The 143,074-nt window shown below is 43.8% G+C and overlaps 4 protein-coding genes, 1 non-coding gene and 1 pseudogene across 14 annotated transcripts in view; 3 read left to right on the top strand and 3 right to left on the bottom strand.

Moving 5' to 3' along the window:
- The window catches only part of Selenoi (selenoprotein I), a 39,850-nt gene extending 10,736 nt beyond the window's left edge, over nucleotides 1-29,114 (bottom strand). The window contains exons 1-6 of one of the 2 annotated variants that reach the window (NM_027652.3): nucleotides 28,880-29,114; nucleotides 14,164-14,232; nucleotides 13,175-13,283; nucleotides 8,911-8,985; nucleotides 5,355-5,617; nucleotides 3,875-3,983 (exon numbers count right to left, since the gene is read on the bottom strand). In NM_027652.3, coding sequence (NP_081928.2) covers nucleotides 3,875-3,983; nucleotides 5,355-5,617; nucleotides 8,911-8,985; nucleotides 13,175-13,283; nucleotides 14,164-14,232; nucleotides 28,880-28,936 — 682 coding nt within the window. In that variant the 5' untranslated portion in view covers nucleotides 28,937-29,114. The remainder of the gene's footprint in view (nucleotides 1-3,874; nucleotides 3,984-5,354; nucleotides 5,618-8,910; nucleotides 8,986-13,174; nucleotides 13,284-14,163; nucleotides 14,233-28,879) is intronic. The other variant, NR_137634.1, reaches the window with a different exon arrangement.
- Gm16288 lies at nucleotides 21,247-21,668 on the top strand (annotated as a pseudogene).
- A 26,826-nt stretch (nucleotides 29,115-55,940) lies between the features above and the next one.
- Adgrf3 (adhesion G protein-coupled receptor F3) lies at nucleotides 55,941-68,264 on the top strand. Of its 6 annotated transcripts, none has more exons than XM_006535737.4 (14): nucleotides 55,941-56,079; nucleotides 57,294-57,354; nucleotides 58,068-58,208; nucleotides 58,562-58,738; nucleotides 59,238-59,456; nucleotides 61,049-61,255; nucleotides 62,154-62,297; nucleotides 62,482-62,678; nucleotides 63,153-63,332; nucleotides 64,080-65,456; nucleotides 66,004-66,045; nucleotides 66,136-66,198; nucleotides 66,597-66,652; nucleotides 68,134-68,264. In XM_006535737.4, the coding sequence occupies exons 1-14, from the start codon at nucleotides 55,990-55,992 to the stop codon at nucleotides 68,156-68,158; spliced, it is 2,979 nt and encodes a 992-aa protein (XP_006535800.1). In that variant the 5' UTR covers nucleotides 55,941-55,989; the 3' UTR covers nucleotides 68,159-68,264. The 6 variants fall into 6 exon arrangements, with proteins under 6 accessions (XP_006535800.1, XP_011248077.1, XP_006535799.1 ...); NM_001014394.2 differs by having other exon boundaries at nucleotides 55,973-56,079; nucleotides 63,156-63,332; XM_011249775.2 differs by lacking the exon at nucleotides 68,134-68,264 and having other exon boundaries at nucleotides 64,080-64,748; nucleotides 66,136-66,636.
- An 8,837-nt stretch (nucleotides 68,265-77,101) lies between these two features.
- Hadhb (hydroxyacyl-CoA dehydrogenase trifunctional multienzyme complex subunit beta) lies at nucleotides 77,102-106,442 on the bottom strand. Of its 4 annotated transcripts, XM_017320829.2 has the most exons (17): nucleotides 103,030-106,099; nucleotides 101,647-101,767; nucleotides 97,952-98,026; nucleotides 97,625-97,669; nucleotides 94,931-95,030; nucleotides 93,127-93,171; nucleotides 92,100-92,199; nucleotides 88,982-89,069; nucleotides 87,698-87,885; nucleotides 86,724-86,904; nucleotides 84,686-84,807; nucleotides 82,976-83,055; nucleotides 82,851-82,898; nucleotides 82,056-82,143; nucleotides 81,306-81,380; nucleotides 80,610-80,774; nucleotides 77,107-77,642 (listed from the first exon to the last, which is right to left on the bottom strand). In XM_017320829.2, the coding sequence occupies exons 3-17, from the start codon at nucleotides 98,016-98,018 to the stop codon at nucleotides 77,607-77,609; spliced, it is 1,428 nt and encodes a 475-aa protein (XP_017176318.1). In that variant the 5' UTR covers nucleotides 98,019-98,026; nucleotides 101,647-101,767; nucleotides 103,030-106,099; the 3' UTR covers nucleotides 77,107-77,606. The 4 variants fall into 4 exon arrangements, with proteins under 4 accessions (NP_001276727.1, NP_001276728.1, NP_663533.1 ...); NM_001289798.1 differs by lacking the exons at nucleotides 101,647-101,767; nucleotides 103,030-106,099 and adding an exon at nucleotides 106,309-106,442 and having other exon boundaries at nucleotides 77,102-77,642; NM_001289799.1 differs by lacking the exons at nucleotides 101,647-101,767; nucleotides 103,030-106,099 and adding an exon at nucleotides 106,313-106,442 and having other exon boundaries at nucleotides 77,102-77,642.
- Nucleotides 90,879-90,956, bottom strand: Mir1960 (microRNA 1960). The gene has a single exon (NR_035486.1). It is a non-coding gene; the product is annotated as a microRNA 1960 (primary transcript).
- Nucleotides 106,443-106,714: 272 nt separating the features above from the next.
- Hadha (hydroxyacyl-CoA dehydrogenase trifunctional multienzyme complex subunit alpha) lies at nucleotides 106,715-142,272 on the top strand. Its single transcript, NM_178878.3, has 20 exons — nucleotides 106,715-106,813; nucleotides 113,674-113,715; nucleotides 114,279-114,349; nucleotides 116,327-116,460; nucleotides 117,398-117,536; nucleotides 118,857-118,976; nucleotides 120,644-120,746; nucleotides 126,594-126,716; nucleotides 127,519-127,637; nucleotides 129,399-129,455; nucleotides 131,765-131,874; nucleotides 132,761-132,895; nucleotides 134,959-135,130; nucleotides 138,001-138,087; nucleotides 138,934-139,074; nucleotides 139,477-139,545; nucleotides 140,162-140,357; nucleotides 140,893-141,007; nucleotides 141,505-141,650; nucleotides 141,735-142,272. Exons 1-20 carry the CDS (start codon nucleotides 106,747-106,749, stop codon nucleotides 141,878-141,880), a joined length of 2,292 nt encoding a protein of 763 aa, NP_849209.1. The 5' UTR covers nucleotides 106,715-106,746; the 3' UTR covers nucleotides 141,881-142,272.
- The last annotated feature ends 802 nt before the right edge of the window (nucleotides 142,273-143,074 follow it).

Raw genomic sequence — 143,074 nt, 5'->3', positions numbered from 1 at the left:
CAAAAGAAATATGTTAGGCATGAGTGTACACAAAACTCCTAAACTCCTGGCTGAGGCAAAGGAGAATATGAGTTTTTTGTCCAGCCTGCACTACACAGAAAGTTCCAGATCAGGCTGGGCTAAAAAGCAAACTGCCTCAAAAAATAAACACATAAATAATTTTACATTAATCATTCTACTTCCAAACCCAATTAAAATCAAGTTTTCTAAATGAGACTATGTGAGAGGGCAGGGAGCTGTCAGGAGGAAAGGAGAGTCGGTTGTACTTCTCAGAGCTCTTAGAGCCCAGTCAGTCCACACTAAGCTGGGCTCGCCGCAGAGCCGATGCTAAGCTAATTCACTCAGATACCTGTAGCTCCAAGCCCCTGGAATAAGGTGAGACCAATGTGCTCAGTCACAATGAGACATTCTCTTGGTGGGAGAGACTGAGCACAGTAGGCACGCAGACACCGTGTCCTGTCTAAGTCACCAAAGGAGAAGACTGTGTTCATTTCTTCTCCAAGTGGAAGGAAGGTAGCCTATGTTCTGGAAAGAACACCTAACTGTTAAAGGCTTATCTATAGAACTCTGTCACGTATACAGTAGTGATGGAACCCATAGAAGCAGACCTACTTTTCACAGTGCTATAACTTAAGGCCAACTTTAAAGTACAGAGAGTAAAATAGCTACTGAAAAAAAAAAATCAAAGAACTTTTTTTTTAAAAGCATTAAGTGAAATGAAATACAACCTAAGTATAATGTGGCTACAAAACAAACAAACAAACAAACAAACAAACAAACCCAAAAAACCTTATTTCTCACATTTCTAACTGATCATATAGGGACATCTGAAGTAAGAAAAATCACCAAGATGTAGGACTGGAGCGATGGCTCGGTTCTTGAGCGATGGCTCAGTTCTTGGGAGCACTGCCGGGTCTTCCGGAGAACCTGAGCTCAGTTCCCAGACACCTATATGGTCGCTCATAACCCTCTTTAACTCCAGTTCCAGGGAACCTGACATCATCTTTTGGCCTTTGTGGTATATAGATATATGTGCAAGCAAAATATTCACATGCATAGAATTTAAAGACACTAAATAAGCCACCAACATGGGGCTGAGAGATGACTCAAGTTAAGAGAACTATCTACCCTTGCAGGAAACCCAGGCTCAGTTCCCAGCACCCACATGGTGGCTCACAATTATCTGTAACTCTGGATCCAGGGATCCGGTGACCTCTTTTGTCCTTCATGGTACACAGACATACATAAACAAAACACCAATAAAAACAAGCAAGCAAACAAACAAACAACAAAAAGTTCCACCAAGTTAAAAAGCATCTAGAAGTTTAAAAGACAAGTGAGAAAACTAGTCAACACAGAGGATTAATGCACCAAACACACAAGGCCTCTAAGAATAAAGGAGGTGAGCAATAATTCTATTGGGGAAAACGGGCTAGAGTATGTAAGCCACACAGAAAAACAAACACAACGGCTGCTAAGCCTGGGTGGGTTCATTCATGAGAAAGGCAGACTGAAACTTTACAAGTATATCATTTCTTACCCATCAGGGTAACTACTGTGACAATAAACTACGATGGTAAGACTATAAGCATTTTTATAATTACTCACAGGCATGCAAAATCAACAACAGTATGGAAGTGTTCAACACAACAACACCACAAGCATGATCTGTCCTTCACTAACTACTCAATTTTTAGGAATCTCTTCTATATGAGCTCAAAAAAATATAAAAAGACACACAGAGAGACTACACCACAACACCGTGTGCAACAGCGAAAGCACGGAGACAATCCAAACACTGGCTGAACCACTAAGGCACATCCACACAGTGAAGTATTGGGAAGCTGGAAGAAGAGACATGGAAAGCCCTTATAGACTATTGTGGATACTCCATCAAATGTGTGTGTGTGTGGTGATAGGGGAACCCTTATATACTATCATGGACACACCATTAAATGTGTGTGTTGGGGGTGGGAGGGGCAACTACAAAGAAAATGAGAAAATGAAGCATGCGTTTACTTACAATAAATAATGAAAATCTAAGCCATAAATTATAAGCCAAGAATAGGGTTGGAGAGATGGCTTAGTGAATAAAGATACTTTACCATCAGCCAAGCTCAGAGCCCCATCCTCTGATCCCACAAGAAAAGTTGTCCACTGACCTAAACACACGCACACATGTACACACGCACAAATAAATAACAAGCAAAAAATGGCTGAGGGAAAAGAATCAGTAGAATAAAAAGTATACTTCTTTGAATATACTGCTTTATAAATTTCCCTTTGTAATCATGAATACTTTGTATAACTAGGAAGAAAAAAAAATTAAAGAAAAGCCAATGCTTGTATGTTGAAGTAAAATGTAAATGTATAGCTCTGAAAATTATCTCACAACACACAGCAGTACCTTTATTATCAGATTCCATTCGGAACCATCATTTTGAATTATGTGTTATTTTTATCACGAGACTAACTTTAGTCCCCTATCTGTCGCCAAATGAAGGGTTAAACAAAGACCATTAAGGTCTACCACCATTAAGGACTGTGAGTCCTACTAGGTGAAGAGCACACACTAAGTTGGAACTGACGCACAATGCCTGCACCCTCTCATCACTATTTATATTGAGACAACCAGATGGCATGTGCTTCCTGCTGTGGACATGTTAACTCTGATTTAGCCAAAGGAGGTTATCTGTGGGACAGCTGACCAGTACCGGAAAGCACCAGTAGTCTGCAAAGGAAAACGCAAAGGATTCCAGGTGAATATTTTAGGGGTCCCAGAACAAGTACTAAAGATCTAAGTAGCATAAAAGGCCTGTTTGCAGGCTATTGATCTGTGCTTCATCTGAACAGAACCCTCGGTCGCCACTCCCGCTGGTCACCACTCCCGTTGCTGCACCTGGTTACAGGGCAGACCAGACGAGGCTTAGGAACGGATGACTACTGTAGTGCTGCACACCTTCCTATGGTTCTGGGCCACACACTTAGGAATCACTCTGTTTTAGCTACCAAATGTTTATTTCTATGGAGTAGTTTTGTTTTATGTTGTTGTTTTTTTAAACCTTGGAAATTTTACCTTTCTTCTCCTACCATTAGTGAATCTCTCAACCAGGCAGCTTGTCCTATGGAGTTTACAGAAGAAATATTCAAACATCTACTGTATGGGATTTTTTTTAAACGTAAACCATGTGCTTTAATGGATATTTAAGCTAGTCATGGGGACAACACATCTTTAATCCCAGCACTTGGGAGTTGGGGGCAGGAAGATCAGGAATTCAAGGCCAGCCTTGATTACATAAAATCCTGTCTCAAAAAAAGGGGAAAAATAACCCGGGCTGAGGTAATGGTGGGAAGAGGCTTTGCAACAGGAGGCTAACACAAGGCTGAAGACAGTGGCTTCTGAGAGAGCAACAGACAGGGCATAAAGATGGTTACCACAACCGAAAATCTTCAGCGTTCAGTGATATAAGAAGGAGGGAATCCAAGAGGAAAAGACGCTTATTCTTTTAACCAGACAGGTCATAAGGTCTCCATATTTCATCTATCATATTCTTTCAAATCAACAATTTTCAACTTGAAGTAGGTATGAAATGTCCACTAAATGTAGATTCTCCAACACAGGGTAGACTGAGCTGGATAACACCCTAACAACACTTGTGTGGTGATCTATTCTGGTATTCCTTCTTCTCTGATTAGAAAAGGGTTGGTGCTCAACAACAAAAGCCCCCTCGGTTTTGCTCACATTCTGGTAGACACTGTAAGGGTCGTAGGGTGCTTGCTGGAGAACAAGGAAGAATGTTAGCACTCGCTACAGTCAGACACTGGCTTTAGAACAAAGTGATGTTACAACAGGCTTCCACGTGGGGCTTCTTACCAATAATCATTGCAGTGAATAGGTCTCTATATAAGAAATTAAACAGGAAAGGTTCATACCAGGCCTCAACTCCCACAACCGCAGTCACTATGTAGACAAAAGAAATAGTCTGGAAGGGAAACAGACAGAACACAGGCATTAACAACTGAAATCCAGGGAGCCAGCGATGTTCTATGTTCACTAAGTCTCATCAAAGTGATTACTAAAAATGAGCTGAAGTTTGCTATATGGCAAACCTTCCTGCCTGTAAGAGACTTTCCCCTCCAATACTGCCATCAAATAGCTACTACAAGGCATCGCAGGTAACTAGTTAGCATATGGAACCTTTCAACAGCAGTCCACAAACTGGTTAAGTCATAGGACGACTGGATTTGCTCACCTAACCAACCTCCATTAGCACACACACTCCAGCCTCTGAGTCCTTCATTGGAGTCTCATGGCAAATGGAGAAATGACCACAGCAGAGGCTGAGACCCAAGGGCTGGGAGAGTAACCCAGAGCTGGACAAAGAGACAGCTCTCTCTACTCACGGAGGCTGGCAAGGGAGACAAAAGCCAACAGTTCATCAGATGTGCGCACCTTCCTCCAAATAAATCATGTTTAATAGCACTAAGTTATTAAATTTTAATGTAATAATGGCATTGTAATATGATACTTTTAAAGCTCTTTTCACTTAAAGATACATGACAAAGCACTTAATCACATTTCCCGTCAAAGACTTAAGAAAACACACAACATATATGAAGCTAGAGGCCATGTGCTGGGAACTGGCAAAGCTAAGGCTAAATACAGTGAGGGTTTCTTGTCATGTTTAGTTTTGTGTAGTTCGGAGTCAATGATGCTGGGGACAGAGCCTCTAGCCCTGCACATGCCAGGCAGGTGCTCTAGTACTGCGTGACATCTCCACCCCAGTCCTCCTTCCAGGAAAAGAAAACTTTTAAGCACACACCATTTCTCCTTTTTTAATTTTTATTAAAAAATTTGTTTTTAATGTTTGTGGTTCTTGTTTGTTTGGTTTGGTTTGGTTTTTTGAGACAGGGTTTCTCTGTATAAGCCTGGCTGTCCTAGAACTCACTCTATAGATCAGTGTGGCCTGAAACTCAAGAGATCTGCCTGCTTCTGCCTCCTGGCCTCCGGAGTGCTGGGAGGTACGGCCTCTGCCACCACCACCCAGCTGTACTGTGTTTTTGTTTGCATGTGTATCTGTGCACCACTCAAGCGCCTGGTGCCCAGGGAGGCCAGAAGAAGGCATCAGGTCCCCTAGAACTGAAGTTCTAGACAGTTGTAAGCTGCCAGAGTAGCTGCTCAGAACTGAAGCTGGCAACTCTGAAAACAAGAGAACCCGTGCTCTTAACTACTGAGATGCCTCTCCAGCCCCACACATCAGTTCTAATTTTAAAATGCCCAACAGCAGTGAAAAGGGTTAATATAAACTCTAAAACCAGTGGACAATCAATGTAAGGCACTTGTATATACTTACCACTTGGCTAATGTCATATCCCCATGGCAGGAAAAGAACGCCTGTGTTATACTTCTCCCAGTGAGACAGGATAAAAGAAAACAAAACTACCCATAGCAGGAGATAAAGAACAAAAACACTGACGCCAGTCGGTCCTCGTCCAAAGATGGAGTACACAGTCACAACAAAGTAAACACACGACCAACTGTCCAGGCCATGGTCAAACAGCTCCCCTAACGGGGTGCTGGAATTGGTTCTCCGTGCTTGCTTTCCATCCACTCCATCTGCAACAAAGCACACACCAGAGGAAGAGTCAACATCCGACAGCATGGACAAAAACAACCTCAGGAAACTGGCAGAAAGAGCAAAATGGGTAATAGGAATGTCCTGTTGCTACCAGCCAGGACTCTATGATATTCCAACTCAAACACTTCAGAAATAAAATATATAATGTCTTTTTTTAAATATTTATTTTACATTGATTGATTGACTGAGAGAGAGAGAGACAGAGAGAGAGAGACAGAGAGAGGAGAGAGAGTGAGTGAGTGTGTGTGTCTGCCATATATGTGCAGAAGACCTTGAAGGCCAGAAGAGGGCGTTGAATTCCCAGGAGCTGGGATGACAAGCAGCTGTGAGCCACCCGCTATGGGTGTTGGAAGATCAACAGCGCTCTGAACCACTGAGCCTTACCTCCTCCAGCCCTGCAGTTTCTTAAGTCGGATCTAAAACTCCATTACATACTACACTGATAGTCTCACTTTAGAGCTAAGAAAGAAGCATCCTAGCTGACCCCAAATTCCTCCAAGTTGGGCACGAACTCTCAAGCTCTCAGAGATGCTCATTACAATCATCTAAGCAGAAAGAAAGAAAGAAAGAAAGAAAGAAAGAAAGAAAGAAAGAAAGAAAGAAAGAAAGAAAGAAAGAAAGAAAGGAAGGAAGGAAGGAAGGAAGGAAGGAAGGAAGGAAGGAAGGAAGGAAAAGAAAAGAAATAGTACGAGAATCTTATAATTAACTGAGTTTGTGCCCTTGGAGTGTTTACAAGTGAGAAAGGGACATTATAAGACAATCATTAAAAGCATGGTGGTATCACAAACTATGGAAGAGTCTAAAAAGCCAGGGTTCCCTTTAGATAATGTGGACCGGCCTTTAGAACAAGATGAAACGTGAGTGGGAACTTAAGGACTGAGTTGGATTTCAGCAGGTAAGAGATACAGGAGTGTGCCATTTCAAGGAGAGATGAGCCAGCAGCAATGCTCCCTGAGACAGAGAACCACAGCGCATATTAGAAGCCTCGAGATGTCAAAGAGCCGAGTCAAGCTCAGAAAATGTAAGCTCCAGGTTCATTACAGCCAGGATGTGAAGGCAACGTCAAAAAGCTGAAGGAGGGGGTGGGAAGACGGCTTAGCACTCAACTGCTCTGGCAGAGAACGCAGGTTCAGTTTCCAGCACCCACATGGCAGTTCATGACACCTCCGTCTGGCCCCCGGGACACTTGACATGCACACACTGCACATATATACATGCAGGTAAAACACTCATACATTTAAAAAGAAAGTAAAACACCACACTTGGCTCTCTGTTAGCAACAAAAAAATTCTAAAAGAGACTCAAGCTACCTCAAAAGTTTAGTGACTGGAGGGGGTTACTAAAAGACTATGAATAGATAAGAGAAAAGCCACGCTTTTGGAAGGTTTGCTACAGCCATGTGAATGGCAGGCTGGAGACAGGGGCCCTAGTCAGTCGGCCTAGACAGGATAACAGGAATGAAATGCTGGTGGCAAGTAAAACACTGACAAAGAAGGACCAGAAGTTGGTGTGGTAGTATAGCCTTCCACGCAGGAGACAGAGGCAGGAAGAGCCCAGGCTGGTGGCCACACTGAGCCACAAGTAAAACTCGGAAAAAAAAAAAAAAAACCCAAACATGTAAAAATGAGAGAATATGTAAGAAAGCAAGACCAAAGAAGCCAACTGCCCAAGTTTCCAGCCTGGGTAAAATGAAGCAGAGTGTCTTTATAAAGAGGAAGTCAACTGATCAGCAGACGTGGTGGGAAGACAGGGCTCAGAGGTTTTCCTGATCTATGTAGCTGAAATATTTCCAAAAACAAAAACAACAACAAAAAAACAAAACAGACACCTTTCTCCTATTCACTGGCATACCAATTTCCTGTTTTCTGTGCAACTCTTATACGGTTAAACCATAAAAATCCACAAAATACACATTAATTAGTTTTTCTGAATTTTTTTCAGTGACTTCATTCCAGCTCCCTAGGCTGGGTCTGAGTATACTTCAGAATGTAATTTTTTCTCAGAATGGTGTCTTATAGGATATTCCATTATTATGAAATACATGCTCAACCCTACAGAAATTACTATAGTGCCAAGTAAGTTAATATTTTGTAATACTAGCATATTCGCACTTGAATATTATAAACTCCTTCATGTTATTTCATGAGGAGCTCTGCAACAAACTACTTATGCACTAGTAAGCCACTGGTTCTGTGAGAACAAACCATCTTTATATGAAAATGCTTAAACGACTTGAAATTCAGGTCTGCTCTTTTACATATATTTGAAAAGCAAGTGCTAAACTGCTACTGTGTACTAGGTCACATTCTAGAAACTTGTGCAACAGTGAACAATAACACTCACTCTCAGGGATTTAAGGTTTTAGTTAGCCCAGCAGAGAGGGAAGGAGGAAGGAGACAGGATGAGACCCACAGATGTTCCTGCTGTACGGCATTCCTGCAGGCAGAATGAGCAGCGCGAGCCTCACGCAGACGGCCCTGACCTCTTTCCCCAGTGTGAGCAGCCCCTCCTTGTCTGTTCCTCACTGCAGTCTATCACCGCCTTCTCAGCACCCAACAGTCATTTTCTATGCTAGGAGTCCTTGTCCAACTTAAAGCAAAAATAATGTCTTACTCCAAGAGCTGGGAAATGCTGTGGTAAGGGCTAACTAATAGTTGCTTTAGGCTTTGTGGGGCATGTCCTTCGTGAGGCTCTGTTCCCCTTCTCAACTGGATTCAGACTGCAGGAAGGCAGCCATAGACAACACATAGAGAAACGAGCAGGCCATGCTTCAAGAAGGCTGTGCTTCTGGAGAGTCAGCTGTCTTCATGCCGCCCATGTTGACAGAGGCCCTATGCACACCCATGCTATCTGGACACAGTGGGTTAAAAAGGAAAAGAAAGGAGGCCTGAAGTGGAGAAGAGGACATGGAAGGGGGTCCAAAAAAGTTAGAGTGTGTATGTGTGTGTGGGGGGGTTTACAACCTAGCCATATTATATATGTGTATGAAATTACTAAAGGATTCTTAACATTTTCTTAAATAATAACAAAAACACACACCAAAAAACATTAACGAAAACCTTACTTCCAACAATAGACAGTTACCTGGATTCAGTTACAAGCAGTGTCAGCACTTTTCAGATTCAGAAATATAAACCTATCAATTGGAACCCGGCATTAATAGACTCTAGTTAAAAATGAATGAAGCCTAGGAGAAAATGTTAATTTAGAGAGTGTTTAGTCGTGCTGATATGCCAGTCACTGATGAAGTGAGTGCTTGCCGGCCTCTTACCTAGAGTGTAGGCAGCAAAGTTGAGGATGCCCACGACAATCCAAACCCAGTCAGGCACATGCTTATGACCAGGGGCTGCAAAGGAAAGTGACCAAGGCTTTAACACAGTCTAACACATAGCCTTACCACCCTACCTGCTACCAGCAAGAAATGTTGCTGCCTGTTAATGAGAGGTTAAGTTACTTGACAATGTATTCTGACCGCAGAACTAAAATATTACAATTTAGTAGTAAACTCCACCAAAATCAAAGTAACTCTTGGAGTTTATATGTAATAAATTTCTTTGTGTGAAAAAAAAACAAAACCAAAGTAACTCCCTGACAATTCATTAATAGTAAGTATCTGTGGTGGTTTGAATATGCTTGGCCCACGGAAAGTGGCAATATTATCAGGTGTGGCCTTGTTAGAGGAAGTTAGCACCATGGAGGCGGGGCTTTGAGGTCTCACACATGTCCTCAAGTCTGGCCAGGGAGACCCAGACTCTCCTCCTGGCTGCCTGCAGAAGATAGTCTCCTCCAGCACCAAGTCTGCCTGCATGATTGCCATGCTTCTCGCCATGGTGATAATGACTCAATCTCTGAAACTGTAAGCCAGTCCCAACTAAATGTTTGCCTTTATAAGAGTTGCCTTGGCATGGTGTCCCTTCACAGGAGTAAAACCCTAACACAGTATCCATATTGTATTTTTATTATTATAGTGCAAGACTTGAGTGTTCATCTTCACTTCAGAATTATTTAAAAGGTTGGGTGTGCTGGTACACCCCTTTCCTCCCAGCACTCCAGAAGCAGGGATAGGTGGCTCTCTCTGAGTTCAAGGCCAGCTTGGCCTATTTATCAAGTTCCAGGACAGCCAAAGCTAGAAAAGATTCTGTCTCAAACAAAACAAAACAAAAATTTACTTATAGAATCAAAATAAAAAATAATATATGAGGGATTTAAAAACTGAATTCACAGACGTGGTGGTACACACCTATGATCTGCTGGGAGACTGATGAAGAAGATGGTGAGTTAGAGGATAGACTACAGAGTCCCAGGCCAGCCTGGGCTACATAGCAAGAGCTCATCTTAAATCTTACGAGTAATCAGAGAGGGATGGGCTTCCCCCCTATTTAAGTTCAGAATCAAAAAGTAAACTTTGGGCCTTGATCAGGAAAAAAAAAAAAAAAAGAGTAATCAGAGAAAATATATTCTTAGTTACAAAATAATTAATATATAATAAAAATTTGATGTATATATTATAAATATGCAATTTACATATAATATTACTCAGCTGTGAAAATGAATGAAGTTTAAAAATTTGTAGCCAGTGAATAGATTTAGAATGTGTAATATTTAAGTGAGGTCACACATTCTCAAGAAGAAAAAAAAAAAAGAAATGTTCTCTCTCCTATATACAATCTAACCAGTAATATATGTATACATGTAAACAAATATTCATGTGAGTACAATATTCATAAAGGGAAAAGAAAGGCTAAATATTGGACAGTGAGGCATGAGTTCTGAAAAAGGATGTAAATCTAATTGTTTTTCTAGCTCTGTCATGGATTTTTTTGGCTTGGGTGGCAGATGGGTACATAAATATAGTTGACACCGAAAGTGCAAAATTGAATGCAATATTCCACAGTTTTTGCTCTATTTTGCACTTATTCTTTGAGTTGTATAGACTTTGGGTCTGTTTAATTTAGATGTGTGATTTTTTTATTTATTTTGAAGTTGTTTTTAAAGTTCATATAATTAAAAATAAAATTATGTGTTTGGGGTATTCTTAGCATTAAATACAAAATACAAAAACACATTTGCAAACTTGGGCATATAGGTGTAGAGAAAATAGGTATGCAAACCAAAGATTTACTGACAAATCATAAAGAAATTTATTTTAAAATAAATTTAGTATACAAAGGGTTCTAGCTTTTATTAAAGACTAAAGTAACTCTGGAGAAATGTCCGTGGTTAAGAGCACTGGCTGCTCTGCCAAAGGACCTGGGTTCAGGAGCAGCACCCACATGGCAGCTCTCATTTCAGGAGATCCAACAACCTCACACAGACATATATGCAGGCAAAATATCAATGCATATAAAATAAAAAATAAGTGATACTGGACTAAAGTAAATTTGCATACTAATGAGATGTATATTCTTGTTTATTTTATGTAAAAAAATTGAAGATGGCTAAGCATTTGATATTATAGAGGGTATAGAGCATCTTCAACATTTTTCACAGTTGATTTCATTTTTAATTTTATTAAGTGTCAATGCTGAGAACATTATTTCACATAAATGTGGAAACCCAGAATACCAGAAATCTGTTAGGCCCATTTCAGAAATTGTTGGAATTCTTCCCTAATCCCAAAGCAAAATTCATTTTTTTTTTTTTCAAATAAGACTCAAGCCAGCAATTCAAACAGCAACTTTTAAAGATTTATTTTGTTTAGGTGTGTGTGTGCGCATGCGTGCATGTCTGGATATATGCACATTTAGACCAGAGGGGTCTGGTTTCCCTGGAGCTAGGCATACAGATCACTGAGACTGCCTAACTTGGGTGCTGAAGCCAAACCCAAGTCCTCAGCAGGAAGTACATACTCTTAGCCACTGAGCCATCACTCCAGCTTAGAAAGGGTTGCAGTTTTTTACTTCTTATTTTCTTGATGAAGGGTCTGGGGTAGCCTTGGACTCAGTATACTGCAAAAACTGACTACAGACTTCTGACCGTTCTGCTTTCACCTTGCGAGAGCTGGGGTTACAGGCATACACCACCACACCCACTTTATGCTGTGCTGTGCTGTGCTGGGGACCGAACTAGGGCTTTGTGCATGGTAGGCATGCCAGGCATGCCGCTATCAACAGCTATATCCCCAGTTCCTAACAGCTTTTAAGAAAAGAAGGGTCTCATTGTGTACTTCTGGCTGGTCTTGAGTTTCAGAGGTCCACCTGCCTCTGCCTCCCAAGGATTAGGATTAAAGGCTCATACCACCATGTCCAGTCCTAAACACCAATTTTAAATAAAAAAATGCTAACACAATACAATCCAAAGGCATTCCAATTTAATACTTACGTGATACGGATACATAAGAAAATGTCACATCTCTGCCTTTCATTTATAAAGCCATTACTTTTCAGAGCAGAGCATTTCATACATTCAGTAAAATGATTACATCTCATACCATAAAGCAGTCTGGAAGCGGAGCTGAGTGTCTGGGGGCAGCATCCTTCAGCAAGGCTACAGTGAACTCATGGACAACACCCATGAGTGTAGCTGCAGCAGCTCACAGTCCTTCACTACTTGTCAGGCTTTGGATTTGTTTTTAGTGGTTGAGTGCTCACAAATATTTTACTGCTGACAAACTTTCTGTGACTCCCCTACATTCAGGAATGTGACCCCATATGGGGTCCCAACTCAGTTTTAATAAGCCATGTTCTAGACAGATATCAAAAATATTTTAGGAAAGGCCAGTTGTATGTAGGACGGAGCACTCAGGCCTGTAGTTCCAGCTACTCAGAAGGATTCTACATTTGTGGCCAACCTGGGCAACTTAGTAAAACCTTACCTCAAAATGTAAAGAGTGGGCTGTTTCTAGCTGAGGGTTACAGTGCATGTCTAACATGTAAAACCCTGAGTTTAATCACTACACTCACTATAAAACCAGCAAGCAAGCAGGGCCCAAGGAAGAACCATCTGAGAGGAAACCCGGAGTCACCTGGAAATGAACAGAAGGAAGGAGAATCCGCATCCCCTTTACAATAGAGGCAGCTTTCCTTTCCTATGACTGACGATGGGAGAGGCTCGTTCCTGGCATATGTAGGCATGGTGGGCCCTATTCAGTACTAAGTTTTAGATACTTTCAAATCCTAAGTGTCTATCTACATGTAAACATTCTTTTTGTATGCTTGTGAACTGCTATATGCTAAGGCTGGCCCTGAAATCTTAACTCTCCTGCCTCCAACACGCAGAGTGCTGGGATCACAGGCATGCATCACCATACCTGGCTTGTAGTTACTCATTATTTGCCAAAGCCTCATAGCTTTTTAGAAAGCATATCTGAATTTAATAGGTAAGTTGCTACTGTATTTCTACAACTTAATAGAAACATATGTAACATTATAAAAACACAACTTAGTTTTATATACAATTCCAACATCATATATAACATTTTAACATCCGAAACTTTCAGAATCATAAACATATTAGAGTCAGAAATTAACTAAGCACACCTTACTTTTGCTACTCAAAACATTTTAAATTATGTATTAAGATAATAAGACTCTTACCTGAAGCATAGAAGTCAGGGTCGAAGTATGTCAGGAGTAGGAAATTGAACACAAGCAGCATAAAGCCAGAAAAGGTTATAAGATTGGGAGCCAGCCAAGTAGGAAACACCTGTTTTTTTTTCCAAAATAGTTGTAAATTAAAGAAAGCTCTGTTTAATAAACATCACAGTATACAAATTTAGGTCATAAGAAGCTATCAGTTTGAAAGATCATATACAGGAATTATGTGTATTAAAATGCAAACACTGACTCCATTGTTAGGTGCCTTTAAATGATTCTTTAATACACAAACCTTTGTAATGATAGCATTCAGTTAATTTTGGAAGGTTTCAAAAAAACCTTTTTATAACAATGACCGATTACAGTGTATATATTTAAGATTTCGAAAGGCAGATACACCAAAAAAGAGAGTTGACCTGGGCGGAGTGAGAAGGCTGGCACCGCTAATATAGCTTATGAAAGCATTGTTGGCCTGCAAGCACAAGCCTGCAATCTCAGTTACTCAGGACAATGAGGCAGGAGGATTCCAAGTCCAAAGCAACCCAGTGAGCCCATTTTAAAAAGTAAAAAAAGGCTGGGGAGTTGGCTCAATGGTTAAGAGCACTTGTTCTTCCAAAGGGCCAAGTCCAACTCCCAGCACTGCATAGTGTGGGGGGTGGGGCTCATAACCATCTCTAACTCCAGTTCTAGTGCATCTGATGCCCTCTGCTGACCTCTAAGGGCATTACACACAGACATGGTACAGACATGGATGCAGGCTAAACATTCGTACACATAAAATATAATAAGTCTAAAACCAAATTTTTCAACAGTAAAAAGAAGGCTGAGGATACAGTTGTGTGTGGATCAGCTGGCAGCATGCATGACGCCCCAGGTCCAACAACTAGAACAGCAAAAAGTAGACCAAGCAGCAGCTCTAAGGCTCGGGAAGATGGGGTAAAATACTAAACACTTGTTTAAACAAAAATGGATGCTATTAACAATCTTACCTTCACTATAGTGTTCCAAAATGGATGCATGATATACAGAGAGAGTGGGTTGGTATCCAAAGCGCTGTACTGTTAAGGAAAAAAAAAACATTCAGAATTAAGCATTAATTTCTAACAAATATAATAGTATTTCTTAATGAAAGCAAGTGTAAAACAACCCTGGAGAGCACACTATTTCTATGCTATGCACTTCTGGGTAACAAGACTAGAGTAGCGATGGGGCAAGGCTGCTGAACAGTCAGCCATGACTTTATGGCCAGAGGAAAGAGCAACAGAGCAAGTAGTCAGATCACACCAAAGCGCGGACTTAACCCTAAGATGGTTGTCTCAGTCATACACTCAAGAGTGCAAACTGCCAAGATCATCACGGGCTCACCCTCTCCATCAACTTATGTTACAGCAGTGTTTCAGTAAAGGCATTACACTATGGACTGGGGTACAGCTGCCCGGTAGAGCACTGAGTTTTTTAGGGATTGGCACACTCTCCTTTAAGAGAAAAGAAAAAGAAACGTGTCACATTTCCGTTGTTATAGTTATTTTACAGGAGAGGCAATATTCATACTGCCCAAGATAAGCAAAAACAGGACTTTTTCAATCTCCTACATCCATGTTTTTTGGTGTTTGTTTTTTGCTCTTTGAGACAGGGTAGCCCTGGGTGTCCTACAACTCACTCTGTAGGCCAGGCTGGCCTTGAACTCAGAGATCTGCCTGCCTATGTGCTACCACCTCCTAGCTTTCCTACACCCACTTAACCTACCTACAGTGGTCTAGTTGCTCTGGGTGCTCTTCCTTATTCACCTGTGGGCAGCATGTGACATCCTGATCTCAGAGGCTACCACAGGATTTGACAAGTTGGTCATTTATACACCTATCAGTAATTCAAATGTCTATTCAATAGATTCCGTGTGGTTTTCTTCCACTTCTCTAACAATTACAACTAAAATGGATACCTATCTGGGACAAAAGACCCAACAAGGGCAAGAAGATGATGATGGAGATGTAGTTTGCTTGTACAGGCCAGAACTATACTTCAGGGGTATCAGCAGACTCTCAGCAGCCTACTCCCTGCTTCAGCCTACTTACATTGTCCTACTGTAACTTGCAGCATGCCATGCTGTGGCATGGCTCTCTCTTTCACCTGCACAGTGCACAGCAGACACCACACCACTACACAGAAAGTGTCATAGGAAGAAGGCACTGCCCCGACAGCTCCCCCAGGCCTCCAGACCTAAGCACCCCTGGAACTCTACACAGATGACTCAAAGGGAGTGTCCTGGCCTCTACTTAACAGTCTGTACCCATACCATGTGGTGGAGGCAGGTGACCTGAAAAACTGGAAGAGCACCCACTTCCAGTCACCCTCTGCAGGGGAGCACAACCGCTGTAAGAACTTCAAGTGAGAAAGAAGGAAACAGCGTGAGGTGCGGTGTGAGCATCTAATGGGCACATCGTCCAAAACTGTCCAAACGGCCTCATTCACTAACTCCTCATCATTTTGAATTAGATCCAAAACAAATACTTTGGTTCGTGATATTTCGCTTTTTATAGTCTGACACTTTAAACCTCTACGCCAGAAGCCCAGAATATAAAATAAACACAGAAAGGGACATTTTACCCTATAGGACTCTAATTTGACATTCAATAGTGGCCAATGAGTTCAAGTAAATTATAGCAAGATCAGAATGAGATTCCATGGCATTAAACAGCAACCCTATTCAATACTCAGTGTTCTCAGGTTACACAGTGCTGCTTTTTGTTTGTTTGTTTGTTTTTTGAGACAGAGTTTCTCTGTAGCCCTAGCTGTCCTGGTCAGAAATCCGCCTGCCTCTGCTGGGATTAAAGGCGTGCACCACCACGCCCGGCTACACAGTACTTCTTAAGGCTACATATCATTTAAACAAATTCTTACAGTGCTGTAAGAATGGCAAAGCCTCATCATGAGGGGGAAATCAATATAAACTATTAAAAGTGTTTGTTAAGTACACTCTAACTCTGCACTGGGATGCTCTGGTACACCCCAGAGGATGTGAGCTTGGCGACTAACCTGGGGACCATCTAGCATGGTTCACTCTGACTCCACAGTCGATAAGCCTGAAAAAGGACTTAAGAGCAGCCTCGGGGCAAGCGAGAGGCACTTTCCAAGCGAACGGTCCAGAGGTGGCCTAACCCAGCACACTCACAGCTACTGCAGTCTTGGTTTATAGGCTCTCTAGTGCTTCCGGTTACCAAGAGCAAAACAAACCTCACCACTTCCACAAAGAAAATGGTCTGAGGCTAACCAGTTTTCCATACACAAATAAGTCCTCTTCAACCCCAGCCTCAATCCTGTGTTTCATTTTACTCTACAGTGTTAAGCAGAGGAGAGCCGAAAAACCAGGCATTTAAATAACTGGTAACAGCACTCCCTTTTGTGACTCCTCCAAACACTTTCAGTGTAGCTCACTAGACCAAGGGTTGGAGGGCTCTAGTTAAGGGTCAGATAATAAACAGTTAGGCTTTGAAGAATGAATGGCCTCTGCAACAAATATGTCACACTGCCATTAAAAGAGAGGCACATGCAAAGACATGAACAAGTAAGTAAGCACGGCCTTGTTCTAATAAAACTTCACGCACAGCAGAGGGGCTCGGAGACTCAGGAAGGCTGGAACAGATAACCCGTCTGCTGTGATCCAACACAGCTTCACTGAGGGCAAAAGGAGACGGAAGCAGTGCCAGGTGGGAAGGAAACATGACCTTAGAAGCCTCCAGTTCTCAACATGGCAGGCTCCTCAAGACAGTTTGGATTGTCTGGTGACAAACTCACATCATAAGCTTCAGATACCTTCACAGTCACCTGGCCCCTCAGCACTGCCCCATATGGGCCACTGGGCCACCCTGCTCTATGATATCAGGCTAGCTGTCAGAAGCTAAGCATACAACTACACTGGCCCTTTTAACACTTCATCATTTTCCACACTTCCCAGACAAGATTTTCTTTTAATCTAGATTAAACTGTCCAAAAAAGTATATATGCCTCCAAACCCCTCAGCATGTAAACTTAGCCATGCTAATAACACCATTCCTTACGTCTCATTAGAATGCCAGCTGAGACAGAACATGCAGGCCATTCCCTTAGGATGGCTATGCATTAATTACTACAGCTCATCACTTCTGTTTGGATATGGAACTCTGTAATGTCATCTAAAGCTACTGTACCTATCTCACACTAAGAGACTTTCATAGTCCGAGTGAAAGCCACAATTACTCGAAGGAATGTTTTGCCAAATAGCCTAAATCAAAAGCTCTTTTTAAAATTTCAATCCAAGCCAGGAAACAAAGCAGAATTCACTCCCCCTTATCCACAGCTACAATACTTATGAACCTGTGCTTTCTGACGGAGGCTGCGCTACACCACTCGAAGGAGTAGGAAAACTCAGTTTCCCAAGCTCACTCAGTCTACAGTCTGACACGAGACGGGCCAAAAGGAAGAACACAAGTGCCTATCATGAGGCAAGATAAGAGAAACCATGGACACGTTAATCGGGTTGTAGAAGAAGAGAACAGGGCGAACAGACAGACAGAAATGGAGTAAAGCCAAGCCTGGAAATGCTGCCTGCCACACAAGAAGTACAAAGAGTCACCAGACACTGAGGCACAGGGACATCCCCCTAGCGTTTCTTAGAGACAGTGCAGCCCTGCCAGGACGCCATAAAATTTGACTTAACATAAAAATTAGTGGTGGTTCACGAACTACACTTACTGCTGTTACCATTTCAGATGTAAGCAAACTCAAACATCATTTCCAAGATCCTTTTTTTTGTTTTGTTTTGTTTGTTTTTGTTTTTGTTTTTCAAGACAGGGTTTTTCTGTGTCATCACCCTGGCTGTCCTGGAACTCACTCACTCACACACATATATTCTCATTCTCTCTCTCTCTCTCTCTCTCTCTCTCTCTCTCTCTCTCTCTCTCTGCCTCTGCCTCCTGAGAGCTGGGATTAAGGGTGTCCCCCACCATGCCCAAGGGGTAAAAAGCAAATAGTTCATACTGAGATTTCAGTATAAATTAAAATTATTACTTCCATCACTTAAGCACAGAATATAATACAAAAGGCCCCAACTGTTAAAAATTATTCTTTAAAAAATATATATATATATGTATATATATCAATCAATCAGCCAGGCGTGGTGGTGCATGCCTTTAATCCCAGCACTCGGGAGGCAGAGACAGGTGGATTTCTGAGTCCGAGGCCAGCCTGGTCTACAGAGTGAGTTACAGGACAGCCAGGGCTACACAGAGAAACCCTGTCTCGAAAAAACCAAAACAACAACAACAACAACAACAACAACAAGAAAAAAAAAATCAAAGAGCTGCCCTTCCATATAACAAATTTGGGACTCAGTGCCTGAACAGAAAGAAAAAGGTAGAGAGCACAGAAGTTTCTTAATGTGATCCTTTATTCTTCCAGTATACAGTAGGCATTCAATAAACACATATAAAGTCTGCACATATGAACAAGTAAATAAATGTAGCAAGTGTACACTGTGTATTCACTGAAAGATCAACACATTAGCCCGGCAGCAAATACTATAAAGTGGATATAATAATGTTAATTGCCATTTGACAGAGCTCTAGAATCACCTGGGCCTCTCTCTAAACATGTGGGGATTATGTTAGGTAAGGTGGGAAAGCCATCTTAAGAATGGGCCATTCCTGGACAGGCAAAGCCAGCCTCGAGAGCACTCATCCCTCTCCTTTCCCTGGGGATGGATCTGAGGTGAGCAACTGCTTCAAAACCCTGCTGCCTTGACTGCCCTGCCATGGACTGCACCATGGAAAATACATTCTTTCTCCTTTCAGTGGCTTTAGTCAGGAGACTTTATCCTAGCAACAGGAAAAGAAACTAAAGCAAGGATTATCTGACTCAAGTGTACAGATAAAGAGGCTATAACATTCCAATTGGCACAGCTAACAAATGGGAGGGCCTAAGTTATAAATCATGAGTCCAGTAAGACGAAGTCATCTTAGAACACTCTGTGAAACTGATCACTTTCCTGTAAGCCAGACTACACTGTCTGGACACAACCTTTAACTCCTAGAGCTTCCACCCCTTTGGGAGTGAACAACTCTTTGACAGTGGTTGTACATCAGACATCCTGCATACCATACATTTACACTACAATTCATAACAATAGCAAAATTATAGTCACCAAGTAGCAATGAAAAATTCAATTTTATGGTTGGAGTCAGTACAACGTGACAAACTATACTGAGTTACAGCGTTAGGGAAGTTTAGAACCACTGTCCTATACCCAGGGCACTGAAACTGCAAGCTCTCCTGGTACAGATTTTTCTCTCCCAATGTGTGGAACATGCATCTCAAAGTGACTCCCAGTGAGTTACCCCCTCCTATCTCCTTGATGGTTCATTCTGCTTCCCCGAGGGTAGAAACTGTGGCTGCTTCTAACCAACAGAACACAGCAAGGATGATGGATGCCAGTTTTTTCTAAGATGTATCACAGAGCACAAGTGTGAAGGCCAGAGGACAAAGGTTAACCTCTAGTGCTATGCCACTGGAGCCATCCTCCTTTGTTTTGAGTTAGTCTCTATAGGAACCTGGCTCATTGTCTAGGCTAAGATGGATGGCTAGTGAGTCCCAGGGACCCATCTATCTCTGCTTCCTCAATACCAGGGTTATAATCATGTACGGCCATACCTAGGGTTTTTTTTTTTTTGTTTTTGTTTTTTAAGATTTATTTATTTATTATATGTAAGTACACTGTAGCTGTCTTCAGACACTCCAGAAGAGGGTATCAGATCTCATTATGGATAGTTGTGAGCCACCATGTGTGGTTGCTGGGATTTGAACTCAGGACCTTCGGAAGAGCAGTCAGTCTCTTAACTACTGAGCCATCTCTCCAGCCCCATACCTAGCTTTCTTAATTGAGTTCTGGGAATCTAAACTTATGTCTTCATGAATCTCCTGAACTATCTTTCCAGTTTGAGAACAGATATGCGGAAACCTGAAGTTCTGAGCATTCTGAGTACTGGGGAGGTAGAAGTAGAAAAAGCTCTGGTAAGAGGCCAGTCTGTAACCTTAAAAAAAAAACAAGAACAAAAACACCAAAGCTAGGGATATATCTCAGCCACGGAGCCTTGGCTAGTGTGGACAAGTCTCTGGATTTGACCTTCAGCACCACAAAGGAAAAAAAAAGAGAAAAATTACAGTTATTTGATGTTTGAAAGCTAATGTATGCATGTTAGATAGAGTAAGATAACTTATCTTTCATATCCATTTCTTATAATATAATTGGGTATTTTTGACACAGGGCAGTTCTCAAAGTGTGGGTCTCAAACTGTACACATATTATTAGCCCCAATCAGATCTACTGCATCAAGGTCCCAGGAGTGGGACCAATATATAAACCAATATACATGGCCAAACTCTGCCCATTAGCAAACCCTTCTCAAGGGTTTCCTGAACTGAATGATAAGCCACTATCAGGAATTTAGTGGCCAACACAGACACTTCCTAGGGATAACTCCAAACATTACATTTTATGCAAAAGGCAAAGTATAATAAGGTTTCTAAAAATAAATTATTAAGTATCCATTAAAAGGCTACTAAATGCAAGAAAGAAAGCATCATGCCACAACTAAGAGCCAAAACCACGAACCCTAAACTTCAAACGCCTTGTAAGGGAAGGGAAGGTCATTAACCCGAACAGAAACACGTTTCTTACATTTTCTTTATGACTGTGAGGCTTTAAGAACCACACCCACAGACATGACTCAAAGATTTCACTTCAGGGAGTGCAGCCATTTTCTATCTGCTAACAAGTCAGAGCAGACTGGAGAGTCACAGCCAGGAGAGACGCAAGCAATGTTGACAAGTGGGTCACTTCAGTGAGGGAACAGAGCTACCTGTTGAAGAATTTGGATATCAAGCGTACGATAAATACATAAGGTCCCATGAAGATTCTTACACTGGAGAGACATATTTGAGAAAAAAAAATACTTAATTCTGTCTGTTGTATTATGTTTATAAAAGCAGGAAGAAGATCTTATCGAGGCTGCAGTGGTCCACAGGACTCTCTGAGCTTCGCCATGCCGCCCAAAGATGACAAGAAGAAGGAAGATGCCGGAAAGTCGGTCAAAAAGGATAAAGACCCAGTAAATAAATCTGGTGGCAAGGCCAAGAAGAAGTGGTCCAAAGGCAAAGTTCGGTACAAGTTGACAATCTTGTCCTGTTCGATAAAGCAACATACGACAAGCTCTGTAAGGAGGTTCCGAACTATAAGCTTATTACTCCAGCCGTGGTCTCCGAGAGACTGAAGATTCGCGGTTCCTTGGCCAGGGCAGCCCTTCAGGAGCTCCTTAGTAAAGGACTTATCAAGCTGGTTTCAAAGCACAGAGCCCACGTCATTTACCCAAGAAACACAAAGAGTGGAGACGCCCCGGCTGTGGTGAGGATGCAGGAACAGGTTCAATCAGCTGTGCATTTGGGAAAATAGAACTTTATTGAATCCAAAAAAAAAAAAAGCAGGAAGAAACTTGAGAAAGACTGCAGAAGCAAGGAATGCTTTGACACAAGCCTACAGTCCCGGCACTTGGGAAATGGGCAGAGCCCTTCCACATCCATCATTAATCAAGAAAACGCACTAGAGATCTTTGCCTACAGGCCAATCAGAGGAAACAGTTTCCCAACTGAGACTACCTCTTCCTAGAGGAATCTAGCTTTGTGTCAAGTTGACAAAAACTAACCAGCACGAAGAGGTTTGTGTGTAGCTTGGGACCCTGAGACCCTGGGTTTTTAAAACCGGTATCATGTACCCCAAGCTGGGTTCCTACTGAGATCTTCCTGCCTCTGCCTACCAAGTGCTGAAATTAAAGGAATGTGCTACCATGCTTCAATATAATTGTCCTGGAACTGGAAGTATACTTCAGTTTAAAATGCACAAGGACCTGAGTTAGATTCTCAGCACCCATGTAAGAAAGCTAGGCATCACAAAACATAAATGTTATTTGGTGTAACCTCAGGGTGGGATGAGAAGGTTTTATTCTTCATTTACTTAACATTAAGCACTACACACTGAACACTTGGCAAATATTAACTTTAAATTTTCAACTTTGAAAGTGATCCTGTGAAGTAAGAGCTCGCAAACTCACAGATGAGAAAAGCTAGGGATCGGGTTGCCTGACAGTGACCACACACAACAGGAAGTATCTACTTTTTACTTAAATATCACCCCCAAACTGTTTAATAAAAATGTTTTCCTTCTCAGAGCTGTGAATCAAATGTCCCTTTTATCCAGTTTCACTTTGTGTCTTCAGTCAACTATAGGAAGTATTAAATGGAAAACTCAAGAAATAAACAATTCATAAGTTTTAAAATTTAATGCTGTTCAGAGTATCAATGAAATCCTGTCCCTGTACAGTGAGGTAGAGATGTGACTGTCCCATTATCCAGCGCATCCATGTCATAGAGACTGCCACCCATTAGTCATTCAGTAAGGACCCAGGAATCAGCATTTCCATTCAAATCCCATTCCCCAAAGCCCACGCTGCTCACCTCACTCAGCTCACCACTAGCCAAGTCATGTGGTCATGAGCAGACTATAGTGAGGATTCTGACAAAGATCAAGAGAGACCCTGTTAATGGAACTTCATTACACTAGACTGTTACTGTTATTAATCTCTTGCTGTGCCTAAGTTACAAATTAAACTTTATCATAGGCTGGTTTGCACCTGTAGCAAAATCACATGACATACAAAGTTCTGTGTTACCTCAAGGTTCAGGTATGCACTCACTGTTCTGGAATATTCCCCTGCAGATAAGGGACTACAAGACTCAACGATAAGCTCACCTACGCCACGCTGGTTCACGCTGTCCATTTCTCATCTGCAAACCATTAGATCCATCTCCATTAAGTGCATTGCTAAAGGCCATTACTCCAGTCTTACAGATCCTGTGCATAACAACCAGTACCAATCAGAACAGCGTACACTTCATTCCTAGGTTTAATAGATGGCATAGCGCAAAGAACACAGACTCCAAATCCAACTGCCAGCTGTCAAATCTCAGCCCCTTACTGTGGTAGATAGACTGGGTGTTTCCTCCATACAGCACCTGAATACAAGCAACTTTTCTCCCTCTCCTACTGATTTTCTCTCCCCTGCACCCGACAGAACTTCCTCATCCACCCTTCTTTTTGTCTCTTTAGAAGGACTTCTTTCTCTTCTAACTTCAGGATATGATTCAAGAGACATTTGAAAAGGAAAGGAGGAAGGAGAGAGAGAGGAAGGGAAAAGGCCTTGCTATGTTGCTCTGGTAGCTTTAAATCCTAGCCTCAGTGTCCTGAGTGTTGCAGTCACCTGTATGCCTCATCACACTTGGTAGCTGTACACATTTACCTAAAACCCCTAGAGTATTTCCAAGGCTTATTAATGTACTCACCAGGAATAATCTCATCAAGGCAACTAAGGTGTCACCACTGATGATGGGTTATTCTTGAGTAACAGCTGACAGCTAGGAATCGCTCAATTTACACATAAGATTACACTGCAGCCGGTCTGCAGTCCCAATAAATGGAAATCAAAGTCAATAATTTCTCATACTGCTGAGCAGTGATGATGCACGCCTTTAATCCCAGCACTCAGGAGGCAGAGGCAGGCGGATTTCTGAGTTCAAGGCCAGCCTGGTCTACAGAGTGAGTTCCAGGACAGCCAGGGCTACACAGAGAAAACCTGTCTCAAACAAACAAACAAACAAACAAACAAACTATATATATTTTTTTCTCATACTATTTCTACTGAGGCTCAGGAAGCATCCCAGCCTTTGAAATTACAGAAACTGCCTTTATCAGAGGACAACTCACTCACAAACCATAGTTGCTGTTTTGTTTCCTTGGTCCCCCACCCCCCCTTGGTTTTTTTGAGACAAAGTCTTGCCATGTAGCCTAGACTGGCCTCAAATTCTTGCTAATCTTGTCTTTGCCTTTGGAGTGCTGAGATTTTAGGCATTTGTCACAATGCCCAGCTTCAGAGTTCTTTAGAACAAGGAGTTTTGTTTTAATCCTAAACCACTATACTTTCATGTGTCCCCATGCAACAAGAAATGCCTACCCAGAAAGTTACTATAAAGTCATTGGGCCTGTCATCTGAGCACTAGGGAGGAACAGGCAGAAAGACCAGGTATTCCAGGGCATCCTCAGCTACCTAAGACTTTGAAACTAGATTGGTCTCACACAGACACACACACAAACACGCAGAGACAGACTGACAGACAAGACATAAAAAAGGGAATTTTTAAAAAGAAAATTACAGCATGGCACTTGACAAATCCTGCCTCACATGATAGCTCACTGCCTCTACCTAGTCCACCTACCTACTAGATCCCCCCCACCCCCGCCTTTAAAAAAAAATGGTTTCACTATAGATTCTTGATTATCCTGGAACTCACTATGTAGATCAGGCTGGCCCACCTGCCTCTGTTTCTCTGGTGCTGGGATTACAGATGTGTGCAACCATACTAGCCATATACCTTTTTAAAAGGTAGAAGGTAAGTACTACTAACCCTAAACTGTAAGAGGAAGTTCAAGGACAGTGTTGCCCAATTTTCTGAAAGAGCATACAGAAATATGGACTTTTATGGGAAAGATTAATTTTTAAACAAAGTAAGGATAAAATTCAAATGTATCTGCTGGATAAATTCAGTATGAGCTTTCCAGTTATGACCTCTATTTTCAGAATCTCCTCTCCCTTGCTAGGTGTTGTGGCTCATGTCTATAATCCCAGAACAAGGCAGACCAAGGCAGGAAGATCAGAAGTTGGAGTTTAGCTGGACTACAGATTAAGACTGTCAAAGAGAAAAAAGGAGGAAGGGAAGGAAAGAGGATCTCTGCTCCGTTGGGGGACACGGTGGTGTCAGGCCTGTCATCTCAACACTCTGGATACAGAAGCAAGAGATCATGAACTTCATGCACAGTGGAGCAGACACAGATACACACAGACAGACACTCAGAATCTCTATTCCCTCTTTTCTGTCTCCACTGCCATAATATTCAAGTCTTCAACATTTCCTGGGCAGAGGTTGGCTGGCTGGCTGGTTGGTTGGTTGACTGATTGACTTACTGGTATCAGAATCACTTAGTGGGGAGTAACCACCCTGCAGCACACACCCCAAATGATTCTGATGCCAATAAATATGGGCCACAGACACTAACTCTCAGAACAAAATTACTTCCACTCTGCTAGGAGCCTGCCTCCCTCTCCAGTCTCATCTGCCCTGCCACCATTATAGTCAAACACCTTATTTTATGGTTCCCAGAAACCCTCAGGCCTGTCTCTGTATCTCATGACAGGCTGCCTTTCCCTTCTTCATCCTCTCTACTCAGTCTTCATCTTTCCAGCCTGGCCTTGCCTTTACCTCCATCACCTTGGAAGTCTTCCTCAGGTATAGCATCCGCTCCCACCCCATCAGTGTGTTTTGCCTCCTTGCCTTTCCACAGCACCTAGAACTTCAATCTGTACTCACTAATTATAAAGGTTTGTTTACCCATCCCTATCTGCCACCAAACTAAGCTCTTTGAAGTCAGGAATTTCACCTTAGCTTAATTTTGCAACCCCAGTGCTGTGCCTGATAAGATCTTCCATAAATGCTTGCTAAATAAATAAAATTACACAGTTTGACCCAGTGAGACCGAAGGCCAGTTTGGATTCTGGTCCTCTGGCATTGCTATCATGATGCAAATACAATCACTCTTTAAAGCTCAACTGGAACAGTAGTAAGTCCACAATAGCTACACTCCCTGTATCAGGTTGTTGTCATCATCTACATTCACTAACTACCCAACAGCAGAAACCAGTTCCTGAAATTCTACTCTTGAAACTAAACAAAGTGCTTAACTCTTTCCCCTCTAAAGCAAAAGGATACAATGTGACACTAGCTGCAACACTGTAAATTAAAACTGTGCCCTCAGTCCGACTAAGCAAACCACAACAGTTTAAACCATTAAAGCATGGGCTGGGCGGTGGTGGCCCACGCCTTTAATCCCAGCACTTAGGAGGCAGAGACAGGCGGATTTCTGAGTTCGAGGCCAGCCTGGTCTACAGAGTGAGATCCAGGACAGCCAGGGCTATACAGAGAAAAAACTGTCTCGAAAAAACAAACAAAAACAAAAACCATTAAAGCATGGAGTCTTTCAGCAGTATGTATCGGTCCATTACGAACAAGAGGAAAATGGAAAACAGCGAGGAACGATGAACCTTACAAATTGGAATACTTCAACATAACTGTCTGAGCTCCTTATTAAGCAATGGAGCAGAACAACTGTACTTCTAAATTAGCTCATCATATTCAAAGTGAAAATTCAAAAGAAGCCTTCCAGCACCCCTGCACAGAGCTCCTACTACCAGACTTAATTAAAATGCCTTCTATTCCTTTCCATCTTCATTCCTTCAGTATTTTCTGGGCATCTCTTCAGCTCAAGATACTGTGGAGACACTGATCATGTTGAACGAGACAGCTATCAGCCCTGCCCACCTAGAGCTCCTGTCCTAACACACCACCAGCAATTATTAAACTAACTACTGAATAGGACTGTGTTAGACACTTCACCAGAAGACGTACGTATTGAGAGTATATAAAACTGAATCCACCCCAGGCTTTCTTCTGTACTGGAAATCACCTCTTTCTTACTACAGAAACCTAATTACCTCTCTGTGTGCACCCCTCTCAGCAGCTACTATATGCAAGTGCCAGGTTTCCACGTGTAGCTCTCAAATGTACCTCTAGGAAAGATAGAAAAATTAAACTGGTTCAAAAGTAATTTTTTCCACCAGCTGGTATAGGAGTGTCATTTCTTTTCTCTGTATTTTTTTGCTCTGTTATAAAAGGTCACACCCGATTAAAACCTCTTTAAGTATTTTGATTGCATGCTTGGGGGTGGTGTCTTAATCCGTTATAAAGCATGTACTCTCTGAAGACCACACAATGAGAAGGCAATGAGAAAGAAAGGATCTCTGTGTGCAATTTCACGTGCCAACAAAACTGACCACACAGATTTTTCTTTCCCTTTGGATGCCTCTGTTTCATTCTTTTAAAATGAATGTGGTATGGCATCCAGCAGAGAGCCTTCTACTAGAATTTAAGGTTATACATTTGTGATTGATTTTGGATCCCGCCTCCAAAAAAAGCCTCACTGTAACTAGAATAACATCAACATTTTAGTGACTGCTGGGACGATTGCAAAACTGACCTTTGTTTTCCAGAACGATAGGAAACCGGTTGTCAAACACAGGAGCTGAGTCAGATAAGGAAGGGACAGCCACAGAAAACCACACCGAGATGTCCGATAAAATAAGACTTTTATCTAGCTGGGACTATAAACCTAGAGAAGACGGTGAGGAAAACTAGGCTCACTGAATAAAGCTGCCACTTTATAAAAACTTGCTCTAAAAGTCAAGACTCATTTTCGAAGAAAATATTTTGGCTGCCAATCTTTGCAGTGCAGCACAGATAACCAAGAGGGTGATGCAAACACACACAGGAGGTATCTGGGTTAACAGCCTTCTGACCCAAGCCACTAAGAAAGCTCTGCAATTTCTTCCTTCCCAGTTACAGTTTTAAGGTAAGTCACCACCTTAATTCAGAATAGTATGGTCCAACACTGCTTCAAAGAAGAATATCCTAGGGCCTTCTAAAGCCCCTGGGTTTTTTTTTTTCTATTTCAGTTAAACAAAATGAAGATTTTTCCCCCCAAAATATTAATTCATTGCACAAATGTTTCCTGGATGACTACTACCCACAGGACTAGCCTCATCATTTGGACATTCTATTCGGCACACACTAATTTCATAAAGGAACAGATTGCCCTCAAGAAAGGCTTACCAAAGATGAAACACCAAACCTCATTATTTCACATTAAGACACCTGGATGGCCAGTAGTTCCCTGGGGGGACTACTAAATCTGTATTTTGCAACCCCAGAATGCTGGAACCACCAGCATTTCTTGGGGGTTCATGCCGTGCCAGACTCTTTTCAACCCTTTCCAATATACTAAGCACAAGAGAAACTCACACTTAGGCTAAAGAGCCTAAAAGAGAGGCTGAGTAGGGTTTCAACGACTCGTCCAAAGCCAAAAGAAGAAACTTGACTTTGGCATCGCGTTTCTATGTACTCCAAAGCCCGCGCGCTCTTTGCACTATACAGTTTCTTCTAGTGCACAACGTCTTAACCTGCAGTGCCAGCGCTACGAGCCTCAGTGAAAGCCCTTTTCCAGGGGTAGGGTGGAGTGCATCTGCATTAAGGCCTGAAAAAGTCACTTCCCTCCCTTAGCATCCGCTAAAAGACCATCCAGATCTCTGAAGTTGTAAGCACTGAGAGGCATGTGAGAAGCTCATTCAAACGACGACCAAAAGAAGGGAACAACACCCTCTCTGGGAAAGGCTGAAAACCCGCCGCAGTGACAATTAATAAGGAAAAGGAGAGAAAGGAATTTCTTCACCCCACTCTCTAAGGAAAAGGCAGTCTCCCGCGGGGTGCCAAGACCGGGCGGCCGGCCTAGGATGCTCCCAAGCTTCCCGACCGCGACCTCCCGCCCCCAGAATCCCCTTCAACAACGCCCGCCGGCGCGCCACGCGGCAGGCGCAAGGTGACACGGACCGCGCCGGCCCCTCGCCGGCCAGGGCGCGGCCCGGGCGCGGGGGAGATGGGCGACCGCCTGCTCGCCTTCTCTACCTTGTACTTGTCAAAGCCCGACAGCTGCTCTGGGCTCACGTATTCGTAGCCAGCCATGACGACCCGAAAACTGAACGCCCACTCCGCAGCGGCAGCGACACTGCGCGACAGGGCAATGAAACAGGAGCAGCACACGGCGTTGTGCAGAGCTAGGAAAGCCTGGGCTGGTAAAGAAGGTAGAGGCGCGCTCCGCCCACCGCGCACGCGTAGCGCACCCAGTGCGCAAGCGCAGCCCCGCGGCTCCCGCGGGTAGGGACACCGCCCCTTACACGGCCCGCCCCCAGCACCGCCTCAATCCAATCGGCACGGGATGGCCATCGCCAAGTCCCGCCCCTCCTACCGTCTTCGTCGCTTCATTTGCCAGAGTCAAAATAGGTGAACTGAAGTAAGAGGAGGAGTGAAAGGTCAACTTCCCAGCAGCCTTTGCTCTTGTCTCTGCTATAGGAACCCCGAGTGATTGTGTGGGATGCTCGCATAATCTTGTGGCCCGGGTGAGTGTGTACGGGGGCGTTCGAGGGGAAGGGCGGAGGCAGGTGTGTGCCACAGCGGGCTGTGAGCGCCTGGAGCTTCGGGATCCTGAAATGATGATGTCGGGCGAACGGGAAACATCGAGTAATCCAAAGGGACTTGAAAATCAGTCCCTTCTGATCCATGATGCTTGTGAACCTTGGACTGCCTCGTCAAATTCCACTGGTTCAGCCGGTGCGAATTCCAATTGCTTAAGTCTCCTCGATTCCCCCATAAAACCATTGATCTCTCAATCTCGACGGGGCCCTGTGTTTACAAGGAGTGATTTTACAACTAGGGCCCAGTGCATTGTAGAAAGAACACGTCACCAGTGGTTAATATGTGTCTAATAATAGGAAATGTTTAATAATTGCTACTTTTTATTGCGTGCCTTACGTGCAGAGAATTTTGCATACATCATCGCCAACCCATTAACTTTGAGATGAGAGGCATTTGCCCCATTTCCCTTAGCACACAGTCCGGAGTTGTGTATTCTCCAGTACCAGCAAGAAATTCAAATTACAATGCCTATCCAGAAGCACTTATTTGGTTGGAAATGGTTAGCCCAATTAGAAATATAGCCCTATTAGAAACAGATTATCAGTGAGTCTAATAGTTCCCTTGTTCCCTGGAATGAGGGCAATTAATTTGAAATCTCCACTTAAGTTCCTTGGAGTCATTCACTTAACAAATTGCTGTCAGGACCTAAGATATGCTAAGCACAGTTTCCGGCTTTTTTGAGACAGGATCCCATACCAGCTCCTAGCTAGCCTGGAACTCACTATTCAGCCCAGACTAACCTCAGATTCATGACAATATTATCAATATCAAGTGTGAGCCACCACACCCACCTCTAAAATGTACAGTTCTTAATGAGATGATGCATATAAAGTGTCCATTAAACCAACATAAAATCTTTGCTATGTAGTTTTTCTAGTCAATATAAATATGACAAAAAGAATCTTGTCATCAATTTTTTTTTAATATGAGCCTTGCACCATTCCATCTGAAATACAAACCATACTTAAAATACTTTAACTACTTGTGGAAAAACATTTAAAAGTGACAGGATAGGGCTGGAGAGATGGCTCAGCCGTTAAGAGTAATGACTGCTCTTCTGGAGATCCTGAGTTCAACTCCCAGAGGTGGCTCACACCCATCTGTAGCTCCAGTTCCAGCGAATCTGATGCCCTCCTGTGGCCTTCAAGGACACTGCATGCACAGGATGCAGGCAAACACACACCCATACGTGTAAAATAAAAAGTAATTTTTTAAAAACTTACACAACTGCAAACTAATAACAGTACATGAGCTACACATTTATTATCCACTTTACATCGGCTCACAACCCCCCTCCCTCCTCTCTTCCCAGTCCCACCCACCCTTACCAGTCCCTTCCCCATTACCACCCTACCAGAGCTGAGTGTGGCTGTGGACCCCTACAATCCCAGCTTTCTGGAGAGCTGAGGTGTAAGAAGAATCACTGTAGCCAATGTTGACTTAAACTCATGATCCTCCTGCCCCAAAGGCAATCTAGGAAATATTTTTTTAAAGAACAATTTTGAATGTTTTAAAGGACTCTTGTTACCTTTAATTATGTGTGTGAGTATGTGCACGTAAGTATAGGTGCCTGAGGAGACCGGGGCCATCTCGTGTCCCTGGAGCTGGAGTTAGAGGCGGTTGTGAGCTTCAGGACGTGGGTGCTCAGGAGGAACCCTGGTCCTCTCTGCATAGCAGTCAGCACTCTTAACTACTGAGCCATCTCTCCAGCCCCACAGCTTTAAATTTTGTGACAGCGAGTAGTTGCGGTTCACTGCCTCTCCTGTGTGGATGGTTGTTAAAACTTAGAATCAATTATAAATCCTGAGATCTTAAACAGAAATAATACAGAACTTTGTCTGGCCTTTGTCATCTTATACTTGTTATCTGAGGGATCTTCAACAATTCAATTTCACTTTGCCCCAGTTTTTTTTTTTAATTAATAACATGTATTTGTGGGGGAGAGTGAGCATGGATGGATCAGAAGACAGTTTTCCACAGTTGATTTTCTCCTCCCAACTTGTGAGTTGTGGGGAATCTAACTTATGTTATCAGGCTTGGCACCAAAGTGCCTTTACCCTTTAAGCCATCTTGCCAGACCTTAAGGTCTCTTGTGGGAAGCCGCCCCCACATTCGCCGTTACAAGATGGCGCTGACAGCTGTGTTCTAAGTGGTAAACAAATAATCTGCGCATGTGCCAAGGGTAGTTCTCCACCCCATGTGCTCTGCCTTCCCCGTGACGACAACTCGGCCATGGGCTGCAGCCAATCAGGGAGTGATACGTCCTAGGCGAAGGATAACTCTCCTTAAGAGGGACGGGGTTTCGTTTTTGCTTTTGGGGGGCTCTTGCACTCTTGCTCCTGAAGATGTAAATAATAAAGTTTTTACCGCAGAAGATTCTGGTTTGTTGCGTTCTTCCTGGCCGGTCGCGTGAACGCGTGTAAGAGTTGGTGCCGAAATCCGGGAAGAAAGAACCCAGGACGAAAAAACCCAGGACAAGAAAACTCGGGACGGGAGTTAACCATCACCGGCGCAAGGAAGATCCCTCATTCCAGAACCAGAACTGCGGGTCATGGTAATGAAGTGTTCCCATAAAACAGACTGTTGAGAAGGATTCAACTGCATGAATTCAGAACTCTTCAGCTGGGGAACAGGGGTACCAGTGAGTACAGCTTTACAAGGTAAGTCTGGTCTTAAACTTTCTAACGAAATTCAAGACAGTCTATCAGAAGTAAAGTGGGAAATAGCTTTACAAGGTATGTTTGGCCTTGAACTTTTTCTAGTGTTAGGAGCCTTTTTGTTCTTTTTCACATGTTATCAAGTGATTAAGGTAGGGCTAAAAATTCTGGATGAAATTCAGGGCAATCTATCAGAAGTAAAGCGGGGAGAGAGAGTAGGAGCAAAGAGGAAATATGGTTCACAAAATAAGTATACAGGCCTTTCCAAGGGTCTTGAACCCGAGGAAAAGTTTAGGTCAGGTAAGAATACCTGGGGAGAGATTAGAAGGAAGGAAAAGAAAAAAGAAAAAAAAAAAGATCAATTAGCGGAGGTCTCTAGGAGAAGGAGCCTATACTCATCACTAGATGAGCTCAAGGAGCCAGCTCTTAGTAGCTCTGAAGCAGATGAAGAATTCTCCTCTGAAGAAACAGACTTGGAGGAGGAAGCAGCTCATTATGAGAGAAAAGGGTACCAGCCAGATAAAGTGCTAGCTAATCAGTTAAGGAAAAAGCCAAAAGCGGCTGGCGAAGGCCAGTTTGCTGCTTGGCCTCCGGGCAGTCGGCTTCAAGGTGCACTTCCGCCCTATGCGGAGCCCCCGCCCTGCGTAGTGCGTCAGCCCTGCGCAGAGAGGCAATGCGCAGACTCATTCATTCCCAGAGAGGAACAAAGGAAAATACAACAGCCATTTCCGGTCTTTGAAGGAGCCGAGGGTGGGCGTGTCCACGCTCCGGTAGAATATGTGCAGATTAAAGAGCTTGCCGAGTCGGTCCGTAAATATGGAACCAATGCTAATTTTACCTTGGTGCAGTTAGACAGGCTTGCCGACATGGCACTAACTCCTGCCGACTGGCAAACGATTGTAAAAGCCGCTCTCCCTAGTATGGGCAAATATATGGAATGGAGAGCTCTATGGCAAGAGGCTGCACAAGCGCAGGCCCGAGCAAACGCAGCTGCTTTGACTCCAGAGCAGAGAGATTGGACTTTTGACTTGTTAACGGGTCAGGGAGCTTATTCTGCTGATCAAACAAACTACCATTGGGGAGCTTATGCCCAAATTTCCTCCACGGCTATTAGGGCCTGGAAGGCGCTCTCCCGAGCAGGTGAAGCCACTGGACAACTAACAAAGATCGTCCAGGGACCTCAGGAGTCCTTCTCAGATTTTGTAGCCAGAATGACAGAGGCAGCAGAGCGTATTTTTGGAGATTCAGAGCAAGCCGCACCTCTGGTAGAACAGCTCATTTATGAGCAAGCCACAAAGGAGTGCCGAGCGGCCATAGCCCCAAGAAAGAACAAAGGCTTACAAGACTGGCTCAGGGTTTGTCGGGAGCTTGGGGGACCTCTCACCAATGCAGGCTTAGCGGCCGCCATCCTTCAATCCCAAAACCGCTCCATGGGCAGAAATGATCAGAGGACATGTTTTAACTGCGGAAAGCCTGGGCATCTTAAGAAAGATTGCAGAGCTCCAGATAAACAGGGAGGGACTCTCACTCTTTGCTCTAAGTGTGGCAAGGGTTATCATAGAGCCGACCAGTGTCGCTCTGTGAGGGATATAAAGGGCAGAATCCTTCCCCCACCTGATAATCAATCAGCTTATGTGCCAAAAAACGGGTCATCGGGCGCTCGGTCCCAGGGCCCTCAAAGATATGGGAACCGGTTTGTCAGGACCCAGGAAGCAGTCAGAGAGGCGACCCAGGAAGACCCACAAGGGTGGACCTGCGTGCCGCCTCCGACTTCCTATTAATGCTTCAAATGAGTATTCAGCCGGTGCCAGTGGAGCCTATACCATCCTTGCCCCCGGGAACCATGGGCCTTATTCTCGGCCGGGGTTCACTCACCTTGCAGGGCTTAGTAGTCCACCCTGGAGTTATGGATTGTCAACATTCCCCTGAAATACAGGTCCTGTGCTCAAGCCCTAAGGGCGTTTTTTCTATTAGTAAAGGAGATAGGATAGCTCAGCTGCTGCTCCTCCCTGATAATACCAGGGAGAAATTTGCAGGACCTGAGATAAAGAAAATGGGCTCCTCGGGAAATGATTCTGCCTATTTGGTTGTATCTTTGAATGATAGACCTAAGCTCCGCCTTAAGATCAACGGAAAAGAGTTTGAAGGCATCCTTGATACCGGAGCAGATAAAAGTATAATTTCTACACATTGGTGGCCCAAAGCATGGCCCACCACAGAGTCATCTCATTCATTACAGGGCCTAGGTTATCAATCATGTCCCACTATAAGCTCCATTGCCTTGACGTGGGAATCCTCTGAAGGGCAGCAAGGGAAATTCATACCTTATGTGCTCCCACTCCCGGTTAACCTCTGGGGAAGGGATATTATGCAGCATTTGGGCCTTATTTTGTCCAATGAAAACGCCCCATCGAGAGGGTATTCAGCTAAAGCAAAAAATATCATGGCAAAGATGGGTTATAAAGAAGGAAAAGGGTTAGGACATCAAGAACAGGGAAGGATAGAGCCCATCTCACCTAATGGAAACCAAGACAGACAGGGTCTGGGTTTTCCTTAGGGGCCATTGGGGCAGCACGACCCATACCATGGAAAACAGGGGATCCAGTGTGGGTTCCTCAATGGCCCCTATCCTCTGAAAAACTGGAAGCTGTGATTCAACTGGTAGAGGAACAATTAAAACTAGGCCATATTGAACCCTCTACCTCACCTTGGAATACTCCAATTTTTGTAATTAAGAAAAAGTCAGGAAAGTAGAGACTGCTCCATGACCTCAGAGCCATTAATGAGCAAATGAACTTATTTGGCCCGGTACAGAGGGGTCTCCCTGTACTTTCCGCCTTACCACGTGGCTGGAATTTAATTATTATAGATATTAAAGATTGTTTCTTTTCTATACCTTTGTGTCCAAGGGATAGGCCCAGATTTGCCTTTACCATCCCCTCTATTAATCACATGGAACCTGATAAGAGGTATCAATGGAAGGTCTTACCACAGGGAATGTCCAATAGTCCTACAATGTACCAACTTTATGTGCAAGAAGCTCTTTTGCCAGTGAGGGAACAATTCCCCTCTTTAATTTTGCTCCTTTACATGGATGACATCCTCCTGTGCCATAAAAACCTTACCATGCTACAAAAGGCATATCCTTTTCTACTTAAAACTTTAAGTCAGTGGGGTTTACAGATAGCCACAGAAAAAGTCCAAATTTCTGATACAGGACAATTCTTGGGCTCTGTGGTGTCCCCAGATAAGATTGTGCCCCAAAAGGTAGAGATAAGAAGAGATCACCTCCATACCTTAAATGATTTTCAAAAGCTGTTGGGAGATATTAATTGGCTCAGACCTTTTTTAAAGATTCCTTCCGCTGAGTTAAGGCCTTTGTTTGGTATTTTAGAAGGAGATCCTCATATCTCCTCCCCTAGGGCTCTTACTCTAGCTGCTAACCAGGCCTTACAAAAAGTGGAAAATGCCTTACAGAATGCACAATTACAACGTATTGAGGATTCGCAGCCTTTCAGTTTGTGTGTCTTTAAGACAGCACAATTGCCAACCGCAGTTTTGTGGCAGAATGGGCCATTGTTGTGGATCCATCCAAACGTATCCCCAGCTAAAATAATAGATTGGTATCCTGATGCAATTGCACAGCTTGCCCTTAAAGGCCTAAAAGCAGCAATCACCCACTTTGGGCGAAGTCCATATCTTTTAATTGTACCTTATACCGCTGCACAGGTTCAAACCTTGGCAGCCACATCTAATGATTGGGCAGTTTTAGTTACCTCCTTTTCAGGACAAATAGATAACCATTATCCAAAACATCCAATTTTACAGTTTGCCCAAAATCAATCTGTTGTGTTTCCACAAATAACAGTAAGAAACCCACTTAAAAATGGGATTGTGGTATATACTGATGGATCAAAAACTGGCATAGGTGCCTATGTGGCTAATGGTAAAGTGGTATCCAAACAATATAATGAAAATTCACCTCAAGTGGTAGAATGTTTAGTGGTTTTAGAAGTTTTAAAAACCTTTTTAGAACCCCTTAATATTGTGTCAGATTCCTGTTATGTGGTTAATGCAGTAAATCTTTTAGAAGTGGCTGGAGTGATTAAGCCTTCCAGTAGAGTTGCCAATATTTTTCAGCAGATACAATTAGTTTTGTTATCTAGAAGATTTCCTGTTTATATTACTCATGTTAGAGCCCATTCAGGCCTACCTGGCCCCATGGCTCTGGGAAATGATTTGGCAGATAAGGCCACTAAAGTGGTGGCTGCTGCCCTATCATCCCCGGTAGAGGCTGCAAGAAATTTTCATAACAATTTTCATGTGACGGCTGAAACATTACGCAGTCGTTTCTCCTTGACAAGAAAAGAAGCCCGTGACATTGTTACTCAATGTCAAAGCTGCTGTGAGTTCTTGCCAGTTCCTCATGTGGGAATTAACCCACGCGGTATTCGACCTCTACAGGTCTGGCAAATGGATGTTACACATGTTTCTTCCTTTGGAAAACTTCAATATCTCCATGTGTCCATTGACACATGTTCTGGCATCATGTTTGCTTCTCCGTTAACCGGAGAAAAAGCCTCACATGTGATTCAACATTGTCTTGAGGCATGGAGTGCTTGGGGGAAACCCAGACTCCTTAAGACTGATAATGGACCAGCTTATACATCTCAAAAATTCCAGCAGTTCTGCCGTCAGATGGACGTGACCCACCTGACTGGACTTCCATACAACCCTCAAGGACAGGGTATTGTTGAGCGTGCGCATCGCACCCTCAAAGCCTATCTAATAAAACAGAAGAGGGGAGTCGAGACTCTACCCCGAGTACCAAGAGTGTCTGTGTCTATGGCACTCTTTACACTCAATTTTTTAAATATTGATGCTCATGGCCATGCTGCGGCTGAACGTCATTGTTCAGAGCCAGATAGGCCCAATGAGATGGTTAAATGGAAAAATGTCCTTGATAATAAATGGTATGGCCCGGATCCTATTTTGATAAGATCCAGGGGAGCTATTTGTGTTTTTCCACAGAATGAAGACAACCCATTTTGGATACCAGAAAGACTCACCCGAAAAATCCAGACTGACCAAGGGAATACTGATGTCCCTCGTCTTGGTGATGTCCAGGGCGTCAATAATAAAGAGAGAGCAGCGTTGGGGGATAATGTCGACATTTCCACTCCCAATGCCGGTGATGTATAATGCTCAAGTATTCCCCTGCTTTTTTACCACTAACTAGGAACTGGGTTTGGCCTTGATTCAGACAGCCTTGGCTCTGTCTAGACAGGTCCAGATGACTGACACCATTAACACTTTGTCAGCCTCAGTGACTACAGTCATAGATAAACAGGCCTCAGCTAATGTCAAGATACAGGGTGGTCTCATGCTGGTTAGTCAACTCATAGATCTTGTCCAGAAACAACTAGATGTATTATGGCAAATAGCTCAGCTGGGATGTGAACAAAAGTTTCCGGGATTGTGTGTTACTTCCATTCAGTATGAGAAATTTACTAGGGCAGCTAATTTGTCAAAAAGTCTTTTTCAGTATATGTTACAGAATTGGACGGCTGAATTTGAACAGATCCTTCGGGAATTGAGACTTCAGGTCAACTCCACGCGCTTGGACCTGTCCCTGACCAAAGGATTACCCAATTGGATCTCCTCAGCATTTTCCTTCTTTAAAGAATGGGTGGGATTGATATTATTTGGAGATACACTTTGCTGTGGATTAGTGTTGCTTCTTTGGTTGGTCTGTAAGCTTAAGGCCCAAACTAGGAGAGACAAGGTGGTTATTGCCCAGGCGCTTGCAGGACTAGAACATGGTGCTTCCCCTGATTTATGGTTATCTATGCTTAAGCAATAGGTCGCTGGCCATTCAGCTCTTGCACACCACGAGGCTAGTCTCATTGCACGGGATAGAGTGAGTGTGCTTCAGCAGCCCGAGAGAGTTGCACGGCTAAGCACTGCAGTAGAAGGGCTCTGCGGCATATATGAGCCTATTCTAGGGAGACATGTCATCTTTCAAGAAGGTTGAGTGTTCAAGTGTCCTTCCTCCAGGAAAAACAACACGGGACCAGACCAGGACCCCTCTAGGTGATGAGCCTGGAAGGAGGTTATGTGTACGGCTCCTTTACCTGCACACTGGGGATTTGACCTCTATCTCCACTCTCAATATGGGTGGCCTATTGCTCTTATTAATAGAAAAGGGGGAACTGTGGGAAGCCGCCCCCACATTCGCCGTTACAAGATGGCGCTGACAGCTGTGTTCTAAGTGGTAAACAAATAATCTGCACATGTGCCAAGGGTAGTTCTCCACCCCATGTGCTCTGCCTTCCCCGTGACGACAACTCGGCCATGGGCTGCAGCCAATCAGGGAGTGATACGTCCTAGGCGAAGGATAACTCTCCTTAAGAGGGACGGGGTTTCGTTTTTGCTTTTGGGGGGCTCTTGCACTCTTGCTCCTGAAGATGTAAATAATAAAGTTTTTACCGCAGAAGATTCTGGTTTGTTGCGTTCTTCCTGGCCGGTCGCGTGAACGCGTGTAAGAGTCTCTGTTTTTAAAAGATCACCATCTTTTAGACTAAATCGCTAAAAATCTTAATTCACCTCTGAAATCCAATGAAACTATGTCATTAAACTTCTCAGATGAAATCAACTCAACTGGGAAAGATGACTAACCTTCGGTTACTACACAGATGTTGTGAAATGAGGTGGCCTTATGAGGTTAAATTAAAACCAGGCATGCTTAAGAAAGGACTCACCAGAGTCCTGTGAATCATAAGATTGGGTCAACTTCCCATGCACTTAGAAAATGCCTAGAAAGAAAAAAGTATTAAACAAAATTGCCTTTGGGATTGAACCATTATCCTGTCTCCTCTTCTGAATCCCATTTGAAGGGGCTTTTACACTCAAAGCAGCCCGGAGCGACCAGGGGCTATCTTATGTTGTCCTGAATGTTCCACTCCCTGTATCTCTCCTCAGCGAACCATAGCTGTGAGTGTGGGTTTTGTTGTCTTGCTTCCCTTGTCTGCCACCTCATCCATTGAGCCTCTTCTGCCTTCCTATCTGTGTCTCCCTTTCCTCATCCCCCTCTACCAGTATGGAGACTGAACCTAAGGCTTTGCTCATACTAGGCAAACATATGCAACTCATACCCTCGAAAAAATAAAACACATTACCATCAGGAGTGGTAGTCATAGAGAATATCAATTCATACTAAGAAGAAAACAAAATGTTATCTTTGTAGTAACTTGAAAAGAATTTAATTCTTGTAGTTTCTGTTTAGTCAGGAGGAAGCATGTGTCAGATACATGAGAATGGCTAGTAAGTCAAAAAACTAGTTATAGTTAATAACACCACTAAAAGTTATTGGAGACATAAAAGTGAATAAAATCTTCCCATGGACGTTTGTAAAAGATATGATGGCTTTATTCCCATTTTTCAATAAAAATGAGGCCAGATGTGGCTCATGCCTGCAGCTCCAGCACCTGGGGAACTGAACAGAAGTTTGAGGCTAGCCTGAGCTACGGTGTGAGACCTTGCTTTTGTTTTGTTTTTTTAAGAATTCATTTAAATAAATGAAATGAAAATAGGGCTGAGGTATAAGTCACTGGTAGAGCGTGAGTGTTTCATAGACATGAAGCTCTGGATTTAATACTAAGCCAGCACCAAAATATAATGTCTCATATAAGTTTTATAATCCTTGGCTGGGGTACAGTACTTAGCCCCAAATGCAAGGGGCTCTATATTCAATCCCCAGTACCTTAACACACACACCACCAGCACCACCAGTTCTCAGAGCAATTGGGAGATCGCTAGACCACCCTAACAACCCTGAACCAGGGAACAGATGGCTGTCCAATCATACTATACTAACCAGAACAAGCAAGAAGTCATATATTTGTCTCCAAAAAATACAATATATGCACAGTGCTGGCTGTCAGACCCAGAGCCTCACACCTTAGACAAGCGCTGTGTCATTGAGAACTCTTAGCAAACCCTGTAACCAGTTCTAATCAGACCAAGGGGTGCCAGGGAGGGGACTAGGAAAGAGTTGAACATTTTCTTTACTGTTTCTTAAAAATGAAATGTCTCAGCTGTAATAAACCTTCTCAAGTACAATTTTGCCTGCTTGTTTTTCCCCCCTCCTTTACTTTTAGTATTCAATAATCCTGCTACATAAGAATGTATAGGAAACCCCAAGTGGGTGGTCATTAACCCCGTAGTGTGTGACATATACTGAGAGTCAGCCCCTGCCACTTAGCAGGTTGATGGTGGAGGACAGAAACTGCTGTTCTGTTACCCGCCATACCCACCAGCTTCCCAGGGATACTGGGGCCAGTTTTGTTTCCCCAGACATTGAACACTAAAAGAGTATTGTGCACGACGACGAGGTGACGGTCACAGAGGATAAGATCAATGCCCTCATTAAATCAGCTGGTGTCAGCGTTGAACCTTTCTGGCCTGGCTCGTTTGCCAAGGCTTTGGCCAATGTCAACACTGGGAGCCTCATCTGCAATGTCGGGGCTGGTGGGCCCGCTCCAGCAGCTGGAGCTGTGCCTGTTGGTGGTCCTGCTCCGTCCGCTGCCGCCGCCCCAGCTGAGGAGAAGAAAGTGGAGGCAAAGAAGGAAGAGTCCGAGGAGTCTGAAGATGACATGGACTTTGGACTTTTTGACTAAACTGCTTTTGTTAAGTTGGCCAATAAAGAGCTGAACCTGTTTAAAAAAAAAAAAAAAAGAGTATTGTGAGTAACCATTCAAATAAAAGACAGGCAACGTGACAGTTCAAAGGGAGGCAGAGGCCCAGGTTGATATAGTTAGGTGTCAATTGGTTGAGGGCCCTTTACCCAGATAGAGGCAGATGAAGAGAAACACCTCTACAGTTCTTGGCACCTCTCCTAGTTTGAAGCAGCGATGAGCTGCAAGGAGATGGCCTCAAGCAGCAGTAGGTAATAGTCTTTGTTCCTGGCTTTTGTGCAGGGAGCCTTAGGTACTGTGACCTTTAGCTTACAATAGCCAAGGTAAGCTTTGGTGTGGGTCTAAAAAGTTCATGGGGATTTCTAGCCACTAATGGTGCCTTTTTAACAGCTTTAAGGTTTAAGGCATTGAGTCATGGTCTCACCAAGTAGCTCAGGCTAGCCTCGGGGAGGGGGTCACCATGTAGTTGAGGCTAGCCTAGGTCTTGTTATATGGCCTCAGACTCACAATCCTGTGCAGACTCCTGAGTGTTGGGATTGTAAGTGTGCCACATGTGCCCTGCTGTGCTTTCCACCTTCCTTAGTTCTCAGCTCTCACGCCTCTTTACTTCAGTTGTTGGCCGCCGTTTCTAATCTGTTCTCTGGAGCTGTTCACGCGTTGCTACTGCCTGTCTCTTCTGCCACTGCCTCCACTACCACTACCTCAGCTATCACCACTGCTGCCTCCATGTCCAGCCCACTCTACTGAAGACAAAGATCAGAAGAAGGCCAGAAAAGGCAGCTTGGGAGAAAACAGTTACTGGGCTTCGTGTTGTGACAACAGAGCAGTAGCACAGGAAGAGAACGCCCAGCCTTCTCCCAGGGTGAACCAATCAGCTCCTTGGATACCTAGAAGAGTTTTTGTGCCAACACAGTAGACCTTGGTGGAAATGGAAGACTGTGCACATTAACCATGGCATTGTCCTGGCACCAGTCACAGAAGTCCCTCTGCTCTGCCCCAAGGGAGATGCTCTCCTTTTGACCTGGATGGTGGTTGCAGAATCATCTAGATTTCATCAAGACTTGTGAGGACAGGAAAATCTAACACAAGCTGTTTGAAACAGCCATGCCTGGGGTTCTGCCTTCAGGAGGCAAAGCTGTACTTTACAGCAAGCAGCTAGGTTGCTGTTTGGCTTCCTCAAGTGCTAGTCTGAGGGCAGTCATTTGGCTGCTTGGCCAACTACCCTTCCCTGAAGCATCTAGGGTACAAGGCTTATAGCTCAGAAGGTCAAGCTGCTATCTCTAACATTCTTGCTTCTTTACAGGAAAATTTAACACCAGGGGCACTTATAATAAAGAGTGCCTTAACATCAATGGTGATTCTTTATAGTTTCCAACAGTGCTTAACCTTCCCAAAGCCACAGGAGGAGAGGTCCCCCAAGTCAGTCTCAGTATGAAAGCCTTATAGGAATTTAGGTATAAGTAAATATAGGAATTTACTTATACATACTTACTAATTCTTGTTCAAATGATGAATAATTGTTTTCATTCATTACTGATGAGGATGGCCATTAAATAAACTGATCTCTGTCTGGGAGATGGCTCGGCTCATAAAAGCATTTACCATGCAAGTTGACCTGAACACATGGTAGAAGGAAAGAATTGACTCCCCAAAGTTATCCTCTCACCATACACTCCTGGGCTCCAACACATATACATATACATATACATATACATATACATATACATATACATATACATATACATATACATATACATATACATATACATATACATATACACAATAATAACGAATAGAATTGTTTGGGGGGGCTTGGGGGGGGTTCGAGACAGGTTTTCTCTGTGTAGCCCTGGCTGTCCTGGAACTCACTCTGTAGACCAGGCTGGCCTCGAACTCAGAAATCTGCCTGCCTCTGCCTCCTGAGTGCTGGGATTAAAGGCGTGCACCACCACTGTCCAGCTATGAATAGAATTTTAACAACCGATCTCAGATAAAGCTGTATACAGGACAGTTTAGTTTTCAGCCTTCTAGAAGCGCTCAGAGTAACTGAGCAATTGTATGTTATGAACAAAGAAGTAACTGATACCTATGTGCCCTCCCCGAATCTTCCTCCCCATTTTAGCTGCACCCAAATGGAGTAAAAAACACCTTTTAAATAAGGAGCCATTCGTGGTGCCATGGAGGGCAGGGAGTTTTTAGGGAGTTTTGCCATGGACTGCTTTCCTCAAGATTCCTGAGAAGGCTAGGGCGGTGATTGAAACCAGAAGATTGGCAACACAAATATCTACTAAGTGCAGCTCTGAAATAGCTCTGTGGGGGCCCAAGGCTATGGAGCTTGCTTACCCAGAATGCAAGTTTGGACTGTGTCTTAGTTAGGGTTTCTGTTGCTGTGAAGACACACCATGACCAAGGCAACTCATAAAGGACTACATTGAGTTGGGGCTGGCTTACAGATTCTGAGATTCAGTCCATTATCATCATGGTGGGAAGGATGGCAGCATCTAGGCAGACATGGTGCTGAAGAGCTGAGAGTTCTACATCTTCATCCAAAGGAAGCCAGGAGCACAGTGGCAGTCTCCCAGGCAGCTAGGAGGAGGGTCTCAAAGCCCACCTCCACAGTGACACACTGCCTCCAAAGAGGCCACACCTCCTAAGAGTGCCACTCCCTAAGCCAAGCATATTCAGACCACCACGGCTGGCTTTATACTTAGGAAATAAGATTTAGGAATATGAAACAATGTGTAAAGGTAAAGGCTTCATGATTCCTTCATGCATCTTCCTTGAATAGTAAGCACTTACTAGCTACAAATAGCCCAGTGACTGTGAAGAGATAGAAACTAAAGTGATACATGGTTCGGGCAATGAGTTACTACTGTTGTTTCCTGTGAAGAGCCAGAACCGTCCTGCATGACAGATTCTTTGCTCCAGCCTTCTGCTCTCCTCCCCTCCTGAGAAAGTGTGAGATACACTTTCTTGGACAGAGACTTAACCTTAAAGGTAGGAATCAGGAACATAATTTGAAAAGATTTTGAATCAATAACTGAGATCCTCCAGGTGTTAACATTAATATTTTGTTGAATAATCTAGAATATGGGATACAGAGATAACTTTATAAATGAGAACTGGAGAGATGGCTCAGTGGTCAAGAGCATATACTGCTCTTGCAGAGAGCCTAAGTTCAGTTATCAGAATCTACTTCAGATAGCTCACAACCTCTGGTAACCAGTGCCAGGGGATCTGATACTTTTAGCCCATGTGGGGTACCCACCCGCACACACACATATTCAATTAAAAATCTTGACATTCTTAGCAGGGCGTGGTGGCGCACGCCTTTAATCCTAGCACTTGGGAGGCAGAGGCAGGCGGATTTCTGAGATTGAGGCCAGCTTGGTCTAAGTGAGTTCCAGGACAGCCAGGGCTATACAGAGAAACCCTGTCTCAAACAAACAAACAAAAAATCTTGACATTCTTATAAATTTATTAATGATCCTTAGCCCTTCATATTGCCATATCAATAAATACAAACTGCAAGAAAATACAGTATAAGCCTGGTGCAGTAGTACATAACTAATTCCAACAGTCAGTGAGCTAAGGCAGAAGTCTTACAAGTTCAGGGTCAGCCAGGGCTTCATAGAGTGACCCTGTCTCAAAAACACAAAAAACAACAAACCCCTTACTTTAAAAGATAAGCAAATAACAGCTGAGCATAGTGGCTCATCCCTGTGCTGAGAAGGCTAAGGCAGGAGGATCTCCCTAAGTTAAAGACCAAGGCTACAGTGTAATAATACTCAAAAACAAACAAATTACTGAAAACTTAATAACCTAACATAAGACCATGGATCAGCCATTTGAGATGGACTTAGTGGAGCAGTTCTGGTAACTTCGGGTATGGTTTGATAAAGCAGTCACTACACAAGGATGCATCATGTTATACATCTCAAACATACACATTTTTATCAGTCAGTCATACCCCTTGTTCTTAAGAGCCTTTCCTTCCAACACACACACACACACACACACACACACACACACCACATACTGAACATACACATACAGGCACACAGTGCACACTCACACTGCACACACACACAACATATGAACACACAATGCGTGTGCTCCTAGCCTCCCTGGAATCTGGGTTATTCACTAGTCCCCAGATAACTCAGATTCTGTGTATAACGGATTCGTTCATATATAGCTGATTAGCTCTGTCTGAGCCTTCAGGTTTCATCTTGTCCATTTTCTTCCACAAAACTTTTGGTGCTGTTTTTCAAGACAGGGTTTCCTGTGTAGCTCTGTTCTGGAACTTTTTACTCTCTCTGTAGATCAAGTTGCCCTCAAACTCGGAGCAGCACCCGCCTCTGCCAACTGATTGCTGGGATTAAAGGTGTGCTCTACCACACTAGGCTCAAACTTAACCAAACAGGCATGGTTTCCCTGCATAGCCCTGGCTAAGCTCAAACTCACAACCATTCTACCTCTGCTTCTCAAGAACTCCAAGGAAACTGGGTGTCTCATTTCTCACCCCACACCACCTAGACTTGTCCATCTGTCCTCCATGGTGTCTCATGCATGCCCATTTCACCCTTCTTATCTGTGGGGAAAAGCCGCATCAAATGTACCTGTACCCTGCACCGTGTCTAACAGTCAAGAGGCCCTCAGTAAGCTTTCACTGAGGAAAGATGAATCACAAGGGAATAAAGAAATGCATGTTGCTGACGTCAGCAAGTGCTAATGGCTTCATACTCATTCACAGCCACTTTGGAGTGATATAACATTGTGAAATAACCCAAGCTGGGGGCAGGGCTGTTATTACAGAAATGAACAGGAACCTGTGACCGTGGAAAATGTCTGCCTGATGCACTGATGGGAAGGCGAGTAGCTGAAGAACCCCAGGTAGGATCAGGAAGTGGGCTGGTCACCTGAAGGATGAAGACATGGTAGAGAAGTGGGGCTTTCAGCTTCAGTCCTCAACCTCCGTGGAAGGGAGGAAGTACAGGCTCACCCCTGACGGCTAGCGTCTCAGTCAGGCATATCAACATAATGAAACAGCCAAAGGGGCTGGGTTTGGGAAGCTCCCAAAGGCTACACGTGGAGGTTCCTGAAGTTGGTGTACCCAAAGAGACGAGAGGAGCACCTACATCTTCCCACATTGCTTGCCTCCTGTGTCTCTTCATGACACAAACTGCTAATAAATGGATAAAAGGAGTGCGAGTGATTCTGAGTTGTAGAATATCTCTAGCAAGTTAATTGAGTCCAAGGAAGATGAGGTGGGAATCTTGGATAGCCAGTTGGTCAAAAGCACAAGCAAACAACCTGGGCCCTGAGATTGGCATCAGGGGTGGGCATCTGCCCATCTGATGTCAGCAGTGTGGATTGTTGAGAGGGTAGGAAAAATGATTCTGTTTTTTCCATAGAATGACAGAGAGCCATTTTTTTTTTACAACTGCAGAAGACAGAAGCAATCAAATGCCCAGTTAAATGAAAACCTAAACTATAGTGAACTAATATAATAAAGTACACTGTACCCTTAAAAAGGTAAATAAATTAGGGGCAGGGACAGGTAATAAACAGTTCTGTATCTTTCCTAGGGAAATGTCTGCCTCCAAATTGGGGTGATGCCTGCAACCCAAAGAATCCATATATGCAAGTCCAGTGTGACGAGAAGAATGAGTTTATTAAAGGTTGCCCACGGAGTGGAAGACAGCTGCCTGTTTACTGGGATTCCACACTTCCCACCCATCAAACTTCTATTTTTTGAGGTTCTAAAACGGAGAGCAAAATTTGTACAAACCTGGGCTTTGAGTGCCACCTAGCGTTAGAACAGCCAGTGTCACTACAAACATATTAGACCTAGAGCTAGGAAATGTTTGTTTATGTCCACTCTGCTCTTGTCCCTTTGTTATTATTGTTATCACATTTATTTAATGTATGTGTGTTTGTGTGTGTGTGTCTCTCTGTGTGGGTGTGGGTGTTCACATGCCTGGAACAACATACACATATGCATGTTAGAGAGCAACTTGTGAGACTTCCTTTCTTCCAGCATGAGGGCCAAGGGATTGAATTTGGATCATCAGGCGTGGTATACGAGCACCTTTTCTTGCTGAGCCATTTTGCTGGCCAAACCTTTCTTACTAAGTTTTCTACTGGTCTCAACAGATTGGATTCAGGTTCCGGAGTCTACACAAGTGTGGGTAAGAATGGAGAAAAAGTAGAATCCATGCACTTTGAGTAAGAAATGTAAAATGGTTCAGGGTCTGTGGGAAAATGTTTCCTAATTCCTCAAAACTGTAGGTTTTCCATATGATCCCTCAGTCCCGCTCCTCACTCCAGAACATGTCACAACTACCCAGAGCCTGGTGCCTTGACATCTGAAGCTCCATGAGACATCCCTCAGAACAGATCCCTCCGTGTATCTCCCATCCCAGTGCTGACAAGGGCCATCTACAAAGCCTGTCTGAGTCCACTCCCACCCACAAAGAAGCAGTCACCGCCATTCCTTCTCAGACCTTATATTAATTAAACTCAAATCAAAAGAAGGACTCAGGTTGGTCAGCACACTGGAGAACCTTAGGTCCAGCATTGTCCTCAATTTTGGTCTCAGAATCATTAACAAATCATTGTCCGTTCTAAAGAACAGATTTGTCTTAGGCCTGGAATCATGTACTATTCTCCTGATGTCCTCTACCCCTTTCTCCCCTGTAAAAAGACAAGTGTGTAAATGTGTGAGCACTTTGACCCAGGAGATTGTGGTGCTTTATATATGCTTGGACCAGGAAGTGGCACTATTAGGAGGTGTGGCCTTCTTGGAATAGGTGTGTCATGTGGGTATGGGCTTAAAGACCTTCATCCTAGCTGCCTAGTCTTCCACTAGCAGCTTTCAGATGAAGATGTAGAACTCTCAGCTCTGCCTGCGCCATGCCTACCTAGATGCTGCCATGCTCCCACCTTGATGATGATGAACTGAACCTCTGAACCTGTAAGCCAACCCCAATTAAATGTTGTCCTTTATAAGACTTGTCTTGGGGGCTGGTGAGATGGCTCAGTGGGTAAGAGCACCCGACTGCTCTTCCAAAGGTCCGAAGTTCAAATCCCAGCAACCACATGGTGGCTCACAACCACCCGTAATGAGATCTGATGCCCTCTTCTGGAGTGTCTGAAGACAGCTACAGTGTACTTACATATAATAAATAAATAAATCTTAAAAAAAAAAAAAAAAAAGACTTGTCTTGGTCATGGTGTCTGCTCACAGCAGTAAAACCCTAACTAAGACAGAGATAAAGGACACACTTGGAGTTTTTCTCACTTAGTAAATTTTGCAGCTTATAAATATGCTTGTTTATTTGCTTGGTTTTGATATAGGATCTTTCTACATAGCTCTGGCTGCCCTGAAACTTATCATGTAGACCATGATAGGCCTGTAATTCACAGAGATCCACCTGTCTTTGCTTTCCTCCTGAGTGCTTGGATGAATGGTGTGTGCCACCATGCCCCAGATAAAATATAAATCTTAATACCTTGTCTCCTGTATAGTCTTAGTCAGCTTATCCTGGGGAACCCTCAAAAGTTAGAGGGAAGGCAGACATGGCGGTGCATTTCCGTAATCTCAGCTGAAACAGGAGGGTTGATCACAGAATAACAAAACAGAAAGCAAGCAAAGGAATAAACAAAAAGCCACAGGAAAACTCAAGTCCAAACAAGCACCAAGTCTTGAAGTTGATCTCTATACTGTCCTCTCTATACAGGCAATGCTCTTCCAAATTTGTGGCCTGGCAGTAAAGCCTTTTCCTTTAGAAAGTCAAGCCTGGGAATGTTAGGAATAATATTCAGGTTTGGCAGGGGAGTGGGACATGGGACATTTGAATCAAGGCCTCCTATAGTGAATGAATCGCAGTGACACAATACACACCGTGGGCATGCATGCATGCATGCATGCGTGTGACACACACACACACACACACACTTTGTTTCATAGGTATCTACCTAGCTTCGTGGCACATAGCTTGTAAAACCCTAGGAATCCCCATAGTGGTGCGTGTCCTTTTATATGCTATTGAGAGGACAGGTAGAGCTCCTGGGTAGCCTCAGTGTGACCATCTGGTTACCAGGGGAAACAGCTCTCCAATTAAAAGCTTAGAAGTGTCAACTCTGCCCAACCAGGAGAACAGAGATGAGCTGGGGATTTGGTGAATAAGTCACTCATGCAGATGTGATGAAGTCTCCATACACATCCCAAAGCTGAGAAACCCAGTGCTTCTGGGTTGGAGTGCATGCCCAGAGAAGACATTAAACACGCCCATTTCACAGGCCTTGTGCTGTGCCTGACTTCTACCTGACTGTGGCGCTTCTCAAGGATGCTCCCAGGGAGGGTGTTGCCCATGAAAAAAAACAATTTTTGTAGTTTGTCTTGAGATGCAATCTTGCTTTATATAGCCCAGGCTGGTCTCAAACTTGGGATTCTCCTGCCTCAGACTTTTCAAGTGACTGACTTTGTAGGTGTATGCTGCTGCACCTGTCAAGAGCCACTTTTGAGCCTTCCTCCTGTGGCTCAGGCTGGATGGATAACTAACTGGTGGTAGAGGGTTAGAAAAGGCAGCCTTAGAGACAACTACTTTTATGGACCCTGTTTTGAGACTGAAACGCCTCTAGGACGTAACAGGGCTCTTGGAAATGATAGAAAAAAGTAAAAATTATTAAGGAATCATGCTATGCACGAGATGTCTTGTTGGAGAGAGTCTGAAGTTCTAGATTGTTTGAGCTGCTGATTGTGTGGACTATGGGGGTGTCTTAGGGTTTTACTGCTGTGAACAGACACCATGACCAAGGCAACTCTTATAAGGATAACATTTAATTGGAGTGGCTTAGAGGTTCAGAAGTTCAGTCCATTATCATCAAGGCGGGAGCATGACACATCCAGGCAGGCATGGTGCAGGAGGAGCTGACAGTTCAACATCTTGTTCCGAAGGCTAACAGAAGAAGGCTAGCTTCCAGGCAGCTAAGAAAAGGATCTTAAAGCCCATGCCCACAGTGAAATGCTTCCTCCAACAAGACCACTATTTGGAGAAATAGTGCCACTCCCTGGGCCAATCATATTCAAACCATCACAGGGAGTTTTGCTTGTTTTACTTTGATTTAGCAAAACTCTATGAGGAAAATTCTTCCTTTTTTGTCTCTCTGGCTGTCTTAAGTCTTCTACCTTCCATCCTTCTGATTTCTTGCTCTGTGATTTTCTGTTGTGTCTGGGCCTCACAGTCAAGGCTGGACTCGAACTTCTGATCCCTCTGCCATTCCCAGTCCTCTGGGATGGCAGATGTGCTCCACCAGGCCCGGCTTTCCACCTCATTTTCATGCCAGGGTGAACAATATGAAGGGCTGCTCCAGCGCTGGCCACTCTGCCCACTTCCCTAAATGTCCCTCTCCCAACATCTCCATTGCGATCCCACTGAAGGGCAGGCACTGATGCTCTGTGAGGGACTCTTCTCCAACCAGTGGAAACTAGCGGAAACTCCAAACCAGTGGTCTCCTAGGATCCGATACATGGGAACGGCATGCACACGTTAGCAGCCGCTTTGGTGTTTTGGTGAGGGGAGGGGATCCTCAGCTCCTTTTAGCACAGCTGGACACAGTACCATCCAGAGCAGGGAGCATTTCCTCTCTGCATTTTAACTGATGGGGATTAAAATCAGAGTGGTGTGTGTATGTATGTGGTGTATGCATTTGTGTGTGCCAATGCACACGCCTGTACAAGCACTTGTAGAGGCCAGAAGTTGACACAGGGGCGTCTTCCGCTGTTCTCATTTGTGAGACAATATCTGTATGGTTTTGGTCATCGAAGCTGCTTGGGTTTTTGTCTACTTGACATAAGCTACATCATCTGGAAAAGAAAACCTCAGTTGGGAAAACGCCCTTATCACACTATTCGCTAGGCAAGTTTGGGGGGCCTTTTTTTTTTTTTTAAGATTGATTGATTGAATATGTATATAGCATTCTGCCTGCATGTATGCCTGCAGGCCAGAAGAGGGCATCAGATCCCATTACAGATGGTTATGAGCCACCATGTGGTTGTTGGGAATTGAACTCAGGACCTCTGGAAGAACAGCAATCACTCTTTACCTCTGACTCATCTCTCCAGCCTGGAACTTTAAAACAAACAAACAAACAAACAAACAAACAAACAAAAAACCAACTAGCATGGGAGGGCCTAGCTAGTGCAGGAGGTGCCACCCCTAGGCAGGTTGTATTAAAAAAGAAGCTAGACAAGCCACAAGGGACAGGATGGTAAGCAGCACTCCTCCATGGCCTCTGCCTCAGTTTCTGCCTCCAGCTTCCTGTCCTTGGCTTCCCTCAATGATGGACTGTGATTGGGCGTGTAAGCTGAATCAACCCTTTCCTCCTCAGTTTGTTTCTGGTCATGATGTTTATCACAGCAGTCACACTCATACATAAGCCCCCTCCCCTGACTGGCCGATGAGCCCTGGGATTCTCCTATCTCTCTCTGCCCGCAGTGCAATTACGGATGCACGCTGCTTTGCTTGGCTCCTTACAAGGATGCTGAGGACCTGAACTATGGTCCTCATGTTCTGCAGCAAGGGCTTTACCCACTGGGCCATTGCTCCAGCCCTAACATGTTGTTTTTAAATAGTAACAAAAGACAGTGATATGGCCCAGTGGGTAAGGTGCTTGCTGCTTGCTTGTCAATGTGAGTGACAGCCTGAATTCCATCCCCAGAACCCACGTGAGAGGGGAAGGAGAGAACCGACTCTACAGAATTCTCCTCTGAGCATGCCCATAATAATGATGCTAAGCACTCTTTAAATTTTTAAAGAAGGGCTGGTGAGATGGCTCAGTGGGTAAGAGCCCCGACTGTTCTTCCGAAGGTCCAGAGTTCAAATCCCAGCAACCACATGGTGGCTCACAACCATCTGTAACAAGATCTGATGCCCTCTTCTGGAGTGTCTGAAGACAACTACAGTGTACTTACATATAATAAATAAATAAATCTTTAAAAAAAATTTTTTTTTAAAGAACTATTTTACCACTTAAAACAAAAGGATCTGATACCTATATCTTAAAGGGCTAGGGTTCCGATTCCTAGAACCCTTATAAATGCCAGGTTGGCATGGTAACTTATTTGTAATTCCAGCCCTGGAAGACAGAAAGGATCTTCAGAGCAAGCTGACTAGCTAGACTGGCCTTATCAGCAAACTCTGGGTATAATTAGAAACCTTGCCTCAAAAGAAGGAAATGGAAGAACAATCAGGGAAGATTTCCAACGTCAACTTTGGGCTTCCACATGCATGCATGCAAGCATGCTTACACACACACACATGCCCATACATGTGGAAATACACATATACACATGCACAGACATGAAAAGAAACACACACATACATGCACACGCATATCGAGAGCTGTTGGCTTCATTAACCCATTAATAGATCGGGTGGCTTCCTTTGTTTGATGTTTAATTTTTAGAGGTTTTTTTTTTTGTTTTTGTTTTTTTTTCTCAATCTTGCTGGGTAGCCCCGGCTAGATGGAACTCACTGGTAAACCAAGCTGGTCTCAACCTATGGCAGTCCTCTAGTCTCTTGATTCCCTGGTGCTGGGATTATAAGCGCGCACCTCTGAGCCCAGCCAGAATTCTTTACAGATTCTAGATATCAGTCTCCAGTCCAGTGAGCTACCATGTGGTTGTTGGGAATTGAACTCAGCACCTCTGGAAGAGCAGCCAGTGCTCTTAATTGCTGGCCATCTCTCTAGCCCCCAGTCTAGTATACAGCTGGCAAACATTTCCTTTTACCCTCTGGGCTGTCTCTTCACTCTGGTTGTTTCTTTTCAGTGCAGAAGCTTTTCAAGGTCCTATAATACATTGGTTTTCAACCTGTGGGTCTCGAGCCCTTTGGGAGTCAAATGACCCTTTCATAGGAGTCTCCTAAGACCATCGGAAAATTTACACTATGATTCATAGCAGTAGCAACATTACAGTTATAAAGTAGCAATGAAATTATTTTATAGTGAAAGGTCACCACAGCATGGGGAACTGTATTAAAGGGTCACAGCATTAGAATTGGTGCAGTTACTATGGAAATCAGTATGGAGATGCCCTAAAAAGCTGAAAATGGAGCTACCATAGACCTGGCTGTCACACTCTTGGATACATACCTGAGGGAGTCTGTGCCAACATTCCACAAGGAAACTGCATGTCCTTATCTACTGTTGCAATATTCACTGTAGATTGAAAAATGGAACCGGCTTACATGACCATCTAGGATAAATAAACTGTGGTGCACGGACAGAATGAAGTCATGACATTTGCAGAAAAGTAGGTAGAACCTCAGGTCACAGCAAAGTAAACCAGACTTGTCTCGGAGTGACAAAGACTGGATGTTTTCTCTCCTGCAGACGTGTGTGTGTGTGTGTGTGTGTGTGTGTGTGTGTGTGTGTAAGAGAGAGAGAGGGAGAGGGAGAGAGATGGGGAGGAGAGGAAGGGCTGGGGGAGAGGACAGCAGTGCCGCGTGCGCATGCGCCATGCTGGGTGTGGTGTACTCCTTTCATCCCTGTACTCAGCAGGCAGAGGCAGACAGGCTTCATGAGGTCAGACTAGCCTGGTCTATATAGGGAGTTCCAGGCTAGCCAGTGAGACCCTGTCTCAAACAAACAAACAAACAAATCAATACGTAAGACATGAAATCAGAAGGGGGCTATTTGTGAGGAAGAAGGTGACCAGCAAGAAGGTGGGGCAGTGGAGGACAGAGATGAATAGAAATAAAATATCAGGGTAAATATGTGTGAAAATACCATGATGAAACTCACGTCTCTGTGTTCATCTCTCTCTCTCTCTCTCTCTCTCTCTCTCACACACACACACACACACACACACACACACACACACAAAACCAAACTTACCTCTCAGAGAAAAAAAAAGACAATTTTCAGATTTCTCTGTGGATCCAAACTGTGACTAGAAAGGCTCCTCCCCCTCCCCGTACATCATCCTCCATGCTAACTGTAAAGTGCAGTCAGACACTTGGCCTCCATACACCCAGCGCCAGGAGTTAATGGTGTCAACTGTCTGCCATGTGTAGTTCAAAGCTTTTACCTTGTTCATCACAGCTCCTCGCCACCTCTCCCACTTTTGTCCCCAGAGCTGATCTCCATTGTGAAGTTACTAATGAGTCGATGGGTATTTCATAGGTTTTAGGTGTCTGGACACACTGCTTCATTTAGTAAGTAACTGAGGGCAGACTTCGATGCGTACTCTAACTAGCATGGACTTTCCACTTATAAATTACAAGTTTCTCAAAAGTTTTCGTTTTTAAAGGTTTTTTCCCTTTATTTTTCATTTTATCCATGTGTGTTGCCTGCATGTATTTGTCTATGCTCCACATGCATGTAGTACCCTGAAGAGGCCAGAAGAGGGCATCAGATCCTCTGGGGCTGGAATTACAGATGCTTGTGAGTTGCCACGTGGGTCCCTGGAGCCTTTGGGGAACAGCCAGTGATCCTGACCACAGAACGATCTCATCTGCCCAAAATGTTTTTTTTTTTTTAATTATGTCAACAGCCTTTAATCGCAGCACCTGGAGACAGAGGCAGGCAAATCTCTGTAAGTCCAAAGCTAGCCTGGTCTGTAAGTTCAAGGCCAGCCTGGTCCATATAGTGAATCCGAGGATAGTAAGGCCCTATCCAAAAAAGAAAAGAGTTTGGCCCTCTGGCTCCCAAGATGCTCTCTTGTACCATGTTCCTGCCACGTGTGAAGACCCCCAAAAGATGCAACCCCTCAAGACCCAAGACAGTAAGCCAAATACATTTCTATTTGTTACAAAACCCTGCCTGCCAGTTGTGGTGGCACACACCTTTAATCCCAGCACTGGGGAGGCAGAGGCAAATGGATCTCTGAGTTTGAGGCCAGTCCAATCTACACAGTGAGTTCTAGGACATTCAGGGCTACACAGAGAAACCTTGTCTTGTAAAACAAATCAAAACAAAAAATTACCCTGAAAGACCCTCGAGGGGAGACCCTCACTCAGACACTCAAGTCCCGGGACAGCCGCGTACCCAAGAAGACACTGAGACCATACATAAAATGTAGAAGGCAAGATTTAATAAGGCAGCAACATGAAAGCACACAGACCAGAGCTCTGGGGTCGAAATAAAGCAGCAACATGGAAGCACACAGAGCTCTGGGGTCGAAACTCATACACCTTAGCACAGGGTAGAGGAGTCTCGACGGTCAGCCAGAATTTTTCACAGGCTTATATAGTAAAACTCAAAGGGGGAGAACTGGGCAGGGAAAGTACAAGTTTACATCACTAGGGAGTTCTGCCAAGGGACAAGGGGTTCTGCCAAAGGATTCTACGTAACTAAGGAGTCATGTCCTATCAAGGAACCTACGTAACTAAGGAGTACCTGGTTCATTTTGAGGTTGTTCCAGGAGGCCTTTATCTCAAAAATGTTTTTGGAACAGTTTTTAGTTGGGAGGGTTCAAACTTTAGGGTGAGGAGTTTTGGGGTGAAAAGTTTAGGAGTGTTCTGGGAACAATCTCTAGATGGGAGGGGGTGGGCTCCGAGGTAAAAAATTCATGTTCTCACAAGAGGCCAGTAATTTTCTATTCTTCAACCCAGCCTGAGGTATTCTGACATACAAATACAGGGGACGGATTCAAGGTGTTTGATGGAACAAGAGCTGGCTTTCTTGTACCATGTGTGTTCCAGGGACCAGTTCAGGCTGTGGAGTTTGGCGGCAAGCTCCTTTACCCTCTGAGGCATCTTGCTGCCCCCTTTATAGTCTTTTCTAACCTTGGTTCAGTTTTGAAGGTCTAGCTTCCTGGAGGCATTCCAAAATGATCCAAGTTTCCTAGGCCCTGGGGACCATGCCTGAACCTGCCTCTGTGACCTGTTGTTTTTTGTGACGTGGTACCTGTGTCCCCTCCGCCTGCCCAGGAGAACCAAGGCACACTCCTCTCACAGAATCATGTGGGGGTCCAGGTGGCCCCAGTGACCTGGAAGCATATCTGCCCGAATCACAGGCTGTGACACTTGCTCTGTCAACTCACCTTGGCTCCCTCTGATCTTTCCTCCCTTCCTTCAGTAATAGCCCTGCCAGCTGGGGCGGGGGGTGGGGGGGGGTGGGGGGAGGAAATTTGCATCCTGGAACAGCCGGAGGGCTTTAGGGACTGCTGCGTTGAGCCATGTCCTCTCTAGCTCTCTCCCAGCTGCTCCTGGCCGTGACTCTTCCCCTGCTGGAGTTGGAGCCAACATTTGTCCCCACAGCCCAATCAGTAAGTACTGGGGTGAGTGAGGACCCTGGGGAGACCTGCAGAGGCCACAGTCAGAGCCACAGGTTGTGAGGAACCACAGGGTGTAGGATGAAAGGTGGAAGGAAGGGACCAGCTTGCCCCCAAGAAGGCAATCTTCCTGCCCAGGGTGAGGGGACACTTCCATAGCTTTACCTGAGTCCCCATGACACCCTACGACACCTGCTGCTCTTTTGGCTACCAACTTACAATGAAATGAGAAGAAAACCTTTGCAGATGTAGAAGCTTATTAGCATAGACGATGGGAAAGAGTCTGAGGAGAAGCGTGGAGCCTAGGCTTGCATTTTATTATCTATTTATCTACAGCTCCTAATCTACTGCAATCCCCAGATCTAAATATCCCTATCTGTAGCTTCCTCTGTGGCATGTCTTATCTATAGCCTATCCTTGCCTGCACCTGTTTGTTTGTTTGTGTTATATCCTCCTAGTTTTCATGTACTTCCTTGTTTTTATTTTCTGTGTGGATCTTCTGTGTTGCCCAGGCTGCTCTTGAACCCTTGCACTTAAGTAAGGGATACTCCTGCCCCATTATCTTAAGTAAGGGATACCCCTGCCCCATTATCTTAAGCACTGGGATTATTGTACAGGCTTGAACCACCATGTCTGGCTTCCTTCTGGTTTTATTATTTATATTTTGGGGTGATTGTTGTTAGTTAGTTTGTTTGTTTTTTAAATAAAGGTTCACTCTGTTGCCCAGGCTGTCCTTGTACTTGCTACAGTCTTCCTGCTTCAGTCTCCTGGGTGCTGAGATTGCAAGTGTGAGCTGCCATCTGGTTTTAGATGCATACACACATGGGATTTTGAGAGGAAAACATGGGTTAATTTGCAGGACCCTGACTCCTTGTTGGAGCTCTGGACCCAGCCATTTCAATTAGCCTAGAGGCCCAGGGACAGGTCAATTCAGGAAGGAGCTAAACAAAGCATGTTGACTTCCAGGGTGTGCCTGGTTCCTGGTTTCAGGTGAGGCTGCTGGCCCTGGCAGGGTCCCTGGAATTGTGCCCCTGTCCCCGTTTCTGAACATCCTTTTCTCCCTCCAGATACTTACATTTGACCTCTGGCCTAAAGAAGAACTTCTAAGAGACCAAGTCACACCAGAGTAGCCAGGCTGCCCCTGAGGGTACCCTGGCAGGAACTTGAGACCAGCCTCTCTCCTCAGAGTCTCCTCTATCTCTTTCCAGGAGCTCAGTCCATATGGAGGGAAATCTGGGCAGCAACTGAACCAGTACAGTGGAGAAGGGGGTGAGTGGAAGGACTGGGGGGCAGGGGTATCAAGAAAGGGGAAAGGAGCCGGGCTTGGTGGTGCACGCCTTTAATCCCAGCACTTGGGAGGCAGAAGCAGGCGGATTTCTGAGTTTGAGGCCAGCCTGGTCTATAAACTGAGCTCCAGGACAGCCAAGGCTATACAGAGAAACCCTGTCTCGAAAAAAACCAAAAAAAAAAAAAAAAACAAAACAAAAAAAAAAAACAACAAAGCCGGGCGTGGTGGTGCACGCCTTTAATCCCAGCACTCGGGAGGCAGAGGCAGGCGGATTTCTGAGTTTGAGGCCAGCCTGGTCTACAAAGTGAGCTCCAGGACAGCCAGGGCTATACAGAGAAACCCTGTCTCGAAAAAACAAAAAACAAAAAAAGGGGGTGGGGTGGGGAGGAAGAAACAGAAAGGGCCACAGTGAGGCTCTGGGGGTGGGGGTGGGGGTGGGGCTCTCCAGCTCTTTAGCTGTGAGGCCTAGAAAGACACATGCACTTTGCAATGACAACTTGGAACCATAGACCAGAGTGCTTCCCCAACGAGGATGGGAGTTGTTACCATCCTGCACCCTCTGTGTACCTAGGCAGGCTACAGGAGATGACATCTGCTTGTGTCCCCGGAAATGGCCACCTGAGTATGTTAAGGCCAAAGAGGACTAGCTTGGGGCCTCACTGCCTCTCCTCTGATGTCCCCTTTGCGTCTATAGAATCAGTGCTGGTCTCCAGCTATGTGCATCTGGAATTTTCAAGCACAGCCTGGCCACAGGAGCTCTCTAAAAACTTTACTCTTCCTACCGCCCTGGCAGTCCTTCCCCCGAAAACGCTTACTGGCCTTGGCCTTACAACAGGTAGTGGTTGCATGGGGCTCCCTGCAGATGGCACGCCGCTCCCCAATTCTCCAGCTAGACAGCTTGCCCAAGATGCAGTGGGCTCTCCTACTCCCTACTTCATTGCCCCTGGCCCATGACCTTCCTCATCCCCTTACCCAGCCACATCCTCCCTTCCTGTTCATGTCCCAATGTTCTGATAGGTAGTGAGGAACTTCACGAGGGTGTCCTTGCCAGGTACAGCCTGTTTTACTCAGTGCTGGCTGCAAAGGAAGTCCCCTTGGGTGGGCGGGTCTGACCTCCTGGGACTTCAAGATTAGTGCCATCCAGCCCTGAGACCTCATTTTCTCAGCCTGCCTACTTCTCTCGGTCAGAGTGTCGTGCTAACCACAGCGGAACCAGCCTCTGCACTTGCCACCCTGGCTACCAATGGAATGCCACACTTTGTTCCCTTTACCCACACTGCTGGGGCCGCAGGTCAGAAAGAGATTCCTGTATGTGTCGCAGCTTCCACGGTCCTGTTACTGGCTACTGCCAGTTGCTGCCACCTGGTAAGGAGGGTTAGAAACCAGCACACTAGTATCCCCAAGTGAAAAGAAACGCTTTCTGGATTGTTGGAGATGTTTGCTTAGTTTTTGCCTTTACTTTAGACCTGTGTTTCTGGCAGCTGATCCAAGCCCAGCTGCTCTTTTGGCTGAGGTTGTGGGTGGGGGTGGGGAGCCAACTATTCAGCAAGACCCTGGACCTGAGCTTGGGACTTGAAAAATGAGACTAATGAAAGCAGCTCTGGAGACACATGGGCAAGGTGATCTTCCCGGAAGCAGCTTCAGCCACCCCAAGTCCCTGGAAAGTGGAGGTCATAAGTCAGAGGGGCTTGCCACTTTGGTTCTCATTGGGAGGGTCTACCAGGCTGGGGTGTAGTCCCAGTCAGATACCTGAGGATGTCTGAGAAGAAAGTTATTCAGAGAGGCAGGCCTCAGAGGGTGGGCGGGGAGGAGGAATTGCTACTTTACTCCCTTCTCTAGCTCCTGTCTCTTTCCCTTCCTGTAGTTCCTGCAAACCTGATACTGGACTCCCAGCTGCAAATGCACGGCAACACCCTGAACCTCATTCTCCTCAAGAAAGAGGAAGCCACAAACCTGAGATGGTTCTTGAGACACTCAAAGAACCACACACCCATCAGCCTATGGCCAGGGACCAATGTGTTGCAGACGTCCAGTGAGGGCCAGTCTGGCCTTCGTGTCGCCCGCATGTCCCGTCATTGGGCAGGTAACACTCCAGTTTCTTCTCTCTCCTTCTTTCCCATGGGTCTCTTGAGACAAAGTCATCTCTCTGTGTAGCCCAGGCTGGCCTCAACCTCATAGCAATCCTCCTGCCTCAGCCCACCAACCACTGAGGTTACATACATGAACTGCCCACTTCTTTCTCTGCTTCTCTTCACCTCTCTCTCTCTCATTTCTCCTTCCCCTTTCTTCCTTTTTTCCCCTCCATTCACCCCTCTCTAGACTTTTCCATCTTTCCATTTGTTAGAAAAGCAAAGGCAAAGAGACTCATTATAGTGTGGAAAGTCCTGTTCGACAGCCAACTGTTTGCACTGTAATCTGGGGGTTCCTAAAACCCTTTCAGAGCTTCGCAAAAACTCAGTGTTGTCCTGATACGTGACAATGTAAAATCTCACACACACACACACACACACACACACACACACACACACACTGGTGTCACTTGGCTCCGTCAGGAATGGGTAGTGAGTGACATCTAGTGCTGCCTTCACAACATTACAGGGAGCAAATGCAGAGCTGGCTCTGTCTCTGGTTAAAGTGACTGTGACTAGGCTGCACTGTAGCAGCTCTGGAGCCCTGGCTGGTAAAGTGCTTGCCCGGCAGGCACAAGGCAATGGGTTCAGTTCCTGACACCTCCTAAACCAGGCAGGTGGTGCACACCTATAATCTGAGCATTTGGGAGATGGAGGCAGAAGGACGATATGCTTGCAGTCATGCTCCCTACATGAAACCTCCCACCAAAAGATGAAAGGAAAAAGAGCCCAGGAGATATGGCATCAAACCAAGGGATCCTGCCTCAATAGAGGTGGAAGATGAACACTCACCTCTGACCCCCACACATGCTGTGGCACATGCTCGCCCACACACCAGACATGCTTGTGCATGTGTGTGCGTGCACATACACACAGACACGCAAACACAACGAAAAAATAAAATGTCAATCTTCTGATTGCTACTACTCTTCAGAACATAATATTCCTGCTGCAAAGGATGATGGGAATGTTAAAAACTGAGAACACTCAGTTCCCGCTGAGAAAAGACTGGTGCTTGTCTAGAGCAGTGCTTTTCCATCTTCCTAGTGCTGCGATCTTTTAATTCAGTTCCTCATGTTGTGGTGACCCCCCCCAACCATAAAATTATTTTCATTGCTACTTCATAACTGTAATGTTGCTACTGTTATGAACCATAATGTAAATATCTGTGTTTTCCAATGGCCTTAGGTGACCCTGTAAAAGGGTCGTTCGACCCCAGAGGGGTCACAACCCACAGGCTGAGAAGCATTGGTCCAGATACTGAGTGGCTGGGTAGCATGGTGGGGGGAAGGGGCTCATTTCAGAGTCCATCGGCACTGGCTAAGGTGGACAGGCCAGGAGCCTCTTCTATAGGTCTCTTTCTCCTTGGGACAAGGGAGTGTTTTCCAAAAGGGCCGTCCTGGGGCCTTCCAGCTGGAAGTAAGGTCCTGGCACAGAGAGCAGGAATGGGAAACTGAAGGGCCTGGGCCGAGACTTAGAAAGCAGTGGAGAGCTGGCCTACAGGCAGGCTTGGGTGAGCCACCAGGTAGTGGGCACATCTCTGCAGGTGAGTACGAGAGCATCTTCGAAGCCCAGGGGTTCAGGTGGAGGCTGCGGCAGCTGGTGAAGGTGCCCTTGCAGGAGGAAGAAGTCGTTCGACTCCCAGACGCCCTGTCCATCTCCTGTACTGCCTCCACTGGCTTTCAGCTGAGCTGCTGCATCCCACTTACAACAGACTACACTGCTACCTGGAGTCCTGGGGAGGACAGCCAAGGTAGGACACTGTCAGAGACGAGTGACGAGGCTGGTCCCTCCAGGCAGCACCGGCTACCGTTCTGGATGGGAGTTGGGCAGCCATGTCCGTCAGAGCAATCCCTGCTCTGTTGATAGAACCTTCCCATCATACACTCCCACTTGACTCCTGCAGTAAACTCTATGAGGTTAGTTTAATAATATCCTGTTTTTTTAAAAGGAGGAAAACAGGGTGGGGGAGAGGGGTGGGAGTCTGGAGAGATGGCTCAGCGGTTAAGAGCACTTGGCTGCTCTTCCAGAGGTGCTGGAACCACAATTCCCAGCAACCACATGGTGGCTCATGACCACCTATAATGTGATCTGATTCGCTCTTCTGGTGTACGTGAAGACAGAACACTCATATACATAAAGTACATAAACACAGGTTTTTTTAAGGGTGGAGAGGAAATTGGGGCTGGAGACCTGACTTAGCAGTTACAAGCACTTGCTGCTCTTCCGGAGGACCTGAGATCTGTTCCCAGCACCCATGCTGCTGGCTCACCACCAGTAACTCCAGCCCAGGGGATCTGAAGCTCACTTTGGGCTCACCAGTGCTCCCATGTCTACTTACACAAGGGTACATAAACATGCACATAATTAAAATGAGAGTGAATCTTTTTTAAATGCCATATGAATAGCAAGAACAAATATTTTTAAATCTGTTGAAACTGAGACCCAGAGCCCAGAGCTAGAGACATTCCAATAGGATGCACTTCAGAAAAACCCAAATTCTGAACCAGCAGTTGGAGGCTAGCATCCCATCCTGCCTGCCCTCATTGCTTCATCCTTGACGACCACTCTGAAGCGATGTTTTAGGACCTCTCAGCCCTCATCTGATTTAGCCAGGGGTGCCTCACTTTTCTCCTCTCTCTTGTCCTCAGCCTCCTTGCAAAAAATGTCGGATTCCCAATGCTTTGTGCTAGCTGTTCCGCACTGCCCAGCAACCAATACCACATACACCTGTACCCTTCAGAGTCAGAACCTGCCTCCTCTCGTGGCTCCTGTCTCTATCACGATTATCCAGGGTATGTGGGCCTTGGGTCCAGTAGGCTGACCTCTGAGTGGCTTGTCTCTGAAACATGGGGCCTCTTCTTTGTTATCCCTGTACCTTGAGCCACTGAGTCAGGTATCAAGGCCTGCATAGGTTCTGACTAAAACAGAAGCTCTGGCTGTCTCGTGGCTGCTGAGGCTTCACTGATCCTTCTTCAGATGGAGACACTACCTGCCCTGAGGACTTCTCAGTGGTTAGCTGGAATGTCACCAAGGCTGGCTTCGTGGCACAGGCCCCATGTCCTGTGAATAAGAAAGGTGTGGTAAAGAGGCTCTGTGGGACTGATGGCATCTGGAGGCCAGTCCAGAACACCTGCACAGAAGCAAAGATCCTAACCTTGTGTCTTAAAGCCAAGGTAAAGCTGCTACCTCCATGGCTCTCCCAGCAAACACCTGCCCACCTACTTGCTTGCATGTCTGTCTGCCTGCCTGTCTGTCTGCCTGCCCGTCTGTCTTCCTACATTTCCTCTCTCCCTCCATGCCTCTTCATCTCCTTCCCTCAGAATTCAGATTCTTAAGCCAGCTTACATGTTATTCAGCCTCTCACCTGAAGTCCTTGCTGGAGGTCTCTAGAAAGGAGTGTGAAAGTGGATCCTCCAGGGACAAAGGGGGTCTATGTGGTGGTGGTGGTGGTGGTGGTATTTGTCTCAAACCACAGTCCCACCAAGTACTATCAGCCCCCTTCAGTAGCCGTTCCTTCTGCATGTACTCTCTCTCCTCTTCCTGCTCCTCTGAGGGGTGCAGAGCAGAGGAGCAAGGAGCTGCAGCAGGGGAAGACATGGCTCCTTCCTAGTGAGGATTTTCATGTCACCCACGGTCCTTTCTGTCAGCTGCTGCTGGAAGGCCAGGGAAAGCCCTACGAGGAAGTGCCATGGATCTTGAGTGAGCTGCAAGAGCAGGTGGGCGTGGCCAGCACCCCCTCTGACTTATGGGAAATGCTGCACACTGTGACCTTACTGGCCAAGGTGGTAGCAGAGACAAGCACAGAGCTCACAGGCAGTGCTCTGAAGGTAAGATCTTGGGGCATAGTGGGCACCTACCGGGTGGTCGCAGGTGGAAGCTCGTTCATTAGGAATACTTCTGCCTTCTGACATCCTGTGGGCGGCCCAACAGGGACCTTTTTAGGCTTGGGGTTCCTGCTATCTCTGTAAAACATCAGTCATAGAGAATAAAGAAAGCCTGATGCTGAGAGGCCAGAAGGGGTGGGGAGACATGAGTTTCGGAGACACAAGCATGGAAGCATCACACACACACGATAACCCAGTACCCATAGAGACCACTCAGAAATACTTGGCATTGCTCTACCTACATGAATCAAGAGCAACTAGAGACAGCAACACCACACGCCTCTCCGGTGAGCCTCTAAACTGCAGAGATGGCCACTCAGACCTCATGTGGTTCTCAACTTGAGCATAGCGAGCTTCCTGCCGCTAGCCACCACTCCTAGCTTTGCAGAACTGGACAAGCTACGGAGTTGAAGAAGGACCTTTGTAGGACCTGGGAGGTCCCAAAGATGCCAGTGGGAGAAGAGGCATTAGGATCTGGGTGTAGATTTGGAGACCATGATCCCAAGAGGGCCCTGTAGCTGCTGAGCAGTGCTCTCTCTGTCCCCTGATCCAGAAGGCCCCCCCACAGGCCTGTCCTGTCACTTTTTCTCGACACTCTGGGTCTTGCCATGGAAGGAAGGGTGGGGTCTGTAAGTCCTAATGCTCCTGTAGACTTCAGTAAGTCACAACTCCTACTGTTGGTCACTGCAGGACCTCCTGACGACCACAGACAAGATTCTAGACGCGAACATCAGCGCTCTGTGGACTCTGGCCCAGGCCCAGGAGCCCTCCATGGGCTCAGATTTCCTGAAGGCTGTGGAGACCTTGGTTCACAGCTTAAGACCACAACAGCATCCTTTTTCCTTCAGCTCAGCTAATGTGCTACTGCAGAGCCAGCTCCTCAGACACTCCTCTCCTCCTGGCTACCAAATGTCCTTCTCCACCTGGCCCCTGCTGCAGGCACGGATTCCATGGCATTCACTGGCCCCACTGGTCCATAGTGGAACTAACGTCAGTATTACTAGCCTAGTACTGCAAAAGCTGGACTACCGGCTGCCCTCAAACTACACACAAGGGCTGTGGAACACCCCATACACCACCCCTGGGCTGATCCTTGTGGTCTCCATAACAGCAGACGGCCAGGCCTTCACGCAGGCAGAAGTTATCATGGACTATGAAGACATGAATGGAACCCTTCACTGTGTGTTCTGGGACCACAGGGTCTTCCAGGGTCAGGGAGGTTGGTCAGATGAAGGGTGTGAGGTACATGCAGCCAATGCCAGCATCACTCAGTGCATTTGCCAGCATCTCACAGCCTTTTCCATCCTCATGTCCCAACACACTGTCCCAGAAAATCCCACCCTGGACCTGCTGAGCCAGGTGGGTACGGGGGCTTCCGTCCTGGCTTTGCTCGTCTGCCTGGCTATTTACGGGCTGGTGTGGAGAGTGGTGGTCCGGAACAAAGTCGCCTTCTTCCGCCATACCACCCTGTTTAACATGGTGATCTGCTTGCTGGTCGCAGACACATGCTTCTTGGGAAGCCCCTTCCTTCCTTCAGGCTACCACAGCCTGATCTGCCTAGTCACTGCTTTCCTGTGTCACTTTTTCTACCTGGCCACCTTTTTCTGGATGCTGGCACAGGCCCTGGTGCTGGCCCACCAGCTGCTTTTTGTCTTCCACCAGCTGTCCAAGCACGTAGTCCTCTCACTGATGGTGATGCTGGGCTACCTGTGCCCACTGGGGTTTGCGGGTGTCACCCTGGGCCTCTACTTGCCTCAAAGGAAATACCTGTGGGAGGGGAAATGCTTTCTGAACGGAGGTGGCGTCATGCTGTACAGCTTCAGTGAGCCAGTGCTGGCCATCGTCGGTGTCAACGGGCTGGTCCTTGTCATCGCTGTGCTGAAGCTGCTGCGACCTTCACTGTCAGAGGGGCCCACAGTGGAGAAGCGCCAAGCTCTTGTGGGGGTGCTTAAAGCCCTGCTTATTCTCACACCCATCTTTGGCCTCACTTGGGGACTGGGCGTGGCCACTCTGTTTGATGGCTCCATAGTCTCTCACTACGCCTTTTCCATTCTCAACAGCCTCCAGGTAGGTGGCAAGGGTGGGGTGGCTATGCCACTTGGTCTTTTTAACGAGACCAAGTCACTGCCAACCACCAGGCTCACAAATCTTAGAAGGATTAAATGTAGGTCCCAGTTCCTTCACTGCCTCACTGGATAACTATGGGCAAATTCCATAACCCGTCTGAGTTTGGTTTTCTTAGGTTTACATTGAAGTCTGGAAATTATCAGTATGCAGTCTTAATCCAATTTAGGAAGGCCCTTGAGAGTAAGCAAGATGGCTCAGCAGGCAAAGGTGACTGCTGCCAAGCCTCAGCTTGACCCCTGGACCCCAAATGGTGGAAGGAAAGAACCGGCTCCCCTACCTTGCCCCCTGACTTCCATCTGTACAGTGTAGCACATGGCACACACTGTACACACGTGCATACACAATGTCAAATGGTGCCAACGAGTGTAGAAACTGAGGAGGTGACTTAGGACGTGGATTAGAGAACAGGTCTGAGAATGGAAGATGAGGAGAGGGAGCAAGAAGAGAGCCTCCCCCACCCCTAACCAGCTCCCCCCCCCCTCCTCAGGGTGTCTTCATATTAGTGTTTGGCTGCCTCACAGACAAGAAGGTGAGTGCCCAGCTGACTCCTGCCCACACGCCTGACCTAGAGGCCCTCATGTGATCAACATAAGCAGATATTTATTTACCTTTCCTTCAGGTACTAGAGGCCTTGCGCAAACGATTGCGAGGCAGCCGGTCCTCTAACTCTGCCATCTCCATGGTGAGTTGCACCAGGCCTTGGCTATCTGTGAGATTTGGCCAGCCATTTTCCAGCCCTCCTGGGGAGACATGGGCCCAGCCAGGAGAGGACTGTGCTAGGGACTGCACTAGGAGTCCTTTTTACAGCAAGCAGATTTCAGGTTATGTTTCTCCAGCCAAGGGACTTGGGGTTCCTGTGACCACCAGGATGCCTGGTGGCACTGTTCTCTATGGTCTACTGCATCTAATACTCTGCTCCACATTAGAAAAGACAGAGTGGGGGGCTCCCATGAAATCTACTTAGTTGATACCAAAATTCCCGGAAAAGCAAATGAGAATGTCAAAATGGATGCGCCCTCTTCACAGGTGGGCGGACTATAATAATGATCACCCCAACTGGGCCTTTCCACTTCTCCCCAGGTCACAAATGAAACCTATACCTCAGAACACAGCAAAGAAAGAAGTGAGCCTGCCAGGTGAGAAGCAGCTTCCCGGAAGCGGAGTGATGGGGTCAAAGAAGCTGGAGCAAGGGCCTCCAAACCAAGTCGTCCCCAGCAACGCTGCTGCGGGTTAAATCCAGAACCTGGACCCCTAAGTTTTCCTTTTGAGAGAGGTCTCTTGCTAAATTACCAGGGCTGGCCTTGAACTCACCCTAATCCACATGCCAAGAACTTGTGATTTTCCTACCCCAGCTTCTTAAGTGTTTGGATTACAGGCATGCACCATCATACCTAGCTCAGGCCACCTCTTCTTTCTTCCTTCCTTCCTTCCTTCCTTCCTTCCTTCCTTCCTTCCTTCCTTCCTTCCTTCCTTCCTTCCTTCCTTCCTCCCTCTCTCTCCCTTTCTCTTTCTTCCTTCCCTCCTCCTCCTCCTTTTTCTTCTTCTTCTTCTTCTTTTTTTTTTGAGACAGGTTTTCTCTGTGTAGCCTTGTCTGTCCTGGAACTCACTCTGTAGACCAGGCTGGCTTCGAACTCAGAAATCCGCCTGCCTCTGCCTCACAAATGCTGGGATTAAAGGCGTGCGTCACCACTGCCTGGCTTCTGGTCAACCTCTTGCCAAGCAGCTCCTCAGCAAAGCCTCCCCACCTCCACCCCCCACGGATGTGGCCATCCCTGGGTGAACAGCAGAGGCAAAGCATCAACAAACCAGGAACCAGTTCAGTCCAGATTCCCACAATACCAAATTTTAAATTATCTGGAAAGACCCTCGTTTCAGCCAGCTGTGGTCATAAGCCCAGGTCTTGAGAATCTGAGGCAGGAGGATCAAGAGTTCAAGCCCAATCTAGGAGGCTACAAAGTGAGAGCCTGACCAAACAACAACACTATATATCATATAGTGTGTGTGTGTGTGTGTGTGTGTGTGTGTGTGTGTGTGTGTATGTGTGTGTGTGTGTAAGTAACCAGCCAACCAGTCCTACCTTAAATGGCTTGCCCTTTGAGGTCTGATATCCAGAGAGGAGAGCTGTTTATGCAGGTGAGGCAAGTGTCCTGTCCCCCAGCTCTAAGTTTCAGGATAAGCTTTTCTATAGGAAAGACAGACACTGGAGAAGAGCCACACATGACCCCATGTTCCTGGTAAGTGTGTGTGCAGGAATCCACTAGTGAGTTCTAGGCAATAAGGCACTCTTCCCTGCTAGGCTCTGCTCAAGAAAGGTAGATCTTCATTTCCTTGCAGCTCAGCAGTCTATCACCCTGAAGTATCCAAGCAAGATGCAGGAAAAAGGTAGTTAGAGCTACCTAGTAACCTGATGAAAAAGCCTGCCTTGGCTAGAAAAAAACCAAAACAACAAAACAAAAGGAAAAAACAAACAAACAAAACAAAAACCAAAGGCAATGTTCCAAAGAACTACAAGAAAAAGAGCTGTAATCAGCAGTGTATTTTGTACCCAACAATGCATGTGACAGATACAAGGAAAATGTCACTCCTGAGTGATTTCTTTGCTGTTTCTTTTTGATAGTTATGAAGAAAGGATGACTGATTGACAGGAACCTGTGATCTTCCAATGAAGATGAAGGGCAAAATTCTGTTTCTTTGGGGCAGAATTTAATTATAAAGTTATTACTAATAAAAACTGCTTCTAAAACACAACAAAAGAGGTCATTTACTAATTTATGAAGTAGCACATACATGTCATAGAAAAAAATCCACAGTGAATTCAACTATTAAAACAGGTGACTGGGCATTCAGCAACAGTGAAACTTTTGACAGTGCTCTCTGAAACAGGAAATAAAGGACATTTGCTCAGCCTGAGGGAGGGACCCAGACGCTGTGTATTACCGACTATAAAAAGTACTACTGTAAAAAGTAATGTCAGATGTTGGGAAGTGCTTTACAATAAACTCCCAATTTTACATGTACTTATATAACCACAATAAAAAGTTGACTGCACATGAGCCTGTGTGTTTCATAGCAGAACAATAAAATTGATGGCAACTTTAGAACTTCTACTTAGAGAATATGGACCGTCAGTTTTCTTGTGATCTTATCCAAGACTTGCGTAGTGGCCAAAATGTCTCTGAAACAGCTATAAGTTCATACCATGCTTCCCATGTTGTCTTTACAGCATATACAGTTTTCTATACTAGCCAGGCATGGTGGTGTGAGGTTTTAATCCCAGAGAGAGGTCCGAGGCCAGCCTGGACAGCCACGGCTTCATAGGAAACCCTGTCTCAAAAACCAAATCAAACAAACAAAACGGTCTTCTATTATCTTTCTTGCCTTATCTTCTCTGTTTATAGATGTTTTGCCTGCATGTATGTCTGTGCATCACATATGTTGCCTTGAATTCTCTGTTTATAGATGTTTTGCCTGCATGTATGTCTGTGCATCACATATGTGCAGTCCCTAAGAGGCCAGAAGAGGGAGTCAGATCACCTGAACTGGAGTTCTCAATGGTTTGAGCCTCCATGAAAGGACTAACCCAGTTCCCTAGAGGAGCAGCCAGAGCTGTTGATCAAAGAGCATCTACTCCAGCCCCTTGTTAACATCTTTTTAAGGTTTAGGGAAAGGTGAAGTCCTTTTTCTCTAACTTAAAAAAGAAATCAATAGAGAACACACATATCAGAGAAATACGTATGGAAACAAAGAGGCACATTTGAATGACACCTGAGGCAAGACAGACAGAAGAGTAAGAAGAAGACAGGACAATCAGACATCTGACCAGTTGATAGAATTCACAGGGAGTGGCAGGCTTTTGAGAAAATGTTACATAAAATCAACAAATCAACAAAAAGTCTCTGGTAAGTCAGTATTTCTAATTTATAAGATCTATGGGTGTTTCCATAAAATGGGATAGAAACGTTTGCTGTTAAAATAAAAACTGGTGGGCCAGTGAGATGGCTCAGCAAATGAAAGTGCTTGCATGTGAGCCTGTCAACCTGAGTTTGAGATCAGAACCCACAAATGGTGGAAGGCGAGAACTGACTCCCCAGAGTTGCCCTCTGACCTCTGAGTGTCATGGCATGCACATCCCACACCCACTCCCACACAAATACATAAATGTAATAAAAAATAAGCATATAAAAGCCCGCTCCCTGCAGACGCAGAGGAGGCTCCTTTCTCCAGCGTGCTTTGGCGGTCGGGGCGGGGGGGGGGGGGGGGATTTCCTTTTCCTTCCCAAGCAATGACGCATATCCAATGCACGCTGTGCTGGTAACAACCATGTATTAGAACCAGTGCATGAAACAACATTAACCCTTCACTTGGCACCTCTCACCATTTAAAAAAAAATTCATAAGAGAAGTCCTCAGGGACAAATAAAACACATTTCAAAGCAACTCTCATTTCTAAGTTGGCTTAAAAAGTAAGTGAGCGGCCTGGAGAGATGGCTCAGCAGGTAAGAGCACTGAGTGCTCTTCCGAAGGTCCTGAGTTCAATTCCCAGCAACCACGTGGTGGCTCACAACCATCTATAATGGGATCTGATGCTCTCTTCTGGGGTATCTGAAGACAGCTATGGTATACTTACATATAATAAATAAATAAACCCTTGGGCTGGAGCTAGCGGGGCTGGAGAGAGAAGACAAAGTGTGTGAAGACAGCTACGGTGAACTTACATATAAATAAATAAATCTTTTTAAAAAACAAAAAGTAAGCGAGCAAGAGAGCAGGTAATGTCCAGAGGCCACGCCCACGCGCACCCCAGTGCCAGTACACACAACCCGTCAAAGAGGCGCATGGTAAGAGCAGTTAGAATGCATCAACATGCAGGGCTGCTGTGTGATCAGAAACACATGGGGAACCTCTGTTAAGCTACAGAGGTAAACCAACAGCTTGCAGGTAGCATCCCACTGTGTGATTTTGGATCATACAAACACATTCTAAAAAGGAGAGAGATCAAAGTGTAACGATGGCTCCAAGGCACTCTGCACTTTGTTTTTATTGTTGTTGTTGTTTTGAAACAGGGATTCATTATGTAGTCTTGGCTGTCCTGGAACTCACTATGTAATCTGTCACTAGTTTATTTATTTGAGACATCTCTTTCTCTCTGTCTCTCTGTCTCTGTCTCTTTCTCACCTTTTTGGGAGATTATTTTCAAGACAGGGTTTCTCTGTGTAGCTCTGACTGCCCTTAAACTCAGAGATGTGCCTTTCTCCGTCTCCCAGGTGCCGGGGTTAAAGGTATATGCTGTCACTGCCTGGCTAGGGACTTTACGATGAAGAGGAATCGCAGGTTGGAGGGACTGAGAGCATGTTGGGGTGACAGGAACACTAGCAGTGGTGCTGACCTTGGAGGGAATGCATTGTTGTGAGAGAGAAGAGGCTCGTAGACTTGTTGGCAACATCTGGAGCTGCAGTGGACTCAGAAGTTCCTTTCCCTTCCATATAGAGGTCTGTCAGGTCAAACAGTTGATTACCAAAGCAGAACTCCACACGACAATGTAACGCTACCTTAGCTGCCACCTGAGTACTCAGAAAGATGAGGCAGGAAGAGCACACGTTCTAGGCCACACTGGGCTACACAAGAGCTAGAATTTCTCTAAAGCCGCACTTCTTATTTGTTCAGTTTATATGTTTAACTATGCAAATGATTCAGAACTTTTTCAAAGTAATCATTTCTAATATAAAAAGACACATTTCAGTTCTATAGGAAGAATAGTCCAGAGAGCTGGTGTGAGAACTAGAGTTAGAATAATCTTTTGTGTGCTAGAAATTTTCTAAGAAAGCAGCTTTGAGGGACTGTTACACACACACACACACACACACACACACACACACACACACACACACATACACACACACACACACCAGTTATGTAAGATAACAGATAAATTAGCTTGATTAGTAATCATTTCAATGCACATCCCCATCAAAACAAACCTGCTACAGAGGCTGGAGAGCTGGCTCAGCAGTTAAGAGCACTGACTGCTCTTCCAGAGGTCTTGAGTTCAAATCCCAGCAACCATCTATAATAGGATCTGATGCCCTCTTCTGGTGTGTCTGAAGACAGCGACAGTGTACTCATATATAAAATAAATAAATGTTTTTTAAAAAATGCTGCAAACTACATATAACTATGTAACAAAATGTTAACTACAAAAATTCAAATAGAGAGGAAATTAAAACTCAAATACACATACCCATTATTACTACTTTGATGTTTGTAATTTTCAGAAGGTCCCTGAGAACCCTGTTCCTGATGAATTTGAGAAAGAGCAAGTGTGGAGGTATGTTCCTGTGATATCAGCACTCAGGAGTTTGAGGATAGCCTGGGCTACATAATAAAACTGTCTCAGAGAAAAAAAAGTGTAAAACCTGAGGAAAGGCTAGGAGGAGAATGGCTGAGAAGAATTAGAATTCTTTTCATTGACAGTAAGGCAGGCAGGAATTTTCTCCTATTTTATTGGGTACTGAAGTCCAGACTGCCTGACATCTAGTAGACAGTGAGTAGTTGCTGGATGAATGAACTATATAGACCATAGGAAGAGTGTGAGCTTTTACTCGGAATCAGAGATGGTCAGAAGATAACAAACTGAGAGATTAATGTCTGAATGAGAAGACAGAAGAAAGAACGTTTTCATTCCCAAATGGCTATTTGGTGGGATGGAGAAAAGCAAAGTTTTCTGTACAACAGCCTAGTGTGTGTGTGTGTGTGTGAGGCTTTTCTTTGCACTTCCAGTGATATTTGGGGTTTTCTTCTCTTCTTCCTTTTCCTCCTTATCCTTCTCCTCTTTTCTATGTAGCCTTGACTGACCTAGAATCCATTTTGTAGGCCAGGCTAGCCTCGGATCCTTGAATTCTCTGAGGTTCCCCCTGCCTTTTCCTCCCACGTGCTAGAATTAAAGGTGTGTACCGCTATTCGTGATGGTATTGAGTATATTTTTAAATGACATCCACATAACTGCTTTGGAGAAATATTTATTCAAATTATTTGTCCATTCTCACCTAGACTGTTTCTCTGGCTTTGAACTGCAGGAATTTTGCCTTGTTTTTGTTTCTTGAGACAAGGTTTCCCTGTGTAGCCTTGGCTGTCCTGGGACTCTCTAGACCAGGCTGGCCTCGAACTTGTAGAGATCCGCATGCCTCAGCCTCCCGAGTGCTGGGATTAAAGGCATGCGCCACCACGCCCGGCTTGAATGTGTCTTTGATGCAGAGAAATCTAATCCTTTTTTTTCTTGTTGCTTCTGCTTTGGTGTCGTACCCAAGAAATCATCATCAAACCCAATGACATCCGACCTCTGTGCAGGTTTTACTCTTGCTTGCCCCTTCCTGGTCTAGCTGAGGATCTAACCCAGGTCCTTACGCATAGGAGACATGCACTCCCAGTGAACTGTACCCCAGCCCCGGGATTTTTATTTTTTAAAGACAGAGTCTATAGTCTGGAACTCTCTACAGAGGCAAGGCTGGCCTTGAACTCACAGCACTCTACCAATGTCTGCCACCTCAGTGCTGAGATTAAAGGATGTGTCAGCAGACCCAGCTTATTTTTTTTCAAACTGTTCACTCCAGACTGTTCACTTCAGAGTTCACCAGTTTTTCCATGAATGCCCTCCCCACTTTCTGTCCCAGAACCCAATCCATTTTGTTATTATGTCTCTTTGGTGCCCTCCGAGACGGTCTCTCATGACCTTGACAGGTCTTATGTACTGGTCAAGTACTCTAGAATTTCCCTTAATTTGAGTTTGCCTGGTATTTCCTTGAACTTCAACGAATTCTGAGTATCTGAGGTTATTTTGGGTTCAGCTGATGCTTGCCCTTTCTGCACTGTATGTTTGCTTTCCCCACTTTCCACGAACTACTCGCTGGAGTCGCAAAGTCCAGCCCATTGTCGGGGGGAGGGGCTAGTTCCAAATTCTGGACTGTAGGTACTTACATGTATTATTTGTTATTTTTCTGTAAGAAAACTATCTTTTGCTTGTCTTATAAATTATCTTTCAACTCACTTTAGGTATCTTTAGAAGTTAGTTCTATTTATAAACTTATCTATCACTTAACAAGAGCCCTTTTTCTGCTGTGAGCAACCGGGTACCTGTTTCCTGGATTCATGAGTGTGTTCTTCAGGGAAGGGTCCTAAGAGAAGTGTTGGATGATAGACCTTGTGCCATATTCAAATGCAAGACAATGTCAGGCTCTTTTCCCAAAATTGCTATCAATTTGTATTCTCCCAGTCTGCACTGGGCTTGTGGTGGACCCAAGTTCAGTGCCAGTACTCACATGGTGACTCATGACCGTCTAAACTCCAACTATGGTGTAAGCCTGCATATCTCGTCTCCATGGGCCGGAGCTCCCACTGCACATACCCATAGGTCAAAACACACATATACATACAATTAAAAATAAATCTTATAAAATAAGCACTTGCTGAGTTTGGTAGCACAGACCTTTAATCTCGGAGCTCAGGCCAGCCTGATCTATATGGTAGTTTCAGGATAGCCAGACCTATATAGTGAGACTCTGCTTTAAAACAAAACAAAAACAAAACCAAAAACAACAAAAAATCCCAACCAACCAACCAATCAAACAAAAAACCCAAAACAAAACAAAACAAAGAAAGTGTTTTACATCTTTACCAATAGTTGCTATTCTCAGTCTGGTTGATTTTGCCAACCTGGTAGGTATAAAGTAAAATCTCATGGTCTCAGGGGTTTCTTGTTTGTTTTTGTTCTATTGTTGGTTTTTTTTTTTTCCTGAATCCTAGTTTCACATTTATTTATCATTTGTATGTCATTTGAAAAAAAAATGTCTATGATTCTTTTGTCATTCTTTAAAACATTTTCTATCTTCTGGGTCTGTAGCAATTCTTTATAAAATGTGTTCACTATATTTCCAAGCATTCTAAGCACATGGAAAACCAAAATTCCTATTTCAACATAGGCAAGGCAAAAAATTTAATTTCTAACTAGACTTCATGTGGGTGGATGGATGAGCATGTCATGGCACACACGTGGAGGTTAGAGGACAGTATGTGAGCACTGGGTCTCTCAGACTACCACATGGGTTCTGGGGATGGAAGTCCAGCTCCGCCAGCTCAGGGGTAGGCACCTTTACCCAGTGAGTCACCTTGACAGCCCAGTGTTGGCAATTTTCTAGAACTATAATGTTTAGTATTTTAAATGTCTTCTCCAATAAATTCCCCTGTCCCTTCAATCTGAGACCACAGTGACATTATTTTCCTAAATTTTAAGGAAAAAAAAAATTACCCCATATATTTAACTTAATTTGGAGCGGACTTTTTGGGGTGTTGTGTGTATATAACATGCTGAGGGGTACACATGTGCCAAGAACATGCTTTAAGCCCAGTACTGGGGAGACTGAGGAAAAAGGATATGAGTTGACCCCAGCTCATACTACATTGCAAGACCTAGCCTCAAAATCTCAACCAAGTGTATAGCTTTTAGATGTATGGATTGCTGTGGTGGTCTTTATAAGAATGGACCCCACAGGCTCACATGTGTGAATACCTGGTTCCCCTTAGTGGCACTGTGTAGGAAGGGTTAAAATGTGTGGCCTTGTTGGAGGTGTGTCATAGGGGAGTGGGCTCTGAGGTTTCAAAAGCCCAAGCCCAGCTCAGTCTCTGTTTCTCTGCCTCCTGCCTAGGCTACTAAGCTCTAGGCTACTGCAGCCCCATACATGCCTGCTGACACGTCTTGCCTTGGTGATCATGGACTAACCCTCTGGAACTGTAAACAAGCCCCCAGTGAAATGCTCTTTCTACACCCTGCCCCGATCATGGTGTTTCTTCACAGCAGTACAACAGTAGCTGAGACAATTACCTTATATTTTAAAACAGAAAAAGTAGAAACATAAGACTAGTGCTTATATATTTGATTACTGGAAAACTTTCCTCATTTATTAGCCTGGCTATTAGGAAATGTATTATATAATTAACCCTTTTATATATACATGGCGCACCTGTAAAAATGCCTTGTTTTATTTCTATTGATGGGTTTTTGATTAAGACTGCTGTCTTATTAATTTACTTATTTATTCTGTGTGCGGGTGTGCACATACATGCATATGTTCTGTGACTCATGTGTAGAGAGGTTAAAGGACAACTTTGGCAGGCTTGGTGGCAAGCACCTTTACCTGCTGAGCCAGCGGAAAGCCCAAGGGAGTGCTTTTGGTTCATGCCATTTTCCCCAACTCACAAAGTTCATTTTCACTTGTAAACTGTTACAGTTAAATAACCTGGGAAACTTAAAAGTGTTTCGGAAGTTTGGTTAGTGGCTTCCTTGATTCTAGGAATCCCCAAAGCATTCCTGGAGACGACTGCATAAGTTCTGGTCCCTCTTCCTTCTGACAGGATCACTATCCTCAAAGCCTGTTTCTTCCGTACAATATGTGATAAATACAAACAAAATACATGAGTGCAGCATCACATCAGCCAGCCTCTTGTGAAAATTACTTATCGTTATTTCCAGCAAGGTTTCAAGAGAGAATTACTCTGTGCAGCCCTGGTCGTCCTGGGACACGCTCTGCAGGTCAGTCTGGCCGAGAACTCACAGATCTGGCTGTCTCTTCCTCCTGAGGGCTGGGATTAAAGGTGAGCACCACCATCACTCAGTTAGACTTCTTTGTTCCTTAGTGACCACAGGCTAAGTGATTCTGTCATTTTTGCAAATGAATTTAAACCATCGCCTTTTGGGGAAAAGTTCACTAAGTATTAAAACATAAAATGTAACTGAGAAAATTTAAATCAGACATCTAAAGGTAAGCTTGGACTCAGAAGAACCTTAAAAACAAGAACACACCCCTCTGGAGATGAAGCTCATCTTTAGAGTACAACACTTGCCTAGTATCCACTAGGCCCTGACTTTAACTCCCAGCACCACACAAATATCCCATACAAAAATACATACATACACACTATGGCTTAATTTACCAGGAAAACTATGGGGAAATGACAGGGGGACTCTCAAGTCTTCTTCAGAGGTCAACACTGTTCCTTGCCTAAAAGTGCTCAAACCACCCAGGGTGATTCTGACAGCAACGTCCATACATCTGAGCAACATTCAAACAAATGTCTGTAACTGAATCTACAACTTCTTCAGGCTTGCATAAATGTGACTGTGTAGCACAGTTGTCAAGAATTTGAGGGGGTTTATTATAGTCAAAATTAAATATGTTCTTAAATGTTACATCAACCCTGACAAATAGGAGCATCTCCAATAAAATCAATTTGCTTCAATTAAGAAATGGGGGAGGCCAGGCGGCGGTGGCGCACGCCTTTGATCCCAGCACTTGGGAGGCAGAGGCAGGCGGATTTCTGAGTTCGAGGCCAGCCTGGTCTACAAAGTGAGTTCCAGGACAGCCAGGGCTACACAGAGAAACCCTGTCTCGAAAAACCAAAAAAAAAAAAAAAAAAAGAAATGGGGGAAACACTGTAAGTGTATTGTAAGTGGGACATTACTACTATGTCCCTGGCAGTTTCACAACTGACTGTAATAGTTATAAAAGCTGCCCATTTCCCACTAATAACGAGACTACGAACAGTCCTCTAATACATGTCTACTTTATTAAGGTCAACCAACATGGTATCTATGTCTCTAAGCATTTCAGGTTTAAGAGATGTTTAGATTATTTTTTTTTCTATAGTAAGTTAACTTAGGCACACCGGTTTGTATTTTAGAAAAAAATAATTATCTCTATGACACAGACAGGAATAAGGAGTATCTGCAAATGTTACAAAGACGATTCTAAACCTGAGCTAGCCTCTCTCTCTCCAAGTGGCTAGCAGCCATTAGTCTCTGTGAAAAGAAATAACAGGAACTGCGCAAACATCTGTAATAGTCTGGAACTTAGAGAGCAGAAGCTGTGATTATCGAAAACCTCGAACACTGGCAAGGCTGGATTGCAAAGTATTTAAGAGAAGGCCACAAATGTTGTTTCCTAAGAAGAGCTAGGAACTGCAGGTATCACTTGGTAGTGCATTGAAATGGCATTGCCCAGTGCAAGTGCTGAAGAGATCAGTCGGTCGCCTCCTTCTAGAGCAGTCATTTGGGGTAAGCTTCCACAATCATAGCATGACCCTGTGAAGAAGAAAGTTCAGTCAGACATCGGAAGCACTGAAAGGTGTTGAGTCCAGCCAGTACCTCGGCAGGCCAACAGCTTAACTACCACTGTGAGATCACAGGAACGGGATCACTTGGAGACTCAACTTCCTCTGTAACGGGGGGTTCATGGTGCCTAGTTTACAAACATTTTTACAAAAATTAAATCAGATAGAATACATTACATAGAGAACATGTACTTATATACATACACCTCCCTGTCCCCTCCCCCGCCCCCATGCATGCACCAGACTCAATCTAATGTAGAGTGTGAGTCCTAGTAAATGCTTTCATTTTAGTTTCTGTGGTGCTGGGGAATGAACTCAGGGCTACAGCATGCTAGGCAAGCCTCTACTACTGGGCCACCCAAACTGGATTTGAAAGGTTAAGTGACTCAGTCAAATCACAAAGCCATCGTGAAGAAAGACTGGGAAACAGGTGTAAGGATTCTGATTCTAAGGCCCGGGCTTGGCTCTCTCTGGTTAGGAAGATGAACTGAATATGACGGCATGCGCCTGGCCTTGTTGTAGCTTGTTATGCTGTGTTTGGTTGATGCCCCTGGGAAACCTGTACTTTTCTGAGGGGAGGGGGAAGGAGGGTGGATCTGGCAGAGTCTCGATAGGGCAGGGGAGACTGCAGTCCAGATGTAATATATGAGAAGAACATAAGAAAAATCTAAAGCTACAATTGAAAAAAGAAAAGGTGAACTGAGCGTCCCTAAGGGTAGAAGAATGAACACTGTCCTTTCTGCAACACTCGGCATAGCTCTGGGTACTAGTTATGACCCAAGTTCAAGCCTTACACAAACATTTAGTATTTCCTGGGTCTAAATCCTGTCTGCTAAACAGTCATTCTAACTGTTGGACTGCAATCAAACCTATAGACAGCCTAATGAAATGGTCAGCTTCTAGATTCAATTCAATTCCAACAAATATGTATTAAGAAACTATTATTTATAAAATACCAAGTTCAATACTTTGTAAGTTCATATACAAGCTCTTCCTCTGGAATTTAACATATACGTTAGTTTAAAATAGTCAATAATGTTTGTTTAATAATGCAAACAAACAAACAAAGCAGGAGGGAATGGTCTGACTGACCCACAGGAGCTGTCTCCTCCAACTTTACATATAATGCACTGTTTTCGTGTTTCAACAGGATCAGTGCTTCTCAACTCGGGGATGTGCTTCCCACTCTCTTCAGAAGACAGCTGGCAGGCATTTCTGCTAGTTTCAACTGTGTGCATATACATATGGGCAAGGGCAGGGCTGGGAAATGATTTGTTGCTATTAGAATCTCATGGGTAAAGGCTGTGCTAAAACATCCTACAGTACACAGCCCAAAGAATTAACTGGTCCAAAATTTTAACAATGCCAAAGATGAAATACACTGCTTTTGGTCTAGATAGAGATGGCTCAGCAGCTAAGAGTACGGCTGCTGTCCCAGAGGACCTGGGTTCAAGTTCCAGCCCCCACAGGGCAGCTCACACCAACTCCAGTCCCAGGGTTTCTGACACCCTCACATAGATATACACACAGGCAAAACATCAATGCACATAAAATAAAAATAAACTATAAAAAAAAGAAAAACACTGCTCTAGATCCACCATAATGAATTTGTGCTCTAATTTCCTAATCATGTTGGTATCACTCAAATGCCTCGATTAAACAAACAAGTGGCATGCTTATAACTTGTAGAAGAAAGACACTGAATATTCTCCATTCATGCACAGCACCATCTAATGGTATGTACACTCTGTACACAGAGATAACAACTGCACCTGAGTGGGAAGGAATCTGAAGACAACATGCCACACATAGTCTTCTCCCTCGAGGGAGCAGGCACACATAAGAAGCAGGTTCTCACCTAGATATGCAAGATTTCAGCAGGGGAGTCACAAAGGACAAGACAGTTCTGAGTTAGGGGACTGTATCCCTGGGGCTGTGTGGAGCCCTGTGTTTAATCCTAGTACAACCAAAAAGTTTCGGACCATGAAGCAACAATGTTTCAACTTATAAATAAATTATCTTTCTTTCTTTAAACTTTCTAAAGAAAAGCTGTCTATATTATCTTTTATATGATTTTATACTTCAAGCAATCAGGTATATTCAGGGTGGTATGGTTATAGACAAGATTTTTATGCTTTTACATAGCTTATTTGTCTTGCTTAGTAACAGTGTCTATAATATGCAAGAAAACAAAAAAAAAATCTGTCTATATCAGAATTGAAAAAAAAAAAAAAAAAGACTATGTGTCAGTGCATGTGGTGGCTTTTACTCCCAGCAGAGCAGGGAGATCTCTAGAGGCCAACATGGTCTACACAGTAAGTTCTAGGACAGCCAGGGCTACACAGAAAAACTCTGTCTTCAAAAAACAAAAACCATAAAAGCCAACAGCTAATCTTCCTTAGGGATTTTACTCCCAGTGAACTATTCTAGTTCATAGCATGCGGAACATGCTGAGTCTATAATGTAAGTGAGGCAGACAGGAAGACATCTGTCAGACGAATGAATTTCCGGCTGAGCAGCAGCCACATATCACAGAGAACTTAACTACAGTACAGAGTAAGTCAGTTCTCTGGAGACGGTTTTGTAGTGGTGCTAAGGACCCAGGACTTCAAACATGCAAGACAGGTAACTACTTGATCACGGAGTTAACAGCCACAGAGACTGTTTACCTTAAACATTATAGAGAAGGTGTCATGATTACTAGGTAAATGAATAAAAGTTTATCATTAAGGAAGAAAATACACTGAGATACCTCTAATGCTAGTTCCTCACAAAGTTTAAATGATATTTTTCCAATATACTTCTATATTTTATATAGCTTCCAAAATGAGCATATATTAAACATAAACAAGAAATATAAACATCTTAGCACTTCATGAATGCTTCAAATAAAACATTCTCAGGATGTGGGAGTCCTGATGACACTGCTGTGACGTACCTGTCCTCCAGCTGCACAGGCAGCCACTAAAGCATACTGGCCTCCATCCTTCCTCAGTCTGTTGGCAGCTGCCATGACCAGCCGACAGCCAGTGGCTCCAAAAGGGTGCCCCAGAGACAGTGATCCGCCCCAGATATTAAACTTCTCCAGAGGAGGTGATCCAACCTGGCTCCCACAAAAACCAAAGACAATTTAAAGGCAATTTTACTTAAGACCAGTCAAGTCAGGCTCTTCCTGAGAGGAAGCTACAACACGGCAAGGAGTAACTGATACTGACTACCTTACAAATCAATGGATGGCGCCTGAGCAAGACCAACACCAGGCTTACTGTCTTCACTCATCAGCCTCCGTGACTCGGTTTTAAGTTAGGAGAGAAGCCGGGACTACAGCTCAGGGGAGAGTACTTGGCCTGCATGCATGGTTCAACACCCAGTACTGCCAAAAAGAGAATAGGCTTTTCCCTCTCCTGTTTGTTTACTTATTCATTCAGAAACAGGGTTTCTCTGTGTAACCTTGGTTATCTAGGAGCTCCCCTTGTAGACCAGGCTGGACTCAATGCAGAGAGACCTGCCTGCTTCTACCTCCCAAGTACATGGACACCACCATGGCCAGCTCTCCTTTATATTATTAGCTGGTAACTAAATTCAAAATATTAACACGCTGGTAAATTCAAACATATTATTTATCAAAACATACCTTGGTTTTCCTACCCATGTAGTTTTGTGCAAACCAATCAGAATCCATGGCTTTAAAGTTAGCTAAAATCTGGCCCTAGAGGGAATAATTCAAGACTTCGTTACTTATGTAAGACATAGACTTGTGTAACTTTAAGCAAATCTCTACATCAGTCCTCAGTGAAAATTTCATAAGGAAATAATTTAACACTTTTGTTTTTGTTTTTGTTTTTTGAGACAGGGTTTCTCTGTGAAGCCCTGGCTGTCCTGGAACTCACTCTGTAGACCAGGCTGGCCTTGAACTCAGAAATCCTCCTGCCTCTGCCTCCCAAGTACTGGGATTAAAGTTGTGCGCCATCACGCCCGGCAATTTAACACTTCTTAACGAGATTTTAAGGAACAGCCTCCAGAGCTGGAGAGATGGCTTAGCAGTTAAGAGTACTGATGGCTCTTCCTGAGGTCAAGAGTTCAAATCCCTGCAATCACATTGTAGCTCACAACCATCGGTAATGAGATCTGATGCCCTCTTTTGGTGTGTCTGAAGACAGTGTGCTTACATATAATAAATAAACCTTTAAAAAACAAAAACAAAACAAAACATAAAAACAGCCTTCAAAGGTGTATTTTCAACACCACAAGTGTGACCCTGAATCTGTGACCTAGCCCTCCCTACAAAGACATTCAGTTTGAATACAAAGCCCCACTCCCTATAAGCATTCACTTCACTTGTAATGGCTATACTCATTTCAGATGTGACTTATAAATAACTTACTGAGAAGGCTTCATGAAATTCAAAAGCATCGATATCATTCATGGTTAACCCTGCCTTTTCTAAAACTTTTGGAGTAGCATATGTTGGTCTGGAAAAGAAAACAAACAAAAATAGTAGACTAAAATTTTCCATTTTAATTTAAGCATTTCCTAGTATACTCCAAATCGAGTTTTATCCTTACTCATTGGTTCTATTATACAAATACTTAGTGTTGGGGATAAAAAGGCACGCCCTTCGTCCTCACTATACTGAAGAACTGGGAGAACAGGTAATAAGCAGTGTAGGGTAAGTTAAAACTAAAGAGAAAAGGGACAGAATTCAAAGGAGCAAGGCAGGAGAAAGGGCTGGCTAGTGTCAAGGTTATAATGGAAGCCAGTGGTGTAAGGGCAAATAATGAGAGGCACTGATGAAAGGTCCTGTGGGTTAGGGATGAAGCCCAGTGTTGAGAGTGCTTGTCTAGCATAAATGAACCCCACAGCTCACATGAGTACACACACACACACACACACACACACACACACACACACACACACACAGAGTGCAGGGTGTGTGTGTGATTGATTATATAACACAATTGGTAGCAATGTAAAATAAAATGCCAACTTAGGCCTTAATATACTCTCAAATCTGTGTAAAAACATGTGAGCAATTGATCCCTGAGACCCACATGGTGGAAAGAGAAAATCAAATGCTGTAAATTATCTTCTGACCCCTCGTCCCCACACACACTAAATAACTGTAATCAAAAATTCAAATATTTTTCATTGAGATTTAGAAATATATACTGCTACTTACCCGAGTAAAAGCTGATCTTTCGGATCCTGGGACACATATATAAAATCCCTAGGCAAAAACCAGAAATATTACCTCTAGTAATAAAATAAAGAAGTCATAAGTAATTCAGCAGAATATTTACTTACCTCAAATATGCCTTTGGTTTATAACCCATGGCCAGAGCTCTGTCCTCTGACATGATTAGCATCGCAGAAGCGCCATCAGTCTGAAAGGGCACAATGTGATGTTATCTGGAGGTCTCCTGGCATCTGCCTCTAAAGCCTGCTCATGAGTCTACTAGTATATCTATATGGAGTTTATGTAGCAAATTCAATTTACTGTACCCACCATTAAGTCACAAGCATATATACACTGAGCCACTTTGGGAGGACAAAGGTATCAGGGACTGTTCACAAGGTATTATAATTTATCAAGATACACTGGGCGATGCAGCTTCAGAAATAAGGACCCACAGGTTTTTTGCTTCTGGCACAGAAAATGAATTTTTTTTCACGAATTAAAATATTTACTTAAATTATTTTTTACATTTTCTGTGTTTAGTAGCCTCCCGTCCATAGCTTTGAGATTTTATTCTAAAGGCAACACACTGAGAGAAGACTTGGATGGGTAAATGAGACCATCAAAATCATGGTTTTACAACACTTTAAACACATCTAGTATGTTTTTATCCCAAATAATAATTAAGAAATTTCAGGACAAAGAGGTACCTCTGGGGTTTTGTTTGTTTTTAAAAAGCCCTTTACCATTACTTCAAAAATGAAAGAACATCTTCTACAGTTCCAAAGAAAATGAAATCATTCCACGCAGTATGTAAAAATCAAAACAGGTTCTGTTACATTTTATTATATATCTTCTTTTTAAAACTCAGCAATACTGAAAAGAGCATGTAGCTACCAATAAGGTGGCCAGAAAGTCTGGGAATACAGTTGACTATACATAAAAAATGGTTTTTGGATACTACATTAATAGTTGTTCACTGCTAGGTGTGGTGGTAGAAACTGATCAGTTATACTGTAAAGAAACACGAGAGCAGGAGAGATGGCTCAGTGGTTTAGAGCACTTGTTCTTCCAGAGACCCAGGTTCAGTTCCCAGTACCCACACAGTAGCTGAGAAGAATCTGTATCTCTGGATCCAAAAGAGTCAATGTCTCTTCCGGCCTCTATGGGCACTCAGCATACAGGACGCACAGACACACATTCAGACAAAACACCCATACACACCAAATTTTTAAAAAGAACAAATAAAATAAAGCCTCCGTTGCTGCCTCTTTTGAGAAGCCTCTCTGACATCCTCAGCGGCTGACCTACAGCCACAGTGCATCACAGCTGTCCTTCCCATCTCCAGTGCTTACCTAAACAATACAGGTCTGATGAGTGCACAAGTCCATAAACAGAACAGCTTTGGTATTAGTATGGTGAGATGTCTAAGACCTTAAAACTATCATTTTAAACTTGGTGTTTATACAAGGTACATGCCTGTGATTACAGCACTAGGAAGGCTGAGGCAGAAGGATTATAACTTTGAAGCCAGCCTAGGCTTCATAGGGAAATCTATCTTAGAGTAAAACTTATGTATTGGATTTCTGAGACAGGTAGGCTGCCTGCAAACTCTTGAACCCCCCCCCCCCCCCTCTACATCCTGAATGCTGGGCTTACAGGGATGTGTTATCACACTCAGTCTGTGTTTATTTTCTAAATGATTTTCCTTTAACATTTTCTCAACAGTGAATAGTTGTATTTTAAGCCTCCAACCACACGCAAGCAAATTTGCTGCAGGCTCTTCTATTGAGTCTATAGAAAAGCCACTATTAAACACAAATAGCAATGACAATTACCAGGAAAGAAGAATTTGCAGCTGTCACTGTGCCATAGGGTTTGATGAACGCAGGTTTTAGTTTGGCCATTTGCTCCAGTGAGGAAGGACGGATCCCATTATCTTTGGTAACTGTGTCCTTTCCTGTAAGAACATGAATTTTTTAGCTCTAGGAAACTATAAGCGTTATATACCTTCTCTATAGCAATATGCTTTAAAAATTCTAAGAACGGGGGCTGGAAAGGTGGCTTAGAGTTTAACAACTGCTGCTCTTTCTGGGGACCCAAGTTCAGTGCCCAGCACCCACAATGGACAACTCACAACTGCTTGTAAGTTCAGCTCCAGGGGAACTAATGCCCTCTTCTGGCCTGTAAAGAACCTACATGCCTGTGCATACATCCATACACTTATCTGTCAACTATAAAGAAAGCCTTTTTATTCTTTCCAGGCCTGGGGATCAACACCCCCATCCCGCACCGCCGCCACTGCCGCAGGCCCTTGACCTTCCTGAGCAGCAGTCTACCACTGAGTTGTACATAACTGCATCTCTAAAAGAGCCTTTTACAGCTAAGACATCATCAGTTTCATTTTGTTTCATTTATGTAGTCACAGATGTATACACAAGTACAAAAAGCCATCATGCCAGGCATGTTTAGTACTTTGGAGACTGAGGCAGGAAGAGCAGTTTGAGTTTGAGGATGTCCGATAGACCATGTATCACATGTATCAGGCCAGGCAGGATTACATAGCAAAATCCTGTCTCAGAAAAAACAAAAAACAAAAAACAAACAAGAAACAAAACCCCCAACATCATATTTTCTTAAAACACTCACTCAGATTTAGCTGTTTTATATAGAAGTCCCATGAATCAGGAGTTTTAAATTGGCTGGACCCAGGCATTGTGACTCATACCTGTAGTCCAAGCACTTGGGAGGCTAAGGCAAAAGGACTGCTACAAGTAAGAGGCCAGTTAAAGCTGCACACCAACATCCTACAAACCAAACAGGGCCAGTGAGATGGCACAGCACATGACGGAACTGGCGAAAGGGCCTGGTGACCTGAATTTGATCTCCAAGACCCACGTGAAAGAGAAACCGGATTCCTATTATATTATCCTCTGACCTCCACTGACAGACTATAAACACACTGGGGGTAGGGAGTGTAAAGGTGAGGAGGGGACTGGGAGGAGGGAAGGGAGGGAGGGAGGGCTGTAATTGGGATTTAAAGTGAATAAATAAAATAATTAATGAAAGAAACCCGTAAGAAACTGGGCATGGTAGCACATGCATGGAATCCTATTTGGGAGGTAGAGGCAGAGAATTAGGAGTGCCAGGCCAGCCTCAGCTACAATATGAGGCCAACCAGGTCTATATAAGACCTTGTTTTAAAAAACAACAAAACCCTTTTGCTAAGTTTACCAGTGTTATAACATAGATCTAAACGTGAGTCCATGTTTAAGAATAAAAGCTGAATGCAGTGGTGTTGGTACACGCCTTTAATCCCAGCACTCAGGAGGCAAAGGCAGGTGGATCTACAGAGAAAGTTTAAGGACAGCCAGGGCTACACAGAGAAACCCTGTCTAGAAAAACCAAACACCAAACCAAACCAAAAACAAACAAACAAACAAAGAGAATAAAAGCTGATTATTTTGGAAACAATCATAGCAACAGGGAGGCAAAGGCAGATCTCTTTGTGAGCTCAGGGCCAGCCAGAGCTACATGGTAGAACCCTGTTTTTAAAAAAATTATCACTTAACATTTTTAACTTTAGGGCTGAAGGGGTGGCTCAATTGTTAAGAGCATTTGCTGCTTTCAGAGGATACAGATTTGGTTCCCAGCACCTATATCGGCTTGTAACCACTTGTAACCTCTGTTCCAAGGGCTCCAATGCCCTCTCTTATGACCTCTGGGGACACCTGCATGCACAGGACACACATACGAATACTAAGGCACACACAATAAAACATAACAAAAATAAATGAATCCTTTTTAAAAACAAATTTTTAAGTTTTTGGAACAACTAAAGCAATTCAGAACACCCCAGTAAGTATCACTAGTTACCTGGTACTTTGAAGGGTACAATATCAGAAAGGTGTCCTTCATCCTGTGCCTTCTTGGCCAGACTATGAGAACGCAGTGCATATTCATCCTGTTCCATTCGAGAAACAGCAAAGGCAGCAGCCAGTCGGTCTGCAGAGTGGCCCATGGTCTCATTAGTGGAGAACTCAGCCACTGCAGGGAGCTAGCAAAGGAGACACAGAACAGCTCTGCTCTTAAGAGGTGTGAGATGATGCACAGGATTGCTCAGTGCTAAGACATCTTTTTATTGGCTGGATATAGAAACACATGCCTATAACCCTAGCACTCAGGAGGTTGAGGCAGGGGAATTTTAAATTTGAGGACAGCCTAGCAAGACCTTGGCTCAAAAAAAACAAAAACAAAAACAAAACAAAACAAACCAATCAACCAACCAACCAACCAACCAAAAAACACCAAAGAAGGAATAATGGAACCGCAAAAGCTCTTTGCAAGCAAACATTTGTGATTTTCTTTTCCTCTCTCTTTCCTTCTTTTTTATTTTTGTTTTTGAGACGGGGTTTCTCTGTTTAGCCCTGGCTGTCTTGAAACTCTCTGTAGACCAGGCTGCCTCTGAACTCAGAAATCCACCTGCCTCTGCCTCTTGAGTTCTGGGATTAAAGGCGTGCGCCACCACTGCCCAGCTTGGGAAAATATATTTCTAAAGAGGTCTAAAACATACATTTTTAGAGAGAGGGTCTCATTATGCAAATCAGCTTGTCCTTGGACTCACACAGATTCCCTTGTGTGGGCCTCTGCAGTGCTGGGATTAAAGGTATGTACTGCCATGTTCAGATTACAAATTCAATTTTTATAACTACTCCCACTCCCAATCTTGACCAAATACCCTGCCCTGTAATCAAGAGAATACATAATTATTTGAATATGTGTTATATCTAACTGTAATCTAGTTTCAGGATGCTCTGGATCTTTATTTACATTAAATATACAAGTCTTACCTCAGGGGACAGAAAATTCAATCTGAATTTACTGAGTAAGGACAGGCGCTGGCCCAGAGTCTTGGCTTTATTGAGATCAAGCATCATTTTCCTCATATTTCTTGAATGACGAATAGGGACATCAGACATTAACTCAACACCACCAGCCACGACGACATCACACTGGCCAGAAGCTATCAGACCAACAGCTACAGGGTACAAAGCATATGTGCATGAACAACTTTGTAGGAATAACAAACCTCTGAAATGTAAGCTTGATTTAAAAGCTGTATAAAAAGGAGCCAGCAAGATGGCTCAATAAAAGAAGGTACTTGCAGCCAAGCCAGAGGACATCAGCTCTATCACTAGAGCATATATGTAGGAGGAGACAAGTTCTCTCACTTGAATGTAACCTCCTTCAGCCTAGGCAGGCTGGTTCAGACCTTATGCCACTGAGGCGGGGACACCTGCCGAGCTGCTTCTCTGTGCTGCTTCTCCGACTCAACCAGTTTCCTTTGACATGGACACTTCCTGCCACCTGCCGTGAGGCCTAACCGGTTCTCCAAGATTATCCGGGTGTTAACTACAACCTGTGAATCTGGCGAATTACTGCTAAAAGGCTGTGCTGACAACATCAAGAAACTTGGCGTGGCAGGGAATGGGTTTCCCTCTTTATAAGCGCAGACTTTTTATTAAACATTCGAACCTTGAACAGACTAGCATGTCTTGGTTTCCATTATTTCTCGACCCGCCTAGATTCCCTCTTCTCTTTCAGCTCCGGTTGCCTCCCAGGCTCGAACCCGGACATGAGAGCCGCAGGCCGACCCCAACACTTGAACACATCTCACTCATTTGCATCATATAGCCAGCCTGTCAGCTAGCTTGCTTTGGGGATCCTGTCTCTGACTTCTGAATTCTGGGATTACAAACAAGCTGTCACACCTACGCGTGTAGGTGCTAGGGATCCATCTTTACTCTGGTCCTCATACTTACTCAACAAGTAATTTGCAACTAACCATCTAGAGTAGGACTTGACAACTCCGGTGATGCTTGAGGCTGCAGGTCTCTGTCCTCATGGGAAAATGCCCTATCAGAGTTCTCTAAGAAGAATAAACTATGCCTCCCCCCCACCCCCACCCCCACCCCACTGACAGTCCCAGTAGCAGCCAGCCTAGGATTAAGGACGAATTCAACTGTCCCCACAGGGCATAAAAACTACTCTGGAAAATTCCTAACTTTTACTTTCCTTAAGACTAATTATAAGGAGTAAAATCACAAGCACCTTTGGACTCCATTTACACATACCTGTGGTCATGGCTTGGTTTGAAGAGATACAAGCCATGGTGACAGTGTGAGCTGGAGTCTTATCAGAGAAGCCAGCTCCCAGGGCAGCCTTCAAGGAATAGTGAGGAAGAGAAAATACACATGAGAGTCAGGCTCTGAGCACTACTTCCACTATACTTCCACTGTGCTTGATACTACTTGCCATCTGCGGGAGCAGAAAGCTGTTACTTTTGAATACACCAGTATGACCTTATTCTGTCTGTAGGGAGGTCTGATACTAAGTGCCTGTTTGTACTAAAAACTACTTCCTGGCATCTGCATGTCAACTTCTTAATCTGAACCAGTTGGAAAGGAAATCAGAAGCAGGTGTTGGGAGCAAAAGAAAAGACTCCACAGTGGGACAAGGGTAAGGGCACTCAGGTCATATAACAGCTTGATCCTCATGAGGTCACTGCAGCATGTTACCCTTGGCCCAGCTGACACAGAGTTCTAACAAAGCTTTAAATAGAACTGGTAGCTGGTGACCCTTGTCCACATTCTTCTATTTAAAGACTGAATCCCTTTCAAGGCACCAAGGAGAAAAGAGGAAACTGAGCTGAAGGAGAAATGCACTGAGGTCTGTCAGCAAAGTCAGCTCTGATAGGGGCACATAACCCTTTAGGAGGACTTCATATTAATATTAGGACAGGTCCTTGTGGGCTGGAGAGATGCTCAGAGGTTAAGAGCACTGACTGTGGGAAGAGCTGAGGTAGGGGGTGCTGATAATGGGATGTAAAGTGAATAAACAAATTAATTAATTTAAAAAAAAGAAGAGGAAAAGAAAGAGTACTGGTTGCACTTCCAGAGGTCCTGAGTTCAATTCCCAGTAAGCACATGGTGGTTCACAACCAATTATAATGGGATCTGGTGCCCTTTTCTGGCATGCACCCATACATGCAGGCAGAATACTGTATCCATAATAAATAAATAATCTTTAAAAATATATATTAGCGGGGGCTGAAGAGATGGCTCAGAGGTTAAGAGCACTGACTGCTCTTTTGAAGGTCCTGAGTTCAAACCCCAGCAACCACATGGTGGCTCACAACCATCTGTAATGAGATCTGATGCCCTCTTCTGGGGTGTCTGAGGATAGCTACAGTGTACTTACATAAAATAAATAAATCTTTAAAAAAAATATATATATATATGCTATGCGCATAGATTCTAGTGAAATTCTTTTGCTGGGGACTTTACGTTTTACTACTTATTTTCCTACTTGTCCCATCACCTCTACCTTTCTCCTTAGCTACTAAAATGACCTGGAAGTTAGGTGGCTTAGGTCTTTAATCTCAGTACTTTGGAGGCAGGTGCATCTCTGTAAGCTTGGGGCCACCCTGGTCTACACAGTAAGTTCCAGGCCAGCCAGGGCTTCATAAGAGTGAAACCCTGCCCATCTTAAAAATAAGAGATTATGTGGCGTACAACATGACTGCTATTAGTATTAGGTCCAGGGAAGAAACTTCCTCATGCCAATCAACAGCTGGAATGTGCATATAGATGTAAAACTTTCAGAAAAAAACTCAGAGAAAAACACCATGGTTTTGGTTTGAGAAAAGAAGAACGTAGAGAAAATTGAAATTTACTTTTTCAGTCTTATGAAAGTCACTTCATATCCATGATCCAGAAGTTCCAAGCACTGTAATCAACTCGATGGCTTTATGTAGCCATGATTTTTTAAAATAAATTTCCTAATATGGTTTTTAATGAACTAATAATCTTCCATCATTTTGTTGAACCATAATTTATCCAACCATTCGATGTTGAACAAGATAAGTAGCTCTTCTGAGATTTACCTGTCTATTTTCTCCCGCAAACCTTCTGTCCCTTTTTCACTAACCCACCAGAGCTCTTTATTAGGTGTGTTCAAAATGTGCCAATGCAGAGGAAAAGTCAGTGCTGCAGAAGAGAGCTCTCCCTGCTCTCAGCCCTCTTCTAACAGCACTGGCTGCTCACTCTGTGACCTTGGGCAGTGCTGGAATTGCAGCTGCTTTAACATTCACTGTGTGAGAGAACTAATGGCTTTGATCTGCACATTTGCCCTTCTATCTTGGCTAACAATGGAAGTAATTATCCTCATAACTATAATGAACACAGAAGCACAGACAAGAAATAAGATAAATATGTGAAAGCCTACTTTATCCAAATAATTGAAACAAAGCCCAGAAGACGGGTTTGAACTAGTCACTGTCAAATGCCTGTGTGATACTCATATTAGTTTCAAGGCTGTCATTATCTCCATTGCCCAATAAACACTAGATGTGTGCCAACTAGGTTAAAGGTAAACTCCGAGGAAGTAGCTACATTAAAAAAAACAAACCTCTGCCTAGTGTCATCTAGTCAGAGGTAGCAAGTCATAGGTAAGGCTTCCGCCTGCTACAAAAACCAAGTTATGAACTTGGCTACACTGTTCAAGCTTAATTAGAAACCATGAAGGCTAACATTACAAAGAGCAGCATCAGCCATATTGCTATACTGTTTCTCTAACACAAGAGACAAACTAACATTTCTTAAAGCACTCAAACAATTTATCTGACCTACAGCAAAATGTGCATACATAGTAATAATATACATCATCTGATTTTAAGTGAAATACATGCTTAGCTAATGGATCTTAAGAGTTTAATGACTTTAAAATGGTAAATTCTAGGCTGGGCATGTATCTTAGTGGTAGAACACTTGCCTTGCCTGACATATGCAAGGCCTTGGGTCAGATCTCTAGCAACACATGCACATACAAAAGAAATAAATTATTAAATATTAACTCAAATTCAAATAGACTTTTTCTAATTTTGGGGAAGGGTGTGATGGTGGGGGAGACAGGGTCTCACTATGTAGCCCTGGATGACCTGAAACTTACTGATCTGCTTGCCTCTCCCTTCTGAGTATTAAAGGTGGATCACCAAGCCCAGCTCTGTTGCCACTGTTTTGGAGACAAAGTCCCACTATAGCCCAGATAATATGGAATTTACTAATTCCCAGATAGGCCTTGGACTCCATGGTAATCCTCCTGCCTCATCCTCCCAAGAGTATATTACAAGCATCAGCCACTATATCCAGCTTTATCAATCTCTGTAAACAATATAAATTTTGCTTTACTCACCTCTCTAGCCACATTGCTTGTTTTCACTTCCTGAATAACTGTACCAAAGATGATATAATCAACAACATCCTTTGGAATATTGGTCCGATGCAACAAACCCCTAAAAGCAGAAATCCAAAGAAAAGAAACACTTCATACATGAAGGTATGCCAGAGAACATCACATAAAACACTACACGTTTTAAACAGGGAAGCCATGCACTGGAGGTACAGGCCAGAGGACAGTGCTCATTTAGTACATGCAAGGCCCTCGGTTCAATCCTAATCTCCACAAAAACACAAAGACAAGTCTTTCCTTTTCAAAGGCCAGACACAGACATTTAACAGCTTATCAACAGGAAAATGAGTGAAGAGTAATATGAAGAGCCAATATTCGATGGCCACTTGGTAATGAGACATTAGAAAAAAATAATCAAAACCAACTCGGGCAGGTGGAGTTAGCTCAGTGATAGAACACTTGCATTGGAAGCAAAACCCTGGTCAGTCCTCAGCTCTGCCTGGGGTTGGGGGTCGTGGTGGGATAATTTAGGAAGTCAGACATGGTAATGCATGACTTTAATACCAGAACTGGAGAGGCAGAAGAAGGCAGCTCTCTGAAGTCCAAGGGCACCCTGGCTTACAAATCAATCCAGGCCAGCCAGAGATATATATCAAGGTCTGGACTCAGTAAACAGACAAACAAATAAAAAGCTTGGGGCCACTCAGAAGCTGTTAAAATTTAACATATATGGTTAAAATAAAATTTAATCGTATCATGACATACACCTTTAATCTTGACAACTGGGAGGCAGAGGTAGATGAATCCCTGAGTTCAAGGCTAGCCAGGTCTATAAGTCAGTTTCAGGTCAATCAGAATTATATGGTGAGACCCTGTATCAAAGAACCTTGCTAAGAGCTAGTTAATATTGCTTCTTTCCATGTAAAGTTTAACAGCCTAGATATGAAAATTCTACAAAACATGCTACTTCAAGTACAAAAACTATAAAAAGTATTTTAAGTTGAAAGAACAGGAAACTTGATTTACTTACGAAAGTGCAGCTCTAGCCAAGTCATGTGGCATTAGGTCTTTATACCTGGGGAAAGAAAACATAATTTAAACCAAAAGCCTAGAGTTTCAATAGAACTTAAAAAAATCAAATGCATACAGATTGTCTAACTTATGCTGACAATGCAGCTAATCTTACTCCCAAGTCAGTCTATCAGTTCATATGAAGAAATAGTGTGACTTTGCTATCTGTCATCTTAAAAAGTCTGACAAGCCCTAAACCTCTACAGAACTTGCTGTCTGACAAAATAGACATCCCCTCTTTTTTTTTTTTTTTTGGTATCATTTAGTGTTGTGTGTATTTGTATACTTGGGGAAGTCAAGGGACAACGTGTACAAGTCCCAGCTTTCCAGGGACTGTACTTATGTCACAAGTTGGGTAGCAAGCACCTTTACCCATTGAGCTGTCTCACTACATCTTTCATGCCTTGCATTTTAAAAATTCACTTATTTTTGTTTTATCTGCATTGATGTTTTGCCTGCATGGATGTCTGTATGAGGGTGTTGGATCCCCTGGAATTGGAGTGCAGGGTTGGGAATTGCACCCAGCTCCTCTGGAAGAACATCCAGTGCTGCTGAGTCCTGCTGAGCCATCTCTTCAGTCCCTATGCCTTGCCTCTAAAAGGTAATATATCTTCAAGATCTCAAATCGTCCATATGAATACGAAAAGAAAGGCCTCATTTTTTTTCAAACTGGAGGCTAATATTCCCCAGTAAGTTTTTAATGTTAGTGACTGCCTGTACAAAGAACAAATTTTTTTTTTTAAGATTTATTTATTTATTATATGTAAGTACACTGTAGCTGTCTTCAGACACTCCAGAAGAGGGAGTGTCAGATCTTGTTACAGATGGTTGTGAACCACCATGTGGTTGCTGGGATTTGAACTTTGGACCTTCGGAAGAGCAGTCGGGTGCTCTTACCCACTGAGCCATCTCACCAGCCCCAAAGAACAAATATTTAAAAACTAACAATATAAACAGAACAGAACAAATTACTTCCTTAAAAGAGCCCATTACCAGCTTTTGTGTAGACTGAATCTTACTTAGAGGATAGAAAAGCCTGAAAAACCAGCTGTTTGATTCTGAGGAATTTTCAGGGTAGTCCAAAATACTTGGGGTTGAACTATGGCAGGCATTTGGACCAGCTGTGTCAGCCACAAGCCTGATTTTCAGAAGACCAAAGCAGCATCATTTTCAGCACTCAAACTGTGTCTACAGAAACCATGTTCCAGAAAAGAAAAGAAAAGAAAAGAAAAGAAAAGAAGAGAAGAGAAAAGAAAAGGAGAGAAAAGAAAAGGAGAGAAAAGAAAAGAAAAAAGAAAGGGAAGGGAAGGGAATAAAGAAAAGACCTATTGGAAAGATGGTATCTGGACCTACACTGGACTCTCAACTAGAGCTATTTCATTCAGGCTAATGCCATGGCAAGCTAGTTTATAAAAGAAATAGAACATCTTGCCACGGGGTTGGAGGAATGGCTCAGTGGTTAAGAGCACTGTCTGCTCTTCCAGAGGTCCGGAGTTCAATTCCCAGCAACCATATGGTGGCTCACAACCTTATCTGTAATGGGATCTGATGCCCTCTCCTGGGGTGTCTGAAGACAGCTACAGTGCACTCACATACAGAACATCTTGCCATAATATACCACTGATTTGACTTGTTCTATCTATACTGTTTTTATACAGGTGCTCGCCATATGGTCTCCCATTAATTATATTATTCCCTACAAAGACTACTTCACACAGTACCAGAAAAGAAACAAACAACTAACATGATCATTTTATACTTACGAAGTGCCTGACAGCAGAAATGGAATGCGGACCCCTTCCACCACCACAATATTCTTCATATTGGGTTTTGCTAAAGTCTTCTTTGACTTGGTCTGGACAGCTTTAAGATTAAGTTCAAAGAACTATTAATTAAATATATATAAAATCAGGAATAGGGCCAGGCGTGGTGGTGCACACCTTTAATCCCAGCACAGGAGGCAGAGGCAGGCAGATTTCTGAGTTCGAGGACAACCTGATCTACAAAGTGAGTTCTAGGACAGCCAGGGCTATACAGAGAAACCCTGTCTCGAAAAACAACAACAACAAAACAAACAAACAAAAAAATCAGGGATGGGGGGTAGCTCAAAGAATGGAACACTTGTCTAGATACATTTTTCTATGCTTGCTCTCACAGCCTCCTCAGAAAAGAGTTGCCCTGTTTATAGTCCCTGCCAATGAGGTCTAAATCCAAGGCACAAACTGATCAGATTAAGAGGGGGTATGCCAGGCCCACCAACAAACCAACAAAGTAGTTGACCAGTGTATATCAGCACTGTTTTTTCCTACAACAAAATACCAGAGGCTGAGAACTGGAATCTAAACTAATTATATGGTATGAACTGAGATCCTAGGAAAGGTGCACTTGGCTTTGTTATAACAAAGCTAAACAACAGCAAAAAGGCAGAAAAAAAAAAAAAAAAAAAGCTAAGTGCAGAAGAAGATAAGTATGTAAGGTGGTTTCATTTTAAAACAACCACTCTCAAGAGTTGATGCCTCACATCAACGACCTAATTACTTCTCTTTGGGGTTTATTATTCCTCTTCTTCCTCTTCCTCCTTCTTTTTAAGCAGAGGGTACTACTTCATATACAATGTGGCTCAGGTTGGCTTCAGTCAAATATTCTACCAGACACAGTTCATGAGAAGACAGAAAACTGCAATAAATCCTGTAATCATTTGCCCACATTTCTTCAAACAGCCATGTCAAGCAGTAATACTCAAGAGAGTTAAGAGAGATTATATAGTTATAACATTAATCGTACCCTAAAACCTGCTTGGCACAGGCACATGCGACGTCCCTACCCTAAATCAGGTGTTCACATTCTTTGCTTATCAGGTGCCTTTTTATGCCACTATCATCAGCAACATTAACACAAAACTATTTATAGAATACTGTTTGACATTGGGGCCACAAAGAAGGCTTAAGTCTCATAACTTTCAGAGCTTACAACATAGTTAGGAAGAAAAATAGCCAAAAAAAAAATGGCTATGAAAAACAGTTAGTCAAATGCCTGAAAAATGTCTTCTCTGGTGCCATCAGAATAACCTTCTGCTACTTGGCAAGGGTCAGGTCTACGTGTGTGACTGTGCAAAGCAAAAGCCCGAGTGAACATTTAAATTAGGGGAAAGGTGATGGAGGTAAAAAGGAATAATTCTTTATTATTCTTTGTAGAATCAATAGAAATTATATTCTGCTTAGAATTTAGAGTCTATATAGGAAACTATTTTTCTAGTTGAGATCTCTAGACTACTATAGGAAAATAATACCACCATGAACATACTGACTTTAGTTTACTAAGAGCTTTTTGGGTTGATGCTGCTGTTGCTGTTGCTGCTGTGGTGACAGTGGGTTGAACACACTGTGCCAGGCAAGTACTCTATGACTGACCTGTAACTTCAGTCCCAAATCTGTTGTGATTTTTGTTCTTCTTTTTCCTAGTACAGGGTGTGGCCCAGGGCCTTGAACATGCTAGGTGGGAGCTCTACCACTGAACTATATATTCCCAGGGCTTAAAGAACTTAGGAGATATGGTCATGCCTATTAAGGTTGGCAATCACATTTACTCTTTTAGAGAAGGAAACTAAAACATAGAGAGGTCATTCCAAGGCCCTACAGCCAAAAAGATGCAGAGCTGAATCAGAGTACAAGTCCTGATCTATATGGTACTTTTTCGATGGAGCCATTGTATAAGCTATATATCATATAATTATATATCATAATTATATGTTTATATATTACATATAAGAACATATACAATAAGTCCAAAATCAGAAACAGGTCACTATAAAGCCCAGGCAAGATTTAAAAAAAGAAAAAAAAAAAGCTGACAACCTGTCAGGAAAATTTTCACCAATCAGTGAAGATACGTATGTAAAAAACATGTTTTTTACAGTGAAGAAGCCTAATTCATTGGGTTTACTGAGGCCCTACATAGTCCCATCAAATGAATGAATTTCCCTATTCTTTCATAAGTATGACGGTTAAAATCTTCCTTTATTTCCTAGTTCACCTTTCACCTTGATTTCAGAAACAGGTCCTCATGTATATGTGGTAATAAGATATTTACTAGAGAAGCCTACCACTAATTACAAATTGTAAAAGTTCATGCGGGCTCCACAATCGTTTCAAGATAGTCTATAAGCTACTTTTTGCAGGACTGACAGCCAGGGGCTACATAAACTGACCCAGCAAAGCTTATGGGCCCTGTATGACTCTGTTAAGCCCTCAAACCCAGGGAGAAGCTATCTATTAACATCTTAAGCCCAAGGTACTATTACTGCTTGACTACACATACTTTTATCTTAAGGTAATGATGATAATCATGTTGAACATAAAAGGGGAGGAATTATCAAATTAGGTTGGGTTTTACTGAGAATTTACAAATACAGAATTCTAATATTTAATGCAGAAATATTTATCTTAAAGTTACTGTACCTGGGGCAGAGTGCAGTTGGGAAGAACAGCTCAGAGGTCTTATAGCTGAAAACAAATAAAGGGTATATCATTTAATATCTATACACAATGCTTATAAATCTAATCTTAAAAAAAGAAAGGAGCGGGGCAGTGGTGGCGCACGCCTTTAATCCCAGCACTTGGGATGCAGAGGCAGGCAGATTTCTGAGTTCGAGGCCAGCCTGGTCTACAGAGTGAGTTCCAGGACAGCCAGGGCTACACAGAGAAACCCTGTCTCAAAAAACCAAAAAAAGAAAACCAAAACAAAAAAAAAAAAAAAAAAAAAAAAGAAGAAAAACTTGAACTTACAAGATCTGAGAGCCCATTTTGATGTAGTTGACAAGTTTCTAAAAGTGGAAGTCAAGATGGTAGTCATTCTGAAATCTATAAAGAACAGAACAAAGTATGTCTTGAGTTACCTCAGCAATCTGTAATGTACACAGTCTATGACCTCTGGTGAATTTATCCACAGCCACCATAAAATACCGTTATCAACTATTCTTTTCTAGTAATATTATAATAAGTACATTGGCATAGCTTCCCCATTGTGCAAACAACTATTCTAATCCTTAACCATCTATTCCTCACAATGAACAATATTATATCCTTTCCAAGCGATAGTGAAGTAAGACAGAGAGATTGACTTATCAAAGACCCACAACGAGTAAGTGGCAGAGCTTGTATCTGAACCCAGGCAGAATAGCTCTGGGTTGTGCCCTTCTCATTCAACACAAAGCAGCAAAGACACCACATAGTATGTCCATGAAGTCACCATTGTTATCCTCCTGATTTTGAAGGTTGTGTCCTGAATATGTAGAAGGCGTTATGGAATGCTGGTTTTTGAATGAGATACATACTAAAATATTCAGCAATACTGAAATAGAATCAAGTCAGCTACTTATTTTCAACTACTTCTATAAACACTTTTCGTTTTTTAAATATGTATGAGTGTTTTTCCTGTTTGTCTGTACACTACCTGTGTACACTGCCCAGAGTCCAGAAGAGGGAGTCAGGTCTGTATTTATAGCAGGTTGTTAGCTACCATAAAGGTGCTGGGAATCAAACCTGGAACTTGCAGAATAGGCAATGCTCTTAACACTCAGCCATTTCTCCTGGTCCCCTAGAAAACTTTCTGTAGTACCATACTTCCAACTTTTTCTAACCATAATATTATATCAAAATATCTCTTAAATTAGAAATTTGTAATATTTCAAATTAATAACTTAGGGAAAAAAAGATTAAAGTCCTAACAGTGAGTTCTTACAAATGAGTATGAAAAAAACAGCAAATAAATGGACACGAATATGAATAGATGGCTTACAGGAAAGGAAATACAAAGGGCTCTTATACATATAAGAAAAGGAGGCTGGGGGGATGGCTTAGTCAGTAAAGTGCCTACCACACAACGAAAAGGAATTTAGTTCAGATCCCCAGAAGCCATATGAAAAGCCATAAAAAGCAGCAAACTCCTATAACCCTAACCCTTGGAGCAAGGCAGAGATCAGAGGTTCCTTGAAGCTTGCTGGCCTGAGTCAATAAAGTTCATGTTCAGAGGCCCTGTCTCAAAAAGTAACGGTGGGAAGAGATAGAGGAAAGACAGCCGATGTTAACCCGCATGTCCACAAACACATACCACAGAACACCCCCGCCCCCCCTCCCACGCAGTGAGGAGGGGCTTTCTTCAACTCCAATCATAAGATGATTCAGATTAAAACCATAGAGATATAATTTTCTGTTAAACTAGCAAAAGGCCAAAGGTTTGATCTATACTGCGTGGGCAACTATGTACAAATACTAATTGCACCAAGCATGTGAATTGGTACAAACTCTATGATCAGTAATATGGAATTACCTTTCAACACTATATGTTCACCTAACTTTTGATCTAATAATTCCACTTCCATGAACCTATATGACAAGTATTATGCACATGATCTGTATTGTCACTGTAATAGAAAAAGCTTAGAAGAACGGCAAATAGGGAATTGGTTAAGTCATGCTATAACAACCAGTGAAATGCTGTATTGTATAGCCATAAAAGATAAGAAAATAGGAGCTGGAGAGATAGCTCAAAGGTTAAGAATACTTGCTGCTTTTCCAGAGAACCTAGGTTTGATTCCCAACACCCATATGGCACTTCCAACAGTCTGTAATTCCAATCCAGGACACCTAACACTCTCTCCTGTCCTCTGCAGGGACCAGGCATATAGTGTTGCATAGACAAGCATGTAGGCAAAACACCATATGCATAAAAATAAGGGTGTGTATGTGTGTGTGTGTACTGCATGCTATCATCCATTAAAGGAGGAAAAAAATGTGCATATTTCCTTGAATCATAATAAAATACTCGTTGAAGTACAATGTTAAAAACTGTTAGTCAGGGCATGGTGGCACATGTCTTTAATCCTGACACTCAAGAAGCAGAGGCAGGGGCTGGCAAGATGGCTCAGCGGGTAAGAGCACTGACTACTCTTCCGAAGGTCCTGAGTTCAAATCCCAGCAACCACATGGTGGCTCACAACCACCTGTAATGAGATCTGGCGTCCTCTTCTGGTGTTTCTGAAGACAGCTTCAGTGTACTTGCTTATAATAAAAAACTTTGGGCTGGAGTGAGTCAGGGACTGAGAAAGTAGGGCCGACTGGAGCGAGCAGAGGTCCTAAATTCAATTCCCAACAACCACATGAAGGCTCACAACCATTTGTACAGCTACAGTGTACTCATATACATAAAGTAAACAAATCTTTAAAAAAAAAAAAAAAGAAGCAGAGACAGATTATTATAAGTTCAAGGGCATTCTGGTCTACAAAGCGAGTTCCAAGTCAGCTAGTGCTACAAAAAAGAAAGGAAGGAAGGTAGGTAGGTTGGCTGGCTGGCTGTTATGGTGGAGCTGAAGAGATGGCTCATTTGTTGAGAATACTTGTTGCTCTTTCAGAGGACCTGGGTTCGGTTACCAAAACCTATGTGGTGGCTCACAATTATCCATAACTACAGTTCTAGGAGATCTGACCCCCTCTTCTGACCCCCATGGGCACCAGGCACACATGTGGAACACTTACATACATGCAGGCAAAACATACAAATAAAAATATTGTTAGGGGCTAATGAGATGGCTCAGTGGTCAAAGGTGCTTGCTACCAAGCATGAGGACCTGAGTTTGAGCCTCAGGACTGGTAATAGAAGTAGAGAACCATCTCCTACAGGGAGCAGAGGAAGCTCTGAGTGAGTAAAGTCTTCAAATGAATGTATATTTTAGACATAGGTATAGCCATGCTAAGGACTCCAATGCCTTAGCCCGGTAAGAGTAGCAAAGCCTTCCCCGGGAAAGCTCAGAGGCATGACAAAGCTTTTCTTGGGGCAGGGGTGAGGAGGGGGTCCAAGTGTAACAGAGTGACCAGTGTGTACAAAACTAGCAGCCGTAGGTTCCCTTCCTCCTGTATGTTTATAGCCTAAGACTCTTTACCTACAGATGGATACCTCCCACTCAGACAAGCTAACTACCCTCCACCCCGTGCTGTACATAACAGAGACGATGAGGTTCCAAGTTCTAGTGGCAGTGGATGTCACTTCAGAGTATGTACGCACAATTTGACCCAAGCTTTTCTGTACACATCTGTCACCTCTTCAGTGTTTGTCCCTTTTTCATTCCCTCACTGCCCCCAGACAGGGTCCCAAGTCACAAGCTGCAAATAGGTTCCAGGACCACAGCAAACCCCTACAAGACATCCTCTGACCTCTACATGAGTGGCATGAGCCTTCCTCCCAAATAAATGTTAATAAAAATAATAATTGTTAGCTAGGGGGTGGTGTGCATGTACCACTGTGCCCAAATGGAGGTCACTGGACAACCTGTGGAAATTAAGAGCGCTCCTTCTACCAAGGGCTTCCATGATCAAAGTCAGGCCTTCTGGCTTGGTGGTAGGCATTTTTACCAATGCAGCCACCTCACTGACCTAATTTCTTAATTTTAAAAAATATACTTAAAAAGTAAGTAAGAAAAACTTACGATTTACGAATAATGGCTGTAGTGGCCAGCCTCCAAGCTGACCTCAGTATCTCTCTCTTGGTTTTGTAGTCTGGTGTGATTACCTCCCACACTGTACTGCTCTTTGTCAGAAGTGATGGCACTGCTTCGGAAATCAAACTATGAGAAATAATATTGCTGCTTCTATCTTAGTCTCTCAGATCACTACAAGGAACGCCAGCAGGCGAGCAGAGATGCCTGTCTGGATAGGTCTGTATACGGATGCTTCCTGCCAACAGCCATGTGACTGAGCTTGGAAGCTGATCCTCTGGTGTAGGAAACCCTTCAGATGACCACAGCCTGCCCGGCATGCTGATGACAAGCCCCTAAGGAACCCCAGTCAGAACAACCCAGAAAAGTAGCCCCAGATTCTTAACCCTCGGAAAGTGTATGACAGCTTACAAGCACATCTAAAGATATTACAATCTATAATATATGTAAGTACAGAATTTAAAGTAAATGAAGAAACGATGGCTTGACCAATAAATTTGCTGGGAAATTACTAACCACTTGGAAAAATAAGATTCATAGTTCATACTACAAGTTAAAAAATGCCATGTAAATAAAAATCTTAAAACATTAAAAAATATAAAAATACCAGAGTGGACCAAGATAGCACGTTCCTTTAATCCCAGTCCTGGGAGGCAGAGCCAGGCAGACCTCTATGATTTTGAGGTCAGCCTGATCTACACAGTAAGTTCTAACACAGCCAGAGCTACAGTGAGACTCTGTCTCAAAACAAACAAAAAATCAGAAACCATCTTTGTTTGTCTCTGTGTGTGTGCATATGTGTACAAGGAAGTAGAGGTTATAGGTCAATCACTTCTTCACCTTAGTTTTTGAGATAAGGTCTCTCATGAAACCTGGAATTTGTCAATAAATTGGCTAGTCTGGCTGAATAAAAATCCCTAGATCTCTTCTCTCTACTAGTGCTGGGATTACAATCCCAAAAAGCTACACACCAACTTTCTGTAAGACCCAGCTTCTGGGGACTCAGTTCTCATGCTTGCACAGCAAACACTTTACCTACCTAAGCTACCACCAACACCAGAGATTATCTCTTTATGAGCTTAGTTAGATGAGGAGGATCTAGAAGCCATAAACTAAGAGTTAACAGAACTGATTAATAAAACATTTTAAACATACACACAACAAAAAAATACTAAAATTGAGTTCAAAAGCAAAGAATTCATTTAGAGGTGCCTGGCAGTGGTGGCGCACACCAGCTCTCAGTAGACAGAGGCAGGTGGATCTCTATGAGTTCAAGGCCAGCCTAAGTCTACAGAGTAAATTCCAGGATAGCCAGGGGTACACAGAGAAACCCTGTCTTGAAAAACAAACAAAAATAAATTTAGAGAAAATTACCTGTAACATATAAAGCAAAAAGGAGTTAATATAATCCACAAAGAGCTTGTCTCAAGTTCAAAGGGGACAATCTGTGCCGGAATCTCTTATTTTGCTCTGGCACGCATTTCTCCACTATTAGTTGTCAGTGAGGGTTACACGGATGGAATCCAGGCCAACTCCAGCATTTAACCAATCAGAGTTCATTGCTGCAGAGATTAAAGGTTCACGTGACCAAGGCCTACAACCACCTTGGCTTGACCATGGGTACAGATGTAGGGATGATGCAGTCAAGTCCAGTATTCAAGGTTTAGAGTTCCACAGTTCTAAAACACGAATCTTTCCTTTCACAAACATTAACAATACTACCAAGAACAAAGCTGGCAGTAAAAGAAGACAGTACTAAAAGTTTTATGAAAAAATAAAATAAAAACAATAGCCCTGGTCAGATTCTATCTGAAACCCACCCCCATTGATGGTGCGGAAGTTAATAAATCCCTAATCTACTTGAATTTTCTATGATTTGCAACTAACAGGTTCCTGCCTGATATGCAGATCAGAAGCAAAAATGAGGAAATTAGTAGCTCTCATAAGCAATTAGATCCCCAGGGCTTAGAGTACAGCTCAGTGGCAGGGCATTTTTCCATCATGTACCCTGAGTTTGATCCCCAGAATCAATCAAACTAAAATATCCACACTAACAAAAAAATCTTTAAATACTTCTATTTACATGTTACTTGGAGGCAAGGTCTGGCTCTGAACCCTAGGCTGGCCTAAAACTCATCATCTTCCTGGGTTACTTAGTCCTCTAGGTGCCTGTGCTACCCATCAAACTACAAACAGTCGGGGTTTTCTTATTTTAGACAGGGCTTAAGTGTGGCAGCCTTGGTTAGGCTGGTACTTACTATTTAACCCAGGATGGCCTTGAACCTATGGCCTATCATTCTGCGTGCTAGGATTACAGACCTGGCTCCAGATTGTGAATTCTGAATCTTAAATTTCCTCTAATTGGTTTCTATAGGAATACTTGAAATGCTCATTATAGAACTATTTATAGTTGGGACTAACATAAATGCAGATCAGTAGAAATAGTTGATCTGTATCATAAATATATCTTGAATATTCAGGAGTTTGGGAGAAAATAAAACAAGATATGCATGTTTATACTGACATCCATAATGCATATTAAATAAAAATGCAAAAACTAAAGGCTTACTACAAGACTGTACACCAGGTGATACACACTAGGCAGCACATACCATAATGGTACACGCCTTTAATCTAAGCACTTAAGAGGCAGAGGCAGGCAGATCTCTATAAGTGTGGGACCAGCCTGAATTAGCCAGTTCTAGGACAGCCAGAGGGACATAATACAGAGACCCAGACTAAAAAAGCCGAAACAAAAACAAAACAAATAAAAAACTATACTACTGTATTGGAAGGCTGGCCTTTGTTGTCATTTACAAAGCTTCAGAAATACAGAAATTTTAACAGAAAAGTATTCAAAACATGTCAATACTTGGGTAGTTTAGGCTTAGGTAGCACAGAGGCACATGGGAAGACAAAAGAGAAAGAAGGGTAGGTGAAGAATATAAAAGCAAGATGGGGTGACTTGACAGTTACTACAACATCAAAGAACAGACTCCAAGTGCAAATCAGAGCCTCCCTCACTGCAGCTGTAGGACCCGAAGCAAGTTGCTTAACGTTTCTGTTTCTGGCCCTTTAGTAAAATGTACACAGTTTTAGAGTTGTTGAGATAATTAAATAGACACCTAAATACAGGTATGTTGCCTTTTATCTAGAAAGGTTTATTTATGTGTTTTCTATTATTAGTGGGTGAAGATATAAATATACTTAGTTCTCCTCTAAGCCTTTGCACTAACGTGCTAATTATCAAACAACAACAAAAAAACCTTTGTACTTGATAGATCTCATAATTTCACCGAGAATGCAGGAAACCAAAAAAAAAAAAAAAAAAAAAAAAGGCACTTTAAATCAAGCATTAGCAAAATATAACCCAAAACCCTCAATAAAAGTGTTTTTCTTTCACATGATTTCTTGTTTTTTGGGGTCGTTCCCCCTCCCTCCACCCCCCACCCCCCAATTTTGAAGGGCTAACTGTGAAGCCAGGGCCCATATGAACAAGATCTCTACCAGCTCTGGTTTTTACACCTTCAAAGAGTTGCAACGTGTATGTGTGTGAATGGTTCCGTTTTTGTCAGTTCCATCTCTAGTTTAGGAAAAATGATAAAAAGCTGCAGGCAACACAAAACAAGTATGTAACAGAGCACAGGGTGGGCTCACAAAACAAACTATTTTCTGTGTGGCTCTTTACAAAAAAAGGATATGAAATAGGTGTAGTGGAAGGCGTGGTATGGGAAAAGGGTTCCTTTTTTGCAATTTACTCCGAAGTGGTCATTTAGTACCAGCTTAAAGTGTTCTTGGTGGTGGAAGACTTAGTTTGACTAGAGCTTTAAAACAGGACGCTCCTTTCTTTCTAGAATCATTTTAGCCATTTCTTTCCTGTGTGGCAGAATAATCAATTAACTAGCAAGTGCCACTTCTGTTTGAATCCTGGCTTGCCACAGAGAAGGTATTATAATCTTTCTGAGCCTGTCAAGTCACCGAAAGTGCAAATGAAACGTGGGGTTTGTGCGTATTAAACAAAATGGTGCACACACCGGAAGCTGACTTTACTTTCTTTTGAAAACAATCAGTTTATTTCAGGGCTCATCTTTCCAGCACCAAAACAAACAACTCACACCCTGGCGCCCAGAAGAGCTGAACTCTCAATTAAAAGTAGACTTAGGTTCTAGACTAATTCTACCACCTGTGGCGCAGTCTCAGTCACTAGCTACGGCTACTTCACAGAAAAAAGAGTGAGGGGTGGCAGGTTTGCCCAGATGTTTGCTGGGTTAGAAAATGTCCGTGAACCCTGGATCACCAAGCAGACTGGAGGACTGTCTTGGCTGCTTTCACCCCCGAGACCCGCACTTAACGACGCGTTCTCAATCTCTACAGCCGCCAGACTGCCTAGACAGGTCAACAACAGGGGAAACGACACCGCTCTGACACAGCCCAGCGTTTCACACACACGCAATCCATTCGTAAACCTGAAGTGACAAATGCAGACAGAAGACACCGCTGCCGCGAGCTACGCGAGAACGCGACCACCGCCCGCCCTGAGGCGGTTCGCACTGGAGGCCTGGACCAGCCTGTCCCGCTCTTGGGACTTCGACCCTCACAGCAAAGGGAAGCGGCCGCGGGCATCGACGAGAAGAGTCGGGAGCAAAGTGGCACCTGCCTGTGGGGAAATCAGAAGAAAACCGAGAAGCGCGCTGCCGCACCTTAGAGTCCGCGAAAACTGCCGCTGCCAACAAGGTCAAGTCCAGACTGACAAACGTCCGCCCACGCCGAGGGGCGGCTCCCGCTCCGCAAGGACCCCCTCTCGCCCCGCCCGCCATCACCGCGGCATTTACGGGCTGCCCGCTGAACGCCTGAGCAGAAAGTCAGACACTCCGCCCTCTCCTCGGAGGTCCTTAGTCTCACCTTCAGAGAAATCATCCTTTCGGCTCGCTTAGTTGAGAGCAAGAGGTAGGGCGACAGGACGGGTGGCAACTCAGAGTCTGCGTTTTAGTAAGGCGGCACTTAGGACACCCTGCCGGACAGGCTCAGAAAAGAAAAGCCCTCGGCTCCATTGCCCCCCACTAGAAGAGCTTTCGTCCTCTTCTGCTCAAGATGGTGGCGTCCCGGGCGATTGGCAGTCTCAGTCGCTTCTCTGCCTTCAGGATCCTACGCTCCAGAGGTGAGCCTGGAGAGGGCTCGGGAGAGTCTCGGAGTGCCTTCAGGAACTGGGGCGGCGGGGAGCAGCGTTTGCCTCTCACTGTCTGCCTCCCACCCCTTTCCCGGGACCCGTGGAAATGGGGCTACTGTTCCGAGACCCTATTTCCTGTGTCCTTGTAAAGGAACTGTCACACCCTCTCTCGCCCTGCTCCGGCAGTGTCAGGCTCTCCCCTAACTTTCCTGAGTCTTTTCCACTTAGTCTGGCAGTTTGCGCAGGTCTCTGCTGTAGCCCTGAGCTCACGCCCCTCTTGTCTCCCTTAATGTTTGTCTTGGCCCTGACACCGCTAAGTTCGGAGGACTAAGTAAGACCTGTCACATTTTTGAGGCTCTACTACATGTTAGTCGCCATAAGAGATATCTATCAGCCTTCTCGGTGACATTGACTACTAGCCTTACAGATCAATGCCACTCCTTGATCTTTTCCGTCAAAACCATTTTTCCCCCCCAGAGAACTCAGCTCTCCCACTTCAGTAATCTTAGTTTGAATGTATAGAAGGTTGAAACTGGAGGTTCTCCGACTTAGGCAAAGAAATTTTGATGAGGAAAAAAATTTTTGATCACTTAGAAACTATTTCTAATCTCATTTCTGTCGATTCCCAGTCAGGCTCCAGGAACTGCATTCCTTTTCAAGCTGGCAGTGAAAGGGTTAAAGGGGTGTTGTTAGAAAACAGCCTTTTCCCAGACATCCCAAATCTGTAAGGGCAAATGTAACTTCATTGTGTATCATACTTGATACTAGTTACTTCCCAGACTTTAGTTTGTAACGTGAATTCACTTTAATTTTCCTCACAAAAAAAAAGGGATGCGTGTAGAATTTACTTCTCTTACCCTCCCCTGGCATTTAATTGATTGAATCTTTTTCTACTTTTTTAAAAACCTCCATAGATCGATTATGTGTAAATAGCCAAAATTGCTACCCACCAAAAAAAAAAAAAAAAAAAATTAAAAAAAAAAAAAAAGTGAAGTGGACTGGGTGCTAATTCACCTTTAATATTAGGTGGGTCTTTGTGTTCCTGTCTGGTCTACATAGTTCCAGGCCAGTCAGGGCTACACAGTGAGACCCTGTCTTTTAAAAAAAAGAAAAGAGCCGGGCATGGTGGCACACGCCTTTAATCCCAGCACTTGGGAGGCAGAGGCAGGTGGATTTCTAAGTTCAGGGCCAGCCTGGTCTACAGAGTGAGTTCCAGGACAGCCAGGGCTATACAGAGAAACCCTGTCTCGGAAAAACCAAAAAAGAAAGAAAGAAAGATCCATCGATCTCTATGTCTCCTGTTTGCACTTGGTTGTGTTTCCTTTTCCACATTTATAACAGTTTTAGGGGAAAAAAGGCACCTATGGTCCTGTATTTGATGTAAGGTACTTTCATGAATTGGCAGCCAGGTTAGCACTGGAGTGGTGATTGGGTCACATGTTCTCTTGTCACTAGCTAGCTGTTGACTTTGCCCTTTCATCTAAATGGGCTTTCTTTTCCCATCTGTGAAATGAATGAGAGTGATTTTTTTTCTTTGACAGGAGAAGTAGTATGATGGAGCAATTAAAAGCATTAAATACGGACTCTGTCATCTGGCTTGAATCTACAGTTTACCTTCTAGTGACCTTGGGAATTAATTTCAGTATCTTTATCATTGGTAAAATGGAGTCAATCATGTTAAATCTAAAGAAGTTATATTAGGTATAACACATAGGCATACATTCTCAATAAATGTTATTAGTTTTTTATCCCTTAGAAGCAATGACTATATATAGCTGAGAACTTGTAATCTATCCATTTTACATAGGTAATAAAAAGCTAACAGCTAAATTTTCCTATACTTCTACATAGAAACATATCTAAATATATAAGTTGTATTTTTTTTTTCATTAAGAAAATGTAGTCTAGAGCTGGAGAGAGGTTAAGAGCGCTGACTGCTCTTCCCAAGGTCCTGAGTTCAAATCCCAGCAACCACATGGTGGCTCACAACCACTCGTAATGAGATCTGATGCCCTCTTCTGGAGTGTCTGAAGACAGCTACAGTGTACTTACGTATAATAAATAAATCTTTAAAGAAAAAAAAAAAAAGAAAAGAAAATGTAGTCTATTATAGCTACAGATTATTTTAATACCAGCTTATGCACTTTGAAAAAATATGCAGGAAAGTCTATTTAAAATTAGCTGTACACCTGATTTACTATTTAGAGTCTAGACTCAGCAGGTCTGTCCTTGACCCTGAGAGTGTGTGGAGGCATTGCCAAATGCTTAATGAACTATGGCACTTACTGTGAAAGAGATCTTGTACAATACTGTTATTCTAACATGACTATCAAAAAAGTCATAAGTTGATCTTAATATCCATTTAATTCCTACTTTTCCTAATTCCTAAGTATGTAAGTGGTAAAACAATTTTACAAGAAGTGAACGGCAATTAGTAGTTATTTTTAAATCTGACTCTCACTTCTTGTCCCAGGGTTGAATTTTGAAAAAGCTATAAATTTCTATAAACTAAAGTAACGTTTCCAGTTTTCAAAGTTGTGCAGCACAATCCAACCCTTCCCACTGACTATAGTTGTATATGACCTTGTAGATATTTTCTTGAGTTACACATGAAGATGATTAGAAAGTAGGGCAAAGGTTTTGCATTTGCTGGCACTGAAAATGTAGGCTAAAGTTCACACCGCGTCTGTATAGTAAGCTTTGTTGTTAGGGTAAGGCTGGATTCCAGAAGCAGTTACCTTGTACTTTGGCTTGATTAAATTGATAGTCGTTAAGATTTTTTTTAAATGTTTGTTCATTTACTGCTCTTTCTCTTTGCTTTTTGTCTCTGTTGGTTTAGAGTATGTTTTGTGTAAGTGTGTGGGAGTGTGTTTACCACAAAGAGAAGTTAGTCGGCTGGAATTAAAATGGCTTAACAATAGGCTAATGAGCACCAGCTCTTTTTTTATTACTATTATTTGTTTGCTTGCTTATTGAGACAAGATCTCAATAGATCTGGCTAGCCTGGAACTCCTAGGGGTCTGCCTCCCTCTGCCCTCAGAGGTGTGTGTCCACACCCCACTTTGCATCTTCAACCTTTAAAGAACAAATATTTGATTTTTAAGATAATAACTCTGCCCTGAGGAATACAAATACTTGTGAATTGGGCATTCCATTAAGACAGGAAGATTACAAGTTCTAGCTAGCCTGGGCTGGCTAAGAGTACCTCACCTGGAAAAAAGTTGCAACCATGTTGCTTTTGAAGGTTGTTTTTTTGTTGTTTGTTTGTTTGGTTAGGTGGGTTGGTTGGTTTGGTTGGTTTGTTATTTGTTTCAGCATTTGTATTCTATCACTTACATACTTACTTTGCTAGGCTTCTGTCTGTCTTTGTACCTCACCCCTTCCTACTTGGACTCTAGCAGTCAGTCCATTCCTACTTCGGGATACTTTACTCTTTCCTAGGTAGATTCCCCATCCCATGCTGCTTTCCCACTAGACTTTGTACTTTACAATTGAATTTTCAGAACTGGGTATTGAACCTAGGTCCGTGTGTGTGGTGGGCAAACAGTCTACACTGAGCTATTTTCAAATATTCACCTGTGTCCCCCGAACAGGAGCTGATTCAGTGCCATGTCCTCAGCACATGCCCTGGAGCAGCCCTGGGATGCAAGCTCCACCAAGAAAGGGGGCCCTGCACATTTTGTTGATGATCAGAACTGAAAGGTTTTTTTTTTTTTTAAGATTTATTTATTTTATTTTTATAGATATGTATATACATACATACATTCATGTATATATGTGCATGTGTGTGTGTGTGTGTGTGTGTGTGTGTGTGTGAGTACACTGTAGATGTTTACAGACACACCAGAAGAGAGCATCAGATCCCTTTACAGATGGTTGTGAGCCACCATGTGGTTCTAGGAATTGAACTCATGACCTCTGGAAGAGCAGTCAGTACTCTTAATGGTTGAGCAGTCTCTCCAGCCCCAAGAACTGAAGTTTTAGTATTAAGAAATAAGTAATTAGTTAGTTGATACTATTTTTAGGGCAGTGGTTCTCAACCTTCTTTAACACAGTTTTATATGTTGTGGTGACCCCCAACTATAAAATTATTTCATTGCTACTTCATAACTAATTTTGCTATTGTTGGGAATCATAATGTAAATACCTGCTGATATACATACAGCACATCTGATATGTGATCCCAAAGGGGTCAAGACACCCAGGTTGAGAACCAATGCTTTAAGGCATCTGCCATTTCTGAGTACAGATGTTTGCATGTGTAACTCTTAATCAAGAAAGTGACATTTGTCTTTTTTTTTTTTTTTTTCTGGAACTAAGGAAAGGGACAACTTTCCTAGAATAGTCAGGCAAATTTAGGACTCAGTGATCAGGAGAAGGGAGTGAAGAATTAGAGAGGAGCATAGACAGGCGGTTTGAGGTGAACATGAGTATAGATGAAGGAGAAAAAGAGGGTGTTCTGAAGAACCCTAAAAGCTGCATTTAGGGGATGTTGCCTCAGAGCTACTCCAGAACAACCTGCTTATCACCTAAAGCTTGCTTAGAGCAGGGTAGACACAAGCCTTTAGGATGGAGGGGCTATAGAACAACGCCTCAAACAAATTTAATGTTTGTCCAAAATTCCCCTTAGATTCCCTGTCTTCTACCTAGAATCTAGCTGGAAAGACCCTGCACTGGGCCACTCTTGTGTGCTTGCACGCAGAGGATCCAGTCCTCGTCACTGTTAGAGAAAAGCCCAGTCCTGAATTAGAACTGACTGCTGCGTGTGGGAGGGGTCATGACACTGATGTGACTGACATGAGAAAGGCAGGTCTAAGATTCCCCAAAGTGCAGTTAATTAGAACTCTGGACAGGATAATCCTTAGCAGCAAAACAGTAGATTTCCCATACTCTGAGGAGGGAGTATGGGAATTATATACTAAGCCAGACAGAGTTATTCACAGCCAACCAATACAGCTGGCCTTCCTCAAAAATTATTTTGAAATAAAATACCTAGTGTCAGTTAGGAGATAGTCTTAGGGACTAGATGTAACTCAGTGGTAGAGCACTTCTCTAGCTTATATCTTTGGGTTTAGTAACCCTCAGCACTAAGCCTTGATAGGTACTCTCTTAATCACGGCAGACAGATGAATAGCTTTGAGTTCAAGGCCAGCCTCATCTACATAACAAGTTCTTCTAGACCAGCTAAGACTTTATAGTGGCCAAACAAAACTCTTAGCAGTTGGGAGGTTAAGGTAGGAAAATCATGAAACCAAGAATTCAAGGTCATACTGGGCTGTGTGTGTATGTGTGTGTGTTTATTTCCAACCTAGCCTGGGCTACACGGTGAAACCCTATCTCAAATAAAGACCAAACCAAAACAACAATAACAAAAAACAGATTGCCCGGGCTCTGAACCTATGATCTTTTGAGTCTCATTGCCTCCCAAATGCTAAGGAATGATAGCATGTGGACCATCTTGTGAGTCCGGCTACTGTCTTAATGGCTGCTTTTCCTGTAGTGTTGGGGCTGCTTGCCAAAGGCATCCAGTGAGCAAAGTAATAATTAGAACCAAAATGGCTAAGGCCATATGATGGGATCTCTTTGTGGTCCCTCTGAAGAACTAAACAAGTTAGATGATAAGGATCAACTAGTAAGCAGCAGAGAACAGAGTGGAGTTTGTTAGGCAGAGATTGGGAACGTTACTGGTGGAAAGCAGTTTCAGTTAGATGTGCTTAAACCAGCAAAGTGTGACATAGAGTGTTTCCTTTATAGACAGTGCTTGCCTTCTGTTTTCACGGTTTGGTTAGGTTTGGTTTGGTTTGGTTTGGTTTGGTTTGGTTTGGTTTGGTTTGGTTTGTTTGAAACAAGGTCTCACTATATAGCTATGGGTGACCTGGAACTCACTGTGTGAAGTAGGCTGGCATCAGACTCACAGACATCCTCCTGCCTCTGCCTCCTTAGTGCTGGGATGCAGTGTATGCACTACCATGCCTGGTGGCTTCTTTTGTTTGTTTTTAAAAATTTATCTATTTATTTTTATTTATGTATGCATATCAGTGTATGCCACGTGTGTGGGTGCCCATGGAGGTCAGAAGAGGGCATCAGATTCTCTGGAGCTGGGCCACTATGAGCCTTTCTGCCAGTGTGGGTGCTGGAGACATGCTTTCGCTTGCTGGCCTGGAAATCACAGAGATCCACTTGCTTCTGCCTCCCCAGTGCAGTTTTAGAGGTCAGAGGTCCTTAGTGAGACTTGAGCTGAGGACACTTAGCTCAGTGGTATAGTGTTTGCCTAGCATACAATAGACCCGGGTTTAACCCCAAGAGGAAATGGGGAACTAACAAGGGCACTACCAAAATGGGTCTCACTAGGCCCACATGGTGTTGACAGGGTTCTGTTCTTCCTGAAGGCCCTGAGGGAAACCCATCACTTTGCATGGTCTAGTTCTAGAGACAGCCTGGGGTCCCTGCCTGTGCTCATCTCCTTCCTTCAGCAAGCTGGAGCTGAGTCCCGGTCACATGTCTCTGATTTTCTTTGTGATTACACTAAGTCCATTTAGATAATCCATGATACTGTCCCCATATTAAGGTCGATCTTAATTCCATTTGCAGTCAGAGCCCTTCTTTGCACACTCACATTGTAGAGATGCAACCTCCTTTTTTTCCTGGGTGAGGGGATCTTCTCCCTACCTTACTTGCTGTCTGGTTAATCATTTGACCTGATAATTAAAATAAGAAAAGGTAACAATAATGGATTAGAATACGTTGTTCTGATTTAGGAGTTTATTGGCATAAAAACAGTTTTTCTGATTTGACAAATATTAAAGAAACTCTATTTCAGGAAGTAATTTTGAAACACTGTTGTCTTGCAGGCTGCATTTGCCGCAGCTTTACAACGTCTTCTGCTCTGCTGAGTAAGTTCACTCTTGCTTATGTACTTAACGTTGCTCTTTATAATCCTCTTGTTCTTTTAGATGATAATATAATCCCATCTTATTGTACATTCATTTTCCTCCTTCCAGCCCCTCCCATACATTTCCCTGGTTCCTCAAATTCATAGCCTCTTTCTTTGTTGATGTATGTATGTGTGTGTGTATACATATGTACATATCCCTAAATATGTATATATTTGTGTGTATATCCCTAAATATATATACGTGTACATATATATGTATGTAGTATAATGTAGTATATGTATATATAGCAACAAAGTAAAAGAAGTCATGAATTTGAGAGAACAAGGGGAGTGGGTGGGAGGGGTTGGAGGAAAGTAAATAGTGTGTATGGGTATGTATATGTGTGTGGTGTGTAGCTCTGAATATGTATGTGTGTGTTCATCTCTAAATATGGGGTGGCGGGCCTAAATATAACTGTCCAGTCCATATAATGGCATGTATGTATATGATTTTAACATCACTTTATAAATGTTTTTTTATACTAAACATGTTTAGAAACCAATCTGTCTTCTCTTTTTTAGCCAGAACCCATATTAATTATGGCGTCAAAGGGGATGTGGCAGTTATTCGGATTAACTCACCCAATTCAAAGGTACTTGAACTTTCTTTAGTTAATTTCTACCAACTACAGTTATGAGTCGTATCCTACATAGAAATAAAATCTCCCTGACTTGAAGTGGACTTGTCTTACGATTTTTAAAATTTTGTGAGTTACATAGATGTTCTTGAATGAGAATTCCTTCTTGGGGCCATGGGTAGTAACAAAGGCAGGCAGATCTCTGTGAATTCTAAGCTAGCCTGGTCTACAGAGCAAGTTCCAGGTCAGCTAGAACTCCATAGTGAGACTCTGTCCCAAAACAAGGGAAAAAAAGTTCTTCTTGGTGATGTTTTGGTTGGAGAAGCAGAGGCAGGTGGATCTCTATAGCTTCCAGACAGCCAGAGCCCCTTAGTGAGACCCTATCTCAGAAACAGACAGGACACAAAAAAAATAATTCCTTCTTGTTGCTTCTAGGTATCAAGATTAATAAAACTAGCCTTCTGTTGTTACATAGAATGAGGATGAATACGTTGTTGATAAGACTTTATCCACCTCATTACTGCCTGACAGAGTCATTACTCACAGTAGGACGGCTGGGGTAAATATGGAGACTGAAAGAGTCATTGTTCAAGTTCATGGCTGTCTGGGGTAACTGTGGATACTTGGCTCTTGAGCCTCCTGGGGGATTGAATGACCCGGACAGTCCACGTGCTAGAAATCAGGTTCCGTGAAAATGGAACCTGGATCTTGGCAAGTTCAACAGTGCAGGAAGCAGTACCTCCATCTTTTGCCAAGAGTTGCAAAATTCCGCAGGAATTCATTCTCCCCCCATTTCAAATATAAAGGTGTCTTTTTTTTTTTTAAGTCTTATAACCAGGGCCTATAGAAATAGGAGATTTTGAGCCAAGCATGGTGGCTCACAACACCCGAGAGATACAAATAGAAAGAAGTCTAGGTCATCCTCAGCTACAGAGCTCAAGGCTAGCCTGGGCTATATAAAACCCTGTAGGAAATAGGAGGATCTGTACAGGAAAACACCTAAAGCTACTACAGATTAGCGTAATTGGCGCCCGTCTCTTCACTAGAGTTAGGCTAATACTAACTAACCAGTGATTCAGATTTGATTTTTTTAACCTAATTTTCTGAAGTTGAATATATTTACAAAGTGAAATCCATACAATGTTTAATTTTAATCCCTTTTTTTTTAATGTTCTATAGGTTCCCCACAACCACCAATAAATATTTGTAGATTTGCTTATATCCTGCATATGATCCAAACTCTTAGGACTACAAACTCACATTCTTGTTTTTATTTTTAGGGTGTTTGTTTGTTTGTTTGAGATGGGGCTCACTGGGAACTTTGTGTGTATACCAGACAAGCCATAGGCTTGCAGCAGTTCTCCTTCCTCTGCCCTCTTATTTATTTATTTATTTATTTATTTATTTATTTATTTATTTATTTTTGAGACAGGGTTTCTCTGTGTAGCCCTGGCTGTCCTGGAACTCACTCTGTAGACCAGGCTGGCCCTGAACTCAGAAATCCACCTGCCTCTGCTTCCCAAGTGCTGGGATTAAAGGTGCGCGCCACCACTGCCCGGCTCCTCTGCCCTCTTAAGTACTAGGATCAGAAGTAAGGCCAATGCTGGCTGTCCCTATTTGAGACCACCTCACTTTTGTTTGTATTGATGTATTTGGGGGTGAGAGTGAAGCTAAGTCTCGTCTCCCACCTTTACATCGGATTCAGTGCTCAAGCTCAGGTTGTTGGACTTGCATGGCCAGCCAGTTAACCACCCTGCATTCCTCCAGCTTGTGAGACCCATTGTTAAAGGGAGGGGTACTAATAATTAACTAAAGCTACCTGAAAGCTGAGGGTTTTAGGGGGGTTTGGTCGGTCTGTGTTTTAGTTTTGTTTTGTTTTCTTTTCTTTTCTTCTAGCAATATGTGTCTGCTGCATAAACAGACTTGACAGTGATTGTGTATGTATGTGAAATTTCCAGTTTAAACCCTTAGATGTAGCTCTTTCTCATGTAGGTAAATACATTGAATAAAGAAGTACAGTCAGAGTTCATAGAAGTCATGAACGAAATCTGGGCCAACGACCAAATCAGGAGTGCTGTCCTTATCTCATCAAAGCCTGGCTGCTTTGTCGCAGGGGCTGACATCAAGTAAGTTTATCCTGCTTAATTATGTATTTTTTAAATAATACCTTCTCTAAAATAAGATAGAAGTAAATTCTCCCAAAGGTTGGTTTTTTTTCAGTTGTTTTCCAGGGTATAATAAAGTTCATGAAATAAGGGATTTGTTGCTTAAATCATAGATGACTAAATACAGCTCTTTCTTAAGTTAACCAAGAATGACTGCCTAGTCTTCATCCATCAGACCAGCAAACATTTACAGCGCAGTTTGGCAGTACTTAGCAAAATTGAAAGTGCACGGGCTGGGGAGATGGCTCTGTGGGTAAAACCCTGCTGCTCAGCCAAGAGTCTGAACTAGAATTCCAGCATCCATGAGAAACCTGGGCACAGTGAGTCTGATGGATCACTTTGTCTCAAAAGTAAGACGTGAAGAAACCACCTGACATTGGCTTCCACATGTGCCCGCACAGGTGAGCACACGTGCGGTACATCCACACAAGGTGTGGGGGCAATACATACGTTCCAGCCACATCCTCTTATCCAGGTGTATATACTAAAGAAATCCTACTCCATTCATAAGGACCAGTGGAGAAGAATAATCAGGCCTGTGTGCAGGCAGATAAGGAAGCATTTGAAACAAGCTACAAGTCAGTAGGAAAACAGACATGTCTGGCAAGTAAAGACTACAAAATAGCTCAAAGAGAGTAACTAGACCCAGAGTATAACCTTAGAACTGTCTAGTCTGACAGTGAGAATATTTACCAGGTGATGTTCTCGTTAGAACTCTGTGCTCAATAGTTTGTTACAGAGCAAAGTAAATTGTGTAACCTGTTCCATTCTGTGTTTGAAGACTCATTGCCAAATATTGATATACATTGAGATAAGTATATAGTGGGTGAAATATTATACAAAATAGGCCACAGTCTCATCTCTCCTTTTGTGTTTTTCTTTTCTGTCGATACTGCAGCATGCTATCCTCTTGTACAACCCCCCAAGAAGCAACACGAATATCACAGGAAGGTCAGAGAATGTTTGAGAAACTTGAAAAGTCCCCAAAGCCCGTTGTGGCCGCCATCAGTGGATCCTGCTTGGGAGGAGGACTTGAGGTATAGAAGTATTCCAGAGCTGTTCAGGCTTTCCCACTCACTGCCACCAGAGCCCTTTAGGCTACCGTTTTACCTAAAAACAGCAAAAGAACAGTTTTCTGAGTAGAAGTGATTTTATTTTCAGCTGTCAAATGCCTGAATGGTTTTAATTTTTAATTCTTGAGAAACGGTAATTAACAGCAGACAGTAAGCCAGGGAATGCTACTTCCATTTACAGTGGGGGTGTGTACCACATCTGTGAAGGCCTTCTCACATCTGAGTGCCTGCTTCAGGGTCACAGGGCAGAGATCCGGAAGTGTGACCCGAATTCATGTTAAGTTGGCTGAGTCTTACTTACAAAGTTATGTGTGTGCGCACCCGTGCACGTGTGACAGACACAGACATATAGTTTCTTGTGAGTAGTAAAGATAGCATTGAAGAGTTTTCAATCTGCAAAACTCTTCAAAATAAGATTAAAGAGCTTTTGTTATTGATTTTTGAGACAGGATCTCACTCTGTAGACCAACCTGTCCTCAAACTCAGAGAGACCTGCCTGCCTCTGCCTCCCAAGTGCTGAATTTAAAGGTGTGTGCCATGACCAGCTGAGAGAAGAGATTCTTACTAGATTGTACTGTGTTTTAAAAAAGAGGAAAACAAGACATTTATTGAGCATATATCACATGGTGGACTGTATGCTGGGATTTTTAGATACATTAATAAAAGAAACCTGGGCCTGATCCACAAAAGAATTTGATTAACAAGAAAATGGTTTCAGAAGTATTCCATATACAGTGTAGTTGTATTCAAAAGCAACAGGAAGCAAGGCCTGTCGGGAGACTGCAAGTATACCCGATTGATCGGAAGAGGTCATCTCTGAGATTCCTCTTGCCTCGGCCACACAGGCAGCTGGTTCTACCAGCTGGGTCATTGTTAATAAGACTTAAGGAAAATTGTTAGTTATTATTGCTTTTGATTATAAGACAAGGGTCTTGCTATGTTGCTGAAGCTAGTCTCAAACTCATAGTCTCAGACAATTCTCCTGCTTCGGCATCTTGTGTAGCCAGAACTATGGAAGTACACTTCTGGCTTGAGTTTTTTAATTGGTAAAGTCCATTGCCATCAAAATATTTTTAAGACGAATAGCAACCTAAAAGGGGGCTAATAAATTATGAAAACAGATAGAAAAGGTAGATTGTAGAGTGCCAGATGTCAGCCTAAGGAATCATGGTTAATTTTGTGGTACATTCTGCTCTATAAATAATCTTTAGACCTGCCAACCTAGGTGCCAACATGATCCAGTTAAATTTTCTGACATTCTGATTTTTTTTGATTTGTTTGAAGCTTGCCATAGCATGCCAATACAGAATAGCAACAAAAGACAGAAAAACAGTATTAGGTGTCCCTGAAGTGTTGCTGGGGATCTTACCAGGAGCCGGAGGTACCCAGAGACTGCCCAAAATGGTGAGTTTAAGATTACCCCAATACCATGAGCTTGACACTGCTGTACATAAATACTCCTTTATCCATCTTGTACAAAATATATAAGATAGACACTCAATGAAGGATTCAGAAACCAAGTAAGTTAGCAATGTAGACGGTCATTGAGAGATTTTTTTTTCGCTCCTGATACTTATTTTTTCAGTCCTACAGAATTGTTGATCAGTCTTCGTTAGTCCCTTATGAAGTGTAAAGACGATAAGCTACTGTCTTACTTTTCTAGAACATTAATTTGTTCTTCCTCTTAATAGGTTTTTAAAACCATGTGTCATAGTTCATGCTAAGTAAGAGACAGAACTTTCCTGTCCTTCTCTGATTTGGACCATCTCCTTGCTGTATTCAAAGGACCAAAAAAGGCACAATAAGCTTTTGAATTTCTAAGGAGAGTCATACCTAGAAGCTGCAGAGAAATTTCCTATTTAGAAGGCACTGAGCCTTGGAGCTTCTAGCTCTGTAGACTCCTCAGTGAAGAGGGCTCAGTAGAGAGACTGCACAAGAAGTTCATACAAGTTAGAGTGGGAAGGGAGGGTTTTACTTCATTTGGTTGGTTTTGATGTGGTTTCAGAAGCCTCATTCGTAGCCTAGACTGGCCTCACACTCTTGTCCATCTCCCCCACCTCACCCTCCCAAGTGCTGGAATAACACATACCAAAATAGTAATTAAAATCATATACATCTCTTTATAAGAAATGTCTAGAAGATATCTTGACATAAAAAGTTTTGTTGTATTTCTTTGCTTACATTGCTAGAAGTTCTTTCATTATTTGTTTTTGGATTTGTTTGTTTGTTTTTGAGCCAGTCTCTCTCTATGGTTCTGACTGTCCTGGAGTATAGACCAGGCTGGGCTAAAACCCAGAAGAGATCCTCTTGCCTCCTGAGTGCTGGGATTAAAGGCATATGCCTCCATACCCAGATGTTTTTGTTGGGGTTGTTGTTGTTGTTTTGTTGTGAGTCAGAGTCTTCTCTGCAATTCAGACAGGACTTGAGTCAATGATTCTCCTGCTTCAGCCTTCCAAGATCTGCGATTATAGAACAAACAATACACCTGGCTAGAAAGCAGAATTTCTAGAATACTGTATCAGATGAGCTGCATTTTTGTTAAACTCAAACTTCTTTCTGAAGCCTTTGTAAAAGTAGCAAGTCTCTCATCTCAGAGTCTGCACTATAGTTCCAGTATTGGAATTTTGGGAAATAGGGATGCTGAGACTTAAACCCATGGTTTTATGCATGCCAAAGACACCATAATGACATTTTCTTCTTCAGATGAGTATCTAATCTCAAAACTTAAAAACATATTAGTATATAAGTTTTAATTTACTAATAAAAGAACATAAAACTGGTTTGATTTTTCTCCTTTTTTAGAAAACTTTATTACATTTATTGGTTTATATTGGATGTATATGCACAGGTATCCTCTGCATGTGGAGGGCAGAGGGCATCTTTCAGGAGTCGGTCTCTCCTTCTGCTACGAGAGTCCTAGCTGTTAAACCCAGGCTGTCAGGCTTGACAGAAGCACCTGACCCGCTAAGCATCTCTCCAGCCCCACGTTTCCTCTAAAGTCTGTTTACGTGATGATTTGTAACTAACTCCCACCCTCATCCCCTGTGCTTCGTCTCTTGCTTGCATGTTAGGTGGGTGTGCCTGCTGCATTTGACATGATGCTGACTGGCAGGAACATTCGTGCAGACAGAGCAAAGAAAATGGGACTGGTTGACCAGTTGGTGGAACCGCTGGGTAAGTGTTAACATGAGTCAGAATTTTGGTCATATAGACTTGTTTGTTTTCTGGAGGACTTGATCTCTTGAATATTAGGATTAAACTCAAAACTCTTAAGAAAGAAGTAATGATTTTTGAGGAGAAACATTTTCTTTTTCCTTTTTGCGGGGCTGGAGGTGAGGGGACAGGATGAGACAGGGTTTTTCTGGGTAGCCCGTGCCATCCTGGAATTTGCTCCGCAAACCATGTTGGCCTCAAACTCCGAACTCAGTGATCCACCTGCCTCTGCCTCCCAACTGCTGGGATTAAAGGCGTGCACCACCAACAACCAACCAGGAGTGACATTTTCTAAGAGCTAATAATCATTTTTATCCCCACGCTGGTTTATATTTACTTTATTGATTATCTGGATACCAACAATACAAGAATCAATCAGTTCAGTTATTAGTGTAGTTACCTGTGTTCCTATCCATGTGTAAGCCTCCTTCACTCTCTGGTGGAGGGTCTTTGTTTTGTTGTTTTTATTTTTGCCTGGAGTGTGTGGGATTAAACCAGGGTCTTCTGCATGCTGGGCCAGTGAGCTGCATCTCTCCCTGTGGATTTAAATAATACAGTAAACACACAGAACACCCAACCTCAGAATGCTAGCAAAAGATATCTACTTCTGGTGGCAATAGGAACCTCTAAAATATACACTTCTTAAGTATCAGCATTGAGCAATAACTTAAGGCTTAGTGTGGTCACTCATGGCTAGAATCCCGGCACTTAGAATATTGAGACAAATGGACTATAAGTTTGAACTACCTTGAGCTACATGGTGCAGAGAGTTCCAAGGCTACATAGTGAGACCCTGACTCAGAAAAACAAACAGGAGCTATTGAGATGACTCAGTGGGCTAAGGCACCTGCCACAAAACCCAGAGACCTGAGTTTGTTCTCTAGGATCCACACAGTGGAAGAACTGACTCCTCCCAGTTATCCTGTGGCATGCATATACACACTTGCATGCACACACATGTACACACATGCACACAAAGGGTTTGTACATCAAATTTCAAGGTAGTTTTTTTTTAAAGATATGTATGTAATTTTCCAGTTTTCAATGGACAGTTTGAGTTTTAACAAATATACATAGTTATATAAGTTCTACAACAGTAAAACATTTCTAAAATGTAGCTTTTTGTTCCTTCTTTCATTTAGCATGCTTTTGAAATACATTATTGTTATTGCATATATCTATAATCTGTTCCTTCTGAAAATTATTACACTTACTTATTACATGTGTTATGTGTGTGTGTATATATATATATACACACACACCACAGCATACTGTCAGAGGATCTAGGAGTTGGTTCTGGGATTGAACTCACACCTCAGACTTGGTGGCATTGGACTTTATCTGCTGAGTCATCTGCCTACCCAGGGTGATCCTTCCTATTGAGGGCTGTTTTATTATATATACACCATAGTTTGTTTATCCATTCACCAAAAGATGAACTTCGTGTAGTTTCTAATTTGAGACTATTCTGAATGAAGCTGCTGTGAGCATTGATTCAGAAGCCTTTATGTGGACATAGGGTTTCTTTCTTTTGAGTAACACTGAAGAGTGGATTGGTAGTCTGTGTGCTGTGTGTGTGTTCATCTCCTAAGAGACCACCCACCTGTTACCCGAAGTAATTACTGGGTTTTATTCTATCAGCATGAGACTTCAGGTTTCCAACCAGGTTGCATGGTTTTAGTCTTAGACTTGGGTAGCCTTTGTATTAATTTGCTTCCTATAGTGGACCTTTCTACAGACCTACCAGCAGTTTAAATAATGACACAAGACTTCTTTTAAGATTTTTTTTTTTATTTTATGTGAGTGCTTTATCTGTATGTACACCTGCACACCAGAAGAGAGCAACAGATTCTAGAATAGATTGTTTTGAGCTACCCTGTGGTTGCTGGGAACTGAAAATCAAGAACTCTAGAAGAACAGTACCATTCTCTGGTGTAACACAAGACTTCTATTACAGTTTAGAGCTTAGGCCTTTTGCTGGGGCAGTCTCCCACTTAGAACATCTAACTTAATCCAGCTGTCTAGCCTGCGACCCGTCATGGCTAGCTCTGTGCTGCTGCAGTCTGTGTCTGTTCCCTCCACGTCCACTCTTGATTCTTTCTTCTCCCTGTGTCACTCCTCTGCCCAGAAGTTCCGCCCTCTTCTTTCTGCCCAAGGTTTTGACCCACAGCTCTTTATTACAACAAATCAGCAGTGAGACAACCTCTGATAACATTTCTCATCTCAATTGCCTTTAAACAGGTAAAGAAGGACATTCATACTTTATAAAACAGAAAACCTGGTAATGAACCATAGAAATGACAGTACCAAAGCCCTTCCCGCACTTAGCTCTCTGCTGGTACAAACTAGCAATTGGAAAAACACAGACATACCTTCACACAACGTGAAGGAAGATTACCCCAACAGCTTCCCATATATGTTCAAATCATTTTGTTTGTGTTTTCAGAGTTCTTACTACATCAGAATAGAAGTCTTCTGCCAAATATGTAACTTGAGGATCGTTTCTCCCAGTCAGCAGCTTCTCTTTTCACTTCCTGAAACAAGCACCTTTTTCTCGTGCTTTCTTCTGAAACTATTCTTGTTTTTTCTCTTGAACATTGGTCTGTGATCCATTTTAGGTTAACATTTACATGAGTGTCTTTATTCCTTTGCATACAAATACCAATGTTCTGCAACACTTTTTAAGAAAATTATTCTAGCTGGGCATAGTGGTATATACCATTAATCAGAGCATAGGCAAGTAGATCTCTGAGGTCAAGGCTACCTTGTTCTACATAGCATGTTCCAGGACATACAGAACTACTTTAAGAGACCCTGGCTCAATTAAAAAAAAAAAGGAAAATTATTTTTTCTCCAGTGAACTACAGTGGCATCTTGGTAATAGGTCAACTATATATTCTATTTTCAGTTAACCAACCCCCTCTCGAAACAGCACAATGTGGTCTTGACAATTGCTTTATCAGATATCGTATTTCTCCAACTATGCTCTATTCATTCAAAATTATTTTTTCTATAATAGTTGCTTTACATTTGAATATAAATTCTGTATTCAATATGATCATACCTACAAAGATTATAGATATAATAATACTTGCTAGAATTTTTATTAGAATATTGTCTTAGGGTTTCTGTTGCTGTGAAGAGGCACCATGACTAAGGCAACTCTTATAAGGGTAAACAGTTAACTGGGGGCTGGCTTACAGTTTCAGAGGTGCAGTCTATTATTATCATGGCGGGAAGCGTGGCAGCGTGCAGGCAGACATGGTGCTGGAGGAGCCGAGAGTTCTATACCTTGATCCTTCAGAAAGAGAGAGACTGTCTTCTGCCATCAGCTAGAAAGAAGGTCTCTTGTGCATGGTATAGAGCTTGAGCCTAGGACCTCAAAGCCCACATACCAGCGACCCTCTTCCTCCCCCAAGTCCACACCTATTCCAACAAGGCTGTACCTAACAGTGCCATTGCCCATGGGCTGGGCTGTTTCAAACCACCACACATGTTAAGCCATCAGCGTCGTCTCCTCGGCTGACGAGCTCAGTTTCTCAGCAGTGTTTGTACCTCGACTTCTCAGTGACCATTTCAGTTTACTCCTAGTTATTGCATAGCTTTAGGCTAATATGCTTTATTTTGCATTAAATACTTGTCTGTAGAAATGTAATTGAATTTGGGGGCATGAACCTTTTGTTGTGTGATTTTAATAAGCTAATTCATTAAGTCTGCGAGCATTTTTTTGTGGATTACCAAGGCTTTTCTACATATGCTGCCATGTTCTGTGACAGTTAGTCAGCATGCCTTCTTCCTTCCCCATCTGAGTGCCGCTTGTTTCCTTCTCTGGATTTTGCTATGGCTGAGACCTCTGTTCAGGGCTGGACAGGAATGGTGGGGGCACACAGTTCACTCCCAGTCCCAGAGGAGAGGAAGGATTTATCATGAGTGTGGCGGCAGCTGTAGGTTGTCCTGGATGCCCCTTTTCTCCCAGTTTGCTAAGAGCGGTGTCAATCTTGTCAGATGTCGTCGTGGTTTGGATCACAGTGATCTGATGATTGATTTTCTTCTTGGTGTCAATTGCACTGAATTTGTTGTTGTTGTTGTTGTTTTAATATTGAGCCAGTGTTTGCCCAGGAATAAACTCCTCTTAGATATAACACAGTATCTTGTTTATAAATTACTGGCTTGATCACCTATAAATAATATTTGTGCCTGATAAAAAAATGAATGGTCTCATGGATAATTATGTTTTCTTACAGTAGTTGCACGGTGTTAGTGTCAGGCAGTGCTGGCCTCATAAAATGAGTTGTAAAGTTTTCCTTTCTCTTGTTTTCTGGAATACTTTGTGTAGAATTGATATTTCTTCTTACTTACTTAAATACCTAACAGAACTAACCACAAAGTTATATATGGGGTTGGAAGGCTCTCGGGTTTTTTGTTTTCTTTTGTTGTGTTTTTCTTTCTGGCTTAGATGGCTTTAGGGTTTATTTTAGTTTTGTTTTTTTTTAATATTTATGTTCACATGTGTATCTGAGTATGAGTGTGCCCATATGTATGTGCATGTGCCTTTAGAGGCCAGAGGAGGCCTTTGGCTACCATGAAGCCACAGTTACAGGAGGTTGTGAGGCATCTCACTGCTGAAGAAGCCTTGAACAGACAGGCTTTATGGAGCCTGGCAGAAAAGATGGCTTGGTCATAGGGCAAAGGATCTTTAATATTCTCATTTTTCTCATTAAGAAGGTGTCCGCTGGTGCCCTAAGGTAAAAAGACCAAGGAGGGAAGGGTATCTGGGCTCAGAATGGCAGTATGAGAGCATAGCCAGCCCGTAACCTGTGACCTTGCCTATGCCTCCCCTGAGGAGTGTGATGTGGAGTGAGGACTGGCCACATTCCAAGTGTGGTATAAGGAAGGCGTAGCCCTCAGGGAGTGCCTCAGTTGGTCACAGTTCTTTGCCTAGTAGGATGACCTCCATCCCAGAAGGTCTAGGCCACTCGCAGTCCTGTGCTGGCGTCTGTTCTCTTCCTGTCTCTCTGGTGATCTTCCCTGGCTTGGATACTTGTCCGTCGGGAACGTGCTGAGCAGTGCTAGCTGGGGCCCCTCTGGGTGGCCCTGATGTGGAGCACATGCTCGGGAGCACTCTGCCTACAGAGTCCTCGGCCTCGGCTGCCAAGGCTGCAGGATGATGAGGGGTTGACTTCTGGGACCTCTCTGAGCTTTGGTTTAAAGGTTTAGTTCTGATTCTTCTTCTCCATTCTGGTTCAGAACAAGACAGATGTCTTTGTAGTAGACTCCTCCCTCTGGAGACTTTGTTTCCAGAGTACTTAAAGTGGGTACACTCCTTTCTGTACTCGAGCGCCTTCCCCAGTGCAGTTCATGCAGACAGCCTGGTTGTGCCCTGTAACATCGCCCTGTAACTTCTCTTCTCAGATTTCTCAGCTTCACCATTTTTTGTTTGTTTTGTTTGTTTGGTGGTACTAAGGATAGAACCAGGTCTCATACATGCTAATCATACACTCCACTGAGCTACACATAACCTAATTTCTGCTTCCAACAGGCTCACAAGCTGGCAGAAGCTTCCCATAAATGGGAACTTGGTTGCTGTCTTCGTCAGCGTTACTGTCGCTGTGATGAAACACCGTGACCAAAGTAACTTGGGGGGGAAAGAGTTTATTTGGCTTATGCTTCCACATCACTGATCATCACTGAAGGAAGTGTGGGAGCCTTCCTGCCACAGGTTTTATCTGCATAGGACTGGTTCAAGCTTGATTTACAATCAAGTACTTGCAATCATTTTGTTGTTGTTGTTTTATTTTGTTTTTACAGGACCAGGAATAAAATCACCAGAAGAAAGGACAATTGAATACCTAGAGGAAGTTGCAGTTAATTTTGCCAAAGGCCTGGCTGATCGGAAAGTCTCTGCAAAGCAGAGCAAAGGCCTTGTGGAAAGTAAGTGGCTTTGTTAACAGCACACAGCAGAGCTTCTGCCTGCCCCTAAGCTACTTGAGACCCTGCCTCAAAAGAAAGAGAAAAATGCTGGGTGGTATTGGCACAAACCTCTAGTCCCAGCACTTGGGAGGCAGAGGCAGGCGGCTCTCTGTAAATTTGAGGCCAGCCTGGTCTACAGAGCAAGGTCCAGGACAGCCAAAGCTTCTCAGAGAAACTTTGTCTCTGAAAACCAGGAGGGAGGGAGAGGAAGAGAAGCACATTAGGAGTAAGCCTTAGAGGGGACAATTCTGCCTCAAGGACAAATCCTCAACTTAATACTAACAGCAAAGCCATCTGGTAAAGATAGATTTATTTATTTTATGTATATGAGTACACTGTAGCTGTCTTCAGACACACCAGAATTGGGCATTGGATCCCATTACAGATGGTTGTGAGCCACCATGTGGTTGCTGAGAATTGAACTCAGGACCTCTAGAAGATCAGTCAGTGCCCTTAACCACTGAGCCATCGCTGCAGCCCCCAGCTAAAGCCATTGTTTAGAGACCTGTTAAATTGGAAAACTTTAAACATTAATACAAGAGTAGATTATAATAGTGTACTAAAAGTCCCCAGACGAAACCTTAGCACATAGAAAGTAATGGCTGCATGTTAAGGCAGCGAGCCCAGTGCAGGCAGAGGATGTTGGTTCCATTGTGTTCCTTCAGATGCCTAAAATTATGTCGTGCTATGGAGTCTGCAGAGCGAATAGACAAGGGAGCCTTGGATCATCTCAGAAAATATCTAACCACATTTTACCTTACAGAGCTGACAACGTATGCCATGACTGTCCCATTTGTCAGACAACAGGTTTACAAAACAGTTGAAGAAAAAGTGAAGAAGCAGACTAAAGGCCTTTATCCTGCCCCTTTGAAAATAATTGATGTGAGTCCTCCCTCTTACAGGAAGTGGTGCTCTTTTCTGTGATTCTGAACAGTGTGTGTTAGCTTTGTGTGCTCGCTCACTTGATTGCTTTTGAAAAAGAGTCTCACTGTGTAGCTCTGGCCTTCAACCCAGGACCTGCACTGTAGACCAGGCTGACTCTCAGTGCTCTGCCTGCCTCGGCATCCTGGCTGCTGAGACTAAAGACCTGAGCCACTACTCCCAGCTGATAATCATTTTTTAAAGAAGGCATTCCCATTGCTATAATTCTTAAGAAGACCTAATGATATAGAGGCAGTGTGAAAAGACAAAGAAAGATAATTAAAACTCTTTAAAATAGTTTAAAACTTAGAACTTTTCAGACTGGGAGATTCAACAACATATAATCAAAACTGGAGAAATTAGGGATTTGTAGAGACCCTGTCTTAAAATAAAATAAAAGCCAGGTGTGGTAGTGCTTACACTCTGGGAGGCAGCCGGAGGCAGATCTCTGAGTTCTAGGCAAGCCTGTTCTACATAGAGAATTATAGGACAGTCAGAGCTACATAGAGAGATTGTATCTCAAGCAACCAAAAGACTGGGGAATGGATCCTTTACAAAGTATCCTTTGTAGAGTAGAAGTCGTGAGATTACTAAGCATAAAATATCAGCTGGGGATGTAGCTCTGGTAGAACCTTTGTCTGGCTTGAATAAACCTAGATTCAGTCCCCAGCATTATAAAAAAAAGAAATTGTATGAAACACATCTGCATTCATACTTAATAGTCTGGGCTGGAGAACTTAAATACTTACGGTAAGACAGATAGCCATTCAAGTTATAAAACAGCAAAAAAAAATTAATGCCAGGTAGTCAGTGCTCAGAGGAAGCAGTCAGTGAGATGAGGCAGAGGCTCATGGGATCTGACCTGAGAGGTGAGCACAGGGTAGGTGGAGGGAGACTCAGGCCAGGCAGGATGGGCCAAGGAACGAGTCAACACACGCTTCTTTGTCTGTTTCTGATTGTATGACACTCTTTTTCTAATTCACATTCACTCTTTTTTTAATTCTAATTTACTGTAGCAAGACAGGCTACAGTTAGTCTTAAAAGGTCAGCAATAATGAACTAATCAATTTTACTTTGTCCTGAACTTTAGTTATTTTCATGGTAGTGGGTCAAAGAGGATTAGGAGAGACAAAATAGAGCTATCAGCCAATATCTGATAATGGAGGATTGAGGTTTGAATAAGACTCCGAAATACATTTAAGTAAAAGCAGTGCTGCGTAAGAAGCTTGCCAAGCGGAGATGATGAGTTTAGATATTACAGGAAGTCAAGGTGAGGAATGTAGATCACTTATCTTTTAATGAATTTTGGGGGTTCTTTTGTTTCCTATCATATGTATAAATTATGGTGGTTGGGCTTGGGGTCTTTCCTTTGTCTTTTTTATTTACCACCCTATACGGGATAGTGCCTACTCTGGATGTAGAGTTGAGTTGCATGGAGTTCCTGGTTAATGTGACCAACAAAATCACACACATATCAGAAGCACAGAGAAGTGAGCAGAAAGTGCTGGCCTTAGAGAGAAGCTGGAAGAACAGCTTAAGGTGCCCTTTCCTGGTGGGTTCAACAGCAGCTGAGAGACAGTTGGTTCAGGGTCTGCCCTTGCAAAGCTGGGTGTATGACCTACTGGGTATGACACAGCCTGAAAAGACTGGCTGTCTTACTCAGCATCACTTTACCTCTAGCCATTCTGTTGCAACACTGAACATGTGCCTTTGTGGTTTTAGGCTGTGAAGGCTGGACTTGAGCAAGGCAGTGACGCTGGTTATCTTGCTGAATCGCAGGTAAATGGTTTTTCTCCAGTTTATTTGTAGAATACTAAAGACCCAAAGCTCCACTGAAAGCTGAAAATGTTTATACTATATTAAAACACTATATATAAAACCTAGTACATTTTTTATTTCCAGTGGTCATTCTTCGGATTAGTTTGTGACTAAGTGGTTTGATAATGGAGTGGTGTCTGCAGTGCTTGAGACTGCACAATATTGAGGCTGTAATGAGAACAGGGGAGCAGCTACTCCTTTCTGAGCCAATCTGTGAATGCCCTTAGTCTGCACTGGGGCTGATTTTGTTGTGATAAAATGCATACATTGTGAGCTGGGGATATAGGTCAGTGTAAAGCGACTGCCTATAGCTCATGCATGGTCCTAGGTCCAACCCCAGTACCAGAGACAAACAGGAAAGCAAGCACTGATTTACGTGTGCGTGTGTGTGTTTACTAAGGCTTAGAGATGCAACATCTTTGGTGAATTAGAAAAAGAGTGTCTTGCAATCAGAAACAGACAAAGAAGCTTGTGTTGACAAGTCCTACACCTTTCACATTTCTCAAACGTTAATGGTGTCCCAGATTTGAGGGAGTAGAATGGGTAATTTAAGTTTTATGCAGAAATTGAAGACTTTGATAGTAGGACAATGGGTTCCCCAAGCTAAGGGAGCAGTCTGGCTCCTCATGGTACGGATCCCACTTTCCTCCCACTTTAAAGGTCATAACTAGGGACACATACATGTGTGTATGTTAGAAAAAGAGAAACATGGCTCACAAATCAGTAATGTCCTCAACTGCAGCATGCAGCTGGCCCTCCCACGCCTGCAGTCCTGTATCCAACTACTGAACAAACACATTCGCCAAGGAGGATGTTGAGATAGAGGCGGGTCAAGAGAGAGTGGGAAGGCAATGGGGCACATATGGTTGATGTATTATATAGATCTAAGCTTTAAAATTGCATTGTCCTGAATATATAGATTCTTGTTGTTATTTATCATATATATATATATATATATATATATATACACACATACACATATATATATAATATTTACCTTGTATTAGGTATTATAGTTAATCTAGAGTCAACTTGAAATACAGAGGATGTGCACGTACTGTATTATTTTATGTAAAGAACTTGAGAATTTGTGCATTATGTCTCTTCTAAGGTCCTAAGACCAGTGTTTGCATGGATTCCAGGGAGTGGCTATACTTGACATTTTATGTATGTGTGTGTGTGTGTGTGTGTATTTTTACATATATGCATGTATATATACTTTTTATATAAACCACTTATCAAAACCTATTGAATTCATGACCTGATAGATCTTTATCCATAATTTGAAATCCATAGGATACCAAATAGAACATGCTATTTCCAGATTAAATGTAGCATTATTTCATGCTGTTAATGTGAATAAGCAATGTTATCAGAGTCTTTCTTTGTAATGCTATTTGTAACCCCATAATTATGCCAGTGTGTGCTAACAGTGTTAATAGTAGCTAGCAAGGAGAGTCCAGTCGTTTTTACTAGTGTTCTTGTTATTCCTTGTAACAGCACTATGAACTAGGCATCCATTTTCCCATTTAAATAGTGAAGAAAGCTTGACAGTAGGGAAAGGCAAGACCAGGGTGCAAACCCAGCTGTGTGAAAGTGAGATCCCAGCTTTTATGCTGGGAACCACTAAACCAAGGGACTCATCCTTGATGCTAAGACGCTTTTAAAGTGGCAGTGGGAATGGTGCTGGTCCACCTGCTGCAGTGGGAAGAAAACTGAAGTCTCTAGGACCCTGCTCAAGTTCTGCCTTAGGCAAGATGGCCCTAACTAATATCTGGTCCTCCTCTCAGTCCTCCACCATAGCCAGTTATTGGAGGAATGGTAAAAATCCATCTGGGCCTGAGACTCTCAATCACAGGCAAAGGTTATCACTCCTCTGCTGTAAGAGTCTGAGAGCTGTCACATTAAAACCTTCTTCAAGGCCAGGTGTGGTAGCAGAGGCAGGTAGATTTCTGAGTTCGAGGCCAGCCTGGTCTATAGAGTGAGTTCCAGGACAGCCAGAGATACAGAGAAACCTTGTTTGTTTGTTTGTTTGTTTTAAATTTTTTTAAATTAACAAATTAAACAAAACACCAAACCTCCCTCAAAGCAGTGGTGAGACGTCCTTCAGAGGACAGTGAAGAGGACACCAGTTGCAGGTGGAAGCCCAGCTGCAGCACCTGTGAACTAAGGCACGGGGTGTTCCCTCTGCTGTGCAGAGCAAGTGACAAACGAGTCCCATTACCAGGACCCCAGAGTTCCACCTTTCCCTTTTTCTTTTTACCTTTCAGAAATTTGGAGAGCTTGCATTGACCAAAGAATCGAAGGCCCTGATGGGGCTTTATAACGGCCAGGTCCTGTGCAAGAAAAATAAATTTGGAGCACCACAGAAGAACGTTCAGTAAGCTGCCCTGCCTAAAAGCCTGAGAATTTGCTTTGCAGCAACTGTGCAGGGTCAAGAAGCCAGAGAACTAGATTAGCCTCAGCCTCTTCTGCCCTGGACAGCCGAGCCTTTATTCCAGTACATTCTTGTGTTCAGATCCTCTGAGTCCTCCCTAGGCCCTTCTAGCACCTTTATAGAGCTTTCTTATCTCGGAATAACTCCCTGGCAGTCTGGTTTAGGTCTCACATCTCAGACCAAAGCTATAACTCGGCTCCTGTGGTAAATACTTGCCTGGCATACAGGAACTCCGAGTTCAGTTGGCAGTACCACACAACCCAGGTATGGTGATATAAGACCATATAAGACCCTGGGGCTGGAATCTTTAAACAAAACAAAACAAAAAACAGACTCTTAGCCCTGCACTCATGAGGGTGAGTTCAAAGTCACCCTCTTCACGGTGAGTCCAAGGCCAGCCTCGGCTACATAAGACCTGTCTCAGAAGAAAAAAGAGCACCCAGAAGCTACTAGTAAGGAGACTGAAGTACTCTGGATAGGATGGTAAATCTTGAGAGAAAGGGAAATGACAGAAAAATGCTAAAATCACTATGAAATTATCAAACAGACTAGTCTTCGGACATAACCTAGATTTAGATTAGGCTTGGTTTCCCACGCTTTGGGCAATTGAGAGTTGGTTTAGTTCTGCCTTCATGGAAAAACCAAGTTTTTGGGCCTAGTGAGTTTTACATTTATCTTTAAAAATCAAAAATGTATTGTAGATAGACATCATGAAAAGCTCTTATACTTGTGGCTGGCGGTTGGTTTATTGGCTCACAGTGTGGGTAGTGTTTCCCAGCTAATCAGTGCCTGAGGTGTTCACCAGAACTGTTCGATCCTGTCCCTCCAGGCAGCTAGCCATCCTTGGCGCAGGGCTGATGGGGGCTGGCATTGCCCAGGTCTCTGTGGATAAGGGACTGAAAACTCTTCTTAAAGACACCACAGTGACGGGGCTGGGCCGGGGACAGCAGCAAGTGTTCAAAGGGTAAGTGGCCTGTTGGTGCCAGGAGGTGGACTGTGTGGGGCCGGGAGTGGGTTTGGTTTTGTCTTGTTTTTCATCACAGGGTCCTTTTGCCTGAACATAGCCCCACACTCTATAGTTTTACCAAAGTTTCCTTTGATTTTTTTTTTTTGAGAAATACTAATTATTCTTTCAACTCTTTTTCTTGATTATGTCATAGGACATTGGCCTTTGAATGTTTCCTTATTACTAGATATTCTAAATACCATTTATTCCATCCTTTGGTATGATACTAGTAACTGTCAGGTTTGGCAAGGTTTGCATGGAGTTGCCCCCGTGGAATGGATTATGGAACCTGCACAGCTCTTGGCAGGGCTGAGGGAGGGTGTGTGAGAACATGTGCCGACCAAGTAGGTGGAGGCAGTGCTGGCAGAGGAGAGCCCCTGCCAGTGAGCCAGATGCCCGAGGCCTGCCGACCAGCTCCACATCTGCAGCAGAACACCCACATGCAAAGTACATGGCAAAGTAAAGGTAAAACAAACGTCTTAAAATGAAAACCAAGGATGGCTCACAGCCCCGTCTCACACGGAGGCCGCCAGTTAGGCTGAGTGGAAATGGAGTCAGCTCAGCCACACTGAGGCTGTTTTTAGCCCAGTGTTCTGCACAGACATGACGGATTAGCTGGCTGCATCAGACTGTCCTTCGTGGGACTTTGTGCTGAGTGAGGGCATGTGTGTCCTAAGTGGATTATGTGGCTTGAGCTCACTGTCCTCCCTCAGCTACGGAGGAGTGTGTGCGCTACCACTACACTACTGGCCAGGACTGGCAGATTGGTGATATTGCCAGATTATAATGGAAAATAAAAAGGAGGGGGCAGCAGCGTATACAGCAACACTGTCCCAGCACCAACACCTAGGCCTCCCCTTCCAGCATCTCCTGCAATCACCAGCACGAAGAGCTGTTGCCATAGGATAGATAGCCTCATCCCTGACTTCTTCTAGATACTCCCTTTCTCATCTTAGGCCTGGTGAATGCCAATCACCATACTGCTGTCTTAGGACATGTTTTCTTTCCCTTCTCAGAAACTGTCACTCGGCATTGAGTCAGTCACTGCTGTTGGCACTTAGACAGCCTGTTGTAGCTAGCTGTAGGAAGGCAGCCCATGGTTTTAAAGCCTTTATTGAAAAAAAATATTTTTTTATGCATTGGTATTTTGCCTGCATGTATGTCTGTGTAAGAGTGTTGGATTCTCTGGAACTAGAGTTATAGACAGTTGTGAACTGCCAAGAGTGTGCTAGGAATTGAACCCAGGTCCTTTGGGAGAGCAACCAGTGCTCTGAATTGCTCAGTCATTTCTCCAGTCCCTTATTGGATAGTTCTGTGAACTTAGCTGCGACTTTAGTTTTTCTTTTCCTTAAGGGAGTTAGTGAATGGGTTTTCAATTCAGAGGAAAATTCTCTTATTTATTCTGAAAAGTATGGTTAAGATGAACCTAAAAGAAATCTCGTATTCCTTGGCGATGAAATGATCCAGTTATAACAAGACTCCTTTGTAGTTCTCCCTGGAAAAAGACAAGTTCAGTGTGAGACTTGTGTACTGAGTGAAAGTAGATTGACAGCCTGAAAAACAACCTTGGTCTGGAGATGTCGCTCAGTGTAAGAGTGCTCACTAAGGCCCTGGGTTTGAGACCCGAGCTGGGGTTGTTGGGTAGTGGGGAGAGGGGGACAGTGTTAGAGAGCAGCGTAAAGGGTGCAGTTAACACTCGCTGGTCTGGGACACGGTGGCAAGAGCCATGCTCTGTGCTTGCCAGTCTCCTCCTTGGGTCATGACTCACCTCTTGCTGGCACTCCCAACTGTCTTATGAGTAATACAGCCATGTGCAGTCATCTTGTGGTAGAAAGCCTGTGTGCCTGGGGTCCAAGGTGACATCAGATGCTATCACCTTCCTCATTAGCCGCTTAGCACCAAGTCCCTTTGAACTCGACCTCTTCAAAATGGGGGTAATGACACACAGGGTGTCGCAGGGTGCCTAAAGCCACACAGCAGCTGTCTTCTGCTGTTCTGTTCTAAGAGTGTGTTCTTTCTAGGCTGAACGACAAAGTGAAGAAGAAAGCTCTCACATCATTTGAAAGGGATTCCATCTTCAGCAACTTGATTGGGCAGCTGGATTACAAAGGCTTTGAGAAGGCCGACATGGTGATTGAGGCTGTGTTTGAGGACCTCGGTGTAAAGCACAAAGTGTTAAAGGAAGTGGAAAGCGTAAGTAAGGGCTGTTGCACTTGAATCCCGGAGGGCACCAAGCAGAGGGGTCTTGTCGGAGGGGAGACGCATGCCATAGAGCATGTGTGGCAGTCAGAGGGTAACTTGCAGGACTCATTTCTCTCCTCTCACCATGTGGGTCCCAGGGATCAAATCCAGGTTGTCAGGCTTGACAGCAAGTAAGTAAGTACCTTTACCCACTAAGCAATTTTGAGGCCTCAAATGTAAGTTTGTATGTGAGTGTACACATGCTGTGTATATCAGAAAGCTCAGGTATGAATCCTGTGGGAAGAAAATTAATTAAGTACCCTATGCTCCTAAGCCCAGGGCTCATTAGCCATATTGGAGTGGAAATGGGGAGGTTACCAGCCATCTAAATAGCCTCATGGGTACACAGGTGTCTTGGGGATTTCTTGTTGTTGGCTGTGAGCCATAATCAGGTGATTTCATATCTCGGTAGCAAAGGGAACCAAGGGAGCTTTCTCCAGGCTGTTTTGGATGGTTATCTGTGGTGGCGCTCCTTTGGACCTGCTCAAGTGTTCTAAAAGCCCATTCTTGAGATGACAGTGAACAAAATACGTACCTCATGTGGGTGATAGAAAGAAAGGTTTAGAAAAGGAGAAATGGCTGTAGTCCAAGAGTGAGAAAGAGCACAGCTAGACTAGACTAGGGAAATGATACTGAGCTGGCAACACTGGTGGCTGTCTTTGCAAGCTGTGGTGAAGCAGGCAGGATTACTAAGGCCACCTAAGTGGTGTCTCACGGCCATCCATAATGGGATCTGATGCCCTCTTCTGGTGAGCAGGTGTACATGCAGCCTGGCCACTTAATACATAAATAAAGACATCTTTATAAAGAGAGGGAAAATCCAAGGCACGAGGAAGACCTCCAGCACAGCATCCTGCCCATCCTCTCGAGAGACCTGACCTTTTGCTGCTTTTAAGAAAACTCCCAAGCTGAGTCTACGAATGGTTCAGTTTAAATCAGTCGTCTCTTACCCCCTATGGAACTAAACAGACTGTTCCTGACATTCTTCACGGGACAGTCTCTAAAGATTTGTTTATTTTATTTTTTTATTTATATGAGTATACTGCAGCTGTCTTCAGACACAGACTAGAAGAGAGCATTGGATCCCATTACATATGGTTGTGAGCCACACCATGTGGTTGCTGGGAACTGAACTCAGGACCTCTGGAAGAGCAGTCAGTGCTCTTAACCACTGAGCCATCTCTGCAGCCCGTGGAACAGTTTGTAGATGCTTCCCTGTCTTTCTGTCTCGGTCATTAGCTCACATCTCAGCGTACACATTGCTGAGAAGCATCTCTTGAACACCACAGCGCCCTAAACACCAAGCCTTTCAGGGCCTATTCCTCCCATGGCCAAAATGTCTCCATAGCAAGGTTCTCTAAGAGCAAAAGAGGTAGCTGCAGAACTGCAGCAAGGCCCAAGACCAACGGCCATGCTTCTGTTGGTAAAACCAAGCCATGGCCAGCCCTGATTTAGAGCGTGGGAAATAGACTCCTTCTTCCTAGGAAGAAAGGCATGCATGACCAAGGAGCAGCGAGAGTGTTGCCAGCCATCTTGGGAGATAAGTATTTGCTCTCCTAGAGTAGAAGATAAATATACCTCCCAGGCTGGCCTTGAACTCACTATGTAGCCAAGGATAACCTTGAGTTTCAGATCCTGCTGCCTCTTCCGAAGTGCTGGGATTACTAGCATGCAGCACTGTGCCCAGTTTATGCAGTCCTGGAGAACCAGCCCAGGGCTTCCTGCATGTGAGGCGAGCACTCTACCTACTGAGCTACATCTCTAGCCCAAGAGGCCCTTTCCCTCACCCTTGATACCATACTAGCAGCTAAGAGAGTATGTTCACTCTGAGTCACACCACACCGTCAGCTCACAGTCCACTCTGGTTGGTTAAAAATCATAGGATCCTCCTCACAGCCAGGCCCTTTCCTCAAATGCCTATACTTTCTTCTGCCTTTTTAATCCTAACGATTCACTTTTGTCTGTTATAATTAACGTTTTGTACTCAACTTTTCAATGTGTTAAATGTGTCTTCAACCTTGATTCTAATCTTATGTTTGCATTCTGTCTGTGCCAAATTTGTGCAGATTTAACAGACACATCTTCCATATTTTTACCCGTGTCAGAAAACTTGAATAAGTTGAGATTAGAGCCAGAAGACTGCGCATCCTGTGTTAGGGACAGTGCAGACAGGCAACTAAAGCTAACAGTTGGTCGTATTTGTTTGCTGCACGCATAATTACAGTGGACACTGCCCTTCGGTGGCTCAGTTAGGATGAAGGAAGTATACACTTTCTGACTTAGGAAGGGTGAGCGAGGGTACAGAATGGTGTAATCTTCCAGACTTGAGAGCACATCTAAATACCAAGAGGGGTCAACACCCATGCCCCACTTTGACCGAAACCTAATTCAACTCATCCTTGTGGCATTTATGTAAGGTACCACGTTTACCCAAGTGCTGAGATGTGGTCTCCAGGGCAGGACAGGCCGTCAGTAGAGGATGGCTCAATTAAGAGAGCAAGGTCGCTGGGCAGTGGTGGCGCACACCTTTAATCCCAGCACTTGGGAGGCAGAGGCAGAGGCAGGTGGATTTCTGAGTTTGAGGCCAGTCTGGTCTACAGAGTGAGTTCCAGGACAGCCAGGGCTACACAGAGAAACCCTGTCTTGAAAAGACAAAACAAAACAAAAAGAGAGAGCAAGGTCAACACAAAAGCTTTTAGGTGAGTCACAGAGTCTGGGTAAGTATGGATTGGAGAGGAGGCTGGGCTCGAGTATCACTGAGCTGTGCAGTGGCTGTCATCTCTAGGCCCACCTGACAGATTCTTACATGCTTTCCCCTGCAGGTGACTCCAGAACACTGTATCTTTGCCAGCAACACATCTGCTCTCCCAATCAATCAAATTGCTGCTGTCAGCAAAAGGCCTGAGAAGGTAAACCCGACAGAAACCCTCAAACGGCAGACTGCTTCAGACTCACTGGCTGAAATTTTAGTATATGAACCAGGAAAAGACCAGTGTAGAGTATAAAGTGGATGGGGTGCTTCCCCAAAGTGGTCACAGAAAACTGAGCGCCACTCTCTACAGGTGTAGGATGGTGACTGGTGTGCATCCCTCGTGGCGGCTAGTTCTCAAATGTGGACTATTAAAGTTACTTACATTAGAACCAGATACTGAGGGCTAGGCCCTAAACCAGGAAGCAGTGTGCTGTTCAGCTGTAGTGCAGTGTGGTGCCTGCCTAGGCTGGGTAAGACTCCAATCCAGCCTGGAAGGTCAGGGCTGGGGGACCTACAGCCTCACCCTCAACCTCTACCCAGGATCTGAAAGTACTAAACTTAGAAGTACTTTCACTGAGTATTTGCAATGCTGTCTAGAAAGTTATCTTTGCTTAAGCAGATTCATAAAGAATGTAGTCATTTAAAGAGGGGAAAAAAGCCTCACTTCTCTGGAGGATACCTGCTTCAACTGAGCAGCCAGAGAGACTAGAAATAACAACAACAAAATTTCTAAGCAGCTACAGTTGCTAATACTAGGCCTGTGTCTCCAAACCACCCAAGCCTGACTCTTCCCCCTCCTATGGTGTGTGGCTGCAGAACAGTCTACCTTTCCTAGCACACTGGTCCAGGGATGTGATGTGGGGCCTGATGGAGGTGAGCCCAGGGGTGGCAAGAGACCATGGACCCAACCCTCTGCCTAGATCAGCAGTTCTGCCCACAGGCCTTTCTCTCCAGTGTTTCCCTCCCCGGCACTGGTAATGTGCTGGTTATGGCTCCCTCACAGGTGATCGGCATGCACTACTTCTCCCCCGTGGACAAGATGCAGCTCCTAGAAATCATCACCACTGACAAAACCTCCAAGGACACAACGGCCTCTGCCGTGGCCGTGGGGCTCAGGCAAGGGAAGGTCATCATTGTGGTCAAGGTAAGGTCAGAAGCAGAAGCAGGCTATGAAAGTTCAAACATGATTTCTTGAGCCTCCAGACTTATTATAACTCTTCTGTGGTGGGGGGCAGGGGAAGGGGATACCAGCCTCCAAAACTCTGTCCACTAGGTTGTCTCCAAAACGGACAGTAGTGGTGACTGTCCTGCTGAAGTAGGATAGCAGGAGTGTCTGGGCTCTGGCAGATCCTCACTGGTGACTCCAGACCTCAGAGATGACATGAAACCCAGACTGTTCGAGGTGGCTTCTTCTCCAGTATAACATTGAGCATTCTGATGAGAGCTTAAGTCAGCTAAAGCTGTGAATGATGTCTGGGAAAGGAATACTGGATGTGGTCGTGGGCAGCAAAGCAAGGCTGTAAGCTCCCTTCCTCTCCCTTGGCAGGACGGACCCGGCTTCTACACCACCAGGTGTCTTGCACCCATGATGTCTGAAGTCATGCGAATCCTCCAGGTGGGTACTGTTCTATGGAATGTCTGAGGCCTTGTCATATCTTTTTCTGTCCTCCAAGCTAAAGATGTCCAGATGAGGGACAAGTTCCCCAAGAATGTACTACTGCTTTTCTCCAGAGGCCCTTTTGTGTCTCCCTCTCACACTGAAACAGGATGTCCTGGGACTAAGACTGTGCCCAACAGGCAGAGTGTTAACTCTGCTGGTTGCTCCCCCAGCATTGCAGGAGCCAGAGCCTCCCAGAATGGCCTGACTACCATTGTATCACACCACACACACACACACACACACACACACACACACACACACACACACACAGAGAGAGAGAGTGAGTGTGTGTGTGTGTGTGTGTGTGTCCTGGTAGCCATAGCATCTACTTAGTCCTGAGATTCGGAGTCACCAGCGAGAAGGAACTCTGTGATCGGAGTGCCTGTGGGATAGCTGCAGGGTTTCCCTTGTGCTTTCCTGGATGAAGCGCTAGTTCTGCATCTGGCCAGGTGATGTCCAAGAAAAGAAGTGGGCTCTGCACAAGGTTGTGCCTGCAGCTTATGCAGGCAGCCCTTGTGTGGGGGACCTGGGATGGCTGTGCCCTGAGGCCCTTGCTTTACTTCCCGTTCAGGAAGGAGTTGACCCTAAGAAGCTGGACGCCTTGACCACAGGTTTCGGCTTCCCTGTGGGTGCTGCCACGCTGGCAGACGAAGTGGGTGTGGATGTAGCACAGCACGTAGCAGAAGATCTAGGCAAAGCCTTTGGGGAGCGATTTGGAGGTGGCAGCGTAGAACTGCTGAAACAGATGGTCTCCAAGGGCTTCTTAGGTGAGTAACTCCAGGACACAAGAGTTAGCTGCTAGTTACAGAGCTCTGAGCAGGTGCCTGAGAATAGAGAGGGTAGAGGGGAAAGATTCCAGAACACAGGTCCCTAGACATAGGGAATCTCCTAGGCTGGGGAAAGGCAGTCGGTGCCGTGTATGCCAGAGAAACCAGCATCCTCCTCCTGCACGGTCAGGAGCAAGTTCTATATCCACCAGGCCCTGAGGTCTGGCTACCTGTGTCCAACATACAGAACATACAATTGAGGCTGCAGTGAAATCTCCTTTAGGACCTGGGACTTTCATTTGTACATTAAAATTGGGCGTGGGCGTGGGCGTGGCCTTTCTTATGCAGACTCAGATTTCCATGCACCAGAGCTTTCTCCTCTGCCCATCATCTGACAAGGGTTAAATGGCTCAGTTGGCTGCATGCAGGAGCTTAGGGGTGCAGTGGAGTGCTAGAAGCTCACAGCATCCAGCAGAGACAGGGTTTGCTGCTGGGGTAAAAGGCAATGACTAACACAGTCTCTTTATTCTCTCAGGTCGCAAGTCTGGGAAGGGCTTTTACATCTATCAGGAGGGCTCAAAGAATAAGAGTTTGAATTCTGAAATGGATAATATCTTGGCAAATCTGAGGCTGCCTGCCAAGCCCGAGGTGTAAGTTGATTTGAGTGACTATTTGCCCGAAAATAATGTTTATCTTAGTAGCTCAAAGCTCCTTGGCCCCTTTTCTATTCTATTTATGACCCAAAGCTGGCAAAACACTGTACAGCTAAATTCCCTGCACATGAGCCCAGTTTCAGTATCCAGGTGAGAGTGGGCCAAGCCTGTGGACACCCTGCCTGCTCCAGCCTGTGAAGGTGGGAGGTGGGTTGTGGAGGCGCCTGTACCCTCCTCACTGTTGGTTACCTTTGGGAATGTGCTGCTGTTGCTGATCCTTCAGATGTGACAGTCATCTCTCCTGTGCCAGGCCCTGTTTAGGTGCTCAGTTCACATTGGATAGGGAAGAGAAAGGACTTTGATCTTTGAGGATGGTGTAGTACACCCTGGCCACTGGCCTCCCTAGAACTCACCCGCACCCCACGTGCTGTGCTCTGGCTCCTCCCTTTCTTTCTCTAGCTAAGTTCTCCTTCCTGCTCCCTTCTCTTCCTCAGCTCCTCTGATGAAGACGTCCAATACCGTGTGATAACAAGGTTCGTGAACGAGGCAGTCCTGTGCCTACAGGAAGGGATCCTGGCCACACCGGCAGAGGGAGACATCGGAGCTGTCTTTGGGCTTGGCTTTCCCCCTTGTCTCGGAGGTCAGTGTGCAGGCCGGGAAGTTGCCTTCCTTTATCCTTGTGCAAGTTACAGTCTCTTTCACTAAAAAGTCTGTCTCTGCTCAGGGCCCTTCCGCTTTGTGGATCTGTATGGTGCTCAGAAGGTAGTGGACCGGCTACGGAAGTACGAGTCTGCCTATGGAACACAGTTTACCCCATGCCAGCTGCTCCTCGACCACGCTAACAACTCTAGCAAGAAGTTCTACCAGTGACAGGCCCTCCCACCCTACCCCACCATGCACTAACCCAGACCTGGCAGTGCCGCTTCTCAGCTGTGCTGTCCAAATTATCAGGAAGCAGGAAAAAGACCAAGGCTAGCCTTGGGCTTGCTCCTCCATCAGAGTGCCTTCTGCCCTGGCCCGCTCTTCCTCCTGGTGAAGTCTGACTGTGAATTAACTGTTTGCACTTCATGTTAAGGGGGAGCCCCACTGTGCTTCTTTTGCAAGCCCTGCCTGAGACCCAAATCAACAGCTAAGAGTAACCCAGAACACCTGCTGCCTGTGCCTTCCCAGAGGCCAGTGGGGCCTGGCAGTGGTAAGGGCATTTTTTGCACCAAGCCAAACACAGGATAACAATAAAATCCGGACTTTGTGCCTCTGCCGGACTGGCCTGTTTTCTTCTGTCTACCCTTGTGTTTGAGCCTCCCCTTCAGTAAGGAAGCCTGTGCAGTGGAGCATAGACGGGCTGGGAGATGTCGGGCAGCTGCTTTAGACAGGGATTGTAATGTCAGAAAACAGACTCTGTGCCCATGCCTTATGCTTGACTGCCTGAGTGCCTTGGCTGGGCTGCCTGGTCGGGAGAGTGGGGACAGTAGAGGTGTGGTGTACCAGGATGCGAAAGATACTCCTTTCCCCAACCACTTCCTCACTGTGCCATTGTACACGTTCTTCTTGGCATGCTCATCCTGGCTTCTGAGAGTTATGCAAAGGATGGATACCCACAGATCAGCCCATCTCGCTTCTGTGACCTCAGTTTGTCCTACCTCTGTCCCTCGGTGAGAGTTCTCACTCTGGGAGAAGCAGGGCCTAGCTATATAAATAGTGCCGGGCGCCTCCCTGGGTCCCACTGAGTCACTAAGTGGATATGGAACCTAATTTGGGTCCCATCCGGGTCACTGTGCTCTGTTCCATGTGGAAGTGCTTCAAGTACTCCCACTGGGACTGGCAGACGGCGCCCACCTGGCTCCACTGAATACCTGCAGTTCACTGCTGGGAAGACCAACCCTAAAGTTGGTCATCTCAAATGCATTTTCAGATGGCCAGAAGGCAAAGAACTGATCACATGCACAAAGGCCAAGCCCAGGCGTCTACTTGCAACTGAGGGTGTCTCAGGAGCTGGCAGAGCTGCAGTTACACCAGACCTCAGTGGCATTGAGCTTTGATTTCTGGGTCTTCCCTGCAAGCACA

The sequence above is a fragment of the Mus musculus genome, chromosome 5, assembly GCF_000001635.26.
Source record: "Mus musculus strain C57BL/6J chromosome 5, GRCm38.p6 C57BL/6J".
NCBI lineage: Eukaryota > Metazoa > Chordata > Mammalia > Rodentia > Muridae > Mus > Mus musculus.
Note: the sequence above shows the minus strand (reverse complement) of the source record. Positions and strands in the feature narration are given on the sequence as shown.

What these genes read in the sequence shown, in the direction of transcription:
- Hadhb (NM_001289798.1), bottom strand. Translation starts at nt 98,018, where the DNA reads ATGACTACCATCTTGACTTCCACTTTTAGAAACTTGTCAACTACATCA. An exon ending in AAAATGGGCTCTCAGATCTT is followed by an intron (nt 97,670 to 97,951) that starts GTAAGTTCAAGT and finishes ATTTGTTTTCAG; the next exon opens with CTATAAGACCTCTGAGCTGT. An exon ending in AAACCAAGCCATGACCACAG is followed by an intron (nt 87,886 to 88,981) that starts GTATGTGTAAAT and finishes TGTACCCTGTAG; the next exon opens with CTGTTGGTCTGATAGCTTCT.
- Hadha (NM_178878.3), top strand. Translation starts at nt 106,747, where the DNA reads ATGGTGGCGTCCCGGGCGATTGGCAGTCTCAGTCGCTTCTCTGCCTTC. An exon ending in GTCGCAGGGGCTGACATCAA is followed by an intron (nt 116,461 to 117,397) that starts GTAAGTTTATCC and finishes TCGATACTGCAG; the next exon opens with CATGCTATCCTCTTGTACAA. An exon ending in GCTTGGGAGGAGGACTTGAG is followed by an intron (nt 117,537 to 118,856) that starts GTATAGAAGTAT and finishes ATTTGTTTGAAG; the next exon opens with CTTGCCATAGCATGCCAATA.
- Adgrf3 (XM_006535736.3), top strand. Translation starts at nt 55,990, where the DNA reads ATGTCCTCTCTAGCTCTCTCCCAGCTGCTCCTGGCCGTGACTCTTCCC. An exon ending in TCCTGGGGAGGACAGCCAAG is followed by an intron (nt 61,256 to 62,153) that starts GTAGGACACTGT and finishes TCTTGTCCTCAG; the next exon opens with CCTCCTTGCAAAAAATGTCG. An exon ending in CCATTCTCAACAGCCTCCAG is followed by an intron (nt 65,457 to 66,003) that starts GTAGGTGGCAAG and finishes CCCCCTCCTCAG; the next exon opens with GGTGTCTTCATATTAGTGTT.